The sequence below is a fragment of the Papaver somniferum genome, chromosome 6 (assembly GCF_003573695.1).
Source record: "Papaver somniferum cultivar HN1 chromosome 6, ASM357369v1, whole genome shotgun sequence".
Lineage (NCBI taxonomy): Eukaryota > Viridiplantae > Streptophyta > Magnoliopsida > Ranunculales > Papaveraceae > Papaver > Papaver somniferum.
Genome location: NC_039363.1, coordinates 107888131 through 108032309, shown reverse-complemented (window position 1 = coordinate 108032309; position 144179 = coordinate 107888131). Strand labels below are relative to the sequence as shown.

The 144179-nt window shown below is 37.3% G+C and overlaps 5 protein-coding genes, 1 long non-coding RNA gene and 1 pseudogene across 7 annotated transcripts; 4 read left to right on the top strand and 3 right to left on the bottom strand.

Annotated features, from left to right (window-relative positions):
• The first annotated feature begins 44393 nt into the window (after positions 1-44393).
• Positions 44394-45426, top strand: LOC113286016. The gene is made up of 3 exons (XM_026534740.1): positions 44394-44701; positions 44793-44901; positions 45028-45426. Exons 1-3 carry the CDS (start codon positions 44532-44534, stop codon positions 45331-45333), a joined length of 585 nt encoding a protein of 194 aa, XP_026390525.1. The 5' UTR covers positions 44394-44531; the 3' UTR covers positions 45334-45426.
• A 20541-nt stretch (positions 45427-65967) lies between these two features.
• On the top strand, positions 65968-66981 carry LOC113288783. Its single transcript, XR_003330704.1, has 3 exons — positions 65968-66450; positions 66546-66654; positions 66783-66981. It is a non-coding gene; the product is annotated as an uncharacterized LOC113288783 (long non-coding RNA).
• A 137-nt stretch (positions 66982-67118) lies between these two features.
• On the bottom strand, positions 67119-72341 carry LOC113288782 (annotated as a pseudogene).
• Positions 72342-89943: 17602 nt separating this feature from the next.
• LOC113286015 lies at positions 89944-91093 on the top strand. The gene is made up of 3 exons (XM_026534738.1): positions 89944-90241; positions 90341-90449; positions 90649-91093. The coding sequence occupies exons 1-3, from the start codon at positions 90072-90074 to the stop codon at positions 90982-90984; spliced, it is 615 nt and encodes a 204-aa protein (XP_026390523.1). The 5' UTR covers positions 89944-90071; the 3' UTR covers positions 90985-91093.
• A 9644-nt stretch (positions 91094-100737) lies between these two features.
• LOC113288780 lies at positions 100738-106382 on the bottom strand. Of its 2 annotated transcripts, none has more exons than XM_026537898.1 (6): positions 106258-106382; positions 105365-105456; positions 102953-105210; positions 102494-102808; positions 101789-101882; positions 100738-101698 (listed from the first exon to the last, which is right to left on the bottom strand). In XM_026537898.1, the coding sequence occupies exons 3-6, from the start codon at positions 103705-103707 to the stop codon at positions 100925-100927; spliced, it is 1938 nt and encodes a 645-aa protein (XP_026393683.1). In that variant the 5' UTR covers positions 103708-105210; positions 105365-105456; positions 106258-106382; the 3' UTR covers positions 100738-100924. The 2 variants fall into 2 exon arrangements, with proteins under 2 accessions (XP_026393683.1, XP_026393684.1); XM_026537899.1 differs by having other exon boundaries at positions 102953-105206.
• On the bottom strand, positions 103711-106292 carry LOC113291287. The gene is made up of 3 exons (XM_026540839.1): positions 106248-106292; positions 105389-105472; positions 103711-105210 (listed from the first exon to the last, which is right to left on the bottom strand). Exons 1-3 carry the CDS (start codon positions 106290-106292, stop codon positions 103711-103713), a joined length of 1629 nt encoding a protein of 542 aa, XP_026396624.1.
• An 18392-nt stretch (positions 106383-124774) lies between the features above and the next one.
• LOC113291286 lies at positions 124775-125702 on the top strand. Its single transcript, XM_026540838.1, has 3 exons — positions 124775-124944; positions 125036-125144; positions 125367-125702. The coding sequence occupies exons 1-3, from the start codon at positions 124775-124777 to the stop codon at positions 125700-125702; spliced, it is 615 nt and encodes a 204-aa protein (XP_026396623.1).
• Positions 125703-144179: the final 18477 nt, after the last annotated feature.

The window sequence follows — 144179 nt, the reverse complement described above, 5'->3', positions numbered from 1 at the left end:
AAAACTATCTATCATGTCAGAAAAAATGCTCATCATGCAACGCTGAAAAGTAGCAGGTGCATTACACAACCCGAAGGGCATACGTCTATAAGCAAACATCCCAAATGGACACGTGAATGTAGTTTTTTCCTGATCTTCCGGAGCAATGTGAATTTGGTTATAACCGGAAAAGCCATCTAGAAAACAGTAGTGACTGTGTCCAGACACACGTTCTAGCATTTGGTCAATGAAAGGGAGCGGGAAGTGATCCTTCCTTGTTACTGTGTTCAACTTCCTGTAGTCGATGCATACTCGCCATCCTGTGGTTGTACGAGTAGGGACTAATTCATTCTTGTCGTTCTGAACTACAGTAATGCCTGACTTCTTAGGCACAACTTGAATGGGACTAACCCATTTGCTATCAGGTATTGGGTATATGATACCCGCATTAAGTAGTTTCAGGATCTCTCCTTTGACTACATCTCTCATGTTAGGATTAAGTCTCCTTTGCATTTCCCTCGATGGTTTGGCATTCTCTTCAAGGTTAATGTGGTGCATGCAAATGGTGGGACTAATTCCTTTGAGATCTGAGATGGTCCATCCTAAGGCCTCTTTGTGTTCCTTAAGTACTTCTAAAAGCTTACTTTCCTGTTCCGTGTCTAAACATGATGAAATAATGACAGGTATAGTATCAGAAGAACCTAGGAATGCATACTTCAACGTACTAGGCAATGTTTTCAATTCAAGCTTGGGTGGCTCAACAATGGAAGGAAAAAGCTTGGAATCAGAGAGTAAGGGTGGTTCCACTTCATATCTTCTTTCAGTGACGTCCATTTGAGGTACAGATTCGAGCAGAGATAGGACGTCACTACAGTATGCATCATCATAGGAATCTGAGTTAAAGTTCTCCATACATGCTTGAAAAGGGTCGACGGATAGAATGTTAGTCAACGAATCTTGTATTAATCCTTCAATCATATTAACTTCATGCACATCATCATCATCAAGATTCACAGGTTGTTGACTAATATCGAACACATTCAATTCTACCGTCATGTTGCCAAAAGACAGTTTCAACACTCCATTACGACAATTAATGATTGCGTTGGACGTAGCCAAGAAAGGACGTCCTAAGATGACAGGAATGTGACAGTCTGGGTTTTGTACAGGTTGAGTGTCTAAGACAATGAAGTCTACGGGAAAATAGAATTTGTCAACCTTGATCAAAACGTCTTCGACCACTCCACGAGGAATCTTGACAGATCGGTCTTCCAGTTGTAGAGTGATAGATGTTGGCTTCAACTCCCCAAGACCTAACTGCTCATAAACAGAATATGGCAGTAGGTTAACACTTGCACCTAGGTATAATAACGCTTTATTGACCGTGTGTTCTCCTATAGTGCAAGAAATTGTTGGACATCCTGGATCCCTAAACTTGGGTGGAGTTTTGTTCAGAATGATGGAACTCACCTGCTCAGCTAAGAAAGCACGTTTGTGCACATTGAGCTTGCGCTTTTGAGTACACAAGTCTTTGAGGAATTTGGCATAAGCAGGGATTTGCTTGATTGCTTCAAGAAAAGGAATGTTGATGTTGACTCTCTTGAACAGATCTAACATCTCATTGTAATGGGTACTTTTCTGTTGATAGATCAATCTTTGAGGAAATGGGGCAACAGGAGAATGAGTTGGCAAAGGGACATTCACAGCAGTAGAATTGTCAGGCTTTCCAACTTGCTCAGATTCTTTGGTTTTCTGGGGTTGTGGAGACAGCGTGGAATTTGTATCAGATTCATTAGGTTCGCCCACTTTGTTCTCGATGACTTTACCACTTCGGAGGGTGGTAATGGCATGGACTTGATCTGGAGAGGTTTCCTTGCAGGATGAAGAGCCTGTTTGAAATACACTCCTTGGATTTTGTTGGGGTTGGCTCGGAAGTTTACCCTTTTCTCTCTCACCTATGGAATCACATATTTGACCCATCTTTTGATCAAGACTTTTCTGACTTTGCACCAGACTCTGGAACATTTCCTCTAGGGCGGATAATCTCTTGTCGGTATTGTGTTGAGGATATGATTGTTGTTGAGAGTTTGATTGTTGTTGAGGGTTCCTCGGGTGTTGATAACCTTGATTGTTCTAATATCCCTGATTGTTTTGATAGCTCTGATTGGGTTGAGATGGTCCTCCCTGAGTGGGTCCTTTTGACCATGAAAAGTTAGGGTGGTTTCTCCATCCTGGATTGTAGGTCTGTGAATAGGGGTTATGTTCTTGTTTTTGAAACATGGCATGTGCCTGGTCAAGCCTAGATTCCTGGACTGCAAGCAAATCGGGACAATTTTGGAATTGATGGTTGGGATCGTTACAAGAGGCACATACAGACGAAGCGACATGTTCTCGGAGAGTAGTGGTGGAAGGTTTTGAAATTTTATGTAGTTCTAACTCTTCTAATCTCCTAACTATTGATGCCATGTTTGCTCTTCCCTCGAAATCTGCTTCAATCCTAAAAGCCTTCGCTTCGGATGTAGTCTTTCTGGGTTCACGGATGGATTCCCACTGTTGCGTCTTTTCAGCTACTTCAATCAAGAAGTCCCAAGACGCATCAGCAGTTTTGTCTACGAATAGACCATTACACATCGACTCAACCGTTGTTCGGGTGGACACATCTAGACCTTCATACAAAATTTGCACAAGTCTCCATTTTTCAAAACCATGATGGGGACATTGGAGCAATAATTCATTGAATCTCTCCAAGTATCTAGCTAAGGTCTCACCCTCTAATTGCACAAAGCTATTCAGACTTTGACGAATTGTCGCAGTCTTGTGATTCGGGAAAAACTTTTTGAAAAACTCCTTTATGAGGTCATCCCATGTCATGATGGATTGAGGCTGTAAAGCATAAAGCCAGGCCTTTGCCTTATCTTTCAGGGAGAAAGGAAAGAGCCTTAACTTTAGGGTTTCGTCGGACATTTGAGTGAAACGCAGAGTTCCACAAATTTCCTCGAATTCTCTCACGTGGTGGTACGGGTTTTCATGCTCAACACCTCTAAAAATAGGAAGCATCTGTATTGTGCTCGATTTCAGCTCATAATGGCCATTATCCTCGGGTAGCACAATACAAGAAGGTTGACTGGCTCTAGTTGGGTACATATAATCCTTGAGGGTACGGGGTTCTCCCATTGTTTCGGTTTGATCTGGGCTGTCTACCTCAGAACTCAGAATTTCGATAGGTTCTTCTTGATTAATTCTAACAAGTCTGTTTGTTTGGTCTCTATAGGTCACAGTCATGTCCTTGTAGGTACCTCAACTAACATGTTGGTCAGACAGAGCAATCGGAAACAATTTGGCCCACAAGGGTTACGAAGATTTGGTTTTGAATGGGTTTTGGTTTTAATAAGGGATTTTGTTTTCGGTTTAAAATTGGGCTTTGGAAAAAAAAAAATTTGAACTAAACCTAGCATAAATTAGCACAACCCATAAAAGAAAATAAAAACAATAATAATAATTAAGACAAGCCCATAAAAGAAAAAGAAAAAGAAAAATAAAAGAAAAATAAAGACAAAAAATAATTACAGTCCCAAAGAAAAAGAAAAAGAAAAAGAAAATAAAGGAAAAATAAAAATTATTACAATCCCAACTAAATAATTAAATTAATTATTACAAGCCAGAATTTGAATTCAAATGAGGCCCAAGTGGGTTAACTCATGGGTTAGGCTTACTTGATTTTTGGAGGGAAGCCCAAAAATAGGCTTTTGGTCCCCTTTTAGTTGCACAGCCCAGTTGGGCTTTAGGATCGTCCTAAGTAGCTCACGCAGCAAGCCCAGCAACAGCAGTTGGGTTTAGCAGCCCAGCAGAAGCAACAGCAACGAAGCCCACCTCAGTTGGACAAGCCCAGCAACTTGTTGAGATACAGCAGCCCAGGAGCAACAGCAGCACAGCCCAGCGGCAGAGATGCACTAGCTTTGGGCTTGGTCTGGCAGCAGCAGCAGCTTCCTTGGCCAGGTTCAACAGCAGCAGAAACTCACCAGTCCCAGCTGCAGCAACAACAACAGACAAGGTTTCAGCAGCAGCAGCAGCTCAGGTGGCCAGCAACACAGTTCTGCAGCAACTCAGTGGCACCTGTAAGTGAACAAGAGTGCAATGATCTCAGACAACTCTGCAGTGATCTTGTGCAAAGATTGCAAAAGCAGTGTGCAATGATTGCAAGGCAGAAGCTGCAATGATCTTGACAGAGATGCAATGGTAGATGAAAGACAGCAAAGGAAATCAGCAGATGGCAGCACCACTCCCCGGCAGCGGCGCCAAAAACTTGGTGTGGTTAGAAAAGACACACAGAACACTTGCAAGTATACAAGGCCAAGTTTTAGTATAGAAGGTAAGCAAGGGGTTAGTCCACAGGGAGTGGGAGCATAAACAAGTTAAACTATGCTGGCAGATGATGTAGAACAAGATGCAAGATCACAATGTTATAGTGGCAGTGAAACAAAGAGGGCAAATGGCATGAACCAAGGCTGTGAGCCAAGGGCAGGGGTGAGTTTGTGCACTGATTTCAGTGCACAACAGCTACAGATTGCAGGAAATTAAACAAGTAAAACAGGTAAGGAGATTAAACAGGTAAGGAGATTAAACAGGCAAAGATTAAACAGGTAAAGACTAAACAGGTAAGGACTAAAAAAGGGATTGTGGCTAAGCTAAGGCTTAGTATCCACCTTGTGTCCTAATCAAACAACATATTTCTAGGTTGAGTTAAAAATCCTATGCATACATCTAGAATGGGAGGAAAACTAATTTGCTCACTAGTTTGCCCCTAGCATTGACTGTCTTTTGACAGAACAATCAATCACAGGCACTATGAGCATTAACCTCTTCCCATTGCTCAAGCAAAACAGGGCAAGGAGTTAACTATCCTAGCAACTTGTCATTTGACAGTGCATAAGGCTTCAACTGAGCCTTAACTTAATGCTACTTAGCTCATGCTCAACATATTACTTACACAAGCATTCATCATACAAGATAATTTAAATAACATACACATAACATTCAACTGTCAACTATGATAAAGGGACTGAATTTGAAATTGTAATTAAAATTTCTTCAAATGTCTACTGGCTAGTCCAGAGATCCCCTTCTATTACACACTCACCCATCTATTTATACAAACAATAAATTTTAACCTAAAATCCCCCAAAACAGTGAACTAGGGTTCTGACAAAAAGTGAGATTAAATCACCTCATACATTGAAAACTACTCGAGAACTTTCACCCATGCTTCCTTGTCGTCTGCTGATGCTACCCATGCCTTCGATTTATCCTCTAACCTCACCTATTTCATCAACTCCTAACCTAGGGTTCCTGTGAGATGAAACGATTAGGAGGTGATGTAATAAGTGGCTAGAAAAGTAGGTCTAAGTGATGATGGCTCGAGTGGTGATGGTTGAATGATTTGGGGGGAGAAGATGGTGGAGTGATTTGGGGGGAGAAGATGGTGGAGTGATTTGGGGGAGCGTCGCTGTTGCAGAAGAGGGGAAGAAGGAGATGGCTCGATGGGTTTTGGTTAGGGTGCGTTTGGTGTGGGTAATAGGATTAGGTTGCTTAGGTGTTAAACGGGATCATCAAATTTGATGTTTTGTGAAGGGAATCCGTGGGATGATAACTTCTGAAACGGATCTAACGGGGAGATGGAGACAAATATGAGCGACCGTTGGATGCAAAAATACAACGAAACTAACGGCTCAAGATGGAGTTAGGTGCTGTAGTGTTGGTACGGTGCGTCGAAATCTGATGCATGATGACGCAGCGACCGTTGGATGATGGAATGGATCCAATCTTACGGTTAAGAAGGAAAACGGGTTTGGGTATTGAATTTTGGGTTTAGGATATGGATTTGGGTTTAGGAATTGGATTTGGGCTTAGGTAATCTTGAGCCCACTTCTTCTTTAAGAACAATTTCTTCCTTTTTAAGCCCATTTTTATCCTTGAGTCTTCCATAACACATTCTTCACTTCTTTTCCGCTAGAGATTCCACCAGCTTTCTCCCGTGTCTTTGCTCTTTTGGCTCCGCAACTCATCTAATCTTTATTTGGTACCTAAAAATACAAAATTAATTAATAAAAATATTTATTCTTGAAAACAATGAAAATACAGAATATGGGATAAAATGTAGAATTAATGCACAAAAGATGAGTTAAATGCCAAGAAAAATATATATAAATATGCACTTTTTAGCACTCATCATGCATACAAATATGCGTATCACAAATCTGTAAGTCGATATATAGCTACTCCGCTACGTTTACGAGTACAAGTAATACGGCTTCAGACTTATAACAGTTATCTCAGTTTGTAAGACTGATCATACTGTCTTGTCTCCGAATATAATAGTTTTATATTTTTCTCCGAATCGATTCAAAACATTCCAGAATAACATCAATGACACGTGTCACTGTTCCAGGCTATTTTCGAATGATAAAACTCGAATCATGATTTTGATTCCGAACAATAAATTGTCATTAACCTAAATTCATCAAGTATGAACAAATGTTCATTAAGATTAGTCTTTATATTTCGAGAACTAATTATCAAGATTAACTTGACTCGAAATTCTTGTATGTGCATGATAGTCTAATTAGTTACGCGACAAACGTCTCAAGGATAAAAAAGTGAATATAACTTGAGAAATAGGTGGTTCAGTCTTCACTTACCTTTTTTGATGAAGTTCTCCAAAAGCTTCGGTTGATCTTCGCCTTCAACGGTAGAACGCAACGATCAATTTTTTCGTTTCTCAACTACCTCTATCCTAGACCGAGACTTAACTAATTGTAGACTAGAAATCAATATATAGTTTTGACAACTAAATTTGACAACCAGCTTGAGATAGCAACACTTGTGAGTTCGACCGAGCAATGCTCTAACAATCTCCCCCTTTGTCAATTTTACTAAAAAAATTATCAATACATATAGATAATAAAATAAAGCTTTGACAACTTCTTGAATCCAACATGTCTTGATTTCCTTTGCATCTTCCTCCTTGAACTCTTCGTAATTCAAGTTGCAATGATTCTGAACGTGTTCAACTCAGCATCGTTGTTGTTGAAGAACCGATTACATAGTGATAACAACTTTTGAAAACAAATATTCTCAATCGTCGTTATACAGAAACATGGTATTATAATCTTCTCTCCAAAGTTCAATTGTATCTCAACACTGAAGTAATACTACGGTGATATGTTTCTCCCCCTTAATCAATACTTACATCTTTTTCATAATTGATTCACTCCCCCTTACATAATGATCCGTAAACCATATGTATGTAGTATGAAACTACTAAATAATTAATTATCCCCCTTTTTGTGAATAAAATTAACAAAGGTACGAAAATTGCGGGATCGTAATGAATACAACCAAAAGATATCTCAAGTTTTAAGGAAGTTAGAGATACTACATAATAATTAGATAACTCAGTTATTATGAAACTCCTCATATCAACTTATTTAGATGATATCACATAGTAATAAATGTTAGAGCACTGCTTGATCTAACTCGCAAGCGTTGCTATCTCAAGCTTTTTGTCAAGTTTAGTTGCCAAAATAATAAGTCTTGATTTCTAGTCTACTTATAGCTAAGTCTCGGACTAGGATAAAAAGTGTAGTTGAGCTCTAGACTCCATGGAGATCATCATACAAAGACGAAGAACTACTCAAGTAACTGGTTGAACTTCATCGACTAAAAAGTTATGTGGAGACTTGAACTTATCTATCACTCAAAATTCTATCTACTCTATCTCCTATCTTGAGAAAAACGTCGTATTGCTATATAAACTTTGATTATACACATTTGCTATTTCTAGCCGAGTTTATCTCGCTTATCTATTTCTCGAAATATTTGTTGGTAAGCTTTCTCTTTAGCCAAGTTCATCTTTACTAGTGACAAAAGTCATACTAAGTTTCAATTACTTGAAAATTGCTTTGACGAAAAATGGTTTGTGAACAACAACTATATAACGTCCTCTAAGAATATTTCAATGATTGAAATGAGAGTTTAGAATATATAACCATAGTTGGATATAAACATTGTGTGGTAACTCATACGTATGTAAGTCCTTATTCCTTGAACCAAAGTATGCGTATTTTGAACGTGTTCAACTCAGCATCGTTGTTGTTGAAGAACCGATTACATAGTGATAACAACTTTTGAAAACAAATATTCTCAATCGTCGTTATACAGAAACATGGTATTATTATCTTCTCTCCAAAGTTCAATTGTATCTCAACACTGAAGTAATACTACGGTGATATGTTTCTCCCCCTTAATCAATACTTACATCTTTTTCATTATTGATTCACTCCCCCTTACATAATGATCCGTAAACCATATGTATGTAGTATGAAACTACTAAATAATTAATTATCCCCCTTTTTGTCAATAAAATTAACAAAGGTACGAAAATTGCGGGATCGTAATGAATACAACCAAAAGATATCTCAAGTTTTAAGGAAGTTAGAGATACTACATAATAATTAGATAACTCAGTTATTATGAAACTCCTCATATCAACTTATTTAGATGATATCACATAGTAATAAATGTTAGAGCACTGCTTGATCTAACTCGCAAGCGTTGCTATCTCAAGCTTTTTGTCAAGTTTAGTTGCCAAAATAATAAGTCTTGATTTCTAGTCTACTTATAGCTAAGTCTCGGACTAGGATAAAAAGTGTAGTTGAGCTCTAGACTCCATGGAGATCATCATACAAAGACGAAGAACTACTCAAGTAACTGGTTGAACTTCATCGACTAAAAAGTTATGTGGAGACTTGAACTTATCTATCACTCAAAATTCTATCTACTCTATCTCCTATCTTGAGAAAAACGTCGTATTGCTATATAAACTTTGATTATACACATTTGCTATTTCTAGCCGAGTTTATCTCGCTTATCTATTTCTCGAAATATTTGTTGGTAAGCTTTCTCTTTAGCCAAGTTCATCTTTACTAGTGACAAAAGTCATACTAAGTTTCAATTACTTGAAAATTGCTTTGACGAAAAATGGTTTGTGAACAACAACTATATAACGTCCTCTAAGAATATTTCAATGATTGAAATGAGAGTTTAGAATATATAACCATAGTTGGATATAAACATTGTGTGGTAACTCATACGTATGTAAGTCCTTATTCCTTGAACCAAAGTATGCGTACTTTGCTGCTTAGGAAAACCGGAATTAAAGTCCGCGTACCAGTACACGTACTATCAGAAGTTTATATCCCGTGAATTTCTGCTGGAGTTTGTGAACTGAAAACAAACTTATTCCGGGTACTTAAGTCCACGTACCAGTATGCATACTTAAGGTGGTTATTTTCTAAAAACGATTATTCATAAACTTAAACTTATATAAACTAAGGAATGCATATGTGCAAACCGTGGCTATAAAGTTCATGAATCGATTCGAGTGAATCAAATCATTTTTTCTTCTATTGTGTCTTGTATACTTCTATAAGATCTAAGCAATTGAACAACTCTCTAATTAGTTCATTTGAGTCATTTGAACTAGTTGTGGTAAAGAAGAATATGGTTGATATGAACGTGCTCATATGGCTAACCATTTGGTTAACTACTGTTGAACCAACTAAGTGTACATGTTTGGATACGGTTACGCAAACCTAAATAAACGTACATTTCATTTATGTGTAACAAGCTAATTTTCGATCTAACGGTTGAAAGATATTAGCTTGAATCTAATCAGGTTTTCATCTAACAGTGAATATTGAATGCTTTGTTACTAAGCTAACATTGATTGCAAACCCTGATTTGAAAGACTATATAAAGGAGAACTCTAGAAACTGGGAAAACTAATCCCCACACCTCTTGTGTGATACTAGTTGTATTATCTAGAGTCGATTCTCCTTTAACCTTAGATTTCTATCGAGATCCTGTAGGTTAAAGACTTGAATACTTCATTGGGATTGTGAATCCAGACCGATACTACTTTTCTTGTAATTGTGTGATCTGATCTTGCTGTTTCTTTCGTGTTTGAGTACAATCGTAAGATTGGATTGAGATTGAGTTCTACGATAGGCAAGATATAAAATAAGTCACAAACATCTTCGTCTCATAGTTTGTGATTCCGCAATATCTTCTTTCGCTAGTCGATTAAGATTATTTTGAGGTGATTGATAATTCTAGGCTGTTCTTCGGGAATATAAGTCCGGGTTATCAATTGGTTCCTGTTCACCTTGATTTATTAAAATATGGAACAAAAACCCATAGGTATTTCTATGGGAGACAAATTTATCTATTACCGTAGACTATTCTGTGTGATACAGATTTGTTTATTAAAGTATTCGACTTTGGGTCGTAGCAACTCTTAGTTGTGGGTGAGATTAGCTAAGGGAATCAAGTGCGTAGTATCCTGCTGGGATCAGAGACGTAAGGAGCGCAAATGTACCTTGGATCAGTGTAAGATTGATTGGGGTTCAACTACATTCCGGACCGAAGTTAGTTTGTAGTAGGCTAGTGTCTGTAGCGGATTAATACAATGTGTTTTCAATCTGGACTAGGTCCCGAGGTTTTTCTGCATTTGCGGTTTCCTCGTTAACAAAACTTCTGGTGTCTGTGTTATTTCTTTTCCGCATTATATTTTGTTATATAATTGAAATATGACAGGTAGTGCTTTGAATCGATCAATTGGGAAATCCAACCTTTGGTTGTTGATGGAAATTGATTGATCCTTGAAAATTGGTCTTTGGAACCGTTTAAGTGATTTCTCTTGTATTCAATTAGACTCGCAGATTTCTATTTGCTTGAGTAAGAATTGAATCGAGAAAGTGAGATATAACTCATTGATATACTTTTATTAAGATTGAGTCTGACTGTCTAGTTGATTCTCTTAAAAGTATATTGGAGTTAGTCCGTACATATTGCTAAGCGAAATATTGGGTGTGGTTGTTAGACCCCCTCTTTTTCAATTGGTATCAGAGCAAGAAAACACGTTTAAAGACCTTACAAGTCTGTGTTTGTAGCGGTCTGACTCTATGGACAGTAAAGTCTCTATAAACGCTTCACCAGGGATAAATTTTGATTGTAGAGAAAGTTCTGAAAAACTAGTTATTCTCCATAAGAAGTTGGATGAACAAATCCGGATCAACACTGATCTTGTTGCAGAAATTGCATTGTATAAGGATTTGAAGTGTGTCAAAATTCCTTCAATGGATTTAAATAACTATGTTTATTCTTCTCTGAAGAATGGTCATAAGTCAGATGATAAACAAGGTCTAGGCTTTGTAAAACATGATAGAACTCAGAACTACTCTTACGAGATTAAAAATGTTGGTCCATGTATGTTCTATGACTCTTACAATCACTTTCAACATACTTGTATGTCCTTCCGGAAAATCCTAAAAGTTGCAGTAATCTTCAAAAGAAAGCTGAACAACGGTTTGCTTCTCTGAAAGGATGTATAAAACTAACAAGAAATCCTAAACATGATAGTAGTGTTAGTATGGGATCTTTTGCTTTAAAATAAAACATCTCCCTTTCAATGGTTTCTTGATAGTGGATGTAGCTGACATATGAAATGTGATCTCACGTGGTTTGTTTCTTCAAATGACTATGAAGGAGGTCCCGTGACATTTGGAGATGGGAGTTGCTGCTACATAAGCAAGAAGGGGACAATCAAATTTCCCGGTGTACCTGAGATCCATGATGTAGTATACGTAAAAGGTATGAATGCAAATCTTCTTTCTATTAGTCAAATCTGTGACAAAGGCTATAGAGTTGTCTTCAATGCGAATGGATGTGACATTGTAGACAAAACTGGGAAAGTAATTTTTCAGGGAACTCGTGGTAAAAACAACTGTTATCTTCTGGATACTTAGTTCAGTAATTGTTGCAATTTGACTAAGGTGGAATCTATACATCTTTGGCATGAGCGTTTTGGTCACATCAATTACCGTCTTCTAACTAAGATCATTAACAAAGAACTTGTTAGAGGTGTTTCCAAAATCAATGCAAAGATTGATGGTGTATGTAGTGCCTGTCAAAAGGGTAAACAAACAAAAGTTCACCATAAATCATCTCGAGATATTCTCACTAAAGCTCCACTTGATTTAATTCATATGGACCTCTTCGGACCTATTCAACAACCCACGGTTGCTGGTAAGAAGTATGCTTTAGTTATGGTAGACGATTACACCAGATTCACTTGGGTTGCATTTCTATCTCATAAGAATGAAACCCTTGATGAATTCAAGATTATTGTTAAAAGAATCCAGAACGAACAAGGTCGCAAACTAAATAAAATTAGAAGCGACCATGGAACTTAATTCAAGGACACTAAGGTGTTTGAATTTTGTGACGAACTGGGGATTATTCAACGATATTCACCACTTATTACTCCTCAAGCCAATGGAGTTGCTGAAAGAAAAAACAGGAACATTCAGGAAATGGCCAGGGTAATGCTCCATAACAAAAACTTACCGTTAAGGTTTTCGGGAGAAGCTGTCTTTACAACATGTTGATAGACACATTTTTATGTCTGAATTGTCCTCAGCGTCTATATTGTTAGTGCTCGATTTTTGTACTAATTTTGATGTTTTTATGTTGGTTAGGTGTTTTTGGAGAATTACACTTGTGTGGAAAAATTACTCGAAAAGTGCTTTTCGGACACCCGGAGAAAAATTACTAAAGGCACTCTCACTTTGGATAAGGGGCACCTCAGTTAGGCACCTGTTATTTGCACCCCCGTTTTGGTTAGGGGGAGGTCACCTTCTTCACCTTTGAATTTGGAAATTGGCGGGAAAACTTGGTGCTTTAATGGTAGAATTAGGGTTCGAGTTTTGGTGCTCTTCCGTGGAGACTCAATGGCTGAAACTGATGGCAAGCATCTGTTAGAGCATAACAGGGATAGTAGGAGTGATTTTGTCGATTGAAGTTGGATACAACTCGATTTGGAAGGAAAAAGAGGTGTGAATTTTTCACGGGTATTTCAGGCAAGATTTTGCTGGAGCTTTGGACGGATTCAATGAGTTCTTTGGATTGTATATACCCTGTTATGACTAAACAGGGTTAGTAATCACTCCAGATTCGATAAAACAAGGTTTAATTCTTGTGTCAAGCAAAACAGGGGAAGAATATTTACTCGAGGATATCACGGGATTTCTGGTTTTGTTTGGGAAGAGTTCTTGTGGCCTGAGCGTGTTTGACACATGCTGGGATGTGTGGAAGAGTGTTTGGATGGAGATCGACTACAACAGACGCATGAAGAAGACAAGAATGGAAAGAAAATATTCCCGAGAATATTTTCTTCACTGCCGAGTAAAAGGAGATTACTGTGAGTTATTACACATGATTTTCTTCACCTGTTGAGTATAAATAGCCTCTTGGAGTATCATAGAGGGGGACGGAGAGTTTGGGAGATTACAGAGCATCACAGAGTCGAGAAAATCAAGTTGCAGAAATCATCATTTCTGCTGCTGCGAAGAACACGAAGAACAAAGGACCCATAGAGACAGTCGTTTATCAACAGTAACAACGACAGAGGGGTGAGGGTCGTACGCTACAGCATCAGCGACAGTTTACATATATCGTTCTCTGTAACAGCTGGTTTATAACAGAAATAAGTGTTACAAACCCGGTTTTTAATTATTTTCTCCCATATTATCATCCTTGTAAGCACGTTTTGAGCAATGAATTATCTTTTTGAGTGCGTTTGCATCATGAGAAGCTAAACCCATCACTGGGACGATGGAGGAAGCTGTTTTTCATCCATCTGGTAATTAAATTAATTCTTTTATAACTATGTGCATAGAATTTAATTGTTTTATGATTTCAATTAATTATTTGTTATTTTGTGTGATGTCGCATGCTTAGTTTTGATTACTTTTGATGCGTCATGCTCACAACTTACAACTAATGTTTTATGAAATCAACTTTGGCAAAGAATAAAGTTAATATTTCTTTTATTTTGAGCTATAATTGCCTAGGATTAATTTCTGAACCACTTGAGTATGAAAAACAGTGAAATCCTGAGTCCCAGTAAATTCTTCATCCTGTGACATATTTTGTATATATTTTCTTATTTTTAGTATTTTCATATTTAAGCCTAGAATCAATCTCAACAAAGTCCGAGTGAACGACAACCTTATTTACCACTATTCAAAATTCGATCAATTTTTGGCGCCGCTGCCGGGGATTTGTCTTTAGGCTAGAGTTTTTAGATTTTTTTTTTTTTAGGTTTTTTTTATTTGTTTGTTCTACTTTACGTTTTTGGGTTTTTTTGTTTTGACTACAGATTCTGGAATTTGGAGCGAAAGAAAAATTTGCCAAAGCTTTTGGTGAATACTTAAAGATTTGGAATTAAAGACAAAGCGAAAAAGCGAAAAAATAATAAAAAGATAGAGAGAGAGAGACATTTTTTTTATTTTTTTTTGAATTTTTTTTTAGATTATCTTTTTCTTTTGCACTATATTTTTGGACTGTGGACTTTGGGACTTTATTTATTTTTTTAAACCCTAAAGAAGGGTAGTTTAAATATCAATTGTTTGTAGAGAAGGATAGAGATTACGATATCGCATCGGCCCCTCGGGTTCGTACATGATATAGAGTCGTGGTTCGAGTCGACTACAACGATTCATCCCCCGTCTGGTACGGGAGGTAAGTTTGTCGAAACACTCGCGAATCCCCTGTCAGCGAGTTACTGTATTCCTTCGTTTTCATATATGCTGAGGATTTGAAAACGGATGCTTTAATTTCCTAGTAAAGGGCAAGGACTGGCCATACAAGATGAGGGTTCGGATTTCATCACCGTTCCCTTCTTGCCCGCCTTAGGAAAACAAAACCAAACGCGAACCTAAGCCTAAAATTCGACTAGAACGAGACCTATAAGATAACGAGCTTAATAGGAAAGTCATTCGAAAAATATTGGTTACTCTTTTAAGCATGCTTCAAAGTTCATGATGGTTTCTGTGAGTTGAATACACCGCCTTGTAACGCTGGTGAGGCCTTGGGCATCATATCTCCACTGAGCTTCCCTCGTCTCTATTCAACTTACTTTAACTCGGATTGATTCCAGAGAGGTTTGCTCAGATTGTAACGAATTCCTTTTCGAAATAATAAAAGCTGGTCTAAAAACAATCTAAGGGAGCCATCATGCTTTTTTTTGGTAGATAAAATAGGCTTGTTGTGGTCGAGTCAACCTTCTTTGTGTTTGTTTAGAATTCTCTTGCAGTTAGGATGTCGAACTGGTATAGCCAATACAATGATTATTCGACTGAGAAACATGAACATTATTATTCTTATGACCATAGTGTGAATAGTGGTTGGGAACATCAAACTTTTGAAGGTTATGGCTCATACCATGGTGAGCCCAATTACTATTCACATGAATACCGGTGATACGAGAAAAATTCCTATAATTCCTCTTCTCTAGATGAGGCACGTAAGATACTTGATTCAACGCGTAAGTTACATGAATCGACACATAAGTCAGCGGACACATATGACTTAGTTATAGACGAAAAAACTGTAACAATGAGTGAACCTTCTTTAGAAGATAACCTCAGGATGTTAGCTGAGTCAACATGTAAGTTAACTGAGTCCACACGTGAGTTTGCTGAGTCAACACGTAGGCTTGAGTTAGAGACGGAAGAAAGAATTGCTCGAATTGCACTGAATTGCCAATACATTGCTTCAAAAATCAACCTTGAAAGTGAGGAAATTTTTTATTTACATAATCAAGATGACAAGGATAGAATTGGAAGGAATACTTTAGATGAGGTTCAACCATTTTCATGTTATTATGATTATGATGAGGATAGTGCTGATGAAGAATCTGAAATATTTAGGCATAATGATCAGGAATTTGTTACTCCAACTGAGCTTTATAATGATAATATTATTTCTACTTAAAATCCAAATAATTTTAATAATTATTCATCTATTCAAAAGGACGAGGATTTGACTAAAGATAAGACTTCCTTAGATGATGTAGTATTTCCTTTTGATTACGAAGGCGATGATAGTTTAGAGGAGCGGGTTTATCCTGAGAATATTGTTTTCGAGTCTAGTGATTTAGAAACATTAGGCTTAGAAAAACAAAATGAAATCGTAGAGATGAGTGAGTATGTACCTGACTTAGAAGAATCAATTGACCATTTTCAGGAATCTGATGACCTTGAAACTAGGGAAGTTGTGACTAGTCTTTATAGAGACACTGAAAACTCTAAGTTTGGGGGTGATTTTTATTCTCCATGTGCTTTAACTCTTACAAAGGTCCCTCACTTGGAACTTAACATATATGCCTCAACCATTTTACAAGATTATCTTCATAAACGTTTTCCTGAACTTAATGATATCCAGAAAGAAGTTCAGTTGTTAGAAACCCATCCTCTGGTTGATGTGGTTAACCCAGGATACGATACCTCGATTGACTTTGTTTTCCCACCAAAAACTTTTTTTTTCCAATTGTGGGAACTTATGAAATTCAAATGTGTCAGATTTTAAGTTTCGAGACTAAACCTAATTACTTTAGGAGATTAGGGTCGACATATTTGTTTAAGGAAGACCACCACTCTCTTTGTGGTCAGTTGTGTAAGTCAAATTTGATTGAATTTAAGGATCCGCAATTATTTAGGTTATTGTTATGTGCTTCTAAGTTTTTGTTTGAGACTCTAGAACCTGAACATTCGGATCTAACTTTTGAGGAAATGCAACCCAGGAAAATATGTTATCTAGACCCAGTTATAGAACTTGAACCTGAACCACAACTAGATGTAGTTGTATTAAACATGAAACTAGACAAGGGTGTGCTTTATTTGTTAACTTTCTTGTCTTGGTGCAGATTTTTTTGTACTTGTGATAGCTCTATTTTTTTTTGGTGATCCGCAGTTATTCCGGCTATTACTTTATGATTATATAAGGTGACTAATCCTTTCTTAGTCTGGCTGAAGACTTTAAACTTATCACTTCTTGGGAGGTAACCCAATCTCATGCAACACGGTAATATCTTTCCTTAACTCTTTTGCTTCGAGTGGTAACAGTTTTTCCTTGTTCATGCTTTTAATTTTATCTTTAGAACATTGAGGACAATGTTAGATTTAAGTTTGGGGGTATGGGAGAAACTTTTTAGTTGCAATAAATAAACTCCAAAGCCTAGAAATTTATGTTTATTAAGGTTGGCACTAACCAATCTAAGTGGGTGGGAACATCTTGGTTATAGGAGTTGAGGAACCAATCTGATTAGATGGAAACATCTAAAGAGTCTATTCATAAAAGCACAGAGTTCAGGTGTTAGAATAAAAAAAAATAAAAACATGGTAGTTTCGCCATATCTCGTTGAATCCTAATACCTTTTGTTTTTATTTCTTAAGTGATTTGATTGGGCACACGATTCAAGTTGTTACCATTGCTAGGGTGAAATAGAGTGATTGAGATACAAAAAAAAATTGAGACCAGACCATCAGACCAACCGGAATAAATCCAATAAAGTCGACCACTGGTGCCCTTGTATATGCCAGTTGTGTTGACCTAGAGTTAGGTTTATCGACCACTGGTCCCCTTGTATATGCCAGTTGTGTTGATATTAGTCAGACCGGTATCTCAGTACATTAGGATATGTTAATCTTGGCACAGGCCTTCAGACAGATATGGGAAACACCATTCACTTTAAACCATATATTTTTCTCTTTATCCATCTTCTTAATCTTTCCATGTGATTGGTTGACTCCGGTTATGATGTCTAGAAACTATCTGAGTAGAGATCTGTCACTTATATATGAATTATAGTATGCTGAGTGTAAACTCGTGTACAACAATTAGAATTTTGCATCAGGGTACTTCCTCCTATAGTCAATGTTTGTATGCCAACCAAGGAGATTCTTTAGTGCCTTCCAAGGTTCTGCGTAGATAGCTAGGGTCTGGAGTTAAGGTTTCTTGGGTACACCTCTGGTAAACCCTCTCGAGATTAACTCGGTCGCTAGGGCCACCTAGCGAGTTAGGATTTTATTTTCTAGATTAGTTTTGCTCGAGGACTAGCAAATAATAAGTTTGGGGGTATTTGATAGACACATTTTTGTGTCTGAATTGTCCTCAGTGTCTGTATTGTTAGTGCTCGATTTTTGTACTAATTTTGATGTTTTTATGTTGGTTTAGGTGTTTTTGGAAAAGTACACTTGTGTGGAAAAAGTTGCTCGAAAAGTGCTTTTCGGACACCCGGAGAAAAATTACTAAAGGCACCCTCACTTTAGATAAGGGACACCTCAGTTGGGCACCTGCTATTTGCACCCCCGGTTTGGTTAGGGGGAGGTCACCTTCTTCACCTTTGAATTTGGAAATTGGCGGGTAAACTTGGTGTTTTAATGGCAGAATTAGGGTTCGAGTTTTGGTGCTCTTCTGAGGAGACTCAATGGCTGAAACTGATGGCAAGCATCTGTTAGAGCATAACAGGGATAGTAGGAGTGATTTTGTCGATTGAATTTGGATAGAACTCGAGTTGGAAGTAAACAGAGGTGTGAACTTTTCACGGGTATTTCAGGCAAGATTTTGCTGGAGCTTTGGCCGGATTCAATGAGTTCTTTGGATTGGATATACCCTGTTTCGACTAAACAGGGTTGGTAATCACTCCAGATTCGATAAAACAGGGTTTCATTCTTGCGTCAAGCAAAACAGGGGAAGAATATTTACTCGACGATATCACGGGATTTCTGGTTATGTTTGGGAAGAGTTCTTGTGGCCTGAGCGTGTTTGATACATGCTGGGATGTGTGGAAGAGTGTTTGGATGGAGGTTGACTACAACAGACGCATGAAGAAGACAAGAATGGAAAGAAAATATTCCCGAGAATATTTTCTTCACTTCCAAGTAAAAGGAGATTACTGTGAGTTATTACACATGATTTTCTTCACCCGTTGAGTATAAATAGCCTCTTGGAGTATCATAGAGGGGGACAGAGAGTTTGGGAGATTACAGAGCATCAAAGAGTCGAGAAAATCAAGTTGCAGAAATCACCATTTCTGCTGCTGTGAAGAACACGAAGATAAAAGGACCCATAGAGACAGTCGTTTATCAACAGTAACAACGACAGAGGGGTGAGGGTCGTATGCTACAACATCAGCGACAGTTTACATATATCGTTCTCTGTAACAACTGGTTTATAACAGAAATAAGTGTTACAAACCCGGTTTTTAATTATTTTCTCCCATATTATCATCCTTGTAAGCACGTTTTGAGCAATGAATTATCTTTTTGAGTGTGTTTGCATCATAAGAAGCTAAACCCATCACTGGGACGATGGAGGAAGCTGTTTTTCATCCATCTGGTAATTAAATTAATTCTTTTATAACTATGTGCATAGAATTTAATTGTTTTATGATTTCAATTAATTATTTGTTATTTTGTCTGATGTCGCATGCTTAGTTTTGATTACTATTGATGCGTCATGCTCACAACTTACAACTAATGTTTTATGAAATCTACTTTGGCAAAGAATAGAGTTAATATTTCTTTTATTTTGAGCTATAATTGCCTAGGATTAATTTCTGAACCACTTGAGTATGAAAAACAGTGAAATCCTGAGTCCCAGTAATTTCTTCATCCTGTGACATATTTTGTATATATTTTCTTATTTTTAGTATTTTCATATTTAAGCCTAGAATCAATCTCAACAAAGTCCGAGTGAACGACAACCTTATTTACCACTATTCAAAATTCGATCACATATTATTTGATTAACTGTGTCTACCTACGGTATAAAACCCAAACACTCCTTATGAGTTGTGGTACGGTAGAAAACCCAACTTGCACTATCTAAGGGTGTTCGGAAGTAAGTGCTACATTCTAAAAGATCGAGAACAGATAGGGAAATTTGATACTAAAAGTGATGAAGGTATCTTCCTTGGCTATGCCTCGGATAGTCGTGGTTTTCAAGTGTTTAATCTCAGAACCCAAGTTATGATGGAGTCCGCTAATGTTATCATCGATGATATTAGTAATTTTTATCATGATAATCCTCCTGTTGAATTGCCTCCAACTGAGACAATTGAGAAAGTCACAGAAATCCCAGAATCAGTTGAAGTCATTCCAACTGTTACTGATCCTGATATTTCTAGTGACGAGGAGAAAAGCACTGATCAGGCTATTCCTGTTGAACAAGAACGTGTCCCTCCTCGACACCTCTGGGTTCAAAGGAATCATGATCCCAACAATATTATTGGAGGTAGAGATTCTACTGCTAAGACAAGAGGACAACTTCAAAATATTTGCAATTTTGGTTGTTATCTTTCACTAGTAGAACCGAGAAATATTGATGAAGCTCTTAGCGATCCCTTTTGGGTGAATGCAATGAATGAAGAGTTAAATCAATTTCAAAGACAAGATGTATGGGAACTAGTACCTTGTCCCTCCAATATCAATATTGTTGGTATTAAATGGATATTCAAGAATAAGTCTGATGAATTTGGCACAATTGTCAGAAACAAATCCAGACTTATCGCTCAAGGATATTCAAAGATTGAAGGTATCGACTTTGACGAAACCTTTACTCATGTGGCACGCCTTGAGTCCATTAGGTTTTTATTATATCATACTTGTTTTCTTAAGGTTAAGCTGTTTCAAATGGACATAAAATCCGCGTTCCTAAACGGAATTTTAAAGGAAGAGTCTATGTCGCTCAACCTAAGGGTTTGAAAACCCTGATTTCCCAGATCATGTTCTTAAGTTTAAAAAGGATTAAATGGGTTAAAACTAGCACCTAGATCCTGGTTCAAAAAACTTACTAATTCTCTTCTTAGGAAAGGTTTTTCGAGAGGCGGAGCTGATAAAACCTTGTTTACCAAATAGAGTGGGAAAGATGTTGTCATTGCTCAAGTCTATGTATATGATACCATCTATGGTTCAACTTTTGAGAAACTTGCAAAAGATTTCCAAGTCTCTCTTGGAAAAGAATTTGAAATGAGCAATGTTGGTGAATTAATGTTCTTATTAGGATTGCAAATTCAGCAACATAAGGATGGAATTTACTTATCTCAAGAAAAATATGCAAAGGATCTTGTCTCAAGGTTCGGTCTGGATAAGTCAACTCCAAAACTGACACCTATGCCCACCACCGGTAAACTACACAGAGATGAGAAAGGAGTAAATGTGGATCAAAAAATGTATCGATCTATTATTAGTAGCCTTTTATATCTTACAACTACTAGACCTGATATTTCTTTTAGTGTTGGTTCTTGTGCTAGATTTCAGGCTAACCCAAAGGAATCTCATCTTGCATCTGCAAAAAAGATCATATGATATGTGAATCACACGGTCGGGTATGGTCTATCTTACACTTTTGATACTAACACTGACCTTTCTACTTATTCTGATGCTGATTGGTCAGGATGTGTAGAAGACATAAAAAGTATATCAGGGGGTTTCTACTACGTATGACCGAATCTTGTGGCTTGGCATAACAAGAAACAAAATTCACAATCCCTGTCAACATGTGCAGCAGAATATATTGCTGCCGGCTCATGTTTGTACTCAACTTCTCTGGATGAAACGAATGTTGGCTAATTATGGAATTGATACTGGAATAATGAAGATCTTTTGTGATAACTCTAGTGCGATTCGAATTACTGAGAATCCCGTTGAGCACTCAAGAACAAAGCACATTGATATAAGGTGTCATTTTATACGATATATCTATGAAAATGCTATCATAAATATGGAATTTGTGCATTCCGAACAACAACTGGCTGATATTCTTACCAAAACATTAGACACTATTACATTTCAACACTTAAGGCAGTCTATTGGTGTTGTTTTGGTTCATTAGCTATTCCTAAAACTCTTGCCCATGTGCTTATCTCGATCTTTTAGGCAATTTAGTTTGGAACTCCAGTAAGTGTTTACTTCAATTCTGCATTTGTTTCAGTAGGTTGATTTTCTGTCAGGATTCTTAGTGTAATAATCCAAAGAAATCCTTCTTTTCTTGTGAAAGTAATGTCTCTCTTGTTGTTCTTTCGGGAATGACATTTTGTGGGGGAGAGTTCTTAATTGAACTTGTGCTTAGTTGCCAAATCTTTGTGGGGAGTGCGGTTGTGGAATATTATAGGGGTTATCTTGTATCTTTATAAACTCCTTGATGAAAGCCTTTAGCTTCGGCTATATGATTCACCTAAAAAGTTGATATGTGCTTTCTTTTGGTCATGAAATGTCTCTATGGAAATTTCATTAGGATGCCACTAGTTTTCGTACCTTTGCCAATTTATTGACAAAAAGGGGGAGAATTAATGTGTAGTTCACACTACAAAAACATATGATTTTCGGATCATTATGTAAGGGGGAGTGGTTTCCATGTGAGATGGAGTATTGACTAAGGGGGAGTGATACATATCACCATAATATTGTTGTCGAAGTTTTGATACAATTGAACTTTGATGTTGTGTAAGAATACTATGACACTGTGTAACAATGATTGAGAATTCTTGTTTTCTCATTGTTATAGCTACGGATTTTCATCAACGATGATGCTGAACTTACAACCTTTGGAATCATTGGAGTAATTGGAAGTGACGAAGATTTCGAGTAATGTTGAAGAACCAAGGAGATCATGCATGTGGAAGAGAAGCTACAAAAGTTTATTTATTTATTTTGTATTCCATTTCTATTGATGTTTTGTCACTAAAATTGACAAAGGGGGAGATTGTTAGAGCACTGCTCGATCAAACTCGCAAGCGTTGCTATCTCAAGCTTGTTGTCAAGTTTAGTTGCCAAAACTATAAGTCTTGATTTCTAGTCTACATATAGTTAAGTCTCGGACTAGGATAGAAAGTGTAGTTGAGCTCTAGAATCCATGGCGATCATCATATAAAGACGAATAACTACTCAAAGAACTGGTGGAACTTCATCGACTAAAAAGGTATGTGGAGACTTGAACTTATCTATCACTCAAAAGTCTATCTACTTTATCTTCTATCTTGAGACAAAAGTCGTATTGCTATATAGACTTTGATTATACACATTTGCTATTTCGAGCCGAGTTTATCTCGCTTATGTATTTATCGAAATATGTGTTGGTAAGCTTTCGCTTTGGCCAAGTTCATCTTTACTAGTGACGAAAGTCATATTAAGTTTCAATTACTTGAAAATTGCTTTGACGAAAAATGGTTTGTGAACAACAACTATATAACATCCTCTAAGAATGTTTCAATGATTTAAATGAGAGTTTAGAATATATAACCATGGTTGGATATAAACATTATGTGGTAACTCATACGTGTGTAAGTCCTTATTCTTTGAACCAAAGTATGCATACTTTGCTGCTCAGATAAAACAGAAGTAAAGTCCGCGTACCAGTACGCATACGGTTGGAAGTTCACATCCCGTGAATTTCTGCTGGAGTTTGTGAACTGAAAACAAACTTATTAAGGGTACTTAAGTCCACGTACCAGTATACGTACTTAAGTTGGTTACATTCTAAAAACGATTATTCTTGAACTTAAACTTATATAAACTATGGAATGCATATTTGTAAACCGTGGCTATAAAGTTCATGAATCGATTCGAGTGAATCAAATCGTTTTTGCTTCGATTGTGTCTTGTATACTTCTATAAGATCTAATCAATTGAAAAACTTTCTAACTAGTTCATTTGAGTCATTTGAACTAGTTGTGGTAAAGAAGAATATGGTTGATATGAAAGTGCTCATATGGCTAACCATTTGGTTAACTACTGTTGAACCAACTAAGTGTACATGTTTGGGTACGGGTACGCAAACCTAAATAAACGTGCATTTCATTTGTATGTAACAAGCAAAGTTTCGAACTAACGGTTGAAAGATATTAGCTTGAATCTAATCAGGTTTTCATCTAACGGTGAATATTGAATGCTTTGTTACTAAGCTAACATTGATTGCAAACCCTGATTTGAAAGACTATATAAAGGAGAACTCTAGCAACTGGGAAACCTTATACTCACACCTCTTGTGTGATACTAGTTGTATTAGCTAGAGTCAATTCTCCTTTAACCTTAGGTTTCTATCGAGACCCTGTAGGTTAACGACTTGAAGACTTCATTGGGATTGTGAAGCCAAACCGATACTACTTTTCTTATAGTTGTGTGATCTGATCCTGTTGTTTCTATCGTGTTTGAGTACAATCGTGAGATTGGCTTGAGATTGATTTCTTCGATAGGCAAGATATAAAAGAAGTCACAAACATATTCGTCTCATAGTTTGTGATTCCGCAATATCTTCTTTCGCTAGTAGATTATGATTATTTTGAGGTGATTGATAATTCTAGGATGTTCTTCGGGAATATAAGTCCAAGTTATCAATCGGTTCTTGTTCACCTTGATTTATCAAAAGACGAAACAAAAACTCGTAGGTATTTCTGTAGGAGACAGATTTATCTATTACCGGAGACTTTTCTGTGTGACACAGATTTGTTTATTAAAGTCTTCGACTTTTGGTCGTATAAACTCTTAGTTGTGGGTGAGATCAGCTAAGGGAATCAAGTGCGTAGTATCCTGCTAGGATCAGAGACGTAAGGAGCGCAACTGTACCTTGGATCAGTGTGATATTGATTGGGGTTCAACTACAGTCCAGACCGAAGTTAGTTTGTAGTAGGCCAGTGTATGTAGCGGCTTAATACAGTGTGGGTTCAATCTGGACTAGGTCCCGAGGTTTTTCTGCATTTGCGGTTTTCTCGTAAACAAAACTTCTGGTGTCTGTGTTATTTCTTTTTCGCATTATATTTTGTTATTTAATTGAAATATCACAGGTTGTGCGTTGAATCGATCAATTGGGAAATCCAACCTTTGGTTGTTGATTGAAATTGATTGATCCTTGAACATTGGTCTTTGGTACCGTTCAAGTGATTTCTCTTGTATTCAATTAGACTCGCAGATTTCTATTTGCTTGAGTAAGAATTGAATTGAGAAATTGAGATATAACTCTTTGATATACTTTTATTAAGATTGAGTCTGACTGTCTAGTTGATTATCTTAAAAGTATATTGGAGTTAGTCCATACGGATTTCTAAGCAAAATATTGGGTGTGGTTGTTAGACCCCCTCTTTTTCAATAAATACTTAGCGCTCATCTTAGGAGATTAAAAATATACAAGAATCCCCTTTTAAATTCCATATCTACACACCCACAAAGATATAGCAACTAAGGACAAGTTCATTTAAGAACTCTCCCCCATTAGATGTCATTCCCAAGAGAACAACATGAGTGACCTTGCTTTATAAAAAGAAGGATTTTGTCGGACATTAATAAATCACATGTATTTGTATCCAAAATATCGACATAAATTAATCTCAATGCTAGTTACGAACGAATGAACAATTTTACTCGAATTGACTCAACATAAGAAAATCTTACGGAGTGTGTCAAGTAATAAAAACATAAAAGTGTGATCACGAGTAGATCTAATGCGAGAAAATTCTCAAAGAGTTTGTTTTATTCTCCGTTTATGAAAAACATAATAGATTTAACTTCTGAGAATATATGAAATATTGGCTCGATTCAGGAAAACATAAAGACACATATATTTCATAATACTTTTGCAATAATTAAACCAATGATGATTATATACTGCAAGTTCATCTTCCAACAACTCTAGAATTTAAATAAGTAAATCTAAAAATATGCAAGATGAAAATCGTTGGAAATAACTTGTGTAATCATAATTTTTTTTATACCAAACCCTAGTTATCCTTCTCAAAAATAAGAATAAATTCTCAAAAGAAGTTTCCTAGTATTTAAAATCTTTGAAGAATTCTTTATCATCTCCAAACTCCTTATTAGTGATTCGCATAGAGCATATGGTTCATGAATTAAAGAGTTAGTGTTAGAGAATTACTCGGTTGAACCCACCAAGCGTTGGTATGTCAAGTTTGGTTGTCATATTTTAGTGAATTAAAACTCATGTTAAGAGTCGCTTGATTATGTACTAGACTCAACTTAGTATAGGTTAGCTTGAAAGTATTAGGATATGAGACATTACAAGTATTGCGAAGTCTTGAAGATGTGAAGAAGCAAGGATCTACAACGACAAAAATCATCCTTCCACTTGAGGTTAGTGATATTTGACTTGAAATGTTTCGTTACCTAACGTAACTTTCAAGTCGTGCATATTGAAAACATAACTGTGGAGCATATTTGAACTCTAGATATGCATAGTATTAAGGAATGCAATACGAGGTTTATTTCTTAACCACTAAACTATGTAGATAAGACATCTCCATAATCATTTGAATGCTATTGTGATTATGTATGGGTATGAGGTGAGGATTTCATCCTAGGGAACAATGTTTACATTGTTATAAGGAAGTAAGTTCATAAACTTGCTTGTGGACCGAAAAGGAAATTGCCAGGTGTTATTGGTTTTGTTATTCATTGCATATCTTATGAACAACCAATATGTGTGATAGAGTATAACCGCCACAACTTGTTGTGTTCTTGGTAGAACTATTCACAAAGGCCTGACTTATGTATTGGTATAACTTTTATTAGTAAAACCGATATTAAGTAATCACCTGTGGTATGATCGGATTTTGCATGTATGACCAATTAAAAGGAAATGGGAACCGATCCTTGTAAGGGGTGCAGTACATCAAAGGGAACCGATCCTTGTATGGGGTGCAGCAAGGTTTATAGCAGAAAGGGGAACCGATCCTATGGACATGTGCAACATGTTTTTAGGGAAAGGAGAACCGGTCCTATGGACATATGCAACACATATAAGTTACATACCATATATATGTAGGGAACCGATCCTAGTACCTAGTCAACTGAATTTTTGGAAAGCTAGTGTGACTATGCACAGTACTCACATGGAAGTGAACCGAAACTTGTTTTGGTAGAACCGTAAACCCATGATTGTGATTGAATGTTGGTTTGATCAATCACATAGTTCTTGAAATTCAGATGAACCAATTCTAAACTTGTTTGGAAGTGTGGCAAATCGGTTTCAAGGTTGTAAGTGTGAAAGAGCACTTACAAAGTAAAGATGCCGACAAACTTTGAACACGTGCTGTGAATGTTTATTTCTTTAATTGTTCAAAGATATTCCTTAATAGCTAAGGGAAGAGAATCCCAGGATCGAAACATAAGTAAGTTAAGAATCTTTTAATTAAGGTTATTAATTTAATTTGTAGGAAAATTACAGAATTAGTAATGTGCATTTACTAATTAGATTTTCCGAGAGATTTCGATCGTTATTTTTGGACAGAGCATTTCCAGGAATTATAAAAACAGAATCTGTGCTTTAATGAATATCTTGAGAATATTTTAGGTTTTGGAAATTCCTTGGTGTCTAAACTTCCTTGTATATGAATACTCGAAGTTTGCCTTTCTAGCGAACTAATCCTTCGTAACAACAGATTTACTCTTTTTTTGTTGTTACTGGTGTAGCCGCCTATTCGGAGATCAGAGTAACCTAATTAGGCGAAATCTCTTACGGCCGCTCAGTTTAAAGTCTTCTTTTGGATTGAGAATCTCTAGCGTGTACCGTTGGTTGGAAACTTGATAATTGTGGTTTATCTTTTGTTTTCGATTGATTTGATTGACTAACGGTGGTTGAAATCTGATTGCACCTAGTTTGTTTATTCTTGAGAATATTCTCTTCTAATATAAGATTCACTCAAACTAGTTCAGATTTTCGACATGGATCTTTAGACTGTTGTTAGTTCTAAAGACGATCTTGTGATAATCCATTGTTAACAGACTCCGTTCTGTGCGTGATTGATCACAAGAGATTTAAGTGATTGTGTGCAGGTTTTTATTGAAGATTTAAGAAGATTTGAAGACAAAGAAGATATTGAAGATCTGACTTGGGTTTTATAATCTTTGGTGTGCACAATACTTGTTTGGGTAAAAGAGGATCCAATTAATAATCGGTTTATCCTTGTGGTAGATTGGATTGATTAATTGAGTAGATCGGCATCAACATGATTCTTCGGATTAAAGGTGTTGTTGGCTTAATATTAAACGATTACCTTTGGGTGATTGAATATAAGATAGATCTAAAGACATGATGAAGGAGTTTATGTTAAGATAAACGGAAGAGCCTTTGTCCGACTCATACTACTTGGTTGAATAGAGTTGATACCAAACATATTTGTTGTTCCTTTACTGTTTGGAATACGAACCAAAGGAATTGTTCCAAGTACGTGACTTATTTATAAGTTGGAGGCGTTGGAATATAGAAGGAACTAGGTGAACTATATGGTTAGTTACTTGGTCTCAACTATACGAAGTTAGTGTAATTTTGTGTGGCAGCTTAATCCTAAGAGTATTCAATTATGGACTAGGTCCCGAGGTTTTTCTGCATTTGCGGTTTCCTCGTTAACAAAATCTTGTTGTGTTATTTACTTTTATATTCCGCATTATAATTGTTTTATTATAATTAAAGTAAATTACACAAACATTAATTCCTATTTACTTGATAATAAATCCTATTGTGTTTGGTTAAGTCTGAACCTTTGTATCAAGTAAACATACTTCGTTGTTGTATTGTCTCGATATCGTATCCATAGACGATCACACGAAGTGTGAACCGATTAGTTGTATTGTCTCGACTCAGTCCATAGACAATCACTTTCGGAGAAAGGATTTATAGGTAGTAAAAGTTTTAGCTTGAGGTATATTTGGGTACCCTCACCTTTTCAATTGGTATCAGAGCAGGCAAACACGAAAAGATTTAACAATCTTTGTTTGGTGCGATCCAACCTATAAGAATGAACTCGAGTTCTCATGAATTGACTTCAATTAACGTACCGCCAAGATTTGATGGAACAAACTATCTATGGTGGAAATCTGCTATGAGATCTTTTCTTCAATCATGAGACTTTAATACTTGGTTATTATTCGTCGATGGTTATACTCTTCCAAAGAGAGAAAATTCATAAACTGAGCTCAAACGCTTCGATGAGTTTTCGAACGAAGAAAAGGCACTTTCAAAGCATAATTCAGATGGTTTGAATGCTATTATTCATGCTGTAAGTCTTTATTTACAACATCATGTGTCAACATGTAAGACTTCGAAAGAAGCTTGGGATAATCTTCAGATCGTATTCGAAGGAAATTCTTCAGAGAAAGAAGCTACACTTCAAACCCTCACTTCCAAGCGGGAAAACCTTCGAATGAATGACAACGACACTTTTGAGGAGTTTCACGTTAAACTCTCTGAGATAATTAATGCATCTTTCTCGTTAGGAAAGACTATTTTTGAAAAAGATATAGTATGCAAGATTCTCAGATCGTTTCCATCAAGATATGATTTTAAGAAACATGCAATCATAGAAGCAAGCGATCTTTCAACTCTCACACGAAGCACACTCATTGGTAAGTTAAAGATATTTGATCATGATTCACAGTCTATTCAAACCAAAGGAATCGCTTTTAAAGCAAAAATTCCAAAAGCTCAGATGGAAAGGAATAGACAGTTGTATGATTCAAATGAACAGATTGCAGAAAATTCTGATGATGAAATTGAACAATCATTGTCATTAATTACTAGACAGTTTCGAGATCTCTTGTAGAAAAGAAACAAGAGATTTGTTAAGGATACTTATCGATCTTCTCGACCGCATGATCGAGTTCCTGTCAAAAAGGATTGGTAATAAGATGAATATCATCCACAGTGCTTCAAGTGTAAAGGTTTTGGTCATATTGCTAAAGACTGTCCCAATCTTAAGAAATACACTGGAAGCAAGGAATTGGTGTAACTCTAGACGAGTCCTCCTATTCATATGATTCTGAAGGAGAGGAAACATCTGATGTTGCATTAGTTGTCAATCTTATTCCTTCATCCTCCATTAGTGATTTACCCATTTTAAAAATGGACATGTCTTCCAATGTTATTAAATCATCTAATGGTAAAGGGAGAAATAAGACAAGATGCAAAAACTATCTTAAAAACAGAATTGTTAAAAGTTGCGTTTGCAATTTCAGTCTATCCCAAGATACTTCGTTGGTTCGAGGTAACCGAAAGAGATCTTTTCGTACTATACTATATCAAGAACACCATGGTTGTTCAAAATTCCATAGTGAGAGAAAATCTCATACTAATGCCACTTGATCGGTATTAGAATTCTTTCCTCATCTAGTGTGCCAAATTTTGAGTGAGGAAGAAGAAAATTCAAGGCACTTTTGTGTAGATAATGGAAATAACATCTAGTATTTTAAGATATTTGATATATTCGTATTTTAGGAATATTATATTTTCGGTAGTATGAAAAATATAAAAAGATTCTTCTCTCATTTTGATCATTCCTTGTCCGAACTATGGGTCTGGATCAAATGGTTTCTCTGGAGAAGATGCAGGATCAGAAAGATCATCCTAAAACTAAGTCCAGATTATCTTTTGATATTAAGGGTAAAATCAGAAAGAGAGATTGGCTTAGCAAGAAGGAAATAGAGAATACTCTGAAGAAAGATCAGTGTATTGAGGCATTGACACATTTTTGTGTTCAATCAAAGACAAAATTACATTGTAAGGACCCTCAAGCTCGTCAACGCTATTAGACTAGTCAAGAGACGTCTTAGCCACTGATAAATCGATTAGTTTAACACGAACGTTAATTATTAGAAATTAATCTAACAACAAACTAGATACGAAAATAGTACCATTGGATAGGTCTCGAAAAGTTACGCAGAATGGACTACTCGAACGTGTCAATTGGACATCGGACGAAGAAGATATCAGCACATGAGTTGAAGGTCAAAATAGTCTTTTCGTAGTTAGACCATCCAGGGATTCCCTTATCATTTTCTCGGGTTCCCTTATAAATTATAGTTAACCTTATCCCTAGTCGAGTTAATAAACTCGATCCCTCTTTTCTCTTTCATTCTTATTTCTTCTTCTTCTTCTGCTCTTTCGTTTTTTTCTTCTCTCCTTCTCTGTTGCTGCTCGAGAGATGAATTGAGAATGATTTCGTATGAGTTATTCATCGGAAGCTTGGTTGATTATTGAGTTAGAGAAGGCGGTGTTGTTTATGAAATCCGATTAATTCCTGGAAGAAGGTGAAAAGGGATAAGTGAGGTTAGGGTTTTCTGTGATTATGAATTGGGGTTTCGAATTGGTGATAAGATGAAATTGAATATGGGTTTGTTCTCAATTAGTGTTTGATGAAAGTTGTGGGGTTGTTCTAAAGTTGATTTGAAGATGAAATCATAGTTTTGAGTAATCGGTTAAATAAGGTTGCTGCTAGATGAAGAATAAAAGGGTTGGAGTTAAATTGAATGTTTGAAGTTGATTCAGTGGCGATTCATTGATGAGAATTGTTAGGGTTTTTAGCAAATTGATTTGGAATTCGATTAACAGTAAATTTAGGAGTTACAAGATGGATTCGTGTGGGGTTTATCACGAATTAGAATACAAGGTTGAAGAGTTGATATCTCATAGGTATTAGGGTTTGTTCTTGAGGACTTCGGGTGAGTAGAAATAGAGGAGATGATTCTGGTGGTTGAATTGGTTGAGACAGAGTAGATGTTTATGGTTTGGATTGATCTTGAAGAAGAATGTCTTGAGGTAATTGTCTTCCTCTGTAAATTTAATGAAGTTATTATTCTTTATTTTGATATTCAATTTGAGTTGTTGGTATTGTTGATTGAGCTGAGTTTAGCTGTGATGGTGATGTGTTGGTGTTGAGACATAAGATGGCTTGTGTTGTTGTTGTGTGTGTGTTAATGATTTGGGTTACTTGAAAATATTGGTGAAGTGAGTTGTTGGATGTTTCCGTGATAGTTTAGATGGGTTATTGTGGCTGTGGTGCTAAGGATTACAGGTTTGGTTGTAGGGTGAGTATGGATCAGAAATTGTAGAGTTTGAAGTACAATTGCAAGTAATTGTGGTTGTTCAGGACTTATTGTGGTTGAGATTATAATTTGGAGTTGTGTTAAATCTCAGGGAGGAGAAATTGTTTTACAGAGAACTGTTGGTGTTTGCAATGAAGAACTAGAGACGATGTTTGGGTTAAGGGTAAATGATGAAGGTGGTGAGGTGGTTAGGAATGAAGAGGCAGTGTGTGGAGTTGAGTATTTGGTGAGTTGTTGCAGGTGGTATCTACGGATAATGGAGTTGTAGGGAATAGTAGTGTTGTATTGGAGTCGTCGGTGTTCATAGAATGGTTACAATGGCTGTGACTGAAAGAAGATTAGTTGAATGTTGTTGTTGCAGCTATGAAGATTGTGTTTATGATACGAGAATGAAGTTGAATTCAGGTTAGATGGTTGAAGTGTTGTACAGTTGGTTGTGTTAAAGATAAATGATATACAATGGATGATGATATCGAGTCTGACGGGTAATGCAGTTGAGAGATATAAGGTGAAATGTGTGTAGTATTGTAATGGTGTTTGTACATAATGTTGTGATATTAAGTGGATTTGAACTGCAGGTGGTTTTGGTATGTAGAATGATTGTGGCTTAGTACTGCATTTGCAGGTAAAGCTTAAATTCCATTTGTATATTGAATTCTGTTAAAATGAATAGATTGAAATTGAAATATACTCCCTCCGTTCCATTTTAGATGAGTGTTTAGAGTTATTTTTTTGTTCCACATTACTTGATTGTTTTCATATTTTTCCCACAAAATTACCATCAATACCCTCACATTTTGTCTTGGAATCATAAGTTTATTTTTAAACACACAAATAGCAATTAATGTTTGAAGACTTTTTCAAGGGCATAAATAGAATTTTTTTATCTCTCCATTCTTAATCTGCGTGAAAACTCCAAAAATATCATCTAAAATGGAACGGAGGGAGTAGTTAAGAGTTTCAGGTGTATGAGAACTTTTGATCTGTCTAACTGAACTTATTCAGTCTGACTCGTTTTGCTTAGCTGACTCAGTCTTTCTGACTGAGTTGAATCGGTGTAGACTCACCAAGTTCCCTGTCTAGGACCGATTTGACTAGTTAACCCTGGACTTGACCTTGGACGAACATTGAATGTTAGTTGACTTGTAACTGTTAGTGACTGTTTGTTGATCAAGTGGACTAGACCTTGGATTAATGGGCCAGAGTAGTGGACTAGGGCTTAGGGTCAGTTTTCTTAATTAAACATTTTGGACCTCTTGTGGTCCGAATTAGCATTGGGTTCCTTCTACAAGTTGTAGATGTTCATAAGACTTAGCTAATAGACTACAGAACCAAACTAATTAAATTAGTAAACCTTATATTTGCTAAAGAGAGATAAACAAAAGGTGTAGAACCTTAAATGGGCCTAGAATCAAACTAGAATCATTAGAAAGACTTGTATGATTCTTGTGTGAGTCGTTTTGAATATATTCTTAGAGTTCTTGTGTGATTAACAGTTAGTTATTAACAACGATCAATTCAAATGATGAACCAGTGGATCGTGGATCTCAAGGTAGGCGAGGCTTGTCATCAAAAGAAATGGGAATCGATAACGAACTCTCTTATATTCATTATTGTTTTACAAATCAATCTTTGTGTTGTGAAATTCATGCATATCTTTGTGTGCTCTGTGTGGTATGAGATTTGTGCCGACACAATATCAGTATTCTATGGCTAGGGCGATAAACCGCAATTTTACACGGCTACGGCGATACACCGCAATATTATTCTTCCTTATGTGTGGAAACACAAATCTCATACATGGATGTTTACTGTTATTCATGGATGTCTTTGAAGAAGTTTCTATATTATCTTTTATTGTTTTCCTTGTTTTATCTTTTTTCAATTAAACCTGCATTGTCTGCAAATCATACTGATGATTACTTGATAGCTAGTTGTTATTCCTACGGGGCACCCCTTTTAGGGATGATGTGCTCACCCATTCCCACTTTCAGTTTCAAAGACAGAACAAGATGTACATGTGACGATGAAAGCTTCGAAGAATTATTTACGATAGTTAGTCAGCTTCCGCTATGTACAGATTGATCTCTCGAATCAAAAGTACTCCCGTGCAGTACATTGTTTTGGGTTTAGATTTGTTTCTCATCCACACACCCAAAATTACCAAAATCAGCAGAACAGTTTTCACCCATAAACAGTGTCCTTCTCTTATTTATACTCCTCAGTTTTTTTAAAAAATAGCAGAAAATCTTAACGTACCGCACACAAAAACTCCCCCAAAACCGTTGTGACACACAAGTGTGGTCCCAACTCATCTTTAAAGGGGTCCCCCTGCAAGTTCCCAGAGGGGGAGGGCCATCCGCCCACTCACATGACGATTTTTGTGTAGTTTTTGTTGTGGCGGTACGTGGAGAAGCTCTGAAAAAAGAGATACTATCACTTTTTTAATTTGCCCTATTTTTAGGCTAAAATAAAAAAGTGATCTCTTTTTTAAGAAACGAATGTAGTATATAAAAATTTGAGTTTTTCTTTTAAAAAATGGAAACAAATTATATTATTTACTAGGTATCACCCCGGCCCTAACGTCCGGGGCTCAACCTTTTGTTATAGGCATTCTCTTCGGTTTATTACAAATAAGGCATGTATGGTCAAAACTTGGCGCCATCTACTTTTTACTAAAATATATCTCAATAATGCTTACAATTTCAAACTAAAATCTCTTTAAAAAAAGAGCCAAAGAAGAGAATAAGGCCTTCCATTTAGATGGGCTCAAATATTCATGGCCGTTAACAAAATAGAAACTGTATGTGAAATTTTAGTTTTCACACGAATCACAAAAAAGGACAACCATAATGCATGCTAATATTTTGGAGAGCTTCCTTTTCCCTTGGCGGATTTCTGCCCTTTTTTATTTTATTTCAAAGCTTGAAGCTATTAATGAAGATGCATCAGATGGCGCAATCTCTACCAAAATTTGTAAGCACTCAAATATTAATAAAATGCAGCATGTCTCACCTCCTAATATTCTCTGAATGGGTACTACGTCAGCTGCCTACTTTTTTTCTTGAAATAACAAACAAAGCGAAGTTCAGTTGTGCAGTTTCCAGTGATGAGCAGATTCCTTAATTGATTGCCTCGTTTGCGGACATGAATATACTTGTTTATATGACTATGTCTAATCACTTAGGCCTTTGATGGCAGCAAATATTAAACAGATTAAGTTCATCTACACGTGGCATCTTTCCCTTTGTGTCGCATTTATTAACTCGTACCTGCACCACAGGAGGATGCATCAACAATTATTAGATGCGGAGGTTAACCCAAATCAAGTAACACGTAGAGTCTCGGAAGACCCATTGATTGAACCATGAAAAATTATTTGCATGCAACTTAGACAGAATAAGTACTAATTAGAATCGTACCATAACTGTATCAGAAATTAGAAATTGATAGTAAATTCTCGTTGCCGAGATCTTTATGAAACAAAATGAAATGATAAAAATTGCACTGAGTTAACTTCTCTGTCATATTTATAACTAAACAAAAGCATCAGAAAATTTTGATATTATGTTATTGACTTGACACTATCCTCAGATTTAATATGAATTACAAAAATGAAGAGTAATATATGTTCCTATGACTATATATCAAAAGGAGGTCGTATTCCACCAACCTGGTCTCAACCTTGAGCATTTTAGCTCTATTGAGTGTCGAATCCACTCTGACTTCCCAAGCCACTGGCTTTGTTCCTACCTTCCGTTTAATCTATTGTGCTTTCATTGGATTGACTCACCCATATGCCTTAACAACCTCAGAGTGGTAATATTCTTCTTCAAACTCCCAATTGACTCCTCTCCAGATTCGAAACACTGATTCGAAATCATAGAAAATCGATTTTAAAAAAAAAAAAAAATAGATAAGAGCGGTTTACAACAAAGTATAACCAGTGAACACCAGTAATATTCACAGATTTACAACAGAGCATAATCGATTAAACTACATGCTCTATCATTCACAAAAACTACTGCTATATTCGTTGAATGAATCTATTACACGCAGAAGCCCAAAAATGAGAGGTCCATATAACTAAAACCTTTAAAAATTGGAGGTCTGGGTATCCGAAACCTCAGACGGTTGAACCTATCTCTTCTACAAAAATGGTGGTGGAGGCTTGGGAAAGAGTCTGATGCTTTGTGGGCTAAGGTGATTTTTGACAAGTACGGAATCGCTGATTTGGGATGGAGAACCAACCAGCCTAAGGAGAAGCATGGGGTTAGTCTCTGGAGAAATATATATACAACTGCCAAGGAATTCTTCAAACTTTATCAGTTCAAAATTGGCAGAGGAGACAAAATTAGACTTTGGGAAGATAAATGGAATGTGAAAGTCCCTCTTTCTCAGTTATGCCCAAATATCTATCAGCTTACAACCACTAAAAACATCTCTATTCATCATGCCCAGCAAGTTGGAGATGAAGGTATAAACTGAAATCTTGGCTTACTTCAGCGAAGACGTCTCTATGATTCTTAAATTGCTGAGCTAGCGGTTTTAATCCCACTGGTTGAAGATATTATCCTTGATCCAGCAGAGAATGATCAACTTATTTGGCTTGAAGACAAGAAGGGCATATTCTCGGTTCGGAAGGCGTATGAAAACTACTCGCAAGGTACTCTCCTCGTTGCTCCTTTCCATAAAAGAAAAATTTGGTCTAGAGCCTGGCCTCAAAGAGTTGGCTTCTTCTTGTGGCAGGCTTGGCTAGGAAGACTGCCAATAATGAAGAATCTCCATCTTAGACATTCTAACCTGAATAGTTCTATTATGTGCAAGTTATGAAATTGTGTTGAAGAATCTGTGGACCATTTGTTAATTAGCTGTACTTATGCTCTTCAAATTTGGAACTACTTCCTAGATAGTGCCAATATTAATAGATTTAATGCCTTACAACAAACTGTTAGGGATGTGATAACCAGTGGAAAGATACTAATTTCTCAGAAAGGGGGAAACAACTTTGGAAAATACTTCCAGCTGCAATTATGTGGGGTATATGGAAATCTCGTAACGCGATTGTTTTTGATGATAAAATCTTTAAGCTCCATGAGGTTATAAGAGACATAAAGATAGATGCTTTTAATTGGGTTAAAGATCAAGCTTGTTTTAAAGGTATTAGCACTTCAGTTTTAATAGTGGGATGGGAAAGTTTCTTCTTAAACCCCCACTGAATTTAGTTATGTTTGGTTTTTTCTATTTCTGAGCTTGTTTAGCTCTGGGTTTTTTCTTGTCTTTGGTTTTTTTTTCCTTTGTCGGCTCTCATGTCTGACTCTTTCTAGCCTCTTGGCTAGTGGGTTTTGTATTCTTTCATTCTTTCAATATAGTTCCTTTCTTTTCCGAGCAAAAAAATAAATAACTAAAACCCATAAACAACAAATTAAATTAAAAACGTAAAGTTGGGAAAGTTTCTTATACAACCGTAGAGAAATTGAGAAAACATTGTTTGTGTATGAATTGGTGTAAGCACTAATGAAATGTCCAAGGACAGATGAGTACCTAATGCAATAAGCAAACACGTTCATCCTCCAATGGATTTTGGTGTCGCTGATTCCCTCACAATTTCAGAACCCAATCAAAACAATAGCCAATCGCATCAAAATATGGAGGTTCAAATTCAAAATTCGAACAATTCTGAAATTGTTTTAATTTTGGTTGAACAATTATGTGGTATTATTCCCAGACATATGTCAATTTCTTATCTATTCGATATCAATGAACAATTTAAAGCATACATTTCTTAATTGCCTTCTCTTCAACGGTGTTTTTTTTCTTTTTAATACGGAGCTGGAACGAAGAATATGCAGATAAGGAAATAGGACCACGTTTTTCTTTCTTTTTTTTGATAAAAAGAAGAAGATCGTGGTGGCATCACTGACCAACCCGTATTTAAGCTGAGTGGTCGTTATTAGGGTTAGCTTTGGTCGGACCGCGGCATAATCTCTAACGTCAAAGGTAATAAGATGCTTAAATCAACGATCATCTTTGACTTTGAGTCAAACATCTAACAATCAATCTCTGACGTAGGATTTCATAAATCAAGGGTCTTAATTGACCCATAGACAGACAACCTTCTTCCTTATAATATAGATTTAACACCATTTTGTTGTTTAAACATGAATTCCTTCAAATAATGTTGTTTCGAACAGGGCAACTATTATTGCCAATGGAATGGACCAATAATGTTCATACCACCAAATCTCGTTTACGCGTAAATATTAATTGTTTATTCATATTAAAAGATAAATTTGTTTTCCGTAATCCAGCTCTTTCGGCATAATGATTCTTTCAACAACTACATCACCTCAATGTTAAAAATTCAAATGATTTCTTAAAACTCAAGTTTTACATTACGGATATCTCTTAATCATCTACCCCATCCAAAATATAAAAAATAATTGTATGAGGTCATACTTTAATGTCCATGTTGTTGGGGAAATTGGTATCTAACCTAATGCTCTGATACCAATTGTTGAGGTTCAGAGACATCTACGTGCTAATCTTGCGGAAACATATTAGCTAACAAGAAACACTTGATCTCTCGGATTGCTCCATGAACCTTACTATGATCTAGGATAAGAAGAAGAGAAAGAGAACCACATATATGCAAGCCATAAACAAAGCAACAAGAAGTAAAGTACTCACGGATTTAACGTGGTTCAATAATATACACAATATGTGTAATACTGTCTACACCCACCAAACGGCTACGACCTCTTTATTCATTATAGAATCACCACTGAGAATTACACAACTGATTGACTAAATCAATCCATCGACTTACCACAACGTGACCGAACATAAGAACTCTCACAAGCACCCTATAAGATCCAAAGTAGCATCTTCACCCATACGAGATAATGTTTACCACATTATCTACCACAACGAGACGATTTTCTCTGCACACCCTGATATATATTATCATGGACTCCTTTAGCTCAACACCAATAATCTAATCCAGCACCACCAAGATGATTTTCTCCTCAACAAGATGTCTTACCAACATCTCCATACGAATACTTCATAACGACATATCTTCCAACATCGATAAGTATCCCATAAACACCATAATGATGTACTCCTTCCACCACTAGGTCTCTCACATAACCACCTCAATAGGTGGGATGAATCCCTCACATCTCTACGAGATTTACATTGAGGATTGCATGACTAAAAGACTTAGCCTAGACCTCCTTATATATGAGTCACAAACTTGGTTCCCAAGTATTAGCCTCATTGGTTTAGGAAACCAACTCATCCTAGGAAACCATGGTCCATTAGGAAACCTATATTATATATGGAAGTTGACCCAATTTAGGAAACCCATCGTTTCCTTACAATTCTCCACCTCGGATCATGCATTCATGCATGGGACGATCAACTGTTATCCCTTTATCTTCTGAAAATCGATTGCACCATCACTGGTTGCCTACATATCCTCAATAGGAATCAAACCGAAATGTAGTTCATCCAAATTGTTCCATAGAACCTCCACCAGAAGAGAGCAAACCAAACTTGAACGTCACCAACTCAGACTTAACAATCCAACCTACCGGTGATTGTACAAATCTCCAGCACGGTGAATAATCTGACCATCTCAACAACTATCATCGTATGATCATCCGTTATGCAACATCTTGATAAACACCTTACTCATTTATGTTCACAACTCCACATTGATTGGCACCATTCTAGGTGTATTGCATGTCAACTCAATCAGACCATACACGATCGTTGTCCATATGCTACCAATCGAACTTAGTTACAGTCATTATGCTCCTTTGAGACTTCGCTACCTCTTGAAACTTTCTCCACCATGAGCGCAGCTCCATCTTGGTCTGCCTTGCTCCACCTAAGTTAATGTTCCATTATTCTGAGACACTAACTCCAAGTTGCGCACCACATCCGTTAGGGCTGACATCCATAACTACTCGATAAGAAAATGAAACTACCACAGTAGCCTCCATGTGTCTGCCTAAGCATTACCTTAGCAGAACCATAGTCTTCATCTTCGTCTCTAAACTCCAGCCGAGTCAATTGCTTATTTAAACAACTGATCACATACTTGCTCCTTTCCACGAGCATGTCCACCAAAGCGAGTTAACGAGATACTTTTTGTTAGTTTGTAACAAACCAACCTCCATGTTAGCTTCCAAGAAACTAACCATCTTGTATGTACCAAAGCATATTGAGCATAACTCTAACCGCGCACCAAATACAACCAATCCACGGATCATTTCCACTGCGTTCCAATCTCGAGCTCATCTCTATGAATCTTGCTTTACAAGCCTATCTCCGATTGGATCATGATTCTACGACCATATTTCCCCAATTGAGTTTTACTCCTTTTAAAAAAAGCTCATCATATCTTCAACCATTGCATACATACCAAACATGTGTCCAGCTTCACAGAGACTTCAACAACTGACACACCAATCGTTTTACTACACCACTTCAACAACCTCAACAGGCTTTGACAAAAATGTCCCTTTTACAGGCATAATTGTCAAGATAGTGTTTTATCAATTTCTTAAACAAGCATGTAGTTTCGACTTCATGACAGTCAAACCACAACACAATCAGACTCGGATAGAACTGTGACCATCGTCGAAGAATTTACTGTTACCCTTGTAACAATACATAATGTCACACATTCTCTCTTGTGCATATCCCTTTTCTAATCTTGCTCCAAACTGGTACACCAACGTTCGAAATCTGATAATCCGTCCTCACACAAAGACCCAATCACACCCAGCCATAATCTGAAACCTTTGGTAACTTCCTAAAGCTCCAAGCAATTCAAGACGCTGTTGTGTTTATCTTCTCATGCTTCGTAGAGAAAATAAATTTACGGAAACTATACCATTTCTAAACAAAATTTCTCAATAGAAATTTCTACCTTCATCTCTACATGCTCTGTCACTATTAAAATCAATTTCAATAACTATAGCAGATGAGCAAACCCCAAAATATTATCATTGCTATAATGTTGCTCTCTCCAACAGAAAGTCTCGCACTGATCATCGGGAAATCAATTAGCCAATGCATAATAAAAGGTTGATGGAAAAACACGCCGAAATTGTAGCCCACTCGAATTCATGCACCGTGTTTTCTCCAAGTAGTATGTGCTAGCTCCTAGCCACACCACCATACACATTGTAGTATTGTATCTTTATTCTTTAAACTTTTGAAGTGTCCAAGCGATACCTTTTAATTCCTCACAATGGGTCTTTACCAAAATAAGAACGTATCCGCAACACAAATAGACCAACCTGTTTCTCGCAACGGTCTTGCACTTCAACTAGCTCTGATCGACTTCAAATGGTGTATAACAAAAAAAAACTCTTCGATTGAACGTCAACAAGAATCAAAATATCACAAACTATCTAGCTTCTCCATTGGAAACAGTATGAGAGAAACTCCAAAAAACATTGTTCAACTCGACCTAATGTCAAACTTCAACACAGATAAACGAACCCTAACAAACTGTGTCGACAAACTGCTTCTTATACAATAATAAGAATCCATAGCTCCACCACAAACAATATCACATCTCATCCAATGATCCATGTCCTGCAACTTATTTGTAGCCACATGCTTCAAATACTAAGACTGAAAATCAAACTCTTCACTTCTGAAACATATCAATTCCTGGCCAACGGTTAATACTTCCAAAACGAAACCTACTACTAGATTTCCCCAAATCCTTATTGCAACAATCAACTAAGGAAGAAAGAGTATGAATTTATTTTCATATTCTTTAACTTCAGGTTAAAGATAATCAATAACATAATCCAACTGATGACGATTGATAACCAAATTATTGTTTCCTTGGTTTGGAACAATAATGAGATTTTGACATGCTTATATTCCGTCTTTACTTCCACAAACATACAAATCAATATTTGTATCCCAACTACAATATTCTTGCCTTCTTGTGTCTTGCCAAGCAAACACCGATTAATTGAAAACCAATCTACGCAGGTCTTTCAAACAGTTCCAAGAATAGTACGAAGTATAGAGAATAAGTAAACTTACTTGAAGCCATGCATAGGGTTTACGCTCCAATTAGTATCAATGTCAAATCTCCAATGTAGAGCATCATAAACATCAAGACAACAATTCTTGACCATATCGAATGCTGATCACCTGATATAATCCCATTCCTTTCGAAGTACACTTCACTTTGCTTTGTTCCCAAAACAGATGAAATCAAATCTCATATTAACTTGAAAACATCAAACTCTGCATCTTCGGAAACTGTAACAACAAATTCTCACATAATTGATGAAACCAAATCCTTCATCTTCAAAATTTTCTTCCAACCAGAAAATCCAAAACTTTCTCTTCAAATCTTTTACCCAACCTATAGCTCTGATACCAATTGTTGGGGCAATTGGTATCTAACCTAATGCTCTGATACCAATTGTTGGGGTTCAGAGCCATCTACGTGCTAATCTTGCGGAAACATATTAGCTAACAAGAAACACTTGATCTCTCGGATTGCTCCATGAACCTTACTATGATCTAGGATAAGAAGAAGAGAAAGAGAACCACATACATGCAAGCCATAAACAAAGCAACAAGATGGAAAGTACTCACGGATTTAACGTGGTTCAACAATATACACAATGTGTGTAATATTGTCTATATCCTCCAAACGGCTACGACCTCTTTATTCATTATAGAATCACTACTGAGAATTACACAACTGATTGATAAAATCAATCCATCGACTCACCACAACGTGACCGAACATAAGAACTCTTACAAGCACCCTATAAGATCCAAAGTAGCATCTTCACCCATACGAGATAATGTTTACCACATTATCTACCACAACGAGACGATCTTCTCTGCACACCCTGATATAGATTATCATGGACGCCTTTAGCTCAACACCAATAATAATCCAGCACCACCAAGATGATTTTCTCCTCAACAAGATGTCTTACCAACATCTCCATACGAATACTCCATAATGACATATCTTCCAACATCGATAAGTATGCCATAAACACCATAATGATGTACTCCTTCCACCATTAGGTCTCTCACATAACCACCTCAATAGGTGGGATGAATCCCTCACATCTCTACGAGATTTACATTGAGGATTGCATGACTAAAAGACTTAGCCTAGACCTCCTTATATAGGAGTCACAAACTTGGTTCCCAAGTATTAGCCTCCTTGGTTTAGGAAACCAACTCATACTAGGAAATCATGGTCCATTAGGCAATGCATATTATATATGGAAGTTGACCCAATTTAGAAAACCCACCGTTTCCTTACACATATTTAGCACATGATAGGTACAGCAGGCTTAATGCGGTTTCTTAAACGGTATATATCATGTAATGTGCAGCATATAGCCAGAGATTGGTAGGAAACAGGTTGGTTGTGTGAGAATGGAAGAAATTTGAAGTCTCCGAGGATCGAGTTGCAAAGGATAGCTGATGAACAAACTTGGTATCTAAATATTTAGTTACAGATAAAATGATTTTTGACTCCGACAATAAAATGGATATACTACTCCAAACAAATGCATCAACTTCGACTGCAAACAACTTCTATCTTCAATTCTAGGGACGCGTTTCTATTTTGTCTAACATGTGAACCACGGCCGTCTTCTGATAAGATCCAAAAGAAACAAGATTCTCCATGCCACAATATTACTAAGTGCTTATCATCAGCAAATAATTACACACTCCATTGAAAAATATACTTTATTATCTTGAAGAAAAGGCCAATAGAATTTTAAACAACACCAAATGGGTCTGACTGTTTCTTGTAGCATATGACATTATATGGGTCAGAAACTTCATATTTCTGGATAATATCTTCTTACCTTACAATATACCAGAAGCTTTTGACTCGGTGCCGTTCCACTTACCTAATTTTTACGATATTTTCAAAATTGATTTTTCGAGCCAAAGTTTATTTTCCAATTATATGTTCCAATATTCAACTTCTCTTTCCACCTGAGATGAAGAAGATTATTAAAGCAAAAATATGCTACAATTGACACTCTACAGTGACAAAGCAGGTGGAGAAAAACATAGACAAGAGAACAAAGATGAGTCATGTGCATAGAAAGAAACAGACTCATGTTTTGGCGGTCAATTTGTACGCGTAAATCATTAAGCACGTTGGATTTAAGCTCCTCGTTTTTCAATATGTAAGCTCCACGTTGACACAGGTCCCCTTTCATGTCGTATTCTTCACTCTCAAATAATAGACACTTTCGTTTTTACTTGCACCAAAATATCCATTGTTGAGAGGTATCAAAGTATCAAAATACCAGTGAGTATTCCTTGAGTGGATAAGAGGACCAACAGCAACAGCTCCTTTGCCAAGAACTAAAGAAAAATCTTATCACTTTGTACACTTCTACTGTAAAGTACAACTATCAAAGAGTTATCAACATGCATGTCGGGAAGCAGACTTCTTTATCACTTTTTAGAGTTACATCCTTCGTTCATTCAAAATTAGGTGAAAACTAAAGTCAAAGGTTCACATAGGCATTGCAACAGTGTGTTCAGTCAGTCATCATAGTTTGTCTATAAATAAAGCTCCTCATCTCATCTTCATTTCATATCAAAACCAAAGAGCAAACATACAGAGCTAAAGCCTCAAAGGTAAAAGCATCTGGATTTTTTAGCGAGAGAGAATTAGTAGACTTTAAGAGGGGATTTAAAGTTCGTGAGAGTCTGGGAGATATGGGAGTTTTGCAAAAACAAAATGTTAGCAATTCTGCTTTGCCATTGTTATCTCTAAACCATGTATCATACCTTTGTAAGTCAGTTACCGAATCAGCCAAGTTTTATCAAGAAGTTCTTGGTTTTGTTCTCATTAAAAGACCCTCTTCTCTCAAATTTGAAGGAGCTTGGTAAGTTACAATATAAATTAGCCATCCTTTTTTGTATCACAATCTATTTGGATTTTAGTTTTGGTCTAATGAAATTATTGGAATTTTACAGGTTATTCAACTATGGAATTGGGATACATCTTTTACACTGTAATTCCATTAATGATGTCCAACAAATGCCAGTAAAAATCAACCCCAAAGATAATCACATTTCTTTCCAAGTAAGCTATTTTCTTCCGGATGTGCATATTATTAAATTGCTCATGTTGGCCAACATGTATAATCTTTTTTGGATTCATGTGGTAGTCATTCAAGACTAATTTCTTATGTTTTGTTAATCTTTACAGTGTACAGACATTGAACTTGTAAAGAAGAGACTACGGGAGATGGGGATGAAGTATGAAACTGCCCTCGTCGAAGAAGGTGGTGTGTTCGTTGACCAGCTCTTCTTTCACGACCCTGATGGTTATATGATTGAAATCTGCAACTGTGACAACATTCCGATTGTTCCACTATCTGCAAGTGCATGTCCCATACTTAATAAGCCCCGGTCCTACGTAGCTGCCAAGAAGAGTAAAGCACTTAATGCTGTAGAGATGGAGACGCGGATGATGGAAAGCTTGTTTGCCAACATGATTGATATTGCCATGTAGAGATCTCAAATTAAAATACCATTTAAAGTTCTAAATGTCTGAGCTTTCATAATACAAATTTCATTTTTGAACAATTTTAGGGTTTGTTGATAAATTATTTTATTCATAAAATGGGTCATTTGTCCAAATAATTTTAAAACATGGTTCAAATGGACGAGTAAAAATTATTATGGATGAAATGGACACCAAAAAAAATTAACAAGGATGAAACTGGATTCATCCTGACTTAAACTTAAAAAATAGCAAGGATGAAACTGGATGCATCCTGATGTAAATTAAAAATAAGAAAAAATATTTAAAAATGGGTAGGATGAAACTATTTACATCCGGGCTATTTTTACATTTTTGTCCATTTAAACAGTATCAAAATCTTAATGTCCTTTTCACCCAGGAATTGTTTGATTTTGGTCTTTAGTTTTATTTATTTTCATCTCTAGCAACTTCTGTAAGCCAATTATATGGTTCTTATGACTATACATGCGCTTTGTTTGATTGCTGCAATGATTTCAATTATACTAGAACACTGCAATAATTGGATTGTAAAAGAAAGTTTGTGCCTAAAGTGAATTTGTGTTTGAAGTGAAAGTATCATTTTTCCTAAAATGGATGGAGTACATCGTTTTATTAATTGTAAAGAAAAATTAGTTGATGCATAAATCAAAATATGGCTACATAATGTGTTATGCATCTTTTGTGGTGGTTTGCATAATCGCAATGAAATCAATTTTTGAAAATTGTGCCTAAAATGATAACACCTCCGGATTTTTGAAAATTATGCCTAAATTCGATATTGTTGTTTGTAGTCATTGTGTAGATCTCTTTAAAATCTTTTTAACGAGATAAAATTTGTAAAATTCCAACACACGAATTTTTAGATATGTTTGTTTCTAGTTTTCTTGCCAATTATACTCCTGAAAAAATATGATACATAACGAATTATAATACAATTTGACTCTTATACCTATTTACCCTTCCTCCTTGGTTTATTTACGAAATACCTATTTTCCCTTCCTCTTCGGTTGATTTACGAAAATGTCTGATACCTATTTGCGCTTCCTTTTCGGTTTATTTACGAAAATGTCTAAAAGAAGAAAAAAAAAATTTATTCAGGTGGACATTTTTGGTTTTTCGGTTCGGACCATTTCCAATCTTTTTGTGTCAATTGATCACTTACATTTTAGAAAAAAAGTGACCATATAGAAGGTACTCCCTCCCTCGCTTCGCTCGGTCGGTCGACCCAATCATTGAGTAAGACTTATCAAACGTGGTTATGATCTACATTTCTACTATGAAAATCAAAGGCTACTCAAGCGATTTGGACTTCCATCGGGAATATATACTTTCCGTAAAAATCCAACATTTTATTTGGATTTTTTTTTTGTTTTTTGGAACAATGATCTTGGACTACATTTTTAACTCCTTCATGAGTTATTTTATGACAGTTACGGGGTTCAAACCTCTACCTCCACAGCGGGAAGAAACATGTCAACCGTCAGACCACTTGGTAGTTGGTTGGAAACGTATTCATAAATGCCTTCATGTGAAAGATATAATTGCTAAACATAACCCTGACATTGACACTGTTTTCCCTTATGCTCTAATCAAGTGACAAAAAATATCATTGGTACTATGGATTTAAGCTTAGGCTAAGTTCTATGGGCTAGATATCTGGATGCTAGATTGGCCATCCACGTCAGTTAGGGCAACCTCCTATGTCCTATCGGCTAGATATCTAGCAGCTAGATTAGTCATCCACGTCATCTGGGACCATTATAGAACGATGTTTGGTTCAGCGCTGAGCGCTGTTTGGTTCAGCGTTTTAAATCTTAGTCGTTAGATCATAAAATTTATCTCCCAGCGTTGAACCGTTCAGCGTTAAAAACAATTTTTGAGCGTTGAAGCATTCAGCGTTTCAATCTCGCTGCTAGTTGAACTGCGAGCATTTGCTAGGAGAGAGAACTATCTAATGCTAGTGTTAACTTTTTTCCCACACTTTTTTCATGATTTACAATATTTTTTGGCCAATCTAGCAGTTCAATCTAACCCATTGGAATTAGCCTTATTTCATCTGTTGTCGGGGAAAATGCTCATGAATGGGTGAGCAATTACAGGTGTATAGAGCAATTATAACAAAAAAAAAAAAAATGTGAAAACTCGTATGTCAGATTGGCAAAAAGTTAACACTATTCATAATAGCAGTTCTGTGAATAAATCTTTTACTCGTATATGAAATAGCCACGACAACAATAAAATTAAGATACATTTTGATGAAGCTTTTTGTAAATTTAATGGGAAAGCAGGAGTGGGACTGATTTTGAGGAATTTTGTTGGTGCTTTCAGTGTAGCTAGATTTGCTCCAAAATTAGCAGTAGATCCTAAGCAAGCCGAAGCACTGGCATCTTTAGCAACAATTAAATGGGCAAGAGCTAAAGGCCTCACTAATATACACCTAGAGGGTGGCATCCAAAGTCTGGCCAATGCCATTATCAAGATAGAGGGCGCAGTTAATTGAATTAATTCAAATATCTTCTAGGATTGTTGTTTTTTCTTAAACAAGTTTGATTTTTGAAAATGTAGTTTTGTTCATAGAGATGCAAGCAAGGTTGTTGACTCTTTAACAAAGCATGTTTTATCGTCTTGTGTAGCAGAAGAATGGAAAGAAAATAACCCCTCTTAACCGTGGATTTAAGCTCCGTGCAATTTTCTCCGTCTAATAAAATCCTTCTTTGACTTTCATATTAAAAAGAGAAAAAAAAAATGTACGCACTTTTATTTTAATTAAATTTCTTTAATTTGTTCCAATAATAGAACCAAGATTACAACAATGGTTATATATATTGGTCCAGTTCATCATGCATAGGATCAATTAACTTAGGTCCCTTAAATGTGATTTCATCCCGGTTTAAATTTAAAGGAAACAAATCCAAATTCAATCAACAACCATGTGCAGTTAAAATTGTTGGGAATAAATAGCAATAATGCAGTTTTATGATTTACATAACAGCCTTTTGTTGTTTTGTTATTGCCAATGGAATGGACCAATAATGTTGGTACTAGCAAAACCAAATCTCGTTTACACATAAAGATTAGTTGTTTATTCATATTAAAAATTCAATTCGTTTTTCGTAATCCAGCTCTTTGGGCATATTGATTCCTTCAACAACTCAATGTTAAAAATTCTGATGATTCCTTAAAACTCAAGTCTTGCGTACCGATATCTCTTAATCATCCACCCCATTTTCTCTTAAACCAAAATACAGAAAATAATGGTAGGTGATAGTTTAATGTCCATGCTTAGCACATGATAGACACAGCGCTTATTACGATTTCATAAATGACTTACTTAAATTGGGATTAAGTTGAGTTTACTATCATATAGTGCGCAGCATACAGTCAGAGATGGGTAAGGAAACAGGTTGGTTGTGTGAGAATGGAAGATATTTGAAGTCTCCAACATGTGCTTACGGTTATCACTTATGCGGCTCACGACTGTTATGAAAATTTCACTCTTGACAAGAGCAGGAGAGGATCACAACTGAATAAGCTAGTTGCTGCCCATTTTCGAGGTGGCTGAGGATCGAGTTGCAAAAGATAGGATGGTAACTTGGTATCTAAATATCTAGTTACAGATAAATGATCATGATTTTTGACTTGTTGTATAATAAAAGGGATATACTGATCCAAACAAATGCATAACGTACAAAGCTGTACCAACTTCGACTGCAAACAACTTCAACCTAATCTTCAACTCGAGGGGACGCGTTTCCATTGGTGCAACATGTGAACCACGGCCGTCTTCTGATAAGACCCAAAGGGAACAAGATTCTCCATGCGACTATATTATTCTGCTACGTACTTGTCGTCAGCGAATAAGTTTTGATTCCTAAATTATCACACACTCCATTGAGAAAATGTGTACTCTATTATCTTGGAAAATCAACTCTAATTATTGTGGTTAAATTTTTAAGCAACATCAAACGAGATCGACTGGCTGGCATAATATGAGTCAGATCAGAAACTTCATATCTTGGATAATGTCTCTTACCTTGCCATATAACAGAAGCTCTTGACTTGGTTCCGCTTGTCTAATTTTAAGATATCTTCAACATTTATTTTTTTTGAGCCAAAACCGACTATATTTTTGGGAATTCAACATCTTTTTCGTCCTGAGGGGATCTTTAGTCTAAAGTGACAAAGCAGGTAGAGAAAAACATAGGCAAAAGAACAAAGATGAGCCATGTGCATAGAAAGAAACAGACTCATGTTTTGGCGGTCAATTTATACGCGTAAATCAGTAACCACGTTGGATTCAAGGAACTCCTCTCCTCATACACGTTTACACACGTCGTGTTCTTCACCCTCAAAAGGATAGGCACTTTCGTTTTTGCATGCACCAAAATATCCACTGTTGGGAGGGTACCAAGGTATCAAAGTATTCCCATGCTGGATAAGATCACCAACACAGCTCCTTCGCCAAGAATCTGAAACCTTATCGCTTTGTGAAATACGTGCAAAACTAATGCGAGTAGTTATCAGCAATCATGCAGGGAAGAATTCTTTTGTCACTTTTTGGAACCACATCCTTCGTTGATTCAAAATTACTTTCACGTATTAGGCGACAACTAAAGTCAATGGTGACTATGCAGACAGCACGCATCATAGTTTTTGTCTATAAATATAGTTCGGGTTTTGTTAATTTTTGTATATCCATGGACCACGTACAAGAAAATATTGAATTGGAAATTACAAAAAAACATTAAAAAATAAGAACAATGGTGCTGATTTGCATTGGAGAACGCCAATTTTATGAATTTTTAAAATTATGTTCCCTTCGTCCTAATTTACTTACCTAAATTGGTTTTTGCATGAAAATTAAGGAAAGCAGAGAGAAGAATCTTTTTTCCAAAATTACCCCAAGCTAGTATTTAAAATACATAGTTTTTACATATCTAGTTTTTCGGTCTTTCCTTGGAGAATTCAAAACAAAACAAAAAAAGAAAAATCTTAACTCAAGAGAATAAAGGATATATAGAAAGAGGATTATTTAAGATTGTGTATAGCAAATAGAATTACACAATTCTGAATACCATGACCAGATTCCAACATAGGGGTAGATTAGGATAAAATGAGGAAAAATATGAAACCTAACAACTAAATTTGTAGGTCCACAAAATAGGTTTGCCACGTGGCCGCACAGGAATGCACGAGATAGGAGTGAGGATCTCACTTAAAAATCTCGGTCAGTGGCTTGTCAAATCAAGTCCGGATCGTCATTATTGAACAGTCAACGAAATGAAAAACCAGGCACGAGATATCATATTGAGACGAGGTGACTCGTTTGAAGAAGTCTAAATTGCGAAGGATCAATTGGAGTTCCCGGCAAGATACCAATCACGAAATGAAGTTTGGCGAAGTAAGGTTACTTGGATGGAAAAATAATCAACGAACTCAGTAAATTATGGAGCAAGAAAAGGGACGGATGTCCCGACATACATTCAAAGTTGTCAGCGAAAGAAAGGGGAAAACTTTATGGAAAATGACCTCGGCGAAGTATAAAGCATATCCACGAGATCCTCACGAAGTAAAATGAGTTGTACACCATTAGGGTCGATTGGTCTATATATAGGGGTCCTGGGGTAAATGTAAGGGGGTCGGATTCGGTGAGAAGTGATAACTTTGTTTAGGGAGATATTAGGGTTTCCTTGTACTTGAGAACTTGTATTTTCATTGCTTGGAGTGGTTAATTAATAAATAACTTCTCATCTAAACATTTATCATGTCTTAGATCTGTTTGTTTTCTTACTTGGGTGTGCTACCGGATTTTCGGTAGTTACATTTTGGCGTCCAGAAACAGGGACTTAGATTAGGGATTCATCCTCATCTAAGAGTTTGAGAAAGGTTGAAACTGTTAAAGTTGTAGAAGCTAAAGATTTTGGGGAGTTGTTTTAAAATTAGGGTTTTGTAGGTATTAAACGATTCATTCGTAGTTAAGATCAGAAATCTAGGAAGGGGAGTAATCTTAAGGTGTTGCATTGAAAGCGGAAGTAGATTTGGAGATATCGAGTCAAAGATTAGTTGATGGCCAGAACACCAGATCGAGCAAGACACTTGATAGCGACGAGGAGTAGCAAACGTTTGGAAGCGAAAAGAGGAGGAAGAATGGAAAGGGGAGAAACATCAGTTACAGGGGAAAGACAAGACGTGAACCGACGGCGGAATAATCAGACTAATGAAGATGGATTTATGGAAGGCTCGGTACACACTTCTAACACAGACATCGTTGCAGAGGAATAAATGAGCCACGAGGAGTTGGAAGAAAACATTGGTGAAGAACACATGACGTTAGAGCAGCTAAGGGAGACACTTCTCCTCGAACGGGAACGAGACAGGGATTTAGCAGAGCAATATGCCCGGCTGATGAGACAAAACGCTAGGTTGGAGCTACAAAGTCGCCAACTTAACGAGGAAACGGAAGCTGGCGCCATGGACTCGGGAGGAAACGCGATATCTTCAGAGGAAGAAGGGCCACGATGGAGGAGATTTTCACATGAGGACGACGGAGGAGAACGACGAAAAAGACGGCAAAGGGAAGGCAGTGAAGAGAGAGATTTGAGAAGAGCGTTAGAGGCAACAAGATGGGAAGATCAAAGACAAAGACATGAAGAAGAGAGGAGGAACGAAGATGAAACGAGTCGAAAGGAGGAAAGGCAATATGATGTAAACCGGAGACACGAGAAAGAAATCAGACGTGGGGAAGGGAGGCTTGGCGTGGTGAGAGGAGACCATCATGAAAAAAACGAAGGAAACCTGAACCACGAGGTCATGAATGAGCTACGAGATATGAGGAAACTGATAAACAATTCGCGAAGAGGTGGTAGGGTGCAGCTGGCAGAGGCGATAGAAGAGGAAGATAAATCTTCATTGACTTACGAGATAATGTACGCGAACATTCCTGATAAGTGCGTGTTGCCAATATTTTCAAGCATATTCGGCGGATCGGAAAGTGTTGTGCAACACTTGAAGCAGTATACTCTGTAATTGATGTAGTTGGGACGAAACGAAGCAGTACTCTGTAAATACTTCCCGGCGAGCTTGACCGGCGAAGCATTGGCATGGTTCGACGGACTACCAGAAAGATCGAGTTGACGAGAAAATTTTTATCCTAGCCTTCGTGAACGCCTTATTCCCGAATGACTTATTGTACATCCAAATATTTATAATCCGAAATTCCTTGACGATGAATGAGTTAAGGGAGTATCAAGAGGAATACATAGCGTTGGAGGAGAAGCATAGGAAAGTCAGCGAAGTGACACCACTTCTAGCAAAGGAAGGAAATTCAAGGCTATTACCAAGAACAGTACATATCATGGAGAATGATCTGAAATATGAGAAAGGGGAACCTTCAACCCCAGTTCCGACGAAACTTGTAGTTGTGTCAAGCGGAGACCAAGAGTTGATCGACCAGCAGAGATACGAGGAGTCAAGACGAATGAATTATGAGCCCCGAAGCAGTAACACAAGATATCATAACATAGGAAATCAAGGACCTAGGTTTGGAGAGCGAAGACCAAATGCACCAGCCTTTGAAGAGGTAAAGCTTCCTAGACTTAATACAACTGTGGAGAAGGTATGAGAAGCGATACTGCTGACAGAAGAGATTTCGCCTCCACCAAATCTGGGAAAAGAACCACCTTCTATTACTAGGAGTCATGAATTTTGCAGGTATCATCGGTTTCATGGTCATAACACGAATGACTGCCGAAACATCCGAAGGATCATACTTCGTCTACTGGAACAGGGGAAGCTCGCTCATTTTCTGGAAGGATATGTGCAACCACCCCCACCCCCACCTTGCGACAATCAACAAGTGTACCGAATCGAAATAGATCGAGGAACCTACAAACTGAATTGTAATTCGATAATACATTCAGCCAAGAGCATTCAAAATTTCCATGATAATATACTCAAAAGAGTGCATAAGAGGGACTTCGAAGGGAATGAGATATTTAGCGTGGAAAAGAAGGGGTCATTGGAATAATGGCAAAAGAGGGAGATAACATTCTCAGCAAAGGACACACCAGAGGGAGGAGCTTTACACACAGAGCCGTTGGTCGTAACCTTAAATTTTGGGAAATATTCAAGGTGGGAGGAAGACGAAGTCAAGAAAGATAAAATTTGGGCAATAGACATAATCCTGGTGGATACGGAGAGTTCAATCGACATACTCTTTTATCATGAATTTAGGGGTACAAAGATTCAGACCTTGTACCCTCGACATATAACATATACGGGTTCAACGGGGTTGCGTCAAAACCAAAGGGAGAATTAGTTGTGAAGATTTTTGCGGGCGAGTTGGAAACAAAGGTTACTATTTGTTTGATAGATATAGACTCTCCTTATAATGCTCTTATAGGTCTTCCATGGATACATGGGATAAAAGGGATTGCATCTACGTATCATCAGGCTGCGCGGTTTCCGATGCCAAGTAGAATAGGCGAGATTAAGGGAGATCTAAAGGATGCGCGAGATTGTATCGCAAAGGATGTCCAAAACTATGAGGAAAAACTGAGAAGAAAGATAGAACAGAAGAAGGTATGCGAAGCAAAGAGAGCGTAGCAACTGATGGTGTTCACTATTGGGATAAGCGAAGAACAGATCGCAACACAGAAAAAGCATGGAAGAGGCAGGAAAGATGGCGATACCCAATGAGAAAGACCGCGAAAAGACTCCAGAGGAGGAAAACCAAGCCGAGATAAAGCAAAGCGGGAAAACGAAGAAGGGAAAAATAGCTGAAGGAAGCGTAGTAGTGATAAGCGAGAAAGAAACCCCAATCGCCAAGGAAAAGCGAACCCCGCAAGGCGGAACAAAGTCAAACAATTCCAAGCGCAAGAAGGTATCGATACAAGAGGTTGAGGAAAGTGTTGAATTGCCCGGTTATCTTGATAAGGAAAACGAGGCATGCGACGAAGGCAAGGAAATGGAATAACTAAAGGAGGATCTCTACCAAGAAAGACGAAGAAAGAAAGACTTGATAAGAGAACGAATTAGGCTAGAAAGGCAAAACGAGAAGCTCTTGATTAAGAACAATCACCTAAAAGGAAAACAAATGGAACGTAACACCAAAAGAGGAGAAAATACTTCGGGAAAGAAATTGGAAGCTGAAGAATATCATGAGTATCGGCGAGATATGAGGGGGAGAAGGGAACAAAGTGAAAAGGAATATTTGAAAAGAGCCATAGAAATCAGCAGGAGGGAATTCAGGGAAAAAGAATATCGTATGCAGCAGTTGATGATGACAAGGGTAAAAGGTGCATCGAGCAATAACCCAGTGACGGGGAGGAAATCTGGAATGCAGGAAGGACCAGAAATGATGAACATATGTGCGATAAGTGAGCTATGAAAACCAGAAATAGCAGCACTGTTTTCGTTGAAACAAAGGGAAAATGAAAGCTTGAGAAGTATTGTGACAAGGTGGGATACAATTTTCAAAGAACTAAAGGGAAGGATATTAGAAGAAGATTTAGTACGATCGTTTATTTATGCACTGTCAGCCAGACACCCCTTATTTCAACATTGTTCAAGATCAGAAACGAAGTGAAGAAGAAGGAATTGAAAAGGTATCAGTCAGAGCATATCCGCCTAGAAAAAGAACGCTAAATGTTGAGAAAGAATCATAGAAACGAGAAAATGTACTTACAAACTTATCATTAGAAAATGTACCAGATTCACAAAATAATATCAATAATATTTTCAAGTTTGATGAACCGATTCAAATAAGGCATCTAAAATAACACGAACTACAACACAGGCGAGTAAGACCTCATATTAGGAGGCGAATAAGACCCACGAAATGAATGGTTTCTAGAGAAACGTAAACCCTTCTCCTAGAAAGGCTGAGAATCCACGGCATGCTCCCTAGTTCGCATGAAAGTGCAAGAGGAAAGACCTAACACATGTCATGAACAACTCTCAGAAAGGAAGCTAGGGGCAATGATAAGACATATCCGCTGAGTGTCCCTTTTATGATGGCCTTCGGTAAGGGGTGTGGAGTATGACCAAGGCGCCGACGTATTTGGTTGAGCTGCGGATGCCTGGGACATCTGGAGCGTTACCGGCCATGACTGTATGGCAAGTATTGGCTACAAAGCACTCGATCCCAAAGAAACCTCACTTAGGGTGTGACTTCGTAACCTCGAGCCATATCAGCGAAGGGAATAAAAAGTCACGAAATCAACTGAATGTCGTAATAACTGGATGGGAGGAGACCAACATACATGTTAAGGTTAACCTCCTTGAAGGGGAAATCATGGAGAATATAAAGGGATGGAACCCTCCAGATTAGGGAGATGCGTGACCAAAAAAGACGGAAATGTCATGGGGATAACATTCATGGGAATGGCTAGGCCCGTCACACTATCGCGAAATGGGGTTCATAAAATGTTAATACGAGGTAGATGGATCATTATTTGAAAGAATGATAAGCTCCTGATACTTCATCGAATAAAGATCATTCAGAAAGGATGAGGCACAATAAGACCTTAATTAGGAGGCACAGTAAGACCTTGGAAAGTAACACATGAATGAATAACACAAGAACAATACATAAAGCAAAGATTATCATGAAATGAGTAAAAGGACAAAGGCAGACAAAGGGCAATGGGGAAAGGTTAAGCAGCTAGAGTAAAGACAACATGAGAAGCATAGGAGAAAAATTAAAGTAAGAACACGTAACGAAGAAAAAAGTTCAAAGCTTATACGCAAAATCAAAATAGCGGGATGCCAACCTTTCATTCTATAACTCGAAAAGACACAAAAGAATAAGAGGCAAGTATATACTTTAAATTTTGTTATTCTTTTGAGTATTCCCTCGGCGAGTATATACTTGACGAAATAGAAAATCACAATATTTAAAGTATTACTTGATGTTTAAAGTGTTACTTAAAGACAATCAGCAATATATAAAAGAAAAAAGTCAAGGTGTTTTGCCCCCCAAGCTTGGGAGTGCCCAGATAAAGAGATTGTTATAAAAACTAAATTTGAAAAACATGGGAGAAGGGAAACTCAGATCGTTGCTGAAGAGGAATTCCATCAGCAACTGTTTCCTCAGGAACCCCACCACCAACCCCACCAAAACCATCTCCAGTATCTGCACCAAGGTCCGAAGGTTGTCCTGGAAAACTCGAGGAAGCAAAGGCACACTTGGACTCTTCCTCCTCGACCTCGGTCTCATTGATTTTTTTCCCCTCGTAACCCTCAGTAAGCTCCCCTTCTTCACCTAAGACAGTTCCGCGGTTGATTGGTTGCTCGTCATCAGAAAAGACCTCAAGAGGAAAGGTATGATAAGGAATGCCATGCTCGTCACAGAAGCTGTTGAAGAGAGCAATCAGGTGATCCTGGGTATTCTTGCGAGATAACTTCGCTACTTTCCCATAATCCTCTATCATCTCATCGAGATGAACGTTCAAACCTTTGACCTCATCCTTGAGACAAGAAACCTCTTTGCGGGACTCATCTCTCTCACGGGAAAGGTGATGAACTTGATTCTTGTAACACTCCTCGGATTCTGCAAAAGCAAAACAAGATTTTATTAGAAATATGAAATTTTACATAACTGATAGTATCTCGAATTACACCTAGAACTACCTTCCATCTGTAAGATAGTGGTATTCAAAGTTTCTTGGATATCGGAGTGCAAATGATCCAGCCTGAAGATTTCTAGATCTGAATTTTGGAGTTGAACGCATAGATCGTGATATGCATTATCCCAACCTTCACCATGACCAGACTTTGAAGTATCCTTGCTAGGTTGAATAACGAGAGCACCCTTGTTCTTGCGAAGATCTACAGACTTTACTTGGGAGGAAGATTTGACAGACTTCGAGCGCGAAGGGTTATCCAGCTGAGCCTGAAGAAATTCCACCTTTTTCTTTAGACAATCAATTTCTTCATTTAAACCAACTACTTTGTTACGAGATTTGCGAAGATCAACCACAACCTGATTTTTCCTACTGATCACACGCTCATTATCTTCCTCCAGTCTCTTATAGGCAGATAATAACGAGGCATGAAGATTCCTCGAGGTAGTAAGGGAATTTTTAACTCCCTGAAGTTCTAACTTAAGGCGCTCGTTCTCGTCGTGAAGATGAAGGTTCAGCTCTTCGTTATGAGAACAATCGGTAGACAGACGGTTCATTTGCGAGAAAAGGGTATCGACCTTCTCGTTCAAGATCAAGTTTCCAGACACATAACAATCATTCTGAGTCATGAGGTTCAAATTTTTATTTCGGATATCTTCCAGCGAGGTGGACACTTCAGAACCCATTTGGCATTGCATGCATCGAGCTTGACGAAACCCAAAATAAGAAAATAACAGAAGTAAAAACAAAGGCAAGAAATGCACCTACAAGGGAAGAAAACTTACTTCGAAGCTTCTCCATCTTATTCTCTTGATTGCTGGAATACTCCTTCTCCTCTCTGAGCTCCTTCGTCAAAGACATTGATTTGGGAATCATCCTTCTTCATCTTCTCTCGGACCAACCTAGCCTCCACTAAGCTGGCCATATGACGATTGACCTCCTGAAAATTGTCGAAGCAGAATTTAATAATAAATCACGAAATACTGAAAATATGTCGTGGAAAAATATGCATGGCTCACCAAATTCATTAAAGAGGAATGTTGTTGGAGAGTCAAATTCATGGAAGCATTCAGTAACACGGAAGAATCTTGGGAAAAAAAGTCGTCAGCACTGAAAGTCACCAAAGATTCGAGTGTGCGAGACCTTGTAGCAGGATCTTTGCAAGCCTTGTTATAGATATATTGAAGGAACTTCATATCAGGATCATAGATGGGGTTGTACGTCACAGAAGAAGTCGCTTGCTTCCCCTTTTCGTGATAAAGGGGTTTCATTGTGGGTATCTCAGGATGCTCGCCTAGAGGAGGAGGAATAGAAGAATCAGCAACCTTGGGAGAAGCGGTTGTACGGGACTTGAAAGATTGGTGCTTAGGAGCTGTAGGTTGACTCGGAGCAGCAACATAGCTCCTAACTGTTGTCAAAGCATCCAAGTCCAAAACCTTGCGTCGCCTTTTAGGCTCGCTATAAGGAAGAGCATGTGGAGCATCAGACTGCGAAATAAACAAGTTCAGTAAAACTAGTACGTGGATGAGACAGAGTATACGAGATGATGATTTGGACGAAGTAAAGATACCTGAGCAGGAGAAATAGGAAGAGTAGGATGATCGCGCCTTTTCCGTCCCTTAGCTAAGTCATAAGAGGGTTGTCTAACAAGGGAAGTATCACCCTACGAAGAGTAAAGGGTTAAAACTTAAGTTTATACCACAAAAAAGTGAGTGATGGGCGAAATGGTTACTTGTTTAAGAGCATGAGAGTCAGCAGTGACATCCCCTTCCTTGCACGCTTTGAGAAGACCAACAGCAGGCATCTCATACTAAATAAAAGGGAAAAGGGGTGTGAGAACAAGCAAAACCCAAAACTAGGTAAAGGTTTAAGGGACGAAGCTATACCTCAGTTGGCACAGACCAGCGAAGCTTCCAAGGATCACAACCGGCGAGATAATCGTGTTTATAAAGGGGACCTTTGCGAGGAATCCCTTTCTCATCGACACCCCAGACAAAGAGACCTCCTACCACTAGAGGTAACTTCGCCCAGTCTTCGTCTTGCGACAGGTTGAGAAGGTCCACATTTAAAAGAGGAGTCTTGAACGAGGCCCAGGTAGTCTTATGGATGAGATCAATGCCCCACTCCTGATACTTCTTAGTGCTTGTAAACCTTGCGAAATAGTTAGCCGCGAAGGAGTCCACACTATAGTCGCGAGGGTTGAATTCCTAAGCTGTTGATGGAACCAGCGAAGTACCTTTTCATGAGCGAAGTACAAACTCGTTGGAAATACGAATTGCATTACCAGAAAGCTAAAAGATCCCACATTGAAGCTTGTTCAAAATCTCGAGAAAAATGGGATTAGAAGGATCGTAAATGGGAAAGGACAACACGGCTCTTAACTGACCGACGGTGACAATTATCCTGTGTGCGGACCAAGTTTCGGACAGAATCCATCGATAGTTCAGTTCCATATCAGGAGTTGCAGGGATGGGAGGAACCACGGAGGAGCCAATGGCAGGGGTTAGAGACAAACCCATCTTCTGGAAATCTGCTTGGAAATCCTCAAGGGTTTTAAGTTGAGTAGGGGTTAATACCTTCTTTGGAGCCATAAAAGAAAGGTAAGACAGTTGAGAGAAATGAAACAATAAGGACATAGACTGAAGCAGAAGGAAAAATGGCTTGAGTTCACAAAAAAAGAAGGTATTAAAGAAGAAGAAGGAAACCCCAAACTAGAGCCAAAACGAGGTATTTATAAGCAAGTGGAAGGTTACCGGAAGACCAGGTTGACGACATGTTCGAGGAAACTTGACCGGTAGTAATCGATTACCAGGAAAACGTGGCCACGTGGAAGCCAGAAAGTGGAGAACGTGGCGGCCAAGGAATCTCAACCGGTTCTTATTCCATTCTCATAAAATTCGAACGAAATAAAAAAAAGGCAAAATGTAGGTACACAAAATAGGTTCGCCACGTGGCCGTACATGAATGCACGAGATAGGAGTGAGGGATCTCACTTAAAGATCTCAGTTAGTGGCTTGTCAAATCAAGTCGGGATCGTCATTATTGAACAGTCAACAAAATGAAAAACCAGGCGCGAGATATCATATTGAGGCGAGGTGACTCGCTTGAAGAAGTCTAAATTGCGAAGGATCAATTGGAGTACCCGGAAAGATACCAATCACGAAATGAAGTTTGGTGAAGTAAGGTTACTTGGATGGAAAGATAATCGAGGAAGTCAGTAAATTATGGAGCAAGAAAATATACAGTTGTCCCGACATACATTCAAAGTTGTCAGCGAAAGAAAGGGGAAAATTTATGGAAAATGACCTGGGCGAAGTATAAAGCATCTCCACGAGATCCTCACGAAGTAAAATGAGTTGTACACCATTAGGGTCGACTGGTATACAAATAGGGGTCCTTGGGTAAATGTGAGGGGGTCGGATTCGGTGAGAAGTGATAGCTTTGTTTCGGGAGAGATTAAGGTTTCCTTATACTTGAGAACTTGTATTTTCATTACTTGGAGTGGTTAATTAATAAAGAACTTCTTATCTAAACCTTTATCATGTCTTAGATCTTTTTCTTTTCTTATTTGGGTGTGTTACCGGATTTTCGGTAGTTACAAAATTAGGAAAAAAAAAATCCCCAATTTAGACAAGTAAACTAGGACGGAGGGAGTATTCATAAAGAGCGAGGTTTTGTACTATCCATATAGAAAGTGAAGTTTTCCATACAACTCATCATCTCATTCTCATTTCATCTCGGAATCAAAACTAACATACACAGCTAAAGCCTCAAAGCTATATTATATAGCATAATTGCTAAAGATGAATACAAGTTTTGCTAGGATTGTTATGAGTTTAGTAGCAGCCATAGTACTGCTGATACCCACCTTTTACGTGATGTATAGGGACCATAGGATAAATCAATTTAGGTCACATTATATATGATTTCATCCCGATTTACATTTAAAGGGATCGGGTCCTGAAATCCAAATTTAATCAACAACCTTTTACGATGAAATTGTTGGGAAAAAAATACAATAATGCACTTGTATATGATTTATATAATGGGGGGATTCATGCACATTCTTAGATGGACAAAGTCAGACAAGATTTGCGCCAATTTTTTCGCAAAACTCAAAAGACAATGAATTTAAGTGTAATATTTTGATGATATGTTCCTCTTATAAGACTCTACATTCCTACAAAAAATGAACACAATTGGAGATGAATAAAACAACCATCTACCTCTTTGAATATTAGACGTTCAAATTTAACGGTTGAAATTAAGATTGGTAGATGGTGAGGTTTGTTATGTCGAATTACGTTCATTTTTTTGTAGGTATGTACAGTCTTATAAGAGGAACATATCATCAAAATATTACAAATTCATTGTTGTCTGGATTTTGCGGAGAAAATGGCGCAAATCTTGTTTGACCTTATCCATCTAAGAGTGTCCATGGATTCTACCTCATATATAATTTATATAGCACTTGTTTAAATTTGAATTCCCCGACTATCATTGCCAATAGAATGGACCAATAATGTTGATACCACTAAATATCGTTTACACATGAAAGTTAGTTGTTTATTCGTGTTAAAAAATGAATTAGGTTTTCGTGGTCCATCTCTTTCCACAAATTGATTCCTTCAACGATTACCATCACCTCAATGTTAAAAATTCAGATGATTCCTTAGAACAATTTTTTATGGCAATGGCCAAATTGTGTTGAGACAGGTGGATGGCCAAACACGTTTCTTCACTTGGGAAAAGAAGTGGACGGTTGATCATCAAGCACCAGGTAAAAGAACACTCGTCAGCGTGTGTAGCTCAAACTCGGCGTTGGAACCACAACCGCGGGCGTTTGAAGGTTAAACACGGTGTGCTTTCTACACACGCTGGCGCTGAAGAAAAATTGCAAATGGATAGTTTTCTTAAAAATTCATAATTCACTTTTTTACCTCTATAATTTACCATCATCTTCAAAAAATTCACTCATACCAAAATTCACTTCTCTTGAATTTTCTCTTTTAAACATATTTCAATTTTTTAGTTTTATTACTGGTGAAATGGCTGAAAAGGTGATCACACTTTTTTGCGATGCAAAACTTGAAGCTGTTATTTCTAAAATATGTGGGAGTTTAAAGATTGAAAATTGTAAGAGGGAAGTGCAAGTTTTTGAAGTTGCTCCAAGAAAATGTTCCGCTAAAAGGCAAAGAAGAGCTCCAGTTTTGAAAATTAGTAACAAAAAATTCAAAAACAAATGCGAAACTGTAAAAGAGCGCATTGAATGGAAGATAAACAGGAGGCCAAAGCTTGTACTTGATTTTTATTGAAGTTGTTTAGTACCTTTTATTATTGTCCAAGTTTATATCTTGTAGAAGAATTGGCAGTAATATCAATGAATGAAAATATTTAGAATTTAAAATAGATTTCCACTTCAGATTAAGCGATATTTATTACATTTTAAACTTGCATATAACATCAAACTACATTTTAATAAATGACAACAAACCCAATTCAAACTACATCAAATCCGGCGATATTTTCTCTACAGAGTTCATAGCAATCAAAATGCTTAAACTCTCTTCCGGTTTCTTCAGTAAACTTGGTATGAGCGATGGTTTTTTGTGAAACAGATAAACAACAAGTTAAGATATTTGTGATGCAGTTGATCAGGGAGAACAAAGGTAAGATACTCACCAGTTCTTCGTTGGATAATCCAGAATTGCTACGGTGAACCATCCACAAAACTTCTGTATAATGTTTGACATCATTGGTGATAAATGATAATCTTAGTTCTAGGATCTTACTGGTTCTTATGGTTTCGTTCCACGACGCTACAAAATGTTCCAATACTCTTTCCCAGAAATAATCATTGTTCATTGGTCTCATCATACGATGTAACCAACATCAAACAAGAGTAACATCTTCTTCCATTTTAAAGACCGGGAGAGGCATTAGAGTGCATAACGATGTGCTTGAGATGGACCATCTTTAAGAATGTGGAAACACGCTTCGTTCAGAAAAGATTTACCGTGGGATTCCTCCCAATTATCAAGAGCTGTTTGGATCACTTCAGCTTCAGTTACACCGATGAACTTTTCTCGATCAATTTCCATTACCAGAGAAACAAATGGTTGGACTTCAAACCTAATATATTAAAAACGAGCATATAATCGACGAGCATATCGGCTTCCCGGGTTTCCCGTCAGTGAGACGAACATTGTAAAAATGTTCTCCCAAAAAGGACCGTCTTGAAAGCCGTATAAAAAAAAATATGTTTTGCGTATAATTATATTCTCTTCTTCAGTAACCTTGGGACCACGATTTCTAGAAGACATTTCTGCAAAGTGAGAGAGATTAAGAGTTTTAGAAAGAAAGAAGAAGATGGGAATTTGGAGATGGGAAGAATGGAATTTATAGAGTCAGAAAGAAAATCGAGTCGTTGAAAATTTAGTCGTTGGTGTTTGTGGTAAAACCGCGCAGCTTAACCATGACCGCGCAACTTTATCATGACCGGGCGGCTTTACCATGATCGCTCGTTTGAATTACCAACGACTATTTTTTTTGTTATAAATACAACACTAAGTTTGATTCTTAACCAAACCAACAAATTTCTATAAATCCAATAACATCCACCATGTTTTCTAAGGCAAAGCGAAGCAAATATTATGTATCGAAGAAAAAGAGGTTTGTCCATTATGTTTCATGGATAACCACAGTCTTATGCAATGCCCTTGGATGTATTCAAAGTGTCCACGGGAAGGTTGTTCACGCATCAGAATGGTGATTGAATCACAACCGGAAAAGCTCAGGTGTTTGCAATGTCAAGATCCCAACTGTCCAGAGGAACCACATATGCTAGATGATGTTATGAAGATTAAAAAAGAAGAAGAAAAGTTTGCTACACTCTGCAAAAACTTCAAACTTAAAGCCAAATTGAATAACAGGTTATTACACTGCAAGCATTGTAGTTATGGAGATCATGAATACAAACATTAATTATCCACAGAGAATCAGTGGATGCTCAAAGCACGGTTGCAAGACTTATATGCATTCGTGCACTTCTTCTGGAGAAGACACATATGGAAGGCATTTCTGGAAATGTCCTACGTGTTTTTTGGTGGAGTGGACTAATTGAAGTTGAAGGAAAAATCGATTCATTATGGTATTATGTTATTTAGTTTGGTGTTTAATTTGTGTTATTATGATTATCTAAATCAAACATGTGGATGTCTTCGCATTTCCACCATCAATATCATAACTAATTTAAATCTTTCTTGTATTAAGCATTGGATTAAACATTGCACCATCAATATCATAAATAAAAACATACTGCATTTGATTAAACAACTACATCATACATGAGAATAAAGGAAATACATTAGATTAAAACAACTACTACATAGGCGTCAATTCTCGTCGGGTGGTGGAATTCCTAGGACGATGTAGGGATCGTATCTGTTGAGCACCCTAAGAATGTTGAAACAAACTTGGAAGTCCAAAGGACGTCCGTCGTGAGATACTTCCCACATCGCTAGTATTTTGGGTTCCACTTCATTTACAGCTTCACCGTTGAGTTTATTTTTGTGATTGTGCACTAGTACAGCTATGAATTCCGATACATGATGACTAATTACACTAAAAAGATACGACAATCCGTGAGAATCACCCCCATAAATGTTCCCCATTTCAGCGACAAACATTCTATAAACTTTCTCCCAGAAACAAAACGTCGATTCGGCTACATTCCTAAAAATAGCTTTTTGTGTGTGAAAAACAGAGGCTCTACAAATAGCTTAATCCTCTTGTTGAGTGAATCTAACATCACGATCTCTGGGAGGAATTTTTGTAGATGATTTGAGAGTGAAGAGATTTAGAATATGGGAATTTGGAGTTGAAAGGAGGAGTATTTATAGAACTGAAACTTCTAGCCGTTGGATGACAAGATTTTTCAGCCGTCTAGATGTAGCCGTTCGCGGTTTTGGTTTACACGCTGGAGGATTGAGTTCAAACGCTGGTGTGTGAAGGAAAACCGTGCGGTTTTGGAACACACGCCAGTGTTTGTGGTTCAAACGCCAATGTGTTTGTCACAGCCGCCCGTTGTTCCATCAAGCGTGTTCATGTTCTTCCGTCTCACTCAACAAACCAACAATTTTATTGGGTTACCCATCAGTTTTTTAAGTTCGTTGAGTCCATAATAAGAACAAAATAAACAAATTTCATATTTATTGAGTCCATAGAAACTGCCCTTGTAAATTCAATGTTCGCGGTATCTCTTAATCCAAAAAATAAATTTCTTCCTTTTAAGTATCAACAAATAACATTTTTAGTTTATTGTTTACTAATGATTTATGTGGATCTCTGCTGGAGACAACGTCTGAAAATGAACATGATTCTTGTTGTATCAATCAACCTCGAATCCTAGGCTACAACCTCATCCTAATCAACTCTACTACTCCAAGGACGCGTTTCGACTTGGTCCAACATGTGAACCACGGCCGCCATCTGATAAAATCCAAAGACAACAAGATTCTCTCCTTTGCGAAAAAATAAGTTTCCATCACTTGTTGTCAGCAAAATAAGTTCTGATTACTAAATTATTACACACTCCATTGAAAACATAGATCGTACTGTATGTATCTGTATTAAAGTATCTTGGAAAAGAAAGGCAAATCAACTCTAATTTATTTTGGTTAGATTTTTAAGCAACAGCAAATGAAATGAGACCGACTGTTTCTTGTAGCTTAAGGCATGGTATAGGTCAAAAACTTCGTACTTTGGATAATATCTCACCATATACCAGAAGCTTTTGACTCGGTTCCACTTTCCTAATTAGTACAAAAATATTACCAACTACACTCTAGAGTAGAGAAGAAAACAGACAAACGAACAAAGATGATGAATCATGTGCATTAGAAAACAGACTCATGTTTTGGCGGTTAATTCATACGCGTAACTCGTTAACCACGTTGGATTTAAGGAGCTCCTCGTTTTCCAAGTATGTTGGAGCTACTCATGTTCAGAGGCATCAAAGTATTCCCTTGCTGGATAAGTTCGCACACTACAACTATCGAATACACTCATGTCCACGTAGATAACAGTGGTCAGGACTCGTCATAGTTTTGTCTATAAATATAGCTCCTCATCTCATTCTCATTTCATCTCAATATCAAAACCAATATACAGAGTTATAGCCTTAGAGGTAGAAGCATACTAACGTTGTTGAGAATTTCAATTAGCGAGAGAGAAGTAGGTGTTAAGAGGAGATTTAGAAAGCGAAGGTACTTTTAGTTTTGATATAAAGTTAGTAACAGAGTTTGAGAGAGATGGGAGTTTCGCTAGAAAAAAACGTAAGCAATTCTGCTTTGCCATTGTTATCTCTAAACCATGTATCATATCTTTGTAAGTCAGTTACGGAATCATCCAAGTTTTATCAAGAAGTTCTTGGTTTTGTCCTCATTTAAAGACCTTCTTCTTTCAAATTTGAAGGAGCATGGTAAGTTGTAATATAATTCACCATAATTTTTGGTATTACAATTTAATTTACTTGGCCTATAGTTTTGGTCTAATGTAATTATTGGAATTTTACAGGTTATTCAACTATGGAATTGGGATACACTTGTTACAGTGTAATTCCATTAATGATGTCCAACAAATGCCAGTAAAAATCAACCCAAAAGATAATCACATTTCTTTCCAAGTAAGTCCTTCTCTTCAGATGTACATATTAATTGCTTATAGTTGCAAACATGTATTATATGTTTCGGATTCATGAAGGGGTCATTTGAGACTAATTTGTACCTGTATGTTGTTCTACACGGTGTACAGATATTGAATTTGTAAAGAAGAAACCACGAGAGATGGGAACGAAGTATGAAACTGCCCTCGTCGAAGAAGGCGGTGTTTTCGTCAATCAGCTCTTCTTCCACGACCCTGATGGTTATATGATTGATATCTGCAACTGTGACAACCTTCCAATTATTCCACTATCTTCAAGTGCATGTCCCATGCTTAAAAAGCCAAAGTCTTACGTAGATGCCAAGAAGAGTAAAGCACTTGATGCCGTAGAGATGGAGACGCGAATGATGGAAACCTTGTTTGCCAATATGATTGATATTGCCATGTAGAGATCTCAAATTAAAAAACCATCTAAAGTTCATGTTGTTTGGAGGTTTTATACCTTTTTTTTTTCAAGTATTGCTAATATTAATCTAAATTTCCTTTTTAGTTAATCTTTGGAACTTTTTTTTTGCGTACACCAATTACACATCAAAAAGATAACTAAAGCTAACAAAAATGTATCGAAAGATGAAATAAAACCTCATAGGCTTACAGTGAACCTCTCCCGTATCGATGGACGAGCATAAAAGTCGTATTCCTCATCTTCGTTCTCTAACCTCGATTTTCCAGGAATGAACGGGTCTTGCCCCATGGTAGTGAAAGGCATTAGGCCAAGAGCTCTTGATATCTTGATCTCCCTAGCAATTTTTCTCTGGGCTTTGGCACTAATCTTGAACTGCAAAATGAAAAAAGGAAAAAGCAAAGGCAAAAATCAAAAAAACAAACAGATGAAGCATCTGAAAGAATAAGCCAAGGCACTCTACACTAGTCAAAACAATTTTAATCTGTATTAAACAGAAAGTCTGAATCTGAACTCTGTTACTTACCTTGCTTCTTTTTTCAATGATACCAGCTTCAGTAATAAAGTTGGCAAGGAATCTAAGGTTCTGCAATACGTCAGTAGCTTCAAACATGAGTACAGTTGCATAAGATTGTTACAGCCAGCTAAACATTGCAATTCAAAATAACAGTTCTGTCATATTTAATTATGAAAAGATTTGGCACAAGTGCCACACAGGATGTAGTGAAAACAACATGAGACTAAGATCAATTGTAGACTAATCATAATTTGGTTTCCCTGGCACTTTCTTGATTCCAGATCGTTAATTCTGTCATATTTAGTTATGAAAAGATTTGGCACAAGTGCCACGCAGGAGGTAATGAAAACAACAAGAGACTAAGATCAATTGTAGCCTAATCGTAATTTGGTTTCCCTGGCACTTTCTTGATTCCAGATCGTTGATGGGGTGAACTACCTGTTGTGTAAAGGTTGAGCCAAAAAAAGTCAAGTCCGAGTTTCTTAATCATCGACTTGCTAGTCTCTAGGGCACAAAAAAGAAAGAGAGAAGATAAGGGGGAAATGATCTTGGAAGATAAAGAGAAATCAAGGAAAATCTTGTTTTAGAAAAATCTGCAATGAGTACCAACAATAATCCTATACCGTCTGTCAATGTAACTATAAGAAAATCACAAAGGTGAGAAAGCTGGACAGTCGCCTATGTTGAAATGTCTTAACACATTTGTACGCCCAGATATATCGAATTCGACATTACTTAAAGTATAAGAGAAAGGTTGCTTTGGAGACGTTGCATTTTCAACTAGGCAGATACCATACAGAAAAATCACATGATTTGATGTTAACAAGTAAAACACAAAAATGATAGCTAAAACCCTTTTTTCCACCATTAATCAACCACAGAAATTTAATAAACGAAGTAGTAAATGCGCACCCGAAAATCAGCATATTTCAGCACATCCTCCGTTGTAGTAGTGAATTCCTCTCTCTGAAAGGGTTTCCACACTCCTGCTCTTCTAATATCAAGATCCTGCACAAAAGACACAATCAAGCTCTATATTGCAAGACAGAACAAGAGCACATGCACAAGGTAAAACAGAAGATCATGGCAGCAAGAAGAGACTTGCAAACTCAAGTACTATAGCTGAAGATATATCTAGTCTTTTTTTTTCCATATTATGTTGCTTCTCATTGGAATACATATTAATCTCACACATACAACTTATATTTGCATGTACATAGCAGTTGCAACTTTAACGACTACGACAATAATTAGCACAACTTCATCATGACATTTGCAAGATTCTTTCTCTAACTCTAAACAGATGAAAGGAGGATCAAACAGCTGCCTCATACCAAAATTTCCCAATTCTACAACTCCATGCATAAATTACTAAACAGAAGGCTTACGTTGTCCCAGGTCTGAAGTTCACGTCTGGTCTATACGCATAATCTTCTGTCTCTAGCTCGTCGTAATTAAACCCAAAATAGTTGGCAGCTTTCTTCAATTTTCCATCCATCCCATCTGATAATGAATTGAAATTCTCATCCAGGCTATCCACAGACTGGTAATTACTACGTGCACCAAACCCAGATCTACCACGAGGGCCAAGTTTATCAAGTTTCTAGTAGAAGGAATCTGTGTTTCGAGTACTGTCAGGAATCTCACCAAAAATCCTCCGCTCAAAATCATCAGACGATTCGAAGGACTTCCTAATTCTGTTGTCATCATTGAGGTAACCTGTTTACGTGTACATTAAAATGACAGGATTTAGATTTAAATCTTGAGTAATGTAGTAAACCTATTAGCACTGATGAAAACAAACAGTAAGATATTTATCAGGCCAGTGAAGTGAGTCTAAGATGCCTGACTGGCAATTGATATCATCTGATAATAATCGTCTGTACATTCATGAAGGTATCAATTAAACATTTACAGATAACATAACAGTCAGACTTTTTATTTTTAAAATAGTTTATTTTGAGTGAAGAATGAATGCATATAAAAGCAGCACCATCAGATAAGGATTGTGGTATAATATCAATTGAGCCTCAATCATCAATTGGCTAAATATATATTTGCCTTCTTCCTCATTAGTCTTCATTAAAATTGAGAGATATGCCCTCTCGGATTCGAGGACTTTCAGATTTAGACAATTTACAGTTCCAACTGAGCCCTAATCTTACACACACCTACACAAGTTCCTAGATTAATATTTACACAAACAAACCACTTATTAAGTGTCTAATTTATCTTGAGCTCATATCAGCAGCTTTAACCAATAATATTGAACTGAGGAAAACCAATAACCCACTGTACCGTATAGAAAGATGATAGCATAAACCTGAATGTCCAGCAGAAGAAATATTTCTGATCATCCATGGTTGACGACATTGCCCAGATAAGCCACCATTAACGGATCTAGCTCCAACCCGTATAAGATTCATCTCTGCACAAAACAAACCCATATCAGTAACAACACAATCACGATCGATGACAACCAAAATTAATCAATTCAAACCAACTGAGGCAATCTGAACAACAGCGAATAAACTTAATCAAGAAGAAATGTTCAAGGAAAAGAAACAGTCTTCAGTATCAGATACTAAGATTGAACACGGCTACAAAACAGAATGATCTGATTTTGCTTCATTGGTTATTTGATTCACAAAAAAAACTTGGAAAATCCGAGAGATTCTATTAAAATCAACTATTTCAAATACCACCTTTTTTCATGTTGTTTTGCTTTCTAATAACAAAAAATACAATCAAGATGAAGAGGTATATGTGTATATGTGCCATATGAGATTAGGGGTTTTGATAAATCTATAAGAAATTTCTATTTTTACAATCCCAAAACAAAATAACTTTTTTTTTACTTAAGAAGGGTGATTCATGGAATTGCATGAGGAGAAAAAAAACATGGTTATAGAAAAGGAGATATTTGGTTATAGAAGCCCAACTAATCCTTCTTCTCGTAAATCCGGCTATTGTTCATTGCATACACTTGAATTTAGGAGACTAAATGACTAAATAAGTGACAGCTGAACTACTGATTGAGGATGAGTAGAATCTATTTAATCAATAATTAAGAACTCGTCATGAACAACTTCAAAATTAAACAAGCAACTGTATTCAAATCGGTAACAAAGAATCAAACACATACAATTATACACCACTACAGACAACAAACTTACAAAATTACAAAGTACAAACAACATACAGAATAAAATTCAAATTTGAACTTTAAGCCACTACCGCTCATTAAACATGACTTGAAAAGATGGAAAGGTGGAAAATATTATCAAGAGGAGAAGTAATTATGCAGGTGACTATAACAAAAAGGCAAGGCAAGGTAAGGTGGCCTGAAAGACATCATCGAGAACCAGATACCAAACACAGAAGACTTGCAGAACATATAGGAATACATTTAACATTCAGTTAGTCTTGTCTATATGGTACCTAAAATTGAACTTCTGAGATAATTGATCTGATAATTAAAACAAATAAATACAAACATTAACCTTTGAAGTAAGATAATATAGAGCTGTTTCAAAGCCATGGGAACATTTGCAACTACTGGACAGAAGCTTGAAGAGTTATATATATATATATAATGCATAACAAAGTCAACCAATCAATCCAATCGCATCAAATACTTCTGAGTTGTCGGACATTAGGGTGTACTATGCTAGCTACCAACAACAATAACTACATAACAGCAATTACAATTTCAAACTGAAAAGCTTCACAATTTTAGTAGAGAATGTGCTACTCCATTGTGTGGGTGTACCAATAATGAAACTAACAACTCATATTCACCATGAGTCACGTAATTTGATAATACCATAAAACACATGCACTAAGGGACCTGTTCAGCAAGGATGGATAGGTGTCAAAAAGCTAGAAAAGTATATCAACCTCTAATTATACAAATCAAATATCTGAAGTAGAGTGGAATTCCAACATACCTGTTGGCAGCTCCTTGAAAGCAGTGGAATAGCTTGTGAGCCTTTGTTATTGTTATACTGCCAAGAGCAAACGGAAGCAAATTCAATACGTAACACCGAAAAATCTAAAACAACCAGCACAGGAGTATCTTGAAACCCTAAAAGTAATTCCAACATCATAATTCCTATACTTGAAAAATATATAAACAAAATTCAACACCATTAAACATAAAACTAAAGCTGAGAAAACATTGATCCAAGTTCAATTTATAACTCCATTTCAGTCGATCATGAAGTAAATTAAACGTAACATCTAATGTGTGGCACATTTCGTCTACAAATCATGTGGATGGTTGAAAAGTAATATATACATTTTCAGATTTCCCACAGATCACATGCTAGTAGGTCCTTCTGAAATTTCTTGGGCCATGTTCTAAGTTAAAATCAGAAGAGTAAACCTTACTATTAGCTGAAATGTAATTAATGGTGTGACTCAAAATGGTAACCAGGACCCTTGGCCAAAATCACTTGCAATGATTTGATTCACTTGAGCTAGGAAATCGCGCACCTGCAGTAGCTTACAATGTCAAAACTGGCAAATCTAAAGATTGTGTATCAGAAACCATATCCATAGGCTAAAGAAGGAACCTTCAAGAACTACTATTATGCAGCAGGGGAGCAAAAGATTTGAGACCATACCCCTAATAAAACTGATAACAAGTTAGCTTAATAGTAGTAGTAGTTTTGCGTTCGGGTTCAGATGAACCCTAGACTCCATGATCAGTTGGATTATCTTTTACAATATAAAATATATATCAGTAACTCATTTGTGTGGTCACAGAACCATAAACGCAGAATCACGGTCCCAGCCATCCACATGATTTGTGGGTACATTCTACCTGGCAGCACCAGGGCCTAGCATTGATACTCCTACAGCCAAGGTGCTTACCAATCCCTTCTCCTCATCGTAGTTACATATGATTTCTAGCACTGCACCTATTAATAATCCTTCTAAAGCAACTTTCTACTTTAAACTGCCTGATGCTCAAATCTCCCACAAGATGTGTGTACAACATCGATAAATACAACACACAGATGCAAGCATGCGCAAAATGTAGAAGAGGTCATGCAATAAAACCTATACAATTTTTTGCATCCAATGGATAAAGAAGAATATGTAATAACTAATAAACTATTGTAGTCAGTTATGCAATAATGATAAAAAATGGTTCCGTAACTTCTTGTAACATCTTACATGATTTCTGTGAGACAATCATTTGATGTAGACTCGGAATGTCTCGTATTGATCATTCGATCACTTGAAAATTGCTTTGAATCTAATAGCTTGTGTGAGACATCTATTGTCGTCTTCTAAGAATGTTTCAATGATTAAAATGGAGTTTAGAACACTTAACATTATTTGGACTATAGACATAGTATGCGTACTTGCATATATGTTGATCCAAGAACGGTGTAGTATGCATACCCGTATGCGTACTGGCAAGGTCAGGTGAAGTCCGGGAGCCTTGGTATGCATACCCGTACACGTACTGGCGAACTCAGTTGAAGTCCAAGAAATTTGGTATGCGTACCCGTACGCGTACGGATTTCAACTAAAGTTTGGATGTGTAACAGTATGCATACCCGTTTGCGTACTGTCGAACACAATCCAAGTCCGGCTACTTAGGTATGCGTACCCGTTTGCATACTTGAGTGAGTTATGTTCCAAAATCGGTTATGTCATGAACCAATACATTAATATAACAAGGAATGCAATCTTTTGCAAACCGTGGCTATAATGTTCATGAATCGATTCGAGTGAATCAAACCGATTTTATTTCAATCGTGTCGTGTATACTTCTATGAGAATATAAACAATTGAACAACTCTAGAACTAGTTTCATTTGAATCATTTGAACTAGTTGTGATTAAGATGAATAAGGTTGATATGAAAGTGGTCATATGGCTAACTTCAGTCAACTATTGTTGAGCCAACAAGGTGTACACGTTTAGGTACGGTTACTCATATCTAAATGAAGGTACATTTCATTTGTGTGTAACAAGCTAAGTTCGATTTAACGGTTGAAAGATATTAGCTTGAGTCTAATCAGGTTTTCATCTAACGGTGAATATTTGAATGCTTTGTTACCAAGGTAAAATTGATCGGAAACCCTGATTTGAAAACTATATATATAAGGGAGAACTCTAGCAACTGGGAAACCTAATCCCCACACCTCATGTGTGATACTAGTTGTGACTAGAGTCGATTCTCTTTTAACCTTAGGTTTTTTCCAAAACCTTGTAGGTTAACTACTTGAAGACTTCATTGGGATTGTGAAGACAGACCCAACTATTTTCTTTGTAGTTGTGTGTTCCGATCTTGCTGGTTTCTATCGTATTAAGTACTATCTTCTCTAAGATTTGCTCGAGATTTAATCTCCGATAGGCAAGATAAAAAGTAGTCACAAACACCTTCGTCTCATCGTTTGTGATTCCACAATATCTTGTTTCACTTCCAAACGATTAATATTATGGTGAGGTGATTGATAATACTAGGTTGTTATTTGGGAATATAAGTCCGGTTTATCAATTGGTTCCTGTGCACCTTGATTTATCAAAAGACATAACAAAACTAATAGGTATTTCTGTGGGAGACGGATTTATCTATCTCAATAGACTTTACTATGTGAGACAGATTTATTTATCAAGTCTTCGACTTTGGGTCGTAGAAACTCTTAGTTGTGGGTGAGATCAGCTAAGCGAATCAAGTGCGTAGAATCCTGTTGGGGTTCAGAGACGTAAGGAGCGCAACTGTACCTTGATCAGTGTGATATTGATTAGGGCTCAACTACATTCCAGTCTGAAGTTCATTGGTAGTAGGTTAGTGTCTGTAGCGGCTTAATACAGTGTGGTCCTCAAAGCTGGACTAGGTCCCTGGGTTTTTCTGCATTTGTGAATTCCTCGTTAACAAAATTTCTTGTGTTTGTGTTATTTCTTTTCTGCATTGTATTTGTTTATATAATTGAAATATCACAGGTTGTGCATTAAGTTCAATCAGTTCTTGAATCCGGCTCTTGGGTTGTTGACTGAATTGATTGACACTTGGATATTGATTTGTGATACCGTCCAAGTTATTTCTCTTATTCAATGGGGCTCACAAATTCCTATTTGTTTGATTGCGGATTGAATTGAGAAACTAAGATATAAACTATTTGATATACTTTTCTAAAGATTGAGTCTTACTGTCTAGTTGATTCTCTTAAAAGTATATTGGAGTTTTTCCATACAGATTGTTAAGCGAAATATTGGATGTGGTTGTTAGACGCCCGTTTTTTCACTTGTGGAAGTTAACCTACGCAAGAATCGCCAAACGCATGAGAAACAAGAAAGATTTATAATGGATCTTAGTAATATTTCCCAGTTCAACGACCATTTTAGCAAGAAAATAAAAGAAAATTTATGAAAAACTTGGAATAATCAGTATCTTTGATTCGGGCATTGGTGTATCTTGATTAGAAGATCTAGTTTCAATTTCTGCTAAGAGTTAGTGTCTTTTCTTCTTTTTTTCTTTTTTTTTTTCATTATTAATTTTTAACTCGACGGTATAATTACTATTGAAGTTTTTAATTTTTATTTGATTTGTTTATCGTTAGTGTAACTTGATTTGTATAATGATGGTAAACCTTATATTATGGGGTAAACTTGATTTGGTTAAAGTTTAAATGAGCTTTTGTATGTGAAGAACCGGTTTAATTTGTGTGATCAACTGTGAAACATGAACAAAAAAAAAATTTGAGTAAAAATAGTGCTGGCCGAAAACTCCATTCTCTACTAGGATGGAACCTCAGTTTCCGTACACTCATCTTCTTTATGGGATCCGAATGGATCTATTTTGATAGACGTTGCTGGATGAAAAATTCAAACCTCATAACGGCTATAATTTCATTTGTATATTTTGTGTTTCTTTCTCATATAACCAAACGTCTTTCCACTATTCTCAACAAGTACATAACAATTAGAATGATGAATGTAAACACCACAATTATTGAAAGGTTTGTACAAACACGACAATAAATTATTCATCAACAAAAAGATGCACAAGATACGGAAGTCATGGATAAGGATCTACGGTCTAACCTCGATAAATGAATGTTCGATAAATGAATAATCTCGGCAAATGAATAATTTTATACGGTCCCGTCTTGGACCAAGGTGATAAATGAATAACCTCGCTTAATGTATTAATGGATAAAAAAATTGTACCCTTAAAGGCCCCATAGAAATATTAACGAATAATTACTAAATTTCATATAAAAAAATATATATGAGAATAAACCAAAATACATAATTATTAAATTTTGCATAAAAATATATGTAGAAATAAACTAAAATGTGAAGTTAATTCTATGGTTAATGTCTTTTTCTTCCACCCAAACCAAAATGCACCTCATCCTTAATTTTATGTAATGCTTGCATAATTTCTGAAATATTTTTCTCATGTTGTAGCAAGTAATTTTTTATGGTGATCATCGCTTGAAATGCATCTTTGGATGGCGCATTCGGCACGATGCTACTATCATTTGGTTTGGGATCATTCTCATATATATTGCTGACTCAATGATCTCTACGTCTATTGGAGATTCCATAATTGCATCATTTTCGTTAAGATAGTTTAAAAGATGTTCGACGTCCATCACATTTCTATAACGTGAATTAAAAATAACACCAGTTAATCCTTGGTTATCTTTCTTCTATGAACATTGAATTATTGATAAGAATTTTACCAATACCCTCTAGCTACATTTGTACATCTTCTCTTATACAATTTAACTTCTTAATTAAGAAAATACGATTTTAAATAAATAAATATTCATTAATCGATAAATGAATAATATATTATCGACAAATAAATAACACCTCTAAACGAATATTTTTTCTTGGTCTTGTGGCATTCATTTTTCGAGGTTAGATTGTAGTAGTGTTTCGCTAACAACTAGAAATTACTATCGGTACAAAATAAAAAATCATTGGAAGATTCGACATGTTTCAAGAAGAATGGATGTAGACGACATCCAATTGCTCATATTTACGAATTTAAATTATAATTTTGTACTAATTATAAGATAATTTTTTAACTATTACGCGTTTATCATTATTATTTTAATCTTTATTTAAGTAAATTTGTATTGTAGTTATTGTTTCAATTAATGGAAATTCCAAGATCAAAGAATTTTCTTTATTTAATTTCTAAAACTAGTAGATTTGCTTGAGGATAAAAATCAAAATTGAAAGATAAAAAAAAATCACCTTTGAATAGAGATGAAACCCTTTTAGTGGCACACAAAAGTTCCACGTAAAACATGTTTAAGATCAAAAGTTAAAAAATGTGACCTTTCTTTGAGTATAAAGAAAATGGACAAGGGAGAAAAAAAAAAGTGTGTTCCTGTTAGACATAATTTTCGTGTCGGAAACCAATTCAAACTAAATAACCTAGCGTTATAGTGGTTGATTTTCCTGGCTGAATTGATTTGACTTCGAGAAAACTGGATTTTCACCCCCCCAAATAGCCTAGCATTACCGTGGTTGATTCCCCTCTCCCTGGGCTAATCCAGAAACCCTAACTCTGGCGTAGCCTATGCTCAACATAGTGATTGGTCAAAATGGTGCTTGACTCTATGGGACCGGAAACTAGACTGAGTATCAGGCCAATATATTTTATTTCAGATATCCTAATTGAAATCGGCTAATCAATTGAACTCAAACTCATATCACAATTATTTAGGAAACTAAGAAAGTCTTTTCTTTTTAGTAAAACAATTAGCATGGAGAGAAAGAATCAAAATGGTGAAATAAAATTATGAGAAGTTTGAAAAATTAGGGAATAAATAACTAAAATATCATTAATTTAGAAGAAAGTTTAAGTTCCTTCTTCATTTAGTTCTCATCTGTAGCACAAACCTCTCTAACCATTTTCAATACATTTCCTATTGTATTTGAATGAATGTATCTGCTTTAGATCTTTTTATACCACTCAATCACATATTTATATTTAGCCTTATCATACATTGCTGAATAATTAAGACACCCTTCTGGTATTATTTATCTTATGGAGACTTTTGGTGAGGTAAAAAAATCAAGGAGAAATTTATATAAAAAGGTGGCAAGGTGTTTGCACTCACAAGCATATAGGTGGATTAGGGTTTCGTGACCTTAGGAAATTTAATTTAGCTTTACTATTCAGAATTGCTTGGAAATTAATCCACTGATCAGATGAGTTGCGGTTTAAGATTATAATTATTTTTATAGGCACTAAAAGAAAATAATAAATGAAAATTGTTTACAATCTTTTTTATTTTTTTCATAAAAACTATCCAAACCGAATTTTTCCTTATAAGAACTAGTCAGCAGATATAATAAATTGAAAGAAAAATTTTCAGGCCCCGAACAAATAAAAAGTATCTAAACCTCAATAAGCATGATAATAAAATTAAACTCGCACACACATAAAAAGAAAATGTAATAGATATGATTCAAAAACTCTAATTTAGGGGAAAGAAAAAAAACAGCTAAAACTTAGAGTTAGTTAATTTTGGCAAATCCAAAGTTTTCTCTAAATAATAAGAGAATGTGCATAAACGAAACTCCATGCTAAAAATGACGAGTTAAATAATAAATTATTGGTAAACAGAACTTTTCTAAAAACCAAAAAAATTGACTTATGAGGTTCTAAGCAATTGAGTTTGACTGAGGCATGAAAACTCTGAAGCATGAGCTACATGTCTTATTGGTCTATTTCCCATTACAGTGGACTTTTCTCGAGCTATTTTACGAAAGTCCGGTCTTGAACTTATAAGTAGGTTGTTGCATGCTGGTCGACATGAAAAATGGCTTAATGCCATCTAACATATTTTTTTCCTGAAATTAGTAACACAAGTTGAGAGCACGTGCAATTGCATAGAAAACTGCGAGCTCTTAGAATTGTGAGGGATAATTTTGAGACGAATATTTGCGTGCCTAAATTATTAGTTAGAGTTATTTGGTCACCAAAATCTTAATTTATACTCCCTCCATCGCACCGTTAAATAACCTAGTTCAAGTTTGCACAATTCTTAAAACAAGGAAGGGAAAAGAGTACTTTTAAGTTTTTTCTTTTTACAATTATACCTTTATAGATAATAACTAGTGAAATTTTGAAATGATTTATCTTCCAAACTTCACGGATGTTCGCAAATTTCATACCAATACAAACATGCTTATCAAATTACATATATCTCTTATGATCAATTAAAAGGATAATTTTAGAAATATCTCCTTGTTTAAAGATATAAATCATCTATTATGAGACAAAATCTAAAAGTAAATAGGTCAACTAATAATGAGATGGAGGAAGTATAAGTGCTCTTGATGGAGAGCTACATGTAAGAAGTTACAGTTTCACTATATCTTCAGGAACAGATACAAGCGTTCAGTGTTGAAAAGTGTGTTAGACCGTGGCAATCAAAAATACGTGTGCCACACACCAAAACTTGGGTTGTACATAGGGCTGCACAACGGGTAGGGTGGGTAGGATATGGCCTATACCCGCCACCCTACCCGTTTACTGGCGGGTAAGAAAATTTTTACCCGCCACCCTACCCGCCATTAAACGGGTAAGATCCTACCCAACCATTCTCTGGCGGGTCGGGTAGGGTAGGGTGGCGGGTATAACCGTCTATATCACCTGCAATACACAGCAACAGAGCCTGCTCCTGCCATCTCAACAGAGCCTCAACCACAAGTATAAACATGTAAAGAAGACCAATGGACATGCGAAACACAGCAATGATGCTAATAGACCAACGATGAATTTAGAAACAAAAGCATAACCATAAAAAATGTACAAACAAAAGTATTCTCAAGAAAAGAGTTGTATTCTTCATATAACAATATCATCACCAAAAGCTCTTCATATTGACCTTCTTCTTCAATCATCATCTACGATGATGGAATAAGTACTAAGATCACCAAATAAATCTGCATACAAGTTATCTCTTGTTAGATTCAGTCATAATAGTGAACGATTTGATTCAAAGTTCAGTCATAATACCAACATCAAGTAAGAGATATCACAACATCCTACTATGGAATACAATATCACAACAAGTTCAGACTTTTGGTTCAGTCACAATATCAAGTAATATCACAATATCAAGTGTTGTTTTAAAGATATTTATAAGTATACACATGCATAAGTTTTCCAAATTTTAGTGAAATATCACATTGCTGCTCTCGACAATTTCTGATATCATAAAATCTAAAATTTAGGTACTCATTCAACATATATAATCACTAATCAGGTTGCCAGATATGAGTAACAATACTAATCTGGAGCTGGAAAAATTAGACTTCAACACATGCCAAGAACAGCATCAGCTCGAGTGGCTCAACGTACAAAAGTAAGCAACTAAAGTTGTGACAAATTATCAACTGAGCACGGTAGCGTGTTTCCGTTTAACATGCAAGTTCCTTGACTAGAAATGGAAAGTTCTAAACAACATTCAAACTTCCACCAGTACTTCCCATAAAGAAGCACAAATGGATACAGACAGATAAAGAAAATGCCAACTAAGTCGTTTCGCAAACATAATGAAGACAGATTAAGAAAAGCAAACAAAAGAGTAAGGAAACCCAAATGTAGGAAAGTTGTTTACCTGATTCTAAGACGTCATCCTCCTTCTCTTCAGCTCCAAATGTAGATGGATCTTTATCAATCGGTTTCCTTAACCAGTTTTGTAAGAATCAATGCTTCCACAGTTCGGGGTTTTAAAGAACTTCGGAAATGACCAAGTATTCGCTTTCCAGTACTGAAAGCAGATTCACTTGCAACTGAAGAGACGGGAATAGCAAGTATATCTCTTGCTATAAGTGATAGAATATCAAATCTTGCAGCATTGATTTTCCACCAAGTGAGTATATCAAACTTCGAACCATTTTTGTTGTCTTTTGTTGGTGAGTAAATCTGTTCCGATAAGTATCTGTCCACCTCTGATTTGTCAACATCCTCCGTTATAGATAACTTTGTTTTACGTTCTTCTCTATGGGCCTTATGTCTTCTCTTTCTATGTGACGTAGAACTACAACTCTCTTGACTAGGACTACCACCAGTATCACCTACAGACTCCGACGAGGCTAACACACTTCCTACACCTATATATTCTGCCTTATAAGCTTTGAATAATTCATTAAAATCCTTTTTCACTTCATCTAACCAATTGTTTACCAATCTTTGTTTCGTCCAAGGAATATCATGCACAATCAGGTCTTCTAGTATTACTTGCAGTCCACGTTCTTTTTCTCTTGGGTCAAGAAGCACAGCAATAAACAATAAAGGATTCATGTTCTTATGCTCACCCCAATACTTGTTGTATTTAAGTAACATCTTCTCACCCATATGGCTTAAGTGAGGATCATGATGAGCATTTTGCCATTCTTTTAACTCTCCACGTACATCACAAATTTCCCCCAAAAATTTATGCGAAGTGACATACGTAGAACCAGAAAACTCAACAGTGGCTTCAAAAAATACCTGTAGAAACAGTTTTAATTGTTATTGAAACTTCATATACAGATCATATTAACTCGTAAGCAAAGACCAAAACATCTAGACAACCACATATTATTGCAAGACCAAGAAAAGCAGTTCATCTGAGTGAAAGAATTACCAAGAACATCAACAGCAATGAGTACATATTATTGCAAGACCAAGAAAAGCAGTTGATATAACAGCCTTCTTTACACTATAGAACAAAAGCATCGCCCAACAAAACTCATGAAGAAGAAACCTATGCGTGTTACTTAGCTGTAGAATACATGAGCACGAAACAAAAACGAATTTGAGATCACTCTGCCTGTAATGAAATCTAGTTATTATAAACCCCTTCCATTTGTAACTAACCAAAATAGAGAAAATAGTCCAACCAATACTGTGAACTATAACCTTGTTTCTGTTTTTTAAATGTTTCTGAAGCCAAACTAATTTTATCATGCCAAACTCCATGCATCCATTTTTTGTAAAGGTTTGTGTCATTTGATATCCCATAACTAAAACATAAACCTAACAAACATAACAGCGTCCAATGTTTGTTCTTACAGTCTATATCAGCAGGGTAAAATTGTAAATAAATTTTTGCTCAGATATTCTTATGGATCATTGAGACCTGACATCTGGCAAATACTTACTCCTCATTGCAACAAATCCGTAGAATTAATGGCAAATAGACATCACAGATATGAAACGAAATAATTGAATTCCAGCAAAGAAATTTTAAGGCATTCTTAGAATGAATAAAATTGGGGTGTCGGAACGATTCATATAGAGGAGATGATAGAAATGCAACACAATCTTCATCACATCAGTTGTTAGAGGTTTCGAGAGGAGCTCAAAATCTGAACCATATGATTGATTCATGGTCAAATGGGAGCATTATGAATGGGCAGCATTCAGATGATATTGCAAGAGAAGCTTCGAAATATAAACTACTGATAAACTAACCAAAGAACGAAATATAAACTACTGATAAAATCTTTAAAATACCTGTATAAACTGAACTAGGACTCGAGCATTAGCCCAGTCATACTTTTCAGGAGCATGCACGCGAGGCTTTTTCTTCTTGGCTTTTCTTCGACCAGATAAGGGAACTTCATCAGCATCAGAATCAGAAGAACTGGATTCATTAAGAAAATCAGTACTGTCAATATCATCAACATTAACACCCATTATTGATTCATCGGGAATATCGAAGATAAACCTCTCACGAAATGATTTATCAGATCGTCCTAGCCTTATAAAGACTTTTTCGTATTTTTTTGTTGCATCCAACATCAAATAAATGGAGTTCCATCTTGTTTTCACGTCTAACACTAATCCCTTTTTGTATTCCATTCTTTCAAGAAATAAGGCATCTAAGAATTTATTCATTCTAGCAGGAGAGGCCGTGACGTATTTAACCACCGACCTGATTCTGCTCACTGAAGTATGATATTTCTTCAACCCATCCTTAACAACTAAAGCTAATACGTGGGCAGCACACCTTACATGTAAATGTTTACCTCCTATAATTGACGATCCCCAACTTACAACTTTCTCTTGGACATATTCAATTGCTTTTTTATTTGCAGATGCATTATCGAGCGTGATGGTGAACACTCTCTCAAGACCCCACTCTATCAAACATTTATCCAATGCTCTTCCAATATGCTCACCTCCATGACTAGTAATTTGACAGAAACATATTATTCTTTTGTGTAACTTCCAGTGGTCATCGATGAAGTGGGCAGTAACCACCATGTAGTTGTAGTTCTGAATGGATGTCCATGTATCGGTTGTGAGACAAACTCTAACCTTGTTCGACTTGAAATAGTTCACCAAATTGGCTTTTTCACTCAAAAACAGTCCACAGTTATCACGATAGACGGTCATCCGCGATGGAAGTTTGAACCTCGGCTCAAGATATCTACAAAATGCTATAAATCCTTCTCCTTCAACCATTCGGAAAGACTGTTCATCTGTGATGATGAACTTTATCAAGGCTCTCCTACATCCATCTTGACAGAACGTAACCCCAACTGTTTGCTGCTGATCTCCCAGATTGCTAGGATGACCGAGAGAGTCCAACTGCGCAGCTTCTAGTGACTCCATATACTTCCGACACTTGGTCAAATGCCAGTTCAAATTTGATGTGCCATACTTCTTACCACCAGCCCTATATTTACCACCTTCACAGTAGTTACATTTCCCCCATTTAATACCAGCTTCATCAACACTCTTTTGGAAATGCTCCCACACCGAAGATGTTCTGTTCCGCTTCATACTTTCCCTGACCTCAGGTTGAGAAGATGGTGGAGGTGGAGGTGGCGGAGATATAACAACACTGACCCTTTGTTGCACAGATTGATATGAATCTTGAGAGGGAATAGGAGGTCTCGTTGACATCAATTCTGTAATCTCAATCATGCTTCCTCACTAGTCACTTCTGCAACCAGTAAAGAATACTGCAGCTAGAGAAAAGGTTCTCAATAGAAATAGAGGTTATAAGGCAAAGAACAAGTGATATGAATAGAAAGCAAACAATTAAGAAAGCAAACATTTAAGCAGAGAGTAACAATTGATATGAACATTCCTAAAACACATGAAAAACTGAGAAAATTGACCAATTACTCTTAGGCATGGATGGTATTCCTTTTTCCTCATCAAATTTTATTGTTATAGTTCAAAATGAAATCCGTATGAAAAACTAACGTAAAGACATAATGAAGAATCAACCTAAGAACTGCTAGAATCATCATGTTTATAAACCCACAAAGAGAAGCTGAAAAATGCGTTGAACAAATAAAATTAGAAGTACTAACACTTGCATTGTTAGAATCAACAATCCGCAAGTTCGTCCTCTTCTTGATAGCAGTACCTGCAATATGATGAGCACCATAACACAATAAAATGCATCCAATCAAATAACTCTCTATGTGATTACCAAAACAATCTGTATAGGTTTTGTAACAAGGTATAAGCTCTGCTCCCTGAAATGTGTCTATAAAGGATGGAACCAAACCTGATAACGGTACTTAATAGTTCAAAGCCTAAGCAGATTGCAAGTGAGGGAAAATGGTCACCAACATCGTTTCTCTTAAGAAATATCTGTATGCATAATCAAATAGATGAAGCAAAGAGTTAATACACAATAAATCAGGGCAGCCACATAGCAATCTAATTCAAAACACTTACATTATGGAAAACCAAGTATAATCAAATAGATGAAGCAAAGAGGGTTTTATATAACAAAGCAAACAAACCCAAGCAAAAGAATACAGAGAAATCCTAATTCCCACGTTCTATTTCAGTAGTATAGGGTTTTTCATAAAAATTTCAAAATCAGTTACTGATATATAAATAGAAAATCTAGGTTTGTACTAATCAACGAAAGTAGTAATAGAGAATATCAGTGTGTACTAATCCAATCAAGAGTTGTAGTAATGATAGCAGCAACTTAAAAGTGGACGGATAATAAACCCCAATAGTTTCAGGACCTTATTCTCTTGCAACCCAAAGGTACAATGAGCAAAAAGACAATGAAAGCACAGTGAGTCCCATTATAACCTAGAAACTCTACAAGGTTAACCATGGTAAAACTAGTATGATAAGAATCACCAACTGAGTGAAAGAAGACAAACCCACTCCAAGTACTACTAGACCAGTTGCCACAACAAGCACAGAAACTTGAAAGGGTTTTATTCTTCTAAAAAAAGACGAAATCACCGAACTGACATAATATGTGGAATAGAAACGAACACTACAAGATCCTAGTTACTGAATCATAGCATACAATGAATCTATTAAAAGAAAGAAGAAAGATGATTTACATTCCAAAAGAAAACGAAGCAACCAGCATGTGAAAACTAATATCATAAGAACCTTATGACATATTACCTTCACATCATACCATGAATGACCTTTAACAGTTTTACTCATCAACCACTATTTCAAAGGATCCATAAGTAATTACTAGAAAGAGTAAGATACAATATGATCAGTAGACATCCTATATCATCAGTAGTAGTCTAATTAGTTAAAAAGTAACCCCTCAATCCCATAATCGTAAGCTTACTCATAATTGGGGATTACGTGATAGCCGTTTTTGATAATATTAGAAGATCACTAACTAAATTAAAATCAACTTTTAGTAAATCCCAAAATCAATTTAGAAAAACCTAGAAATTACTTCAAATAACTTCGCAATTAACTTCGAATCAGAAAGAAACCAACCTTTGATGAATTTGGAAATGTACTTCAACTCGAGGTCGTATCCTGCCACATGCATGAAACAGTAAAAACCCTAATATTTTTTCAATCAATTTAACGGAAAAAAATAAAATGAAACAGAATCAACTTTGCAGTTGGATCTTACCTTGAACCAACCGATTAAAGGGTTTTAAACGAGACCCTGAAAGATGAACATGAGATCGAGTAATGGTTGAAGGAGAATACTGCAACCAAATTTTTTGATAACGAAAAGTTTATTTCACAAAAGAAACGCATTAAGAGATTTTGTTTGTTGAAGAAAATCCATTTACTTTCTAATTTACCCCTATTATGTTTTAAAATAACAAAAAAAATAGGCAGGAGGAGAAAACAATACAAGGGTTACTTTGTCTTTTCAGTATTAGACGGGTAGGCGGGTAGGGTAGGATAATTTCGAACTTTATCCGTCACCCTACCCATCTAACGGCGGTTAAGAAAATCTTTACCCGTTACCCTACCCGCCAAATAGTGGATAGGATAGGATACGGTTAAAACACGGGCGGGTAGGGTAAGGTTGGCGGATATGAGTAGGATATGTGCACCCCTAGTTGTACATGAAAAATTCCGCAGCACACCAAAATTGTTAGTATTTTAAATCTGGGCTGTTGTCCCGTATTTGATGGAATTACACGTCTCCGATATTTTTCGTTGCTTCTTTATTTCGTTATGTGTGGCGTGGGACAAAGAGAAAGCAGAGATGACATAAATCCAACAAAAAATAGGAATGAGTCATGTACATTGTGCATAGACACGGCCACATCTCTGTCACGTTGGTTTTACAATTTACCGCGTACAGTGATGTTGATTCCTCGTTGTTGATGTTGGTCCCCAAAATTACAACCTTATTATAGGGACCGCAAGGTTTATTAGAGGGACGGCATTTCAATAGGACAAAAAGGGTTATTACATGGTCATTCAAGGTGTCCCTTATTTACAAAACTGGAAATAAAAAATTAACCCTTATAATTGATAATGTAGTTTAGTGATGATAATCAAGTTTAATGTTAATGATTAATTTCACTTATATTAACTTAAAATCAAAATAAAATCAGATTTTAGAGTTTAAAAAAAAAGTTTGGAAATGGTAGAGAAATTTTAATCCAAAGTGAAGGTCAATCTCAATCAATTGAAGAAATTAACCAACAAAGTGAAAACCCAATGTCTAAAAATGACCAGGTATACTTCTAAATTAGTCCTAACTAGCTTTTTGTTGCTCAAATACGTAAAAAAAAATCAATTTCTTACATTTTCGGAGCTAATTACAGTTGCATTTTGCTCGTAACCAACCGTAATTCATAGTTACGGTTCGTAAAAGATGAACTACCAACCGTAACTGGTTAAATTTGGGGAAAACCCAATTGTAAAACCAGTTAGGGTTGGTAACCAAATGCTATATACCAACCGTAACTCAGTTACGGTTGGTAACCAAATGCTCAATACCAACCGTAACTGAATAAAATTCTCAGATACAAGAACATACGGTTGTTAGTTGAACTATTACCAACCGTAACAACATCAAAATCTCCAATTACGGTTCGTAATAGAATTAAAATCAACCGTAACTCACATAAACCCAGAAACTTTAATTTCAATTTTCATCTAAAACCCTAATTTTTGATAGAAATTAAACTCAAATCGAACAAGATAAACAAAACCTTAATTGGATTTTTCAAAACATACTTCATATAAGTCATTACACTATACTTGATTAATTTTCGAATCGTCGATTATCGAAGACGATGAAATTTGAGTTTTAATGGAGGTTATGGTCGATGGTAGGAGCAGAAGAGAAGAAGAAAAAAAAACAAATTTTCAATTTAGTTTTGATTTAGGTTAAAAAATGGGGAGGGTAATCTAGTCAATTTACATCTCCTTTAGGACATCTCATAATCAACTAAAGAGACATTACTATCACACTAATAAACATACCGCCACTATAATAAGCTTGCAAAATTATGTCACACTATTGGTTCTCTATGGTCCAATACATTTTAAACCTATTTATAGAAAAAAACACATGGTATCTAGTATCTACGATGACTACTACAAAGGGAAACTGTTTTGGTTACCTAAACCTAAAAGACGAGAATTTACTGATAACATAATCGTATCAAATCCAAGTTTTTTTAGGTTTTGAATGAATTCTAATGGGCGAATGATTTTGTAGCTGGTTCGTCCCTTAGAGTGTTTCAAGAGATCAGCCTGAGCTCATTTTGCCGCGCGCATGGCAAACCCCATCACATTAAATGTGATGGGCCTGATGTTAACGTATTTTTCTACCATAGAATAGACATTCTTTTCTTTTATTTTCTTGGTTGGGACCCTTGATTAACCAGTTCTCTTGTCCAGATTAGCGGGAAAATAATACATTTTAATTTGTTGCCATTTACTAATTCAATCATGCTTCTGAATGCAACTTTTCAGTAATTCAAAGGACTCTCCTTTGAAAAAAGAACAACGTAAGATCTCAACATGCAGTAAGAAAGCTGTTTTTTCTTTGACAAAGTGGGAAAGATATATCACCATTATTTTTGTTCGAACTGACACTTCAACTCACTGTGTTGCAACATTTCCTTCCTTACACATTACAAAGTAGACCACCTTAGACAATTTGCAAAACATATACTAATTAAGCAGAAACATCGAGAGCCACATAATTCAACCTGCTATGTTTGGCATATAATGCTTAGATCTAGAATCAAGGATTAATAATTTGTTTAAGAAGAGAATTATTTATAAATAATGCTACGTCGTCATGTGGCTTACCGTTTTCATAATATAACAGTATATTAATTTCACCTACTTAACCAGTGTTTTTCAACTAAAAGACGATTGTGCGGGAGATTTCCATGTGACACCTGATTCTTTGTAGAATGAAAGAAACTTGCATGTGAATATTTTAATTAAACTCGTTAATTCTTAGTCTCGTTGAATGCTAAATCGACTAGGTTCGGTGGTTTTCTCTGAATAAACTAGCAAACAAATGATAGCTAGCTAGGTCGTAGTATCAACACTACTTATTCCAGCTTCCTCGACAGAGCCGAATTTGTCACGTTTAATTCCATTTCATACAGATGTTTCTCGATTTCCCTCACTGTATGAGATTTTTTTCTTCTCTCGAAATAGTTTATCGATCGGATGAGTGGATATTTTATCCAATAAGATGCTGTTTTGGTCACACATCGATCGCTATTCCTGATTTTAATTATCATTCATTCACATTAATGAATGTAAGTTGAACTTAGTTAATGTTATTGTCTCGCTTTCAGGTGGCATGCGTGATGCATGCATATATGTTTCGGCTATTTCACTACAGTGGTATTTATTAAGAAATATTTGTCCTGCAATGCTGTCTTCGTCTAATCATTTGCTTATAAGTCATTCAAACGTACATTAGACCCTATTAGACTAATGCTGCAATATTGCACTTGAAATTTGGAAATGGTAAGGCTGCGTCACTCCAGAACACCCACTTTAGTGCCTTTGTTACGTACTAAAAGAATCTAGCTAGCACTAGTATAAAACATCCATCCTACAGTATGAACTGAAGAATAAAGTAACATTTTAAAAGAAGCTCTAGAAAAGTTAAAAACAAAGTAGAACGAATGATCTATAAAGAAAATAGAAGAATGAGCTTTCTATATTCCCTCAAATCATATAGATTATAGAGCTAGGAGGATCCAAACTCAGTAGGTGGTTCCAGGTCATCAAACTCAGTAGGAGGATAGCACGATCCATTTAGATCAGGATCACCCCCTTCCCTTAGCTGATACATACAGACCCATGTTGGCATTGAGTGTGTATCATGCATGTGTACAGTCATTGCTTGGTCATCAATACTACTACTGCTGCCTCACATGTGAAACAAACAACCAATCAAATTAATAATGGACACCAGCGCATAATAGGGGCCAGCTCCGCGCAGCCTTATTAAAAAACACAAACTTGGTTAAAAATACCAAAATCAACAATTTCTGGGTGAAATGGACAGTTAAATTTTGATACTGTTTAAATGGACAAAAATGTAAAAATAGGCAGGATGTAACCAGTTTCATCGTGCCCATGTTCAAATTTTTTTTCTTATTTTTAATTTACACAGGATGTATCCAGTTTCATCCTTGCTATTTTTTAAATTTAATCCAGTTTCATCCTTGCTATTTTTTTTTGGCCATTTCATTCAAACTATTTTTTACTCGTCCATTTGAACTGTGATTTAAAAATATTTGGACAAATGACCCATTTTCCGATTAAAAAAAAAGATGCAAGTTGCCCAACACTCTGGGCAGGTTGAGAAGCTGACTTTCTTGAGAATCTTGCATTTTCTCAAATTCCTGGTTGCACCCTTTATTGGTTCATAATATTATCTAATGCTCCTCAAAAAAAATTATGCTCTTGTCATTTTCTGATAAGAAGACTGAAGTTAAAGGTCTTTGAAGGCAGCTCCTAACATACAGTACAAACAAGGGGTGGATCTAAATATATACATTCTCAAGGGAGTTTATTCAGTAAAGTTTGGCTATAAATATAGTTCCTTATATCATCCTCATTTCATATCATACCAACGTATTGAGAGCTAGATAAAGCCTTGAAGGCAGAAGAAGCATCAAGAGATTTGAGAAGAGACTGCTTAATTTTGAAACAGTTCTTTATATATTTTTTTTCATCATAGAAATTTTCTGTTAATTTAGTTAGAGAAATGGGAATTTTGCTAGAACAAAATGTAAGCAATTCCACCTTGCCATTGTTATCTCTAAACCATGTATCATACCTTTGTAAGTCAGTTGCCAAGTCAGCCAAGTTTTATCAAGATGTTCTTGGATTTGTTCTTATTAGAAGACCTTCTTCTTTCCAATTTGAAGGAGCATGGTAAGATTATAACTCCATATACCATTAATATGAAATAGCTTCAGCATTGCAATTTAGTGTACCCTAGTTTTGGTCTAACGAAATGATGGGATTTTACAGGTTATTCAACTATGGAATTGGGATTCACTTGTTACAGTGTAATTCCATTAACGATGTCCAACCAATGCCAGCAAAAATCAACCCAAAAGATAACCACATTTCTTTCCAAGTAAGACCTTTTTCTCAAATATTATTACTAATTGCTAATAATGGGCAACATGTATCATTTGTTCTGCATCCATGAAGTGGTCATAAGTCTATAGGTCTGACAATGATAGCTCCAAATATTACTCTTACTCTTATGTTTAAATGGGAAAGACTAGTCATTATGTTTTATTTACACAAATTTCTTGGTTAAATATTTACAGTGTACAGATATTGAATTAGTAAAGAAAAGACTAAGAGAGATGGGCATGAAGTATGAAACTGCCCTCGTTGAAGAAGGTGGTATTTTCGTTGATCAGCTCTTCTTCCACGATCCTGATGGCTATATGATTGAAATCTGCAATTGTGAAAACATCCCAATTCTTCCACTATCTGCAAGTGCATGTCCCATTAAGAAGCCCCAAATCCAATCATATGCAAATAACAAGAAGAGTAATCAAGTGCGATCTGCGGCCACCACAAAAGCGCTTAGTGCGGCAGAGATGGAGACACGGATGGTGGAAAGCTTGTTTGCCAATATGATTGATATTGCCTTGTAGAGATTCCAATTTCAACCGAAAATTCATATTATTTGTAAAAAATATTTCTCTTCCTTTGTTATGTCGGTTCAAGTTCATATATATATATATACGTTATTATTTTATTGTTCTTCTTTACTTTTTCCTGTGCTCATTTTATTTGGAAATTAATAAAATGAAAAAGGTGTACATTTGCAATAAATCTTGTAGATAAATTTTATGATCAGCCATCGGTCGGCGACAGATAAAAGATTCATCAAATAAAAATTACGTGGAGTAATCTGCGAAATATAAATGGACTTTTGTTATATCAACCAAAGTTCCTCTGAACACTTCGATGTCCTCCAAAAATACAAATTTTTTTTGTGGAAAACAATCAATGAGGGTCTCCTAACCCTCGCCATTTTACACCATATCCACCTCACCGACTCAGACATATGCCCACTATGCAATTGTCATCCAGAAACTGTTGATCACATTCTCCTTCATTTTCAAGTAGCTACAGCCGCATGAAACACTCTCATCGTGGGACTTCCTGATCATTCAAGAGCCGGACAAAATCTTCCAAACCTTCCAAACCCTCAAACGACAATCTCACAAATCCTACAGTTAAAGGTACACGGTTCTATCAATACTGCATTTTGTTTCCTTTTCTGGTCCTTATGGATAGCCAGGAACGACTACATATATCGTCAAAAGCAACCAAACCCGGGAAACATAAGACATATGGCTCTCAGTCTTCAACAAGAATTCTCTTGGGCACAAACGAACCTCCCTCCCGTGCTACCTGGAATGCCATCTTCTATCAATCCTGGAAATGTAACACGAGCCTCCACTACGATCATGGTAGGATGAACAAAACCTAATTTGGGCTGGATCAAGATCAACACAGATGGCGCAGCGAGAGGACATCCTGGAATAGCTGGAGCAGGCTTCATATGCAGAGATTCATCTGCCAACACTCTGATAGCGGTAGCACAACCGTTGGGAATCACCACTGCGTTGATTGCTGAATCTTAGGCCATACTCATAGCGTCTAGAACGGCAAAAGAACGAAGTTGGGCACAAGTTCATTTTGAAATCGACTCGGAAAACCTACTTGGATTCCTATATTCAGATGCTGAGCCGCCTTGGTACATTTCGGGTATGATCTCGGAAACCAAGCTAATCATGAGCCAACTACTGCAATGCATCATTACACACATCTACAGGGAAGGTAATCAAGCTGCAGATAGGATGGCGAACCTTGCTGCGGACCGTAGCCACCTAGGAAAACTTTCAACCTTGGTGTGGGATGCATAGTCCCATCTTGCATTTACCAAGTTGTAATGGATGACTCTCTGGGTAAAACATACCCTCGTGTAATTCCATCTTAATCTTAATACAATCTCATGCTTCAAAAAAAAAAAGTTCAACCAAAGAACTTCATCTCAAATCTTTGATTGCATGTTAAGGCTTGTTGGTCCAGGACATAAATTCCACCACAATGGTGTATCACCCTATCTGGAAGCTATCCAAGTCCAATGTTGTATTATAATGGTGCATCAGTCAGTTGAAGGTTGGCCAAGTGCAGTAGAACACATCGTGGTGCTTCACGCCAATAGGAGGCTGGTCGAGTGCGATGCTGCACCATCACTATGGCGCCATATTCAAGTTGGCCATCAGGAAAGACTTGGAAATACCAATATCATGAAGTTCTCTTGAGTAAGAAACGCGCCATAATGATGCTTTAGCAACATATAGACTTTATCGGCTAAGCTATAAAGCTTAATAACACATTTCTCCTTAATATGCCTTCAACCAACTACCCTTTCCTATATATGCCTTACTGACATTTCTACAACTAAAAATTGGGGTACATTTTGACATTCTTGTTCTACTGTTCATGGCCATGTGAGATTCTCCCTATAGTAACGCATCATAACTAAAAAAAACTATATGTTCCTTTCCTTCCACGTATACCAACCCGCAACATATATATACAATCTCAAAATGGGTTGTATATTGGACGGGTAAAAGGATGTCTGGGTGAAATGGTCAGGTTATACGAACATGATTCTATTAACATTAATCGGGCTTCTAAAAAATGGATAGGCTATATTAACACTTTCCTATTAACATAAAACGAGATTTTAAAACCAAAACAGTTACTAACATGGTATCATATCGAGGTATTAATAACGTGATATGTAGTATATATGCGTACACATTTATTATCTTCAAGAATCCCCGTATACCTTTTCACCAAAAGTTATCCTAGTTATAGCTATTGAGACTTCCTATTAGGGTAAAATTATGGTTTAGTTTATCCTTGATGTAGTCTATTTTACAGAATCCTGGAGAACGTTTTATTTTACCTAATCTAAGTTGGTGAGATAGGTCTAAAATGTGGACTTAAGAATTAAAATGGTTAAGCTCAACGAGCATGGCAAGCCCCTCCATGCTGGATTTCTAGTTCTGTCACTATTTTCAGGATTTATAAAGACTGTGATGTAGGGATGATTAAAAAGAAGGGGAATTGCTTATTTTGAGAGGTGTAAAAGAAAATATATCGTATCATATATTCAGTATATTTCAATTATTATAAATTGATTGTATATATGGTAGGCTTGCTGTAACTGGATTGATTGGTGCATCTTAATTGATATTCATTATGTGTAATTATTATAATTGTTGTAATTGCTCTTTTTTGATATATATAGAATAGACGTCTTCCTCGACCCTTGAAAGGGTAAGAGAGAACCAAAACCTGTCATGGTAATAGAGGAACCATTGAGCCCACTTTTCAAATAATTTTCTCTCTCTTTTCTACTGCTTCATCTCTTTTCTCTTTCATGGCATCTTATGTCACCCCCATTTTTTCAACTACCACCCCTTTTGATAAACTCATTCAACTTGTTTCAATCAAACTTGATGAGAACAGTTTTCTCATTTGGAAAAAGTAACTTGTTCCTCTCTTGAAATCTCAAGATTATTATAAGTATATCGATCCAAGAATCCTCTCCAAAAGAAATTATTAACACCAAAACAAAAGCGAGAATCCCAAACTCCTTGTTTACTGAATGGAAAAAAAAAGAAGATCTTTTTCTTGTAAGTTATCTTCAATCCACTTACTCTTCTAATGTTATGGATCATATCCCTATTTTTCTCTCCTCTAGAGAACTGTTTAACCATGCTGAATCTAGCTACATTGTTCAAATCACATATTGTAGTCACCATCTTCATGTTCAACTGTAGAGCATTCGAAAGCTCAACTACACTATCACTGATTATGTCAATCAAATAAAAACCCCTTGTTGATTCTATTGTTTCAACCTCCTCTCATATATTTGATTCTGACTTAGTTCTCAAACTCTCCGAGGTCTTGGACCTGATTATGATAGATTTGTAATAGTCATTGAAACTCGTGAAAATCTTCTTACATTCTCTCAACTCTATCCTATCCTTCTTAGTCATGAAAATTTCTTACCCAATTAAAAAAGCGGGGGTCTAACAACCACAACAAATATTTCGTTTAGGCGATCTGCATGGACTAACTCCGATATATTTCCAAGAGAATCAACTGGACAGTCAGACTCAATCAAGGAAAATACATCCAAGAGTTATATCTCTATTTATCAAATCAATCTGCAATCGAACAGATAGAAATCTATGGGTCGGATTAATATGAGAAATAACTTGGATGGTACCAAAGACCAATATCCAAGCGTCAATCAACAACCAAAGGTTGGATTCACCAATTGATTGAACTACGCACAACCTGTGATATTTCAATTATATAAAAATATGATGCGGAAAAGAAATAACACAGACACCAGAAATTTTGTTAACGAGGAAACTGCAAATGCAGAAAAACCCCGGGACCTAGTCCAGATTTGAACACCACATTGTATTAAGCCGCTACAGACTCTAGCCTACTACAGGTTAACTTCGGACTGGAATGTAGTTAAGCCCTAACCAATCTCACACTGATTAAGGTACAATTGCGTTCCTTACGCCTCTGAATCCCAGCAGGAATCTACGCACTTGATTCCCTTAGCTGATCTCACCCACAACTAAGAGTTGTTATGACCCAAACTCGAAAACTTGATAAACAAATTAGTCTCACACAGAAAAGTATATTGAATATAGAAATTTGTCTCTCACAGAATTACCTACGAGTTTTTGTTCCGTCTTTTGATAGATCAAGGTGAACATGAACCAATTGATACACCGGACTTATATTCCCGAAGAACAGCCTAGTAATATCAATCACCTCACAATAATATTAATCTTATGGTAGCGAAACAAGATATTGTGGAATCACAAACGATGAGACGAAGATGTTTGTGACTACTTTTTATGTTTGTGACTACTTTCTAGCTATACGACTTCTGTCTCAATAGGAGATGGAATATAAATAGACTTCTGAGTGATAGATGAGTTCAAGTCTCCACATAACTTTTGTTTATGAAGTTCCACAAGATCCCCTTAATAGTTCTTCGTCTTCAATCGATGAACTCCGTGAAGTTTAAAGTTCAACTACACATTCTATCTTAATCAGGACATAGTTATAAGTAGACTAGAAATCAAGACTTATAGTTTTGACACCTAAATTTGACAAACAAGCTTGAGATAGCAACACTTGCAAGTTCGACCGAGCATTGCTCTAACACCAATATCGTTCCCAATCTTCAGAACCAGCTGCCACAAATTTTTTGGCTAAAAATCAGACTTCAAACATACCTAATATAACCCTTGCTAGTCCTAACTCGAATCAAAATTTAACTAGAACAACTAACTACAACCGAGGTGGTTATAGAGGGCATGGTGGTTATCATCGTGGTTGTGGAGGTCGTTTTTAAGATTATTCGAATTCTAACAGATCCATATTGGGCCCTACTCCAAATTATTGTCAAGTGTGCAATAGAGCAGGTCATCAAGCTCTCGAATGTCAATATCATTTTGATTATTCCTATCATCCGAATGATCTTCCATAATCATTCAGCAATACAATTTAATGGAACGCCATATTATCAACACTGGTATGCGGATACAGGCGCTACGAACCACATGATATTGATACAATGTCAATGGTGAATCGTACTGCCTATCAAGGTATGGAACAAGTAACAAACGATAATGGTAGTCTTATTCCCATTACTACTACTGGTAATATTATGCTACAAACACCACATGCTCTTATTACTATTAAAAATGTATTCCATGTTCCGAAATTAACCAAAACTTTGCTCTCAGTCTCTCATCTCACTGCTAATTCTGATTGGTGTATCACTTTTAATAAATTTGGGTCTTATATTCAAGATCAAATGGGGAGAATGGTGTTCCGAGGCTCCTAATAAAGATGGTTTATATCAGTTACAAAGTTCCCCCATTCGTTCTAGCATCTTACATGATTCTTCTTTCTGCACAAACTTTAGTGATAAAACTCCATTATCTGTGTGGCACATGCAATTGGGTCATCCTCATCATCGAATCTTTGTTTTTTTTAGAGTCCAACAAGTGTATCCTTCCATACAATAAAAACTCTAATTCTAGAGTGTGTGAAACTTTTGCGAGCGGTAAACTTCATCATATTTCGTTTGTTATGTCAGAAAAAAAATCAAATAAAGTTAGTTCTAAGATTTTCACAGATTTATGGGGCCTTCTCCTGTTGTTTCAATTCTGGATTTCGATATTTTTTGTTACTTGTGGATGATTGCTTTAGATCCAGATGGACTTTTGCTACAAAAACAGAAGTTTTCAACTCTTTTAAGCATTTAAATCCCTTGTCATCGTTTTAACTCAAAAATTCAAATCTTGCAATCTGATGGAGGTGGAGAATATGTCTCTCATCCCCTACGTGATTTTCTATTAAAATATGGAATTTTTGATCAATTTTCTTGCCCACACACACCCAAAAGAATGATGGAGTTGAACGAAAGATTCGTCATGTAGTTGAGACAGGACTCACTCTCCTCCATCAAAATATCTTACCCATCACATTTTGGCCAGAAGCTTTTGTAACCTTTGTTTATCTCATTAACCAAAGATCAACTTCAATTTTAAAATGCCATTCCCCTTACTCGGTTCTTCTTCAACGCCGACATGATTATGGGTTTCTTAAAGTCTTTGGTTATCGTTGTTATCCATATATTGTACCTCGTAGGCACAATAAGCTTGATTATAAAACTAAACCTTGTATTTTTATTGTTACAGTGATCAACAAAAGGGTTACAATGTTTAAAGCGTCAAACAAAGCATGTTTACATCTCTCTCCATGTAATCTTTGATTAGCAATCATTCCTTTTTCGCTTGGAAAAATCGGATTCTTCTCTTGATTTAACTACATCGTCAATGCTTAAATGAGTGTTTGTTGCGCCAAAGCCTGTGGAAGAGTTTAGGTTTGCACTACTACGAGGTAGCTCAATATCGCCAAGAACACAATCACACACACAAGAAGAACAAGTATTTAACGAGGTTGAATCCTCGGGAAGGAATAGCAATTTTACATATCACCGTATAGGTTGGAATATACAAAGCTCAAGCAGAGAAGAAGAGAACTCTTTCATTAGTTCTGGTGTGTTTTTTCTAGTTCTCTCTATGGCTATTTATACACATCAATATGAATGGACACATTCCTTAACAAGGATTACTTTCCTACAAGTATAGGGTTTCCTAACTTAGCTCTAAGAGACAAACCTCTTAAGCTTCTATACTTAGGACACAAGTACTTGGTTTCCTTAACCAACTAGATTTCCTAATCTAGTCCTTGACCATCCTACCAACAATTTTCCACCTCGGATCATGCATTCATGCATGATACGATCAATAGACAAAATCACCTCCATATTCCAACGTCGATTGAACCATCACTGGCTTCCTACGTATCCTCAATAGGAATCAAACCCGACCGTAGTTATCTTAAATGGCCTTACTAGAAGACCTCCACCGGGTTCTTAAGAACCTCTACCCGAAAACAGCCTTTCACCAAACCGGAAGGATGTGGATCAATTTCGAACAATGTCGAAATTTGATCCCAGATACTACTTTAGTCAACATATCAGCTGGATTGTCTTTGGTATCGATCTTCACAAGTGCAATGTCTTCTTCTTCAAGAATTTCTCTCACAAAGTGAAACCGTACGTCTATATGTTTGGTTCTAGCATAATGCACTTGATTCTTAGCCAAATAAATTGTACTTAGACTATCACAATGCACATGCAGTTGGTATTGTACAACTCCTAAGTCATCTAGTAAACCTTGTAACCATATAGCCTCTTTAAATGCCTCAGTCACTGCCATATACTCCGCCTCCGTAGTTGAAAGCACCACAGTAGACTGCAAGATTGATCTCCAACTTACTGGTGCCCCTTCTATGGCAAATACATACCATGTAGTTGAACGTCTCTTGTCCAAATCACTAGCATAGTCAGAATCCACATACCCAACACACAACTGATTGTTACTTCTATCCTTCACAAACTTCAATCCAACATCAATTGTACCATAAAGATACCTCAAAATCCATTTCACATCATGCCAATGTCCCTTACCAGGACAATGCATATAACGGCTGACCATACTAACTGCATGTAAAATGTCCGGCCTTGTACATACCATCGTATACATCCAGCCTCAGCATATGGGACTTGGGCCATATACTTTCGCTCTTCTTCAGTAGTGAGAGACATACGAGCATTCAACTTAAAATTAGCAGCAAGGGGATTACTTACAGATTTAGTTCCTTCGTAGACACCAAACTTCTGTAACACTTTCTTCAAATATGCCTTCTGAGACAAACAAACCTTACCCTTCTCTCTGTCACGTTGAATCTCCATACCAAGAATCTTCTTAGCCTCTCCCAGATCTTTCATCTCAAACTCATATGACAACTTGCACTTCAAATTATCGATCTCTTTCTTGTTATTCGATGCAATCAGCATATCATCGACATACAAGAGCAAATATATGAAAGATCCATCACGTAGCTTCTTGAAGTATACACAATGGTCATAGTGACTTCTTGTGTATGTCTGTCCAATCATAAAATGATCAAATCGCTTGTACCACTGTCTTGGAAACTGCTTCATCCCATACAACGATTTTTTCAGCTTGCATACACAATCTTCTTTTCCAGCAACCTTGAACCCACTCGGCTGAGTCATATAGATCTCCTCTTCTAGATCACCATGTAAGAACGCCGTCTTAACATCTAGCTGAACTAGGTCTAAATCATATTATGCTACCAAGGCCAACAAAATACGGATTGATAAGTGTTTTACCACCGGAGAGAACACCTCATTGTAGTCAATCCCTTCTCCTTGGGCATAACATTTTGCAACTAACCTTGCCTTGTAGCGTACTTGATTCACTGAAGATCCTTCTTTATTAGCATATACCTACTTGCACCCTATGGCCTTCTTACCGTTCGGAATCTTCATAAGAATCCATGTGCCATTCTTGTAAAGAGACTCCATCTTGTCCTGCATTGCACCTTCCCGTTCTTTACACTCTACATTGCATACAACTTCTAAGTATGAAGTAGAGTACCATCTTCAACAACTGGTAATGCATAAGCAATGTAATCATTCATCCAACCAGGCTTCCTGGTTGATCTTTTCGGTTTGCTGGTTGTTATGGTCTCCGTGACCGTAGCTTCTGTATCTTCTACTGACTCTTGTTCCTTTTCCTCAACAGTGTCATTATCATTTGGAACTTCAGTAGTTACCTCTCTTGCAGATCCAATGTCTTCAGAAGTATTCTGAACAGATACAGACTTAACTGGAATTTGTGCAGTTGCATCAATCTCCACCTGCTGCAAAGGCTCACTAGTACTCACTACAAGAAAACATGGCTTTGGTGACGATAGTTTTTGCGGCGAAGAATATTTCATCGCTGAAGCTTAGTTATTGTGACCAAATTAATTTTTGTCACTGTTATTCGGTTTTCAGCAACGAGACTCGGGTTTCGTCACTCATAAGTTTTTAGTGACCTTATTTAGAGACGAAATAATGTCTACTCACTAATGAATTTTTTGTGATTATATATGTTTGTCACCATTCAATGCTATTGTGATGATGCTAAAAAATTGACATAAAATATTTTTGGTGATAATCTATAAATTTCGTTACAAAATAAATGTTTATACTGTCAAAATTAATTCGTCACTAGCTAATTTTATAGTGACGAAACTAAATGTTTGACGCTATATTTATTTTTAGTGAGCATCAACTTGTTTGGTTGCAAATATTTATATAGTAACAACTTCTAATCGTCACGAGACAGAACATTCGCAACGAACTAGATTTTGTCGCTTTAGTCATTTTCAGTGACACTATAACTTCACCGCAGTTCGTGATTTCAGTGATTACTGAAATGTTGTCACCAAGATTTTTTTATGGTGATAAAAAAATACGTAGCTGCTAAAGAATAAGTTTGTGGTAACAATATATTTTATCATGTAAAACATAATACTTAAAAATAATGTAATAAAGTAGAGAGAATCAATTCACTTGTCGTAGTAATTTTTCATTAGGGGAAACATACAAGTCGTCATTTGTTTACGTCGTTTAATGGGAAAAGATCGAAAAGAATGCTCTATAAACCAAAGGCTGATTCTATAAGATTGGGTGCAACGAGCCTTCCTTTTCCTGGACAACAATTTCGTGTTTTGCCATTTCAAGTTTAAACCGGGGAAACGAGCACCTTAAGTTATGCTAACAGAAAAGATCACCATGCACAAGGAGAACAGAAAAGACACAAAAAACACATGAAGAAAGTGGATTCCCGGACTGCATTAGAAAAAAAATTTGAATTTGAGACAGAATATTGAAATCCAACCAACAACTAAAATAACCAATCCCTTTGTTCAAAAAGAAAAAAAACAATCTCTGAATCATTGAAAGATAGAGAGCTATTGTTCTCATCAAAATAATTATCAAACCAAACAACTATTTTTAAGTAAATAAAATGCAAATAACTAATCCTCTAAATCTGTATCATTGTCAACTGGCTCATTGTCTTCCTCATCCACCTCTGAGTCATTATAATCAACCAATGTATCATCTTCTTCCTCGACATCAACATCATCCTCGTCAATATCAACTGCACATACAATCTCTGCATCTACCAACTCTACCTCCACATCATCTCTATGGAGTTCATCTAGTCCAACATTATTATCTTCTTGTATGACTGATGATACTGTTACATCTCCAGTTTGTTGATAAACATCTTCTTCTTCTTCTTCATCAGCATCATCATCCATTTCAAGAAAATCCCATATATGTCTGTGATGCATCTTTAGAACCACTTTCCAGTCTGCTCCGAATTTATGATCATCCAGGTAGAACACTTGCCGCGCGTCCGATGCGATAACATATGGGTCTTTCTGATACCACGTACTACTCACATTTAAACATGTCAAATCATAATCTGTTTTAAGATTTTTCTTCCGTGGAGTCAAATCGAACCAGTCACACTTGAATAACACAACCCTATAATTGTTCAGGTATTTTACCTCAATAACATCACATAATGTACCATAAAACTCAATTTCCTTGCCTTCAAATACTGAATCAACTACCAATCCACTATTTTGGGTTGTTCGGCGAGCTTCACGTTGTTTCGTATGATACCGAACTCCATTCAGGTTGCAAGATAAATATGAGTTTGCTCGTAACTCAAACCCCAAAGCCAATGAATACAATTCGTCAGTAGCTTCCGGTGAATTGATAGAACGCAAATCAAACATCTGCAAATTGTTTGAAAAAGACTACGTGAATAAATATACAGCAGAGATCATAATGTATTAAAACTTCAGACAATGAAATTTTCCACATACCCGATTCTTAAACCAAACAGGAAACTCTTTTTGTTGCCGTTGTGACAGCAATTTATCATTATTCGTCTCTTCTTTCAACTTCTTGAAGTGTTCCCTATATTTTAAAACAGAAAAGTTAATCGCATAGAATCTGAAATACACATACGACACTCCAGTGGAGTCCCTCTCTGAAACGTTCATTCCATGAGCTACACTTGTTTTAATCATTCTTTAAATAAAAGCATGGGACTCTGAACTCATTCAAACAAATACACACACATTCACAAAAACAAACAAACACCGATAAACTTGGCACACCGAGTGTCTCTGCCACAACTACAAGTAATAAACGTGTTTGACGCTATGGCTCAACTATTGTCTGAGACTACTGGCGTTATAAGCAGTTCTTTCAGATAAGATTAAATATAAAAATAAAAGATGTTCATACCCAACTATAGGATTAAATTTCCAAAATAGTGACCAAATACTAAAATTGAGATATCACTTTGGTAGATACTACTTAAACAACTGAGGTTACAAAGAAACTATGGAATTTATCTACCAACCTACCTAGAATAAATACTAAAGAGTGTACATGTTTACGAACAGCATCGAATAGAGGTCCACTTCATTAGGTCCTAAGCCATGCTCCTAAGTTCGGAACTAATGTGCAAACATAATAACCACTGAAAATAATCTTAGAAACAACTTGATAGTTTTACTTACTTCATGTAAGGCTGCACCTCTTTGCAATTGTTAAGGATGTACCAATGTATCTGATCTCGTTCTTCTGGTGACAATGACTTTATTTCTGTAGCGCCAGTTGGGCAGACTTTTTGAGCGAAAACAAATATTGTTCCTTGGTGTCGTAGACTGCCATCTAATTCATCATCATTTCGTTCTTTCCTATTAAATTTACTTTCAGTTTCGGTGAAGTGCATCGAGATGAATGTCAAGCATTCATTAATGATGTAAGCCTCTGCAATTGAACCTTCTGGGCGCGCTTTATTTCCCACGTAGAGTTTAAGTGTTCCTAGGTACCTTGATATATATACAAGAAGGTAAACATCAGTAACTATACATATAATTATTGAGAAAACAATCATTACAGAAAAGTTATAAGTGAAGTATGACATAATTGAGAGCTCTGTACACTAGAAAAAGCATTAAAAACAAGTAAAATACCTTTCGATTGGATACATCCAACTATATCCAACTGGTCCAACAAGTTTTGCTTCCCGTGGCAAGTGAACAGCCAAATGAACCATCACATCAAAAAATGCCGGTGGAAATATTCGCTCCAACTTACAAAGGATCAATACAATATCCTTTTCTAATTTATCCAGGTGACTCACAGTCAAAGTCTTTGCACATAAATCATGAAAGAAGTTACACAAATCAATTATGGAAGTACACACATCTTTGCGAAGATAAGCACGAATTCCAACATGAAGAAGTCTTTGTAACAAGATGTGGCAGTCATGGCTTTTCAGACCATGTATCTTTCCATCAGCAATGTTAGCACACCTCGATATGTTAGCCGCATAACCATCTGGGAACTTCACCGACTTCAAAAACTTACAAAAATCTCTTCTTTGTTCTGGTTTTAATGTATAACATGCTGGGGGTTTTTCGAATTTATCTCCCTTAGGCCGTAGATGCAATTCTTTCCTAATGTTCATATCTTCGAAATCTAACCGAGCTTTCTCTGTATCCTTGTTTTTCCCATCAATACCTAACATCGTTCCGACAATGTTATCACATATATTCTTCTCCACATGCATAACATCAATCTTATGTATGATTTTGAGATGTTTCCAATATGGAAGCTCGTAGAAGATACTCTTCTTCGTCCAACTCAGTTCTTCCTTGGAACGCTTTCTTTTCTTAGTTGAGTAACTCGGATGTTTTCCGAAACGATTGATCCCAAGATTCTGCATTTGCTACAACAGTTGATCCCCTGTTTTCTCTTCCGGTGGATCCCGTTTTTCTTTATGTCCATCATGAAGTCTGCTATCTCGCCAGGTATGACCAGGATTCAAGAACCGTCGGTGACACAAATAACCTATCTTGCTTCTCAGTTTCCGTGAAGGCGGATCATCATTACACACGGGACAGGCGAGATACCCTTTTGTACTCCAACCAGATAAATTAGCGTATGCCGGGAAGTCATTTATGGTCCATAACACAGCTGCACGCATACAAAAAACTTTTCCTGTCGAGACATCACGAGTTTCCACACCGACATCCCACGGCTCTTTTAACTCATCGATTAAAGGGCGCAAATATACATCAATGTCATTGCCAGGTGCTTGCGGTCCAGGAATAAATAACGACATCATGAAAAAAGGTTGCTTCATGCACTTAAAAGGAGGGAGGTTGTACGGCATCAGCACCACTGGACACAAGCTATACGCATTGCTCATATGTCCAAAGGGATTAAACCCATCAATAGCAAGACACAACCTCACATTACGAGGTTCTGCCGCAAACCATGGATACCGCGCATCAAAATCCTTCCATGCTTCAGCATCAGCTGGATGCCTTAAAACACCATCTTCGACATGTCTGCCCTTATGCCATCTCATGTCACGAGCTGTGTGTTTTGACGAAAACAGTCTCTGCAGTCTTGGTTTTAAAAGAAAATAACGCAGCACCTTGTGTGGGATCTTCTTACCTTTACCGTCATTAAACTTGTATCTAGATTCACTGCATACCGGACATTTGTCTTCCTTTTCATACTCCTTCCAGAATAAAGCACAATCGTTTTTACAAGCATGAATTGACTCATAACCCAATCCTAAACCCTTCAACATTCTTTTAGCTTCATAATATGAACTGGGAATGCTGTTGTTCTTTGGAAAAGCTTTTTTAAGTAACTCCAGATTCATCTCGAAACTTTTATTACTCAGGCGGTTAAGAACTTTGATATGCATTAACCTTACCAAGAATGTTAACGACGTAAAGTCCTTACAACCAGGATATAGCTCTTGCTTAGCTTCATCTAATAATGCGGAAAATATGGATAAATCAGCTTCAATATTTTTCTCCCCTCCATCCTTCCCATCAGAAGTTAAGGATTCAACATTTTCACGTAACATCTCAAGTATAGCCTCATTTTCATTCCCAATAAAAGTTGTTTCATCATTATGGACATTGACAGAACTTGACGCTGACTGATCTTGTGCAGGGTTGTCTTCTTCTCCATGATCATACCATATTGTATATCTATAACTAACTGCCATTCCATATTTAAGCAAATGATTCTTGACCAAATCTAACGAAACTGGGTCGTTTCCATTCAAGCATTGTTTACAAGGGCATCGACACTTGTCCTTTTTGATTCTTATGAGATGATTTTTGGTCATCTCAATAAAGGAATCAACACCTGACCGAAACTTTTTACTCAATTTGTCGGGCTCCTCTGTCCAACTTTTATCTATCTTCAATTCAATAAGGAAAAAAAAAGGTATCACAAACACATGCTAGCATATGTGGGCAGAAAGAACATGTATGTATGTATGTATGTGCAGATATGGTGTTGGAAATAATACCAACACAGATAGGTAAAAGAGTGGTAGTAAAACAAGTACTTACCATGGTTTCTTTGCTTTATTATACCAGTGAAAGATCCTGACCAGCAAACTTACAGCAGGCCCTTGGAGCCAGAATAGTGATTCTACAATACCCTGCATCAAGAGACAGCTGCTTAGACACACAAGTAATAAATAGTAATCATACTTAGTCAGATAGAGATGATAAAGTATAAAGTCTTGCATAATCATAATCACAATAATGGAACGGCGAGCAGATGAGATAGAGATGATAAAGATAAGGCAAAACCTAGAGTTGTGAGCCTCGAAGAGCTAATAGGATTTTTTAAAGTACAACTTTTCATTATTTTTTTTCCAAATCATTATTCAAGGGAGCCTGTATAGTTAGATTGGTCTAGCATACATTTAAATCCACAAACAGCTAACTAACAAATTATGGCCAAAGTAATCAAGAGTCTTATCCGATCTGACTTCTCTAAAAGTGATCAAGCATGAGTTCAGTATATTTCCAGAATTTCAACATCACATCAATCCAATCTAAATCAAATTCGCAGCACTTCATCAGCTGTTTCCAAATCTTTTCCCAACTTTCTTTAGAAATCGAAAGTCGGAACCCAATTCCTAACCGTTTCAAAATGTTAATAAAGAAAACGAAACCGAAATTACACAAACAAGCACCATTCACCGGAGGTATATATTTTCACCGGCACATTTTAGCAGCGGATTATCCCAAATTGCACAGAAAAATTAAAAATAAAAAAATTCCATACATATTTTTCAGAAGTCATTAACTATTTTGCGGATGGAGTATCCGGTGGAGAAGCAGGTAATCGTGAAGAAAAATTTCTCATAGGAAACTGATCTTGATAATAATCAGAATGCATATCATCAGAAACACCTTCATCAAAATTAAGCGCATAACTAACCGAATCATACCTGAAATCAGCAGAATGTCTTCGATTCCTACCCATCTTACCCATTCATCATCGATTTCGATTTCGTTTTCTTTATTTTACGGAAGAACAGAGAAGAAAGAAGAGATTTCCATTTTTCCCTTTTTCTATGAAAGCCCTAGAAACTAGGCATATGGGAAACTCCGTTGGGTTATAACATAATGTATCCAAACTTAGTATAATAAGTTGCTCCATAGTTACTAAACCGTTCAGTTATCCAAGAGACCCACATGGAGCCTTGGTATGCCTAAACTAACTTGGATGGATCGTAGTAAATTCTTACCTGGGAAAAATATCTTCTTTTTAGATTTATTTTTTGAAGCATTTTTTATTTTATTTTTTCCAGTGAATCACATTTTTTATTTTTTTTTGTAAGTTAAGTGCATTAAGAAAGAAGGCTATTATTGGGGCGTCACATTCCATTAGAGGGGCGTCATCTAATAGGACAAAAACGGGTCATCCATAAGTAATATCAAAAACCCCTTATCTTAAATAATTTTGTAATGACTAAACAACCCTTATTTAGTTAATTTTAATTTAATTTAATTAGATAAAAATTAAATTAATGAATTCTGTTGTATACTTGGTGAATTCTGGGAAAAAGTTTTTGTGGGAAGAAAAACTGGCCGTAAAATAAACTTCTACGGTTGGAAATAATCCAAATCTAGACGAAAATTTACTTCTACGATTGGAAATATTCCAAACCTGGATGTAAAATCACTTCTACGGTTGGAATTAAAAGGAACCTGGACGTAAAATGAGCTTCTATGGTTGGAACTAATTCAAACCTGGACGTAAAACTACATGCAAATAAAATTCTACAGTTGGAATTAATTCAAACCTTGACGTAAAATCACTTCTACGGTTGGAATTAAAAGAAAACTGGACGTAAAATCGGATTCTACGGTTGGAATTAAAAGAAACCCTGGACGTAAAATGAGCTTCTACGGTTGGAATTAATCCAAACCTGGACGTAAAATTACATGCAAATAAAATTCTACGATTGGAATTAATCCAAACCTGGACGTAAAATCACTTCTAGTTAAAGGGTAATCTGACATTTTGTATATGTGTTAGGATATCCCATAACCACTTTTTTGGACATTAAAAATCCAAGTGAAGCCCCTCTATTGGAGTGTGACGCCCCAATAATAGCCTTCTTAAGAAAAGACTAACTTAGGGAGTTAGTAACCCTTACATTTCCGAGAGTGGAGCCATCTAATGTAGAGTTATGGGAAAGTACCCTTACATTTTTTTTGATTGAGAAGTTGACTACTTCAACATTCTGCATCCGTAAGTGGTCATTATGCATATATATATACACAAAGTATATCGTTGTTTGTAACCAAAATTTTCTTTGTGACTCGTTTTTTCATCAAATTTAAATTTAAGTTAACTATAAGCATAAATGTATTACAAAGTTAAAATTTATCTTGTGAATCAAGAATTTAAATACCAACCCTAAAATTTCTGGTGTAACTAAAATTTGTTAACACGGCTTTATATTTGTGAACTCGCCACTTAATACAAATTTCAACCACAAGTGTAATATAATCTCTAGGTGATTTAAAAATTTACTTTCCAACTCGAGATTTATCAGTGCGCACTTGAAATTTGTTAGCACGTCCTAAAATGCACCGGGTATCTTAAAATCCTTGCACAAGATCATTTGCTTAGTATCAAAATGCATTTTCTCTAAGAGATAGCGGTCCTCCAGGAATTTCAGATAAATCATCGGATGTTCACGCGCCAAAGGCGCGCTGGATTGTAGAAAAAACTAGGGTTTTAATTTAATATATTTTACTGTCTGAAATAAAAATAGGACTACCCTTGGGATCCTACAATTTTGTTATAAATTTTCCAGTTTCACTTTAATTTTTCCAGTTTCTTCTGATCGAGAAGTTGTGTTCCCATCGGCCTCCCACAACTAAAACGACCATTTAATATACACAAATTTCAGTTTGCTAAAGGATGACAAACCTTGATTGCACAAATATGCTTGGTTTGTTTATATATCAAATCACTTTATGTTGTTGTAACTCGGTATCATTGACGCATTGTATCGATCTTGTGTTTTGAGGCCGTTATGACATTGGTACTTGATAAGGTGAATCATGGTTGGAAATCGCTAAATTTGGTTGTTTATTATTAAAACCTCTATGGTTGCAGTCGCCAAATTCGAATCACTGACAAAAGTGATCCCCCTTTTTATTCAACATATATGCAAGAACATATTAAAACATATGTTTATATGGCCTCAATTTCAAAAATATCTTGTACATGTACCCAAAACACTATTATCTATAATTAAATTTTTCTTCGTGACTCGAAATTTACGCCAAATTCAAAGTTAAATACAAGAATAAATGTAGTACTGTGCGAAAATTTATCTTTTAACCCAAGAACGTACATCCCAACTCCAAATTTTTTCGGTGTGATAAAAACTTGTTAACTCGGTTTGAAATATCCTCGTTATCTTCTTATTTCTTAGAGTAATTCTACAATCTCACTTTAATTTTTCCAAGATCTCTCTGATATATATCCAAATTTATTTCTATCGACAAGTTGAGTTCTTTATTGGCTACCAACCGTAAATGTGGTCATATAATATATAAATAAAACAAAAACATTACATATGCATAAAATTTTCTCAGACTTCACTCTAATTTGTCCAAATTTCGTTTGATTGAGAAGTTGAGTATTTGAGTATTTCATCTGCCTCCTATCCTGAAAGTGGCCACTTAAAATAAATTCCAACCACAAGTGTAAAGAAATATGCATCCCAACTCGAATTATTTCGATTTTGGGTAATCTTCAATTCTTTTTGGCGCCATGTAAATCAAAAGGAAAAAATGCTAGGCAGGATTTTTTCCCGCTTGATCTTCCATTTTCTCTCTTATAAATACAGTCCCAAAGTTATCAAGTTTTGCTCACAAGATACCAATTGAAGGTAATTTTTTTCTAGATCTCACGTCAATCTTCAATTTTATATGTTAAATCATATATGCAAAGCCCTAATTTTGTAGTTGTTTGTTCTCCAGGATGATTTTATCCCTTGGTTATCCTAACTTCAAGGATTTTCAGAACTCTAGCTTAAGGTTTGTTCCGCGACTTTGAGTTCCCTTTGTATTCTGTTGTTTAATTGTATTCCTTTACCAAATTTAAAATCTCAAGTAATCACTGCAGTGCTCAATCCCTATAAGTATACTTTATTTTATGCATTTCTGTAGATTTAATGTTTGATTATTTGTGCTATGGAACCAAAAGTTGTTTCAATCAACTTTCATTAATTTCAGTAGGTTAATTGTTTGATCTATTGTTTTATTGAACATAAAGATGTTTTTCTCAAATTATTTTAAAGTGTTTCATCAATTTGTATTTCTGAACAAGCTGTATTTTTGTACTTTGTCTTGTTTAGTAGTCTGTAAGTTAATTGTTTGATCAATTGTCTCAACGAATAAGCAAATAATCGTAATATCCATTGTGCTTATCTCTCTTTTTGTTAATGTAAATTGACCTAAAAGTATCCCTCTTCTATTTCTCGTGTAGTTTGGTAGTCAGTATTTGAGTACCGTAATTTATCTATTTTTGCTCGATAACTGAGTACCGTAATGCAATCAAATGTCACCGCTTCATATAGCTCAGGACCTCGTAATCTGTACTTTTTTCCTCCATAAGTAGGTTGTTTGAATATGTTCAGTTGGTGCTGTTATTTTTCCATTGTTTTTTTTAACCCACCCAAACATGAATTCCTGATTCTGTAGTTGGGTTTCTTGGCTGTTCTTTTAATCATGGTGTTGTTTCATTTCCCAGGTTAAAAAGGGTGAACAATAATGAACAACTAGATTCAACAACATCATCTTCTGAGGGTACCTGTTACTTCTCCCCTTTCTCTTCTTTTTGGACTTTTACTTCATTAATCTCCACAGTTAGATGGGTAATTTTTGATCCCTTTTATACTTATGTATGGAACTTGATTGACTTCACAATTTTGTGTGCTAGCTGAGACTTTGTTAGCGTTATTTAATTGAGTTGGTAACTTAAACAGTTAAAATTAGCATTAAGCACTTTTAAGTCAGCAACAATCACAGAACATAATTTAGGTCTGCAATTTATAACCTTTTTTATCTAGGTTAATGCAACACTCACAAAATATGATTATTTAAGGTTTTCTCGTTTTTCAATAACTCAGATCACCTTGTATATGTGTCAGTAGGTCGATTTGGTAGCTTACTTGGCCCCTTCCTTCTCTAACTGATAGCAGTAGTGTTTGAAAGTTCTTTCTGTTACTTGGAGTCTGAAAACTAAGTTGAACAACAAATTTTTTTTCATCTTGTTAATCACTTTAGTGTTTACTGCTCTCACTTTTGCATAATATGCCTTGTTATAAAATACATGTAGAGTATCACTTTTGTAGTATTCACATTATCTTTATTACCTTCCCATAAAATTGATCTTTTTCACATTTGTAGACACAACAACAACATCAAGGAACGTGAGGGGCCCGACACGAGGGCTGAAGCTGGATGCATTGATTGCAGCTAACAAAGGGAAGCTTTCTGTAAACTTCTCTGAATTATAAGGAAAGCCGTACTGTGAAAACGCCAATCCACTCGCAAGCGAGTGTGGGGTGATTGTTCGCTCGCTTGCCCTGTTACAATATAAGTCATGGACCAAAATACCTCTGCGCGAGAGAGATGCGTTGATTGAAAGACTCAAGGTAATGCACTTCTGTTAAGAATACTTCAGTTAGAATTAATAGGTGAATAATAATAAAGTTTTTTTGCAGAATAAATTCATCTTGGACACTTCTTTGCCGTTGGTGAAGGAATTCTTAATGAAATCTATGGGCGCAAAGTACTCAAATCGTAGGAATAAAATGTCAATCCATTTTAATTTGTCCTTAGAAGCTGGAACTTATGAAGAGGCCAAGAAAAATCCGTATAAGACCGTGTCGCTAGAAGATTGGGACTGGTTGTGCGACCCTGTGTTTTCCAGTGAAAGTTTCAAGGTATTGTCTTTATCATCTTCTTCTTTGGTATTGTCTTTATCATCTTATTCTTTTGGAACATGTTTTTAATTGTCTTTATGTAAGTTGTTAATTTGCTTTTTCTTTATTTAAAATTTGCAGAAGCGCTCTGCATCAGGTGCAAAATCTAGAGAATTTGTTCCGTTCAACCATTGTGGAGGTTCTAAGTCACATGTGGTCCATAGGGCGGAGGTATGTTCCTTTATGAATAAGAATATGATTTTCTCTTACAGTGATGTTTGTGCAGATGTATAAATTTTTTAAGTCCTTTAGAAGCTTAGGATGGAATATGGAATGTGATTGTCTAGTGTTTACTCTTTTTCTGTTGCAGCATCAACTCACTTGTTTTTTATTTCCTGTGTAAAACAGAAACGGAAAGATGGATTCGAGGAAGGAGACATTCAAACATTCTATGACACCCATACATCTACCAATAAAGAAACGGGCGAAGTTCTTTGGATCTCTGATGAAGCTCGCATCAAATGGGTGAGTATAGACAGTATTAATGTTACAGTTTGTGTTGTATATGTCTAAACCAATAGGATTCAGAAACACACCACACCCAATAAGTTTTTGTAATTTCTTACTTATACAATTTTATATCACTAGAATTAAACTACTGGTTTGACATTCTGGTGTAGTTGCTAATTATTCTCTCTATCATGCATCTCTATATAGGAGACGATGAATGAGATAATGCAACAAGGCAGCGAAGCGGGAGCTACACCACCCACAGAGGCAGAAGTATGTGCTCAGGTTTTAAAGAAAAAGCAAAGACGACGTCGTTCTGCGACCACTGTTTCTAACAATGAAGGAATTCATGAAATGCTGCAAGCGCAGGCTGATAGAATTCAAGCTCAGGAAGAGCAAATACGCGCCCAGAATGAGGCCTTCAAAAATATGAAGGAAGACAGCGAAAAGGTCATAAGAAACATGCAGGATATGATGATGCGTTCTCTGGGGTTGAACAATATTACCGCTAATGGAACTGAACAACATTAATGTTTTAGTCTTAGTATTTTTTTTCTCTTTTCTAGTAATGATGTTTATTTATTGGTAGAGTTTAATTATCAGGATTTTTCTAGTTTGGATTTTATCTAAACAATTTATTTTAATGGCAATTATTTTTTATTCAATTTATAATTTATATTTTTTTTTATATTAAATCTAGGCTAGTCACCAAAAAAAAATGGTGATGAGTTTGGTTTGATGATGGTTCGATGAGAAAATAGTTATGGTGAGGCAGTGAACTTTTTTTGGAGACTATTATATTTGCAGGTAAAATTGTTTCGGAGACGATGAGATTCGCTATTGAAATAACCATACAGAGACAATCCTAATTGATCACTCTACTAGTTTTCAGAGACGACTGAATTTTGCTATTGATTTTTTATTTTTGAGAGATGATTAAATTTATCCTGCTGCTAAATCATTATTTCTTCAGAGATAAAAATATTTTGCGGCTAAAACTATTTAGATGAAGTATTTGTTTCTTCACTATAACTGTATTTTATGGCGAACAAATTTCGCTGCTAACACTATTTATGTGATGATTTTGTTTCTTCACTATAAGTATATTTTGAGACGAACAAATTTCATGGCTAACGCTATTTTTTGTGAAGAATGTGTTTCTTCACAATAAGTATATTTTGATACGAACAAATTTCTCGGCTAAAACAATTTTATGTGACGAACTTGTTTCTTCACGATAAGTATATTGCGAGACGAACAAATTTTACGGCTAAAGCTATTTTAAGTGATAAAATATTTTCCTCACCAATAATTCCTAGAGTGACAAAATTCTTCATCACAAAATTAGTGAACTGTGTCAATTTTATTTTCTCACAAAAGGAGAGTTTTGGTGGCAAAAAGACTTATGTCGCTAATTCAAAAAATTCGGTGACGATTTCTTAAGGACGTCACAGAACACTTTCAACGACTCGCTATAGGTGATGAAACTTTTTGCACCGCTGAATTCTTTTTGCAACGAAGAAATTGATTTTCGTGACACAATATTTTACCACTAAAAGTGACTTTTCTTGTAGTGACTGGTGCTTCTGTCCTCCACCTGATGAGAACCCCAAAACTTTACCATAGACATCTCATCAAATGTGACATCTCTACTCATGACTATCTTCTTCTCAACTGATTCCAAATCTTGAACCCTTTTACTCCACTCTTCATACCCACAAAGATTACTTTTACAACACAACTATCAAGCTTGTTTTTACTAACATGATACCACGTAGGACAACCAAAAATATGAATTTGAGTCATAATCATAAGCTGGTTTACCAAACCACTTCTCCATATGAGTTTTACCTTCTAATGCATCTGATAGCAACTTATTAATGAGGAAGCACGCATGCGTAACTGCCTCAGCCCAAAACGCCTTACCTAATCCAGCATTAGATAACATACATCGTACCTTCTCCAGCAAAGTACGATTCATGCGTTCAGCTACCCCATTCTGTTGCGGTGTCTTCTTAAATGTGAAGTGCCTCTTTATCCCCTCATCCTGACATACTTGCAATAACGGATCACTCTTGTACTCTCCACCATTGTCCGAACGTAGTACTTTGATCTTTCTTCCAATTTGAGTCTCAGTTGCCTTTTTCCACCTTACAAAGATTTCTAGGACTTCATCCATATGCCTCATGGTGTACACCCATACGCGCCTAGAATAATCATCAATGAACGACACAAACCAATGTTTGCCTCCCAGTGATGCATTCTTGGAAGGACCCCAAACATCTGAGTGGACATAGTCAAGAACTCCACTAGTATTGTGGATAGCTGTGCCAAAGCTTGTTCTTGTTTTCTTGTCCTTAACACAATGTTCACAAAATGCTAACTTGCAGGCAATAACACCTTTCAACAAGTCTTGTTGAATCAACCTATGCAACGACTTCTCACCTGGATGTGCAAGTCTCATGTGCCATAGCTTCGTCTTCTCCGTAGATGCTCTCTCGATGTGTTCAGAAATAGACACATCCCCTGTTGTTGTACTCCCAATCAAGTAATACAAGTTATGATGACGTGTGCCCTTCATGATTACCATAGATCCAGATATTACCTTTAGAACACCATTTTCAGCGACTATCTTATAGCCCTTAGCTTCTAAAGTTCCAAGTGAAATCAGATTCTTATTTATGGCAGGTACAAATCTTACCTCCTTCAGCTCTCTAACCATACCATCATGCATCTTGATACGAACACTACCAATCCCAATCACCCTGCAGGTATGATTGTTTCCCATACGTACTTCTCCATCAAGCTCTTCAAACCTTGAGAACCAGTCCCGATATGGACATATATTATACGTTGCTCCATTATCCAATACCCATGTACCATCTGTAATAGCACAAGCTGATGGTGTCATAATTAGCGAGAAATCAGAAGCATCATCTGATTCTTTATTACTTTTAGCAATGTTCACCTCGGTATTACCGTTATCTCCTTCTGTCGCCTTACGCTTGGTACAATCCTTATCCCAATGACCAAAGTCATGGCACCAAGCACACTCATCTTTCTGCAGTCGCGTTCTACTCTTAGAACGTCCTCTACCTTTACCATAACCACCAGTCTTCCTTCTCCTGTTTGTTGAACGACCTCTTGCAAGAAGCACATCATTATTAGCTTCACTTGCAAGGTCTTCACGGTCCATCTTCCTGAACTCCTCACTACGCAGTGTTGTAGTGACCTCAGCGTATGTTATCTTATCCTTGCCGTGCATTAATGCTTTAATCACGGGTTCATACTTTTCAGGTTGAGAGTTTATCAGACACAAAGCTTGTTCCTCGTCGTCGATTATCTCATCGTAGTTAACCAACTCAGCAAGAAGTTTATTATATGAATATAGGTGCTCGGTTAGGGTTGCACCTCTCTTCATGTTATAGCGATAATTCCTTTTAAGATGTATCCTATTGGCCACGTTCTTCACAAGGTATTCCTTCTATAGCTTTTCCAAGAGATCCTTAGCTAAAGTCTCGTGATGATAATTAACTCTTACTGTAGTTGCTAAACACCCTCGTATCGAAGCAAGACATAATTTATTCATCTTGTTCCACTGCTTTTCAGACATCTCCACTGTCTGACCTTATAGAGCTTCTTCTAGGTAAAGATGAACAAGAGCATCCATTACGTCCGTTCTCCATAAACCAAAGTTATTGGTTCCTGTAAACTTTTCTACCTTGAGTTGTGATCTATGTGAATGAAGTATTTCTTCTTTTGTTTCTTTATCTTTATTTGTGGAATCCGAATGTTCTCCTAAAGGATTTTCCGGATCTTCGTCCCCGTCAACCATTATTCATAAACAACCAAATATAGATAAAAAACAGAACCTTTGAGATTTGTATTACCTCAATCAATCTTCAGAAAAATACCTTCACTTCAACTTCAATCTGAGTACCCGTATCCAAGAGCGTCTTCTTGCTCTGATACCAATTGTTGCGCCAAAACCTACGGAAGCGTTTAGGTTTGCACTACTACGAGGTAGCTCAACATCGCCAAGAACACAATCACACACACAAGAAGAACAAGTATTTCAAGAGGTTCAATCCTCGGGAAGGAATAACAATTTTTATATATCACCGTATATGTTGGAATATACAAAGCTCAAGCAGAGAAGACGAGAACTCTTTCTAGTTCTGGTGTGTTTTTTCTAGTTCTCTCTATGGATATTTATACACATCAATAGGAATGGACACATTCCTTAACAAGGATTACTTTCCTACAAGTATAGGGTTTCCTAACTTAGCTCTAAGAGACAAACCTCTTAAGATTCTATACTTAGGACACAAGTACTTGGTTTCCTTAACCAACTAGATTTCCTAATCTAGTCCTTGACCATCCTACCAACAGTGTTTTCAAATGATTTCGGTCCCTGAACCTATACTTCAACTTAAAACCATGTCATTCTTCATTACTTTTTCTTTCACTGGTTGTAATTTTCTTCCACACACTTCACCATCCTCTCTGTTCAGATTCCCCCCCTTCGTAGGAATCATCACATAATGGAGACTCGTTCTCATCTAGTCAATCACATGTGCCAACAACTTCTGTTGATGCAACCAATATTGAACCAATAACACAACTATTAGAACAGACAGTTAGGGTAGATTCTCTTACTGCCTTAACAATGATATTTAACCATCTACTTCGCTAGCGATAGTACCGAGCTCTTCGTCAATGATGTTAATAAATTCTCACACCATGGAAACTCGTGCTAAAGCTAGTATAGTCAAACGTACAATTATTCTTGTAACTAAATATCTCGTTTCAAATGCTCTTTTATCTACTATTTCTTCAATACCAGCTGAACCAACGTCTTTTACAAGTGAAAATAAAGATCATAAGTGGTTAGATGTTATGGTGAACGAGTTCAGTGCAACTTTAGTAATAAAACCTGGTTTCTTATTCCTAAACAACCAAATATGAATCTTGTTGTTTGTAAATGGGTCTATAGTATCAAACAAAAATCTAATGGCTTAACCGACCGCTAGAAACTCCGGTTAGTTGCTAAAGGGTACTCTCAACAGTATGGCTTAGATTATGAGGATACTTTCAGTCCAGTTGTTCGTCTGGTTACCATTCGTATTGTTATAGACCTTGACGTCTCTAAGTCTTTGTCTATTCGACAAACTGATGTCAAAAACTCCTTTCTTCATGGTTATCTTAAAAAATAGTTTTAAATGTTACAACCACTTGGATTTGTTGATCAAGCTTTTCCTAATCATTTGATTAAGATACACAAAGATCTTTATGAGCTCCCCATTCTTGGTTCACTCGCTTCACCTCTTATTTAACTGAATTAGGTTTCAAATCATCAAGCTTTGGTCATTCTCTATTTGTTCGTAAATCCTCTATGGGTATTCTCATTCTTATTTTATATGTTTATAGTATTTTATTCATTGGATATGATCCTTGCCTATCTTCCATTAATGATGCATTTAAAACTCAATTTGCAATGAATGGCTTAAGAAACATTCATTATTTTCTAGGAATGGAAGCAACTAAAACTCCATCTGATATTATGTTAAGCTAAACCCTTTACGCTTTTGCTTTGTTTGATCGATTTGATTTAATTTGCTCTAAACCTGTTTCAACGCCTTCATCTTCAGGTGGTAAATTATCTGGTTTTAGTGGTGCTTTGATTGATAATATTACTATATATATCGTAGTATTATAGGATCTTTACAATATCTAATGATGACTAGACCCGATATATGTTATTCTGTTAACCAAGTTGGTCAGTTTATGCATTCTCCTACTGATGTTCATCTTCGTATTTTACGATACCTAAACGGAACTCTTGGTCGTGGTTGCATTTTACTTCCAACTGTATTTTTTAGGTTCGAGAGATTTTAACGATGCTGATTGGGGTGGAAATCCATATACTCGTTACTCTACTACTGGCAGTTGTGTATTTTTGGGATATAACTTATTTTCATGGTCGTCTAAAACACAACTATCGGTATCTACTCGAGTTCGAAAGCTGAATATAGATCAACGACTCTAGATGCTGCTGAAATTGCTTGGATTCAATAACTATTATGAGATTTGATGATATTCTCCTCCTTACCTCATGCCCTTTATTGTGACAACATCAGTGTCACATATCTCGGAATGAATCCCATCATTCACTCATGTTAGTTATTGAAGACTAATTATTATTTCCTAAAGTTAGCCATGGTTATTTAGGGAAGGGGTTTCCTAAACAGGCTAGGATTCTTGGTGGCCAAGTTTGTAACCTGTATAAATAGGTAATTAGACCTTGTAGAATTGTATTGTGAAGAAAATTGTTTTAGAGAGAAAAGAGAGTTCTTTCTTGTATAGCTTTTAGGGTAAAAAGTTAGGGTTTAGTTGTGAGGAACAAGAGACAAGGTTATCGTCTCGGGTAATTGTTGCGGTGTAACCAAGGGTTTGCTGGGATTCACACGAAGTTGTAATCGTTTTTATTCATAGTGGATTTGAGTTGGTGCGGCTCAAAGTGGACGTAGACAATATATACAAGCTGTATGTATTGGTCGAACCACTATAAATCTTATGTCTTGTGAGTTGATTTATCTTTCTCGTATTATTATAGTTGCTTGTGTTTGGTTTACTTATTATTCATCATAATATCTCAAGATCCATTATTCCGCGATTGTCAGTGATTCCATAAGCAAATCCTGATAAATGGTATCAGAGCTCGGGTTAGAGCTTTAGGGTTTACCGTAGTACGATTGGAGTGGAAGTTATGGGTGATAATAACGAAAGTATGGTAGCTAGGGTTAAAGTTTTTAATGGGAAGAACTTTGCATTTTGGAAGTCTCATATGGAAGATTACCTATATGATAAAGACCTTGCTGATCCATTGGTGGAGTTGCGAAAAAGGGAGCACGCAAAGACGATGAATGGACAACTCTTGATCGCAAGTGTGTAGCCGTGATCCGTAGATGTATAACGAAGGAATTATACAATAACGTACAAGAGGAAACTAGTACGAAGGATCTTATGGATAAAATTGAAAAGTTGTATCAAAAGTCATCAGCCTCAGGGAAGATTATGTTGTGTGAACAACTATTTAATCTGAAGATGCAAGAAGGCGAAGTGATTTCAGCACATCTTGGGAAGTTTAAATCAATTATTTCTCAACTTTGAAAAGTTAGTATTACTTTTGATGATGAAGTTCAAGCTTTACGGTTGTTTTCGTCATCACCAAAGAGTTAGGAGACTGCAAGGACAACCATTAGCAATTTCACAGGGAGCGAGAAGTTGAAGCTTGATGATGTGCAACAAAGGTTAATTGCTGAAGAGGAGAGAATAATAGAACAAGGTTACGGTTCTAGTACTTCAAGCTCGGCCTTAAGTATGCAAGAAGAAGACAGAGGCAGGAGTTCAAATCGGAACATCAACAACAAATCTAGATGGAAGTATAGAGGAAAGTCTAAGGGGAGATCTCAATCTCGGACTAGAGGTGTTGTTGAGTGTTCGGCGTGTAATAAAGTAGGAAACTTAAGCGCGATTGTCCGGAAAACAAAGGTGCTAATAATGGTGGAAACAAAGGTAATCAAGAAGAGGTCAACGTAGTTGCAGCTGCGGAACCGGTGAAGGTCCTTGTTGATAACAAGAAGGTGATTACGGAAGGTTTTCTACTACTCTCTGAGGACAAGCAAGATGAGTCTTGGATTATAGACTCGGGAGCTTCTTTCCATGCAACGGGTGATAAGAGTATTATGATCTCTGATAAAGAAGGATATTATGGCCAAGTATTCTTAGGTGACGGTGAAGCATGCGACATCATTGGTTTGGGTGATGTGATCTTGAAAGTCAACGGTTCGACATGGAAATTGAAGGATGTACGACACGTTCCAAATTTGAAGAAGAACTTGGTTTCTGTGAGCCAAGTTTGTGATGATGACTGTAAAGTTGTGCTTACGAAACACAATTGGAAAGTGAAGAAGGGAGCTATGGTATTACAATATATACAAGTTGCGGTGTAACCAAGGGTTTGCTGGGATTCACACGACATTGTAATCGTTTTTCTTCATACTGGATTTGAGTTGGTGCGGCTCAAAGTGGACGTAGATAATATATACAAGTTGTATGTATTGGTCGAACCACTATAAATCTTGTGTCTTGTGAGTTGATTTATCTTTCTCGTATTATTATAGTTGCTTGTGCTTGGTTTACTTATTATTCATCATAATATCTCAAGATCCGTTATTCCGCGGTTGTTAGTGATTCCCTAAGCAAATCCTGACAACTCACACTCCAAATATATTCAGATATATCATTTTGTTCGTGAAAGAGTTGCTCGTGGAAATTTAAAGGTCTTGTACATCTCTATGTGCCATCAAATAGCAGATATCTTCACTAAAGGTCTTGCTAAAGCTCGGCATCAATATTTATCGTCCAAGCTATTACTGATGGATTCTCCATGTTCTGATTGAGGGGGTGTAAAGGAAAACATATCGTATCATATTTTCAGTATATTTAAATTATTACAAATTGATTGTATATATAGTAGGCTTGTTTTAGTTGGCTTGATTGGTGGATCTTAATTGATCCTTATTATGTGTAGTTGTTGTAATCACTCTGTTTTGACATATATATATATATATGTGTGTGTGAGAGAACCAAAACTTTTCAGGAGAGAATGACAGTCAGTGGTGGACGGAGCTAGAAATCTTATTATGTGGAGTTAAATTTTTTTCAAGGTTTAACAATTTAATATAAATTGATTTTAGAATCTAAATTTTCAAAATTGTTAAAGTTGGGAGCCAGCCAGTCAGGTGAAAAATTATCAACCTAAAATGGGCTAGCTTGGCCACAAATGCAAGTTCGGAAGTTTTGAATTAAATGGTTTTTTTCTTGTAAAAAGAGAACATTCATTCAAAACTAAACCAAAATGTTAAGGTTACATGATGTTACAGTAGTAAAATCCAGAGATTCTGGTACAGAAACACGAGAAATTACATTAGCTTGTTCTAATACAAGATAAATGTCTAATAACAGATGGAACATGAATCCATGTTTGTTGAGTAAACCTGGAAGATCTAGCCTCTTTTGCGAGCAGATCCGCTGAAGTGTTTGCATGTTCTATAAAAACAGCTAGAGCTTCGACCTCTTCAGCAGACGTATCCATACAACTTCCTCCCCGTGCTCCTTGGTATCCCAGCGCATTCCAGATAACAACCCATATCCTGCATTTGTATTACTTGAAATCCACGCACCATCCACGTTTATCTTAGACGAATCACCCAAAGGACTAGTCCACTGTCTATTAGGTAAAAGCAACCTAGTACTTAGAATAATCATAGCCGCGATACATTTACAGCAATCCTAGAGGGAGACCAAAACTGGATGTAACTCTGAATTTGTATAGACAAACTTATACTAGTGCTACTTTTATTAGAGAAAAGCCTATCACATCTCTCTTTCCATATAAACCAAACTTTTTTTGAAGCTATTTCTAAAAACAGAGTAGAGGTATCATCTTTAATCCATTCATTATAGTAATCTAAAAAAGAGTCACTACTATGCACATTGGCAATATTAGGCACAGGGGTAGAGCCCAAACCGATTTGGCAAAAGAACAATCAAAGAAAATATGAGTCAAAGACTCCACAGCAAAACCACGGAAGGGACGGGAAGAATCAATCCCCATCAATTAAACGACAAGTTTTGCCTTGTTGCAAGAGAATTGTTTAGGCATTTCCAAAGAAAAAGTTTAATTCTTTGCGAAACATTGAGATTCCAAAGATTTTTCCCCAGAATTTTTTCCTACCGACAGTGTTAACATTCACATTTCTAGGATCCAACTGTTTGGCATAAAGGCTTTTAACTGTAAACATTCCATTTTTTTCAAGTTTTCATCGCAGTTTATCTTTATATAAGATCCCCTGATGAGAGCAGAGATATCTAATATTAAGAATCTTACTTGCCACAAAGGAAAAGAATTATTAACCAAATCAACATTCCAACCCAAAGTCGAACCATCAAATCAAATACCACGGAAAGTTCAGAATCAAAATTTGGACAAATGTCCGCTATTTTATCCTCTAAGCCTGGGATCCACCGATCATTTCTTATATCAAGGGAACAACCATCACCAACTTTCCAAATTGAGTGTTGTCTAACTAGAGTTAGACCTTTCTTAATACAAGACCAAATCCAAAAACCCGTCTTAGTCGGCTTTGCATCAAAGGCAGAACATTTTGGGAAATATTTGGCCTTAAGGTCTTTTTCCCATAAAGCACCAGGTTCATCAAATAGTCTCCAAGCCACCTTAGAAAGCATCGCAAGGCTGGCCTCATCGGTATCTCTAAATCTTAGTCCTCCTCGTGTAATTGGTTTACGAGAAAAGCATAAAATTTTATATAAATACCTTTAGAATTGGAATCCTTACTCTACCAAAAATCTCTTTGAATGTCGTTCATTTTCTTAGTAATCTTCATAGGAATTCGAAAACACCCCATTTGAAACGTATGAATATTAGATAAAATGCAGAAAATACTTATAGCATAGTCGTATCAAATGTGAAAGTTTTTTTTAATTAGTTTATTGCTTATGATATTTTATTAAAAAACTTTCTCATTTGAGAATTCTAATGGGACAATGATTTTGTAGCAAATTCGTCTCTTAGAGTGTTTCAAGAGATCAGCCGGACCGCCGGAACTCATTTTGCCGCGCGCAAAGCAAACCCCAACACATCTAATGTGATGGTAATATTACGTATGTTTTCAGCACGCAAAGACATTTTTTTCTTTTATTTTCTTGGTTGGGACCCTTGATTAACCAGTTCCCTTGTCCACATTAGCCAAAGACTAATTTGTTGGCGTTTACTAATTCAATCATGCTTCTGAATGTACCTTTTCCGTAATTCAAAAGACTCTCCTCTGAGAAAAAAAAAGAAGAACGTAAGATCTCAACATGAGTAAGAAAGCTTATTTTTCTTTGACAAAGTGGGAAAGGTTAAAGATATATCATCATCAATTTTGTTGGAACTGATACTTCAACACACTGTGTTGCAACATTTCCTTCCTTGCACATTATAAAGCAGACCACCTTAGACAATTTGCAAAATATTAAATAAAATATGATTAATTAAGAAGAAACATCGAGAGCTACATAACTCAACCTGCTATGTTTGGCGTATAATGCTTAGATCTAGAATCAATAAGCTTAATCATTTGTTTAAGAAGAGAATAATTTGTAATTAATGGTACATCGTCATATTAGACCATAAACTAGTCCTCATTTTAAGGCTTACCAATTTCATATTTTGTTTTGTAATCCAGATATGTTGTACTACTATTAGTTTTACCTGCTGAAAGAGTGTTTTTCAATTGTAAGACCTCTAGAAAGCATGTGATACCTGATTCTTAATTAAAATGAAAAAGCTTGCATGTGAATTTTTTAATTGAACTCGTTAATCCTTGGTTATGTTCGTAAAATACTAAGTTGATTAGTTTCGGTGGTTTTTTGTGAATAATAAAAATGCTAACAGATGATAGCTAGGTCGTAATATCAACACTTATTCCAGCTTCCTCGACAGTGGATATTTGTCACGTTTAACTTCATTTCATTCCATTACTACTGATATTTCTCGATTCATGTTTTCTTCGTAAAATTTTAAAACAGATCTTTTTCTTCATGAGATTTTTTTCCTCGAAGTAGTTTATCGGATCTCATTGAGTTGATAAGATGCTGTATTAGTCACGCATCGCGATTCTTGACTTTAATTATCATTCGCATGCATCAACTCATGTAAGTTGAACTTAATGTTCTTGTCTCGTTTTCAGTTTGTATGCATGATGTTTTCAGTTTATATGTTTCGGCTATTTCGTCACAGTAATACTTATTGTTGTCTAATCATTTGCTTAAAAGCCATCATTTATACGAGAACAGTGAACTATTAATCTATACCGGACATAATAATGCCAGTGGAAGTTATGACGCCCAGTTATCGTGCGGCTCAAGGCGATTACGTGTCTTTTCTTCGGCTGCGAACGGCAAACCAATTCTACAGTTATAGGTCGTTGAAACTTGTATCCTATGAAAGAAAGAAAAAGTAACATTTTAACTGTACTTACAAAGAAGTAGAACGAATGATCTGGATCTTGCTGGACAGAAAATAGAAGGATAAGATACCAGATTCCCTCAAATAAGCCAGGAGGATCCACAACTCAGTAGGTGGGTCCAGCTCATCAATCGTGCATGACCGACCAGAACGATTTAGATCAACATCAGTCCGGCCCTAGCTGATACAATGTGTATCATGCTGCATGTGTACAGTCAGCGCTTAGTCATCACTAGGACTGCTTCCTCGCATGTGAAACAAACAAACAAACAATCATCCAGCGCATAATAGGGGCCAGCTCCGCGCGGCCTTAATAAAAAAAAAAGAGATGCAAGTTGCTCGCACAACACTTTGTGCAGGCCGGTTGAGAAGCTGACTTTCTTAAATTTTTACCTTTTCCAAGTTGCATCCTTTGTGGAGTGGGAATATTATAAAATGCTCCTCTTGCGAACGTAAGCCCTTGTCATCTTCTGATAAGGAGACTAAAGTCAAAGGTCTTTGAAGGCAGCTCTTGCATACAGTAGATCCTTTTCAAACAAGGGGTGAATCTAAAGTTTGGCTATAAATAGAGTTCCTTCGACTCATCCTCATTTCACGTCAAACCAATGACGGACCTATAGCTAGGCTAAAAGGGAGTTTTAGTCCGGGTAGGTTTCCCAGTCCACAAGTCAATTTTTTTTTTTTTTTGCTCAATCAAGACTTCTAGCCCGGACCTTAAAAGGAAATTTATCTTTTCTGAGTCCGTCCCTGCATCAAAAAACATATAGAGCTAAGAGCTAAAGCCTGAAAGGTAGAAAAGAGAAATTTAGTTTTCAAGAGGATTTAGAAAGACAGAGTGCTTTAATTTTGAGAAATTCTTTATATTCTTTTATCAAAGTTTGTTTATTTAATTAGTTTGAGACAATGGGAGTTTTGCAAGAAGAAAATGTAAGCAATTCTGCTTTGCCATTGTTATCTCTAAACCATGTATCATACATTTGTAAGTCAGTTACAGAATCAGCTAAGTTTTATCAAGATGTTCTTGGTTTTGTTCTCATTAAAAGACCTTCTTCTTTCCAATTTGAAGGAGCATGGTAAGTCATAATATAATTTGCCATCATTTTTGGTATAACAAATATACTTGGACTATAGTTTTGGTCTAATGAAATGATTGGGATTTTACAGGTTATTCAGCTATGGAATTGGGATTCACTTGTTACAATGTAATTCAATTAATGATGTCCAACAAATGCCAGCAAAAATCAACCCTAAAGATAACCACATTTCTTTCCAAGTAAGTCCTTTTCTTCAGAAGTACATACTATTAATTCCAAATAGTGGGGAACATGTAACATATTAATTGCTAATAATGGGCAACATGTATTATTTGTGTTGTATCCATGAAGTGGTCATGAAGATCGCCTATGGTCTGACAAAGATAGCTCCAAATATTATTTATATGTTTAAACGAGAAAGACTAATTACTTACTCAATTTTCTTTGTCAAATATTTACAGTGTACAGACGTTGAACTTGTAAAGAAGAGACTAGGAGAAATGGGGATGAAGTACGAAACTGCTCTCGTTGAAGAGGGTGGCGTTTTCGTTGATCAACTCTTCTTCCATGATCCAGATGGTTATATGATTGAAATTTGCAATTGTGAAAACATCCCCATTCTTCCTCTATCTGCAAGTGCATGTCCTCTTAAGAAGCCCCAAATCCAATCTTATGTAAATGACAAGAAGAGTAATCCGCAACGATCTATGGCCACCACAAAAGCGCTTAATGCCGCAGAGATGGAAACGCGGATGGTGGAAAGCTTGTTTGCCAGCATGATTGATATTGCCTTGTAGAGATTCCAATTTCATTACAAAATTGATATCGTTTGTAAAAAAGAAAAATTCTTTTTGATATTGTTCAAGTTCATACATATTTTCTTTTTCAATCATTCTTTGTGACTTTTTTTTTAATATTTATATTATTTGGAAATTAAAAAAATAGGTGTAAATTTGCAATACCTTTTATAGGTAGTCGGATAAATTATAGAGGGGATCCGTGGACAATCTTATTTGTACACTATCTATAATGTTTCCACCAATTTTTCTATTGAGCTCAAACACCAATGAATTTGAAACTAATATTTTGATGATACATTTTTCTTGTTAAATTTTAGATATAAAAAAAAATGAGCACAATTAGAATATCAAACCTTAACATCTACTGATCTTAATTTCAACCATGTATTTTCAACGGTTGATTTTCAAAAATGGTAAGTGGTGATAGACTTCTCATATTGTGCTCATTTTTATACAATTTTCGACTCTTATAAGCAAGTAAATATAAAATAGAAAGATCAAGATATCAAGAAAATCGTACCAAATTATTCTTTGGAGGGTAGAGAAAAGTATGGTGTAAGGAATTATATATAACTATTTTTTCATATTGCGGAGTGTAATCGGGAAAAACCCTTGTCAATCTCCACAATACGCGAACCTGAATCAGCGAATCTTGAACATAATTTCAAAGAATCTCATGAACAGGAAAGGATGGAGTCCCACAAAATGGGAAGGAGAGAATTGCACAAAAGCAAAAACCTAACTAAAAATAAATAACTACAATATTTAATCTAAATAAAACTGAAAAAGCTATAAGTCCTTGCTCAGGTCTAGTCCTAAATAGATTAACTTTGAGCGAGAGGTTGAAGGAGGCTAGGTATTCTTAATTTAACTCTGTTCTAGGCGTTTCAGAAACCTTTTTACCAAAAGTTATCCTAGTTATAGATACAAACACTTCTTAGGGGGTAGAGCTAGGGCATGGCTTAACCCGGCGTTAGCCCCCTTTGCAGAAACTCAAAAAACATATGCTTCGTACATAATCTAAGTTTTCCGCTGAAATAGGTCTAAAATATATATTAGTAAGTAGGGTGTGAAACAAGGGTAGTCTAACAACCACATCCAATATTTCATTTAGGAAATCTGTATGGACTAACTCCAATATATTTCCAAGAGAATCAACTTGACAGTCAGACTCAATCAAGGAAAATACATCCAAGAGTTATATCTCAATTTCTCAAATCAATCTGCAATCGAACATATAGAAATCTGTGATCTGGATTAATATGAGAAATAACTTGGATGGTACCAAAGACCAATATCCAAGCGTCAATCAATTTATATAAACAACCAAAGGTTGGATTATCTAATTGATTGAACTATGCACACCATGTGATATTTCAATTATAAAAAAATATAATGCGGAAAAGAAATAACACAGACACCAGAAATTTTGTTAACGAGGAAACCGCAAATGCAGAAAGACCATGGGACCTAGTCCAGATTTGAACACCACACTGTATTAAGCCGCTACATACTCTAGCCTACTACAATTTAACTTCAGACTGGAATGTAGTTGAGCCCTAACCAATCTCACACTGATTAAGGTACAGTCGCGTTCCTTACGCCTCTTGAACCACACCGGATTATGCACACTTGATTACCTTAGTTGATCTCACCCACAACTAAGAGTTCCTACGACCCAAAGTCGAAGACTTGATAAACCAATCTGTCTCACACAGAAAAGTCTATTGAATAGATAAATCTGTCTTCCACAGAAATACTTACGAGTTTTTGTTCCGTCTTTTGATAAATTAAGGTGAACATGGACCAATTGATACACCGGTCTTATATTCCCGAAGAACAGCCTAGTAATATCAATCACCTCACAATAATCTTAATCGTATGGAGGCGAAACAAGATATTGTGGAATCACAAACGATGAGACGAAGATGTTTGTGATTACTTTTTATCTTACCTATCGGAGATTAAATTTCGAGAAAATCTTAGAGAAGATAGTACTCAATACGATAGAACAAAGTAAGATCAAAACACACGCAACTACAGAGAAAATAGTTGGGCCTGGATTTAGAATCCCAATGAAGTCTTTAAGTCGTTAACCTATAATGGTTTTAGGAAAAAATCTAAGTTAAAGGAGAATCTACTCTAGTCGCAAATAATATCACACAGGAGGTGTGGGGATTAGGTTTCCCAGTTGCTAGAGTTCTCCCTTATATAGTCTTCGAATAAGGGTTTGCAATCAATGCTACCTTGGTAACAAAACATTCAATATTCTCCTTTAGATGAAAACCTGATTAGAGTCAAGATAATATCTTTCAACCGTTAGATCGAACTTAGATTGTTATACACAAATGAAATGTGACTGTAGGGACAATATCGGTAGAGGATCGGGTCATTACAAATGGTATCACAACCGACGGCGAGTCACCCTTCGAGGGTGGGAAGGTACGTTGTACGTGTTAGGTTAAGTGCTTATCTCATGAGGGGAAGAGACGCCAGAGATATGGGCTTGAATATATTTCGTAGCTAAGGATGGTTCTAATTTAAGGTGGTGTTATTGCAATACACTGATTCGACAGGTAGGGTTCACGAATGAAATATAGGTAATGGTTTGCCATTTCCTAACATCGAGACCTTTTCAGCACAATTGGATCCAAAGTTAACAAAAATCTCTACAGTTAAGCATGATCAGACTCGAGTAATCCAGGGATGAGTGACCTCTCGGAAGTTGTTGTTAGATGATTGTAGTGGATAAATACAGATAATATGGGTGGAGGGTCGGGTCAATACAAGTGGTATCAAAACCGACGATGGGTCACCTGTCAAGGATGAAAAAGTACGCTGGATGAGTTTTGAAAGTAATGGTTTTATGAGTGGCGGGATACGTCGGTGATCTGAGTTGAATATATTGCGGATCCGAGAACAACTCCAATTTAAGAGGGTGGTATTGTGAAACCTCGATTCGGCATGTATGGTTCGCGTGAAAATAAGGTAATGGTTTTTCTTTTCCTAACATCGAGAACTTTCATCACAATGTACTCCAGAGTTAGCAAAAATCTCTAGAGTTAAGCATGCTCAGGGCAGGAGTAATCTAGGGATGGGTTACCTTCCGGGAAGATGTTACTGGATGATCGCAGTGGTGTCCATTAAAAACCCCACGCTTCTGAATAACCGCAGTGACTAAGTGGGGACGACATCTACGGATGGTCGAGTCGTTATAGGTGCTTCACCCGTCAATCTGGATTGTTTGCCAGATACTAGAAGATGGTCTTTACACAGTCCAGACATCTTCTCTGTCAACTCATCATACTCCATATTAGTCGTTGATGCTGGTTTGGTAATTTCCGATATATACACGTTCATTTGAAAGTCTGTTATACCTCCAAAGGTTAACTTATGATGCTAATTCATGGCAAGCTGAATAATTTGGTTATGTTACCGTGTATAGGAATCAATCCCTACAATTCTTGTGTTCTTTGTGGTAACAACATGGAGACTGAAAACCATTCATTTCTCCATTATAAGACTGCATCTCAAAGTACGGTCTATGGTCTCACCGGGAAAAATTGGGATAGATTTTTCCCCTCTCTATGTATCAGCTGGCTCAGTGTTGGCATTTTCCCAAACTTTCAAGTTCTGGTAACTGCATTTGGAGTCTAATTTCCACTACTGTTGTATGGACTATCTGGAAAAAAAAGAAATTGTGAATCTTTGAAGCTGATTACAAGTATAAAACAAATATTAACTTGGGCATAGAAGCTAGACTTTAGTTTTATCTTCGGGCATACTTACGGGTAAAAGAAAGCACCTGAACTTTGCTAGTTCAGTCCTCGACAATTGGCAAATCTCTTCGCGCATATCCCCTTTTTTTTTCTTTCTTTCTACCACTGGTAGACTTCCCGTACATTCCCTTTTATCTAACATATCTTCTCCTTTGATCAAAAGAAAAATACATAAGATAATTTCGAAGTGGTTTCCATTTAAACATAGTACCATTGCACAGAGAATCTATCTTAACAAGCACCCTTGCGGAAGTGAAACAAAGTTTCTAGGTGTAATCCATAAAGACTAATAATAATAATCGCAATCATAAAATTGAGAGCTCTCTTTCTGTGTACACATATAGTCATTCAAGCCCGAAGAAAAGGGGCAAATTGTGTACACATATATCTCACTATCAGACACGTGTATATAAAAAGATACGTGGAAAGCATGCAGGCCAAAACATCAAAACATGATGCGTCACGAAACACCAAATAAACCCCGAGGAGTTACTTTATATCATCCCCAAAAGAGAAGCTAAGATCAACGGTGGAGAGAAAGTTAGCTGACACGAACTGACAGGGGCAGAAGACACTTGTCTGACATGAGCAGACCCCTCAACTACCCGCATTAAACACTCTGAGCAGTGTACGTGTCGACCAACCTGTGGAACGAGCAAGGATTCCTCTGCGGGATCAAGGGGCAAACGCAGACCTCCGCGTGATGGACGCAAGGACACAAGAAGATAAGGTTCCAACGGTCTTCAGAGATGGGTCCCACATTCTAACCTTATAAATACCCCATCTCCACCAAGAGGAAGGGGGATGGGAAAAATCAGGAAGAGAAGGAGAGAGAGAGAGAGAGATTGTAAGGGTAAGTTAATCACTTAGAAGAGAGAAACATGTAAACCCAAAAGTCATTCGACTATTCGTGTAACCGTGAAGAACATAGTAAAACAACAAACCCCGTGGATGTAGGCCTTAGTGCTGAACCACGTAAACCTTGGTCTTATTTACATTTCAGCACTTTACATTTATTTAGCTCCATGGATGTTTACTTATATGTTTTGTTTTCCTTAATACTTATATCCCATGCGCAAACGCCTCGCATGGAGTTGTTAGATGAGGCCATGATAAACCCGAAGGTTTTGAGCCAATGAATCAACACCAGGATATCATCATCACAATCTCTTTAGATGATAATGATTGATTGTGAGCGTTCGGACCCCCTCGTGGTTTGTGTGCTCACAATTTGGCGCTAGAAACAGGGACTTCGTCCCGGTAAAAGATTTATCTTGTCCTGTGATTTCATTTTAAATTGGCATATGATTGCTCTGATTTATCAGCTCGGACCGTATAGATCATTCATTAACTGTATTGTGTTCAAAAACCCACCTTTTATCTTCGATAAGAGTTATTGTTCTAATCCGCGGATTTACAATTTTCGTAGTTTTTATACTAAGGATCTCCTTTAATAAAACTTTAACCCGTATATTATAACTTGCGTGTATTAATTCTCTCCTGGAAGATTGTATTTCGCCAACTAACCCGCTTCACGCGGATATTCCCGTTTTTGTTGTTTGAAATAACTTATGCAGAAAGAACGTATTGTGAGTAAAGAAGGCAAGTTTCGGCGAGATTTCATTATCAACAAAAGGGCACGTGATGGAAAAGACGCAGGAAGCAGGAAAATCCAAAGCTTTGTCAAAAGAAACACCCAGGACAACCCCGGTCATCACCCGAAGCAAGCATAAAGGAGATAAAGCTAAAATGACCAATCGAAGGCAAGATACTGCGGAAATCACTTCACCATGAACGCTAATTCAGTTGCAGCGGCGGCTCTCAGAGCAGCAACGAAAAGTACGGGGAGGCTGCGGTAGTCCCGAAGGCTGCGGAGGCTAGCAATACCTTCGCCATGAGTCAACTTAATCAACCAAGAGAAAGGGTGGATGAATCCAGAACATTCCAACCCGCGCACCTTCTAACTTTGGAATGCCGCTAACAAATAATCAGAATCAAACCATACCGGCGGCTCTGGCACCGCAGAGGGGCGCTCACCCAATTTGGAAACACCAGCAACCGAAGCTGAACCCCTGCCACCTTTAGTACAGACCATGGAGGAGGGCGGCACCATGGCTGTAGTAGCACGCGCTGGGACTCCCAATCAGGGGTCCAACCAATCACACCGACTAATGGCTGAGCTTGAGGAACTGAGGAAGACCAGCAGGTTTACGCAGAAGCTGTAGCTCTGTTGGCCAGAGAAAATCAAGATTTAAAGGAGCGGATTGCTCTAAGCACGAAGACCAGCCAACAACTTGATGAAGCAAGCTCCAAAGCACCAGAGCCAAACCAAGACTGTAGAGTCGTCTAGCGGCTAATGAAGACGCGACAAGGAGACGTAGCGTATCCGACCCGGATTATGACGATGGAGAGTCAGACGGTAATGAGCGAAGAATTTAGAGCACCAACGCGCAATGGAGGAACTACGAGATGAGATGATGGCGAGATCAGGCAATTAAAAAATAAACAAGGGGGGGAAGGTTAGAAGAGGTCATGAGAGAAGCTAACTCCACGCCCTTAACGCATCGCTTGGCCAACACCCCTATTCCACTGAAATGCCCTGTCCCGACGTTCGAATGCTATGATGGATCCAGCGACCCTGCTGCACATATTCGGTACTACAACCGTGTCTTAGCTAGATGGGGTCAGAACGACGCCGTACTCTGTAGATACTTCCCGTCAAGCTGAAGGGATCGGCGTTATCATGGTTTGATAATCTGCCACCAAACTCCATCCACTCATACGACCAACTCGCAGAGAAATTCTTAAGAACATACATGTACAACAAGACTGTAAACACCGGGATGGATAAGCTCTTTTCACTAGCAATTGGCTACAAGGAAACCACGAGGGAGTACAAACAGATGGCATAAGATCTGCCAAGCCATAGGGAGCGTGGACCCAGTGGTAAGCATCAACTGCTACAAATGGGGCTTAGACCGAATGAGTCCCCTATTTGTTGAAATTCACGGGAGCGTGCCCAAGACAGAGGAGATCTCCGAATAATTATCGAAAAGCACGCTCGACTTGAAGAAATTCAACGGGAAAACCCGAGGGCATATCCGCAGAGGTCTCACCGCACCAATTCAGCGGAACAAACCAATGGGGCCAAAAGGGTTGCTCAGGAGAGACCTCACGAAGATAGGAAGGAACGGAGGGATGAACGAAGAACAGGCGACCGAAAATTCGAAGATCAAGTTTACACGAAACTCAACGCTAGCTATGCTCGTATCCTACGAGAGATCAAAGGGAGGGAAAACTTAGAGTGGCCATGGTCTAAGGGAAAGCAGCCCCCGAGATCCGAGAAGTCTAAAGATTACTGTGATATCACTGTTTCAACGGACACCAGACCGAAAATGCAAGAACCTTAAAATAATGATCCAAAAATTAATTGATGCGGGAGAGCTCAAACATTACATACGAAAGGATGTTACCGAGGACAGATCCAAACGAACCAAACCAGTCCAACTTCCGGAAGAAACCGAACAATCAACACCATCTCGTGTTCCGAAGCCACAGGACCCTCACTCACAGCGCAGATTGGAAAAAGGTTACGGAAGCAATTCGAAGACCGCTGCGAGTTATATAAGGTCGATGGGATAGCGGTGGACGAACACGAAGAATGGATGGAATCTCCTATCATCTTCGATGCCGAGGATATCGAAGAAGATATGGAAGACCATAACGATCCCTTGGTCCTAACATTACCAGTAGCTGGATGTAACCTCAAAAAGATCCTCATAGACGGGGGAAGCTCTGTAAATGTCCTATTCTATGATGCATTCAAACGGATGAAGCTCCATGATGAACAGTTAATGACCTCTTATCACACCATCTACGGATTCAATGGAGCAGCCACGAAGCCCTTGGGAGACATCGTGTTACAGGTTAACGCAGGGCCCATGAAACTGGAACCCGATTCAGTGTGGTGGACACCCCTTCCCCCTACAACGCATTATTGGACGAAATGGGTACACAAGCTCAAAGGAGTTGCGGCAACATACCACCAATATCTCAGATTTCCAACACCTGAGGGAATAATGGAGATCAAGGGAGATCGAATCACTACGCGAGAGTGCCAGGCCACTCAGGATCATATCAACAATGAGCAAGAAGAGCAGCGAAAAATCCGAAGAGTAAAAATCAAGAAACCGCGAAAGAGAAGCCGTAGACCTGTTCCTTAAGGAAACTACAGGAAAGGCTTGACGAAAGATGGTAATGTCCAAGCTCGGAAACAAGTACCTCAACAACCAGCGAAGAACAGAAACACGCTAAATAGCAATTAAAGAGCGCCCCAGTCCTCGGAAACCCGAAGCCTGTGTTCACACCAGTAGAACCCGTAAAGGAAATCAACATAGGAACGGAAGAAGACCCGAAGATGTCAAAATGGGACCATCATGGACGAAGGAAGAGAACATTCCTTAACCAAATTACTTAAGGAATATGCGGATGTGTTCGCCTGGAAGTTAGGAGATATGCCGGGGATTGACCCAAAAGTAATCCAACATGAACTACGCATCAAACCGGGCACGCCCCCGTTCAGGCAGAAAATACGAAAAGTGGCTCCAGATATCATGAGGCAGTAGAAACAGAACTTCGGAAGCTACTAGACGCAGGATTTATCAAGGAAGTCAAGTACCCTACCTGGATCTCCAACATGGTCATTGTTCCTAAGAAAAATGGAGGGGTTAGAATATGCATCGACTTTACTAATCTCAACAAGGCATGTCCAAAGGACAGCTATCCCCTACCGAGCATAGATCACTGGTGAAGCAGTTGAAGGATACGAAGACTATCATTCATGGATGGACATTCTGGTTACAACCAAGTAGCCCTGGCAGAAGAAGATCAGCCACACACAGCGTTCTATACCCCACATGGCCTTTATTGCTATACCAGAATGCCTTTCGGGCTCGAAACGCAGGGGCAACATACCAAAGGATGGTCGATGCTATCTTCAAGCCATGGATTGGAGGAACCCTAGAAGTCTACGTGGACGACATGCTCGTCAAAAGCAAGCTGCGTAAAAATCACCACCAGGACCTGAGGAATATCTTCGAAGCAATGAGACAGCATCACATGAAAGTGAATCCGGAGAAATGTACTTTCGGTGTCACCTCGGGGAAGTTCCTCGGGTATCTGGTGACGAAAAGGGGCATCGAGGTAGACCCAGCAAGATTCAAGCCATAGTAGAGATGCCGTCCCAAAGAATCTGAAGGAAGTGCAGAAGCTCAATGGGTCTATAGCAGCGTTGGGCAGATTTATTGCACGGTCTTCGGACAAATGCAAACATTTCTTCAATATTCTTAAAAAAGGGAGCAGGTTCGAATGGACCGCTGAATGCGAGGAAGCATTCCAAAAAATCAAAGAACATCTAGCTTCAATCCCGATCCTGCAGAAGCCAGACCCTGATGAAGTTTTGGCACTGTACATAGCAGCAACGGAGGACGCAGTCAGCGCGGTATTAGTCAAAACCAATACAAAGGTAGAACAGCCTATCTATTACGTCAGCAAGACACTCAATTCGCGGAAAGAAATTATACTAAGATTGAACAACTCATCCTCGCACTGGTATGGGCTACCCAAAAACTGAGAACCTACTTCCTAACTCACCTCGTCAGGGTACCATGCAAAGCACCATTGGAAGCAGTCCTCAAAAGCACGGGAAAAGTGGGCCGAATAGCCAAATGGAACACCCATCTGGACCAATTCAACATCATTCATGAAATTCAACATTCTCAGAAGTCCCAAGTTCTGGCAGATTTCTTAGCAGACCTCCCCCTTGACAACGACGAAGAGATTAAGGGAATACCAGAAGCCGAGGAAGAAATCAAGGATCCAATGGATATCCTCGAACCTGCGAGTCAAGACAATGGGAAGTCTTTGTCGACGGATCTAAAAATAAGGAAGGAGCAGGAATAGGCATTGTCATTATCACCCCAACTGGAGAAAGGATTATACAGGCACTTAGATTGGAATTCAAAGAGCATACCAACAACATTGTTGAATACGAAGCTGTCGTACATGCCCTACGTATAATAATAGAGATGGGGGTAACCGATGTAAGGCTGACAAGTGATTCGCAGCTTGTCATACGGCAAATAGGGCTCGAGTATAATGTGTACGATGACACCCTTCAGCTTACATGGCCTTGGTCCAAACATTGGCATCACAAATCCCGAACATTAAGTTCCGGCACTTATGCAGAAGGGACCTCAGGCACGCGGATGCCCTAGCATATATATCATCCATGCTGAGGGATAAAAATGCCGAAGTATTAAAATAGCAAGGGTATACGAGCCTTCGATTGCATCTCAATTCTCCTTCGCTACCAATCAAGATGTGGAAGAAAATATCGAAGACCAGGTAGGAGAAGACATCCATAATGACTTTGATGAAGAGGACATCCTGTCAAGAGCAAATCAAGACGAAGACTTCAGCAACGAAGATGACTGGAGGGTGACAATACATGCCTTTCTCGAAAAAGGAAGCTTACCTGCGGATCGGAAACAAGCTAGGAAGATACTCTCCAAAGTGGGAAGATATGATCTTCGGGAGGGGGTCCTGTATAGGAAATCCTTCCTTGGACCATTACTACGCTGCTTGTCCCGGAAAGAGGGGCATCGAATTCTAAATGATATCCATTATGGTGACGCGGGGAATCATAGCGGCATGAGATCACTAGCTGACAAAGCAAAAACGCAAGGATATTACTGGCCGACAATGATACAAGATGCCGCGAGGATGTCCCGACGATGTGAAGAATGTCAGCGCTTCGCAAAAAAGATCCACGCGCCGGCAACAATGTTAAACTCGTCGATAGCCCGTGGCCATTTGCAAAATGGGGCGTAGACATCGTCGGGCCTTTCATCGAAGGATCAGGGAAGAGACGATTTTTGATAGTAGCCACGGACTACTTCAGTAAATGGGTGGAGGCTAAGGCCTTGGCCAGGATCAGAGACGCGGATGTGTTCACTTTCATATTCCAGAACATCATTTGCAGATTTGGTATACCTGCTGAAATTGTATCTGATAACGGCAAGCAATTACAGGGAAAAAATATAGACATGCTCTTCGACACTTTCAAAATAAGAAAGAACAAGTCCACCCCCATATACCCTCAAAGCAACGGACAAGCGGAAGCTACCAACAAGACCCTCGCCCTTATACTCAAAAAACAATTAGACGAGCATAAGGGAAGATGGTGCGAACAACTGCACAATGTCTTATGGGCATACAGGACAACACGAAGATCCGCACCGGGGAATCCCCGTTTCTTCTAACTTATGGAGCTGAAGCAGTCATACCTACGGAAATCCTCATGCCAACCACGAAGACCGAAGCTTGGGAGAAAAACCTCACAACAGATATGATGTTAGAAAGGTTGGACGACTTGGAAGGAAGAAGGGAAGTAGCATTGCAAAAGATGGAAAATTATCAACGAAGACTAGCAAGGGAGTACAACAAAAAGGTAAAGCTACGGAATTTTGTAGAGGGACAGTATGTGTTGAGAACAATCCCACGGTATCAGCAAGAAAAGAAATGGGGAAAGTTAGCACCTACATGGGGAGGACCTTTTATAATCCACGACTTGCGGGTAACGGTTCCTACTACCTTCGTAATCTAAAAGGCGAGGTCCTCCGGCATCCTTGGAATGCTAAATGGCTCAAACCATACTTCCCATAGAAGCAACGCAGATTTGAATCTGCTTGGAGTGTACCAGAAGAAGAAGGGAGCCTGACCGCTCCACATGTTTCTATCTCTGGAAGAGGAATTGCAGCCTCAACTTATCAATCAAACAAGCTTTCAAATTATCAAGTCAGTGGAATCTACCTACAATATTGGGGAAAGTAGTTAATCTACAATCTCTCAGGGCTCCCCCATCAGTGTCCATAAGTGTACCAGGGGGAAGGCACCCAGCAGAAAGAGATACCCAACCAATCTTAAGGCAACGGGTCGACGGAATGGGTGTGTAAATATTTTAATCCCATATCCTAGAACGTTGCCCCGGCCCCCACCGTCTGGGAATCCTCTGGCCCAGGATTCGCCAGCGGGGTGACAGGTCTCAAGACGATCACGAAGGTACCTTCCTTCAGTATCGCAAAACACTTAAAAACTTTTGTTTTGTTTTTCACAAATACTTAAAATAAAAACAAACAACATTGTAGGTATATCAAGAAGAGGATTCATTTCATAAAGGGTGATTACAAGAAGTGAAAGGCCAAAGTCAAGGATACACAATCAAAAAATATTCCTTTTACAGGATCATCAGCAAAAAATATCCTTGTTACATGATTAAAAAAGATAATGATGCCGCGGACCCTACAAACGCTGCGGTCTCTACCTAGTGGCGGCCCCATCGGCAGGATTATTCCGAAGACTTGATGGGACGCTCCCACCAGAAGAGGGGCCCGAGGAGCTGGGCAAGGCAGAAGGAACGGGACGACGAGGATAGTTCTTCACGAGACCATGTTCTCCTTAGGCCAAGTTCTATCCTCTCCAGCATCTTGTTCGTCTCCTCAGCCAATTGACAACGAGCCTTGTGCTTAATAACTGTTGTCCGCTGTTGGGCTTGGGATAATAACGAAGATAGCCGATTCACTTCTCTAGAAGCAGCACCAACGGCCTCCTCGCGGGTTGCTGCTAAATTCTTGAAGTGATTGGTCTGTTCTTCCTGCTGCGCTAAGGAAGATTGAGCCTTTTCAAGTTTTTCATTTGTGACGCGAAGGCGTCCCTCGAGCTCTGAAAAAGACAACACCACGGAGTTAGCGTAGAAAAAAACAAGGTCACACTCGATGAAATGGGATTATACCTTCGACACAAGCCGAAGCCTCTTCATACTCATTAACAACCGCATCTCGCGCTTCATCAAGATGATCATATTCCGCGGATAATTTCTTATAGTCTAGTTGAAGGTTGGTGAGAGTAAATTGACAGGCATCTAATTCTACCTGCTTCATCGAGTCCATATGACGAAGGTGGTCGACCTCTTTATTTATCTCTGAGACCCCTTTGCTGAGTCTGTACATGCACACTTCAAGATTCCTCTCAGACCACATGACGAGCTACGTCGGCACGGACGCGGAAAGAGCATTGCTGAGAGCGTAGACTTCAGCACGAGCATCATCTCTTTCTCTGGCAAGACAGAGCATATTATCCTGGACCCCTGAAAGAGGAATGGATCGAGCCGTCTGTAATTCTTCTTCCAAAGCTGAATCCTAGATTCCAACAAGGAAGTACGCTCACGGGCTTCCCGCAGATTATCACGGGTCCACAGCAGTGTGCCATTAAATAAAGCACGATCATGGTTGTACAGATTTTGCATGTCGACCATCTGAACATGCCGCGCGCGCCATACCTCAGCCCGAGCATCCCATTTCTTAGCTTCACTCTTAATTTTCTCAACCAAATCTCTAATACGATTTTTGCCGAGCTCTTTCGTTTCGAAGCCATATCAGCTCGGGGACGCCACCCACTGGAGATAGGGTGGGGAGACTCAGACAGAACAACTAAGAATAAAGAATGACGACATACGGCGAGGGAAAAGAACCAAACCTGTGAAAGTGGAAACTTGGCTACGAGTTTGCTCTAACTCAGCGCGCACTGCAACAAGTTCTGAACGAAGATCAGCCTCTGCTTCACCCAGCTTTTCTTTCTCCTTAAGGCTTTTCTTCAGCTCTTCTATTTCCACCTCAGCCGCAGATAATTCCTTTTCTCGGTGACGAAGCTTAGCCTCGAGCTTCAGAGATTTCGCTTTGAAGAACTGATACAGCACGTGGTTACAATGCTCTCCTCATCATCTACACATCAAGATGACAAAACATTATTTCACCGAAGCGTTGATCGTCACGTAAAGTATGTACGAAAATTTACCTCCAGCACACGCTGCTGCGGAAAGCCATATTGATACCCGTCGGCGATGGCCATCATATCGGCAACGGAAGTAGGAGGCTCCGGCACAAGGGTAGCTTCGGGAACAGTCAACCTTTTTCCCCAGGCTTCAGACACCTGCGCCTTAGAAGACATCTCCATCATGCGACGGGTATACGCGGTTGATTCCTTTTCCCCAGCAACAACAGGAGCGGGATGAGAGACAAACAGAAGATTCTTTTCCTTAAACCAATCCATGATGGCGTCCTCACCCTCAGACGTCGGCGACTGGGAAGACTATCGGCAGGCGCATCAATGACAGATTTTCCTTCTCTGACGACCCCCTCAGCACAATGTTGGCATGCTCCTCCGCGCCTACATGCACAGCAGGCTCCTCCGCACCAACATCTTCTACAGTAGCATCCCCATTACCATCACCACCAAGAACATCCCAATCATCATTGGGGGAAAGTAAAGAGAAGTCCTCGGGAAAATCGAGGGCTTCGTCAAAGAACTCCCCCGTGGAATACATCCGATCAAAAGAAAATTCTTGAGAAGTGGGAAGGGTATCCGCGACATCACCAGCAGGGACGGAAACATCCCCGATAACAACGTCATCAGCCACCACACTTTGTTCCTTCCTTCATCACCAGCATGACCAGCGAAGACCTCTTCTTCGACATTGATAGGGGAGGTACCAGTACGTTCCTCCCCATCTGTAATCTCGTCCTCAGCAAACTCTTCGTTCACTGGACTAGTAACTTCTTCTTGGGCTTCAACCTCGCCCATCACCGTAGTAGAAGACTGCTTCGGCCTAATCTTTTTCTTCTTCAACACCTGAAACCAACACCACAAAAAGAATTATTTTTCCCGACTGATGGAAGTTCTAAAAAAGAAGCGCAGCTAGAATCGCGTACCTGAGCAGCTGAGTATTCTTCGGTGGGAGTATAGCACCGGAACCATCCTCCTCGTCCCTCTACGACGTCCAGGGCATAAGGAAAATTCATGCCCGCAAAGTTCAGACGCCAGGGCAGAAATCTCCATAGCGAACAGGAGGAGACTCGCGCGGCTTACTATTCTCGGTAGGCCGCCAACCGCGGGGACCAGGAATCCAACCGTAAGCCCACGGACCAACTATCTCGATAACGGTGGCGTGCCACTCGTAGTCATGATCGCGCTTGATCCTCTCTCGCGCGGGGAAGAGTTTCCGACGACTGGACGCCTCCGTGCCAGGAACATACTTCAGCTTGGCATCGCTGACCTCATTTAACAGACGAATCTCCCCGAGGAGCAGGGAGATTCCGAAGGCTGACACTCCACGGCTTGCGATTCCTACTATTGACGTAATCACCGAAGGAGTTATTGAAATTCTCAGGAGTATACCATTCCTTCTCCATGGGATTGGGGACGTAACAAGTCATCGACGTTTCCCCCTTACTCCGCAGATAGCATTCCTTCAGGGCGCGGAGATAATTCCCCGATAGTTGGGATACGGAACGGCTATGAGTATTGGTGGAAGACCCTCACGACTAGCGAGCACGCATAGTAGAAGGAATCACCTGATTTGTACAACGGCAGCATAAGACCAGCTTCGAATGCCCCAACCGTCGTTAACAAATGAAATTCATCGAACTCATACTTGGAGATAAGCTCATACGTAATATCATCCTCAGGGGCATAGAAACGAACCCCGAAGGCTTGAAGCTCATGCTTTTCCTTGAATATTTCAAGATCGATATGCTTGAAGGTTACTTTTTTCCTGCTAACAGACACTGCGTATCAAGGGAGCAGCCTCATCCTCCTCGGCGGGGCCGGATGAACTAACGAACGCTTCCGAAGCTTTTCTCTTCACGGGGGGATTCTTTGAAGATTCAACCCTAGGAGCTACACCCTTCGTATTCTTCCCTTTAAAAGTTGGAGAAGACCGTAGATGATGCTCGGGCACTAACGAACGTAGAGGAGGAATGTCAAAAGCAACAGCGCGGGGCGGAGCCTGCGTACTCCTAGTATCATCACGAGGACGCCACTGAGCGATCAAAGACTCTTCGGAACCAGACGGAATTCGGAGGAATCTCTTCCCTAGAGGACGAGGCTTTCGCTCCAGAAGAAACTCGACTCCGACGAACATCATCTTGAGACTCTACGCGGAGGAGATCTCGATACCCAGAATCAGGAGTCTGATAAGTAGCCGCGGACGGTCAGACATGGCTGCGAAAGAATAAAATCAAGAACAAGTTACACACAATCAAAAACATTACCAAAATCAAAAAACACATCCATAGCAATACACCACGATAACGAGAAACCCTAAAATTAGTATACATGCTCAATCATAAAATTCACCCTCGAAGTAATGGCTTCCTTAATTTAAGATGAAGAACAGGGGCAAACTAGTATGCAAGCATCAGAAGAAGTTCTTCATCACAAACAAGGAACAACAGTAGCAGAGAATTCACAAATCAACACAGTAAAACAGTGGAAATAAAGAAAAGAAAAACTTACCGGCAAAAACAGCAGTAGAAGAAACAAACAGGGAAGCGGGCGTGATTAATGCTAAGGGAGAGAATTTAAGATCACAGGTGCAATGAAGACTGACAGAGAATTTAAGATCACAGGTGCAATGAAGACTGACAGAGAATTTAAGGTCACAGGTTCAATGAAGACAGACAGAGAATTTAAGGGCTGAAAAAAGAATGAAAACTGAGAGAGCGTTTAAGAAGAATGAAATTAAATTTTATTTCTATCCTTAAAATACCCGAAAGAAAGAGGAGGAAATTAAGGGAGGAATGGGAAACGTGCCCGTTACATAAGCAGTTAATGCACGAATAAAAGACGTGCCCAAGTATCTAGGAGAAGTTATTAGGAGTGAGAAGAATATGCGACGATAGTTTTTCTTCAAGGCACCCATTAGTCATTCAAGCCCGAAGAAAAGGGGAAAATTGTGTACACATATATCTCACTATCAGACACGTGTATATAAAAAGATACGTGGAAAGCATGCAGGCCAAAACATCAAAACATGATGCGTCACGAAACACCAAATAAACCCCGAGGAGTTACTTTATCTCATCCCCAAAAGAGAAGCTAAGATCAACGGTGGAGAGAAAGTTAGCTGACATGAACTGACAGGGGCAGAAGACACTTGTCTGACACGAGCAGACCCCTCAACTACCCGCATTAAACACTCTGAGCAGTGTACGTGTCGACCAACCTGTGGAACGAGCAAGGATGCCTCTGCGGGATCAAGGGGCAAACGCAAACCTCCGCGTGATGGACGCAAGGACACAAGAAGATAAGGTTCCAACGGTCTTCAGAGATGGGTCCCACATTCTAACCTTATAAATACCCCATCTCCACCAAGAGGAAGGGGGATGGGAAAAATCAGGAAGAGAAGGAGAGAGAGAGAGAGATTGTAAGGGTAAGTTAATCACTTAGAAGAGAGAAACATGTAAACCCAAAAGTCATTCGACTATTCGTGTAACCGTGAAGAACATAGTAAAACAACAAACCCCGTGGATGTAGGCCTTAGTGCTGAACCACGTAAACCTTGGTCTTATTTACATTTCAGCACTTTACATTTATTTAGCTCCATGGATGTTTACTTATATGTTTTGTTTTCCTTAATACTTATATCCCATGCGCAAACGCCTCGCATGGAGTTGTTAGATGAGGCCATGATAAACCCGAAGGTTTTGAGCCAATGAATCAACACCAGGATATCATCATCACAATCTCTTTAGATGATAATGATTGATTGTGAGCGTTCGGACCCCCTCGTGGTTTGTGTGCTCACACTTTCCTATAAATTAAGTATTGCGATTTAAAAAGATGTTGGGGCACAAATTGTTGCTAGGCTCTCGATCAACACCATGTAATTTTTTTTATTATAATAACTATATATAATAAATTAATAATCATAATTAAGAAGTTAATGAAACACAAGCGTCCCTTTTTCCTGAAACAGGACAAATCTGTGAGAAAACTAATAAGGCAGCTCATTTTGTAGCTAGTTCGGCTCTTAGAGTATTTCAAGAGATAACTCGGACTCTTGAAAATCGATGAGGAAAATTAGATGGTCACATAAAATTGTTTTCACAGTTGAGACCATTGGTTAACCCGTGCATTTGTCCACATTAGACTTGGAATACTTTGTAATTTGTTTGCATCAACTAAGGTAATCATGCTCCACATTAGACTACAAAGACTTTGTAATTTGTTTGCATTACAACTAATAATCATACTTGTAACATCATTATTCCGTAAGAAATCAATAGACCCTCGTCAAAAGAAGCAAATCTTAATTAGGATTTAGGAGATTTTAAACATACAAGTGAAAAACTTTTAAATCCATTTTATTCGAATGTTTTGGAAAGATGTACCAAGTTACCAACATCAACTTTGTTCCATCTGTTTTTTCAACAAACTTTTTATTTTGGATAGAAAGGTAAGCTTTATTAGATTTTCAAACCACTGTGATTGGATTTCCTTTGTTCCGGAATTTGGAATATGTCTCATCACCTTTGTAAAGTAGACCTAGACAACCATCAACAAACAAACATAATTAATGAAATGGTAGCTTAATTTCATATAATTGAAGTTATTGCTGTGTTTGGCAGTTAGTGTTTATAGAATCAAGGATCAACTAAACTATTGCTCTTTCCTTAATACGTCGTCATGCATGGTACAGCATAAACAAATCCTCAAATTTAAGGGTTACCATTTTTCTATCTTTCTTTTTCTTTTCTTTTTACCTGCTACGGCTGCTACGTACTCGAAGAATGTTATT

Coding starts and splice junctions, on each gene's coding strand:
- LOC113288780 (XM_026537898.1), bottom strand. CDS start 103,707: ATGCAGAATCTTGGGATCAATCGTTTCGGAAAACATCCGAGTTACTCA. Junction 101,883..102,493: donor GAGGTGCAGCCTTACATGAA/GTAAGTAAAACT, acceptor TTTAAAATATAG/GGAACACTTCAAGAAGTTGA. Junction 101,699..101,788: donor CTGTTTGGTTTAAGAATCGG/GTATGTGGAAAA, acceptor AACAATTTGCAG/ATGTTTGATTTGCGTTCTAT.
- LOC113291286 (XM_026540838.1), top strand. CDS start 124,775: ATGGGAGTTTTGCAAGAAGAAAATGTAAGCAATTCTGCTTTGCCATTG. Junction 124,945..125,035: donor TTCCAATTTGAAGGAGCATG/GTAAGTCATAAT, acceptor GGGATTTTACAG/GTTATTCAGCTATGGAATTG. Junction 125,145..125,366: donor ATAACCACATTTCTTTCCAA/GTAAGTCCTTTT, acceptor AAATATTTACAG/TGTACAGACGTTGAACTTGT.
- LOC113286015 (XM_026534738.1), top strand. CDS start 90,072: ATGGGAATTTTGCTAGAACAAAATGTAAGCAATTCCACCTTGCCATTG. Junction 90,242..90,340: donor TTCCAATTTGAAGGAGCATG/GTAAGATTATAA, acceptor GGGATTTTACAG/GTTATTCAACTATGGAATTG. Junction 90,450..90,648: donor ATAACCACATTTCTTTCCAA/GTAAGACCTTTT, acceptor AAATATTTACAG/TGTACAGATATTGAATTAGT.
- LOC113291287 (XM_026540839.1), bottom strand. CDS start 106,292: ATGGGTAGGAATCGAAGACATTCTGCTGATTTCAGGTATGATTCG. Junction 105,473..106,247: donor CTGATTTCAGGTATGATTCG/GTTAGTTATGCG, acceptor GTGTCTAAGCAG/CTGTCTCTTGATGCAGGGTA. Junction 105,211..105,388: donor CTGGTCAGGATCTTTCACTG/GTATAATAAAGC, acceptor ATTGAATTGAAG/ATAGATAAAAGTTGGACAGA.
- LOC113286016 (XM_026534740.1), top strand. CDS start 44,532: ATGGGAGTTTTGCAAAAACAAAATGTTAGCAATTCTGCTTTGCCATTG. Junction 44,702..44,792: donor CTCAAATTTGAAGGAGCTTG/GTAAGTTACAAT, acceptor GGAATTTTACAG/GTTATTCAACTATGGAATTG. Junction 44,902..45,027: donor ATAATCACATTTCTTTCCAA/GTAAGCTATTTT, acceptor TAATCTTTACAG/TGTACAGACATTGAACTTGT.